A 144179-nucleotide genomic window follows, 5' to 3' on the forward strand; every position below is an offset into this window, starting at 1 on the left:
GGCCAAAAGTAACCGAATAATTGTTCTTTTGAGTGTCACATGAACCATCCTATATAAAATCAAACACTTAGCACTTCAGTCTCTTTTGCTAATTACTCTATGATTGTGGGTGTCACTTTGACAGTGTTGTACCAAATCTCACAAAAGACTGTCTCAAGCAACCATTTCTTTTTTCCAATTTTCCTGCCAGCTTTGACATTGTTTGACTGCATCGTAACAAAAACCCTTAGAAATAAGTCACAGGAAAATAAATCGTTCCTTTCAGAAGAAAAAGAGTTAGAGTCACCGGAACTAAGGAGACACAAAAACTTTCTTATGAAAACTTATAATTGAAACCATTTTGTATATTCACAATTTTCTATTCTGTATTATTCTTTTACATAAAATTCAGGTGAAACCTAGCTCAGTACGGTAAAACATGATGCTGAGCTGTTACTTGCCTCTACTATATACTCTACTTGTATCTGCTGCTGCAGTGGACATCACGTCTGATCAGCATTAGTTAAGGATACTACAAATTCTCTGGATGAAAGTAGCCCAACGAATTTAGGATGAATACTGAAACAAAGAAAAAAATGTCTAAGTAAAATTGTTAAATTAATATATGCTGTTGTTATTCCTTCTCTTCAAATGCTGACACTCAAAACTCAATTTTAACTCATGATAGAAGTGAACTTCGATGATAAAATGCCCACATCATCATTCCTTTTGAGTACATCATTGTAGATAATAAAAAAGTAAATTTCTAATGGTGACATACAACAAATCATCATCATCATCAGCAGCAGCAGCAGCAGCAGCAGATCCATCAATTTACTCCCACTAAAGTTTTAAAATGCTTTAGAGATTTGAATGCCATAAGGTTAAGTTCAATCCTTATGATCATTGAGAAAATAAAACAAGCGGGAGAAAACATGGATCCAATTAAAGAATAGTGTCACAACCAAGAAACACCGTTTTTCTTTGATTTAGGTCAACCATAATCTTTAAAAATAACTGCCCAAAAATTACTTCTGGAATGTGTTAATGCTTCAAACCTCAATTTCAAAATAATAGTGAACATGTGGCCAAAGACATTCGAGACATTGATACTAGTGGTTAGAAAATAATTTCCGCCAAGGTCAAGTATTATGGTTTATTTCTGCTCCAAAGAAAAATAATATTTTTAACCGGACCATTATTCTATCACTAAAGCAAAAAGCCAAGCATATGCTCAATGAAAAGAACCATTAACATATTACCCAAGAAGTCCATGGCCTGATATATAGGTGTGATTTTTATAAAGTACTAACCTTCAAATAACACATGTTCAAATTTTAGCCCAATTAGATTAATAGTGTAAAAATTATGATCATTTAGGTGAAGCTGCTGTTTCAAATTTTTAAAACAATGGAAAAAATTGTGTGGTGATAAAACATTACTTTCTGATGATAAAATATACTATTCAAGCAAAGAAAATGCTTGATAAATGTCATTTGGACTCTGCTCTGATAAAAGCAATGGTTAAGAGGTGATATGCTGACTTTAAATATGGTCATACAGCCACAAATGATGCTGAATGCTCAAATTCAGCAGTTGTCCCAGAGGACATTAAATAAGTTCACAATAATATATATATATATATATATATATATATATATATATATATATATATATGAATATTTGTTGATAAAAAAGCTGTGTTCAAAGTGAGTGCTGCATTTACTCACTGTCGATCAAAAACAACAAAACATTGACAATTCAGGGCATGTTTGTTTCAGCGCAACAAACTATGCCTAAAACTAAACGAAAATTCCATGAGCAAAGTTTTTTTTCTAGAACTATGGAACAAAATATCGTGGGGCTACTTTCAGCTGACTATAAATTGATCGTTTACAAGTTTAATGTAAATAAGTTCTTGTTGAGCCATACTCATATAATTTAAACCTACCTAAGTTCTGCCATTACTGATCATAACAGTATTGTCTCACATACGACATAAAACACATTAGTCCTTATCCTAGAGTGGCTTCTGCGCCTTGATAACCGATGACCCCCAAGTAACCTTCTCAAAACAAAAAAAAACAAACAAAAAAAAAACAGAAAGCGAAAAACATTTTGTTTACGAATAGTTTGTTTTCCTTTACGCGCTCATCAACCACGGGCAGACAACATTTCGCCTTCCATTTTCTTAACCGAAGAGACCAGCTACTACATCCTTCAATGCAACAAACTCAAACTATATATATAAATAAATTGTTCCAAAAATATTTTTTTATCTTTTAACGGCCAACTACACTGTAAGTACAGTATTCACTTCATTTTTCACACACACACACACACACACACACACACACACACACACACACACACACACACACACACACAAACACACACACACACACACACAAACAAACACACACACACACAATTCTTAAATCTTTCCTTTCCCAATCCATACTATTGCTATGATTTATTTTTATCTTACTTGTAATTCTTCTGACGTATTTTCCATCGTTTTTCTATCTCTCATTCGTGTCTCTTTGAAGAAGTTTTTTTTTCACTTTTCGACTTTTGATTTTTTGGTCTGTTCATTTTACTTATTAATCTAATGTCTACCACCTCGCCTGCTTATGCGGGTGACGTCCCAGTTTGGTTCACTCAGCTCGAGTCATATTTTTCAGCAAACGATTTTAAAGAGCATCAGCAATTGCCGATATTATTTAGTGCATTCCCTGCGTCACTGACGCCAGTGGTCAAGGACTTGATCACTGACACCCTCCTAACTCCACATACGACTCGATAAAATGGGAGGTCCTGCTTAGTGTCAGTGGAAAAACGCTTCCAAACATTAGTCCACGACGAGATCTTGGGAGACCGTTTGCCTAGTGAGCTACTCCGGCGAATGAGAGAGTTAGCTGAAGACGTCCCTGCTGACAGTGCCCTTATAAAACAGGTTTTCTTTTCGAGGCTACCAGCACAGGTGAAAGCCATTTTAGCTCCTATGTTGGAAAAAAACTCTGTCGACATTGTAGCGGCATCGGCAGATAGAGTTATAGACTTTACCAAGGGTCCTACCACCGCAGCTATTCCCCAGACTTAGGGACACAAGTCAAGAAGCCACTTCCTTGGCTATATTTGACACTCTTGAGCGGCTTACCAGAGAGGGGAGAGGAAGCTAAGTGTGGCCAGATCACAATCACCCAGACGCCGCTACAAGAGCCGTGCGCCATCCCCACATCACCGCCGTCACTCTAGCAAGCCAGGACTATGCTTTTATCATAGTCGTTTTGGTAAGGACGCACGGTGCTGTACAATGCCCTGTTCGTATTTGAACCAGGGAAACGATCATCTGGAGAACTGAGCACAGCTCATTCTCCACAGACCTCCCACAACCGTGCCTATTTTATCACTGACTCCTTATCCCAAGCGCGTTGCTTGGTTGATACAGGAGCAGCTTGCAGTATTTGGCCACTGAAACTCCTCACTGAGAAGCCGCCAGTTTCACTCATTACACTGCAAGCGGTAAATCACTCGTCTATTCCCAAGTACAGTCAAATTTCTCGTTCTCTTGACTTGGAATTACGTAGAGACTACGTGGGTTTTTACGATAGCTGATTTGCCCTGTCCCATTATAGGGACGGACTTTCTGCATCACTTCAACCTATTAGTTGACATATGTAGACAACAGCTGATAGATGCTAATACGGAACTTTCCGTCATGGGTTCAAAATCGAACTTCACATCTATCAGCCCTGTATTTTTCATCGCTTCTGCCGATGATCCATATCATACATTATTAAACTCCTACCCAGAGTTAACTAACTTGAATTTTGTTGTGAGTGAACCACCTCACTCAACAGCTCACCATATTGAGACCACAGGTGCTCCTGTATTCTCATGACCTCGACGTCTCCTTGCTGACAAACTTAAAGCAGTGAAAGGAAGAGTTCCACCATATGCTGCAACTGGGAATCATACGCCCCTTGCCCAGTCCATGGGCTTCCCCTTTGCATATGGTCCCGAAATGTTCCGGAGATTGGTGTCCGACTGGGGACTACCGACGATTGAATGCTACTACAGTACCCGATCGTTACCCAATCCCACACATACAGGACTTCGCTTCTTCACTGCACGGTTGTAAGACCTTCTCCAAACTAGATTAGGTTAAGATACCATCAGATTCCAATGAATCAAGCCGACATCCCGAAAACTGCTGTAACAACTCCGTTTGGAGTGTGTGAATTTTTAACCATGCATTTTGGTTTGTGAAACGCGGCTAGTACCTTTCAACGCTTCATGGATGAGGTAGTGCGTGATTTAGACTTCGTCTATAACTACATAGACAACATTCTAGTAGCAAGTGCCTCACCTGAGAAACATGTCACTCACTTCCACCTACTGTTTGAACAGTTTCAACAGTACCAGGTTAGAATTAACACTGGTAAATGTGTTTTTGATGCTTCAAAGTTAGTTTTCCTGGGCCACATCATCAGCCCAGAGAGTATATCTCCCTTACCTTAAAAGGTTAAGGCTCTACAAGACCTTAAACCACCCACTTCACTTCGCCAACTAAGGCACTTCCTCGGCCTGCTAAATTACTACAGGCGCTTCATCCCACACTGTGTGGATCTCTTGTCTCCTCTTTCTGACTTGTTACGTAACAGGAAGAAGAAAAGTAAGCAGATTTCACTGAATGACATTCAGCTGAAAGCCTTTAAAGAAGTGAAGGAGAAACTAGCAACACACACATTACTTGCACATCCTGTGCCTGATGCCCAGTTTTCACTGATTGTGGATGCATCGGGCACAGCTGTTGGTGCAGTGTTGCAACAACAGCACCAACAACAACTACAACCCCTCGCATATTTTTCGAGGCAGCTGAAACTGGCACAACAACGTTACAGCACGTTTGGCCGCGAACTCCTGGCTATGTACCTTGCAGTGAAACACTTTCAGCATTCACTCGAGGGCCGACAATTTGTGATCTACACTGATCACCGTTCATTTACATTTGCACTGTATGCTAAGCCGGACAAATATTCACCTTGCGAAACTCGTCACTTGGATTTTGTTTCGCAATTTACCAGCGATATCTGACATATCTCTGGAGGACAGAACACTGCCGCAGATACCTTATCCCATCTCTCTATTAATTCTCTGTCCTCACCTTCAGATATCGATTTACAACAAATGGCCTTAGACCAGCAAAGTCTGGACACATTGGATCTGTCGTCGCCTGAATTCGCAACTTTCAAATTCACGTATCTGCCCATGCCTACTTTGAACACGCAGATCATATGTGACACTTCAACAGATTCACCTAGACCGTTTGTTTCCATGACTCATCGTAGAGCTGTCTTTGACACACTACACAATCTGGCACACCCCGGACGCAAAGCCACTGTGAATCTGATTACAGCTAGATTTTTCTGGCCTAATATGAGGCATGACATCACTGCCTGGACACGTTCCTGCATTTCCTGTCAGAAGTCAAAGGTGCGCAACCATATCCATACACCCCTGGAAACATTTAGCACCCCAGATGCTCGGTTCAGCCATGTTCACATCGATCTGGTTGGACCATGACCAGTTAGCCAAGGATTTACCTATCTCCTGACCTGCATAGACCATTTCACACGGTGGCCTGAAGCTATTCCCCTAAAGGACATTTCGGCTGAATCTGTAGCGTGAGCCCTTATATCGGGCTGGATATCGTGCTATGGAGTCCCCACAACAATTACCACAGACTGTGGAGCACAGTTTGAATCCCACCTGTTCCAGGAATTTTCCAGGATTTTAGGGATCAAACGTATTCAAACAACAAGCTATCACCCAGCTTCGAACGGGATGATAGAACGCTTCCATCGACAATTGAAAGCTGTCTTATGCGCTTACCCTGACCAACAGCAATGGAGTGAATACATACCTTTTGTCCTTCTTGGTTGTAGTGCAGCTATCAAAGAGAACCTGGGATACTCTCCAGCCGAACTTGTCTATGTAGTACCTCTATCGCTGCCTGGTCAGATGCTGATCCTGATAGAATTAGGATTGTCAGATCCAGCTCTGTTTATAAACAGACTGCAAGCTTACTTTAGTAAGCTCCCACCCATGAAACAGACCATAAAATCTTTGGTCCCCAAAGACATTTCTTCATGAACACACGTGTTTCTTAGAAAAGACTGTGTGAAAGCCCCTCTAATACTGCCTTATACTGGTCCTTATCGCATGTTATCACGCACTTCTAAACTTTTCACCCTGGATATTAGGGGCAAAAAAGAAACAGTATCTGTTGACAGAGTGAAAAGAGCTTTTCTTGACTCAAAAACACAAGACACACATACATTCACCTACATTCACACAGCAAACACCTGAAGTGAATACTGAAAATGACAACTATGTCACGGCTACACGTAGTGGCCGCCGTGTACATTGACCAAAAAAATTATGCAAAACTTTGTATATTTAAACCCCTGTAAATTCGGTTTATTTAAAAAAAAAAAAAAAAGAAAAGAAAAGAAATTTTAGTTGGAACTTTCTATTCTCATTACCCCTTTATATATTCTTTCTTCGGCAACATAAACTTCCAGACATTACGTTGCCTCGTGTTCTGTATTTTTCTGAAGATTGCTACCTTTTTATTTTCCTTTTCAGCTTTTCGCCTAAGCAGGGGGTGATGTAGCAGTTAACAAACTATTTACTATAAGTGAATCAATGCCCGGTGCCAAAGTAATTCGGCCACACTGACCAATTGGTTGGTAGGGCGCATTGATTTGAGCTGTCCCCTTAAGGACTATTTTTAGCCTTTTGGGATCTCAGCTGCGATCGCCAGAGAGACACCAGCAAGCGACCTATACAGACCTCTCTCACTCACCCCTCCTACTGCTATTTGTTGACGACTGCAGTCTGATGGCAGATGACACTTTCAAACAGACATTTACCTTTCTTTCTCTCGTCTGAGATACAATCTCGCCTTTTTTTTTAAATAAACCCTTTCTTATTGTTTTGTTAAAAGCGATGTTGTTTGGCCTTGAGTTTATTTAAGTAATTATTAGGAGAGAAATGCACAACATTTCCCTCCTATAAGTTTAGAGCCGTCACAGCAGTCACTGGTCTGTTAGATTGAATGTCGAGAACTGATCCTCGGCTGGCCACTGGCCAGTATGTTCTTTTGCTTTTATTTTATTTTATTTATTTATTTGTACTATTTATTCACGAAACTTTTATTTTATTATCTAATTTGTGATAAGAAGCAAAAAGAAAGAAAAAAGAGGTACTTTTGCAGTTTACAAACTGTCCTGTTTTCAATTTTAATTTAACTTTTACGGTATCGTTTGTTTATTAAATTGTTATGTGAAAGTACAGACTAGTTAACAGACCCCCCCACACACACACACACCCTCTTCATGTTGAAAAAATAGGGGAAGTAACGCAACAATGAAATGTCTCGAGCAGTATGCCGAAATGGCTTTAATATTTTATGCAGAAAAGATTTGACAACCGAATTAAACTAGTGAGGGGACATGTTATGGCGTGACACCGTCTACTTCCTTCGGCCATTTGTTTTCAAAACTCCTCATCTTAAGCATTTTTATCACTCATTGATATTTTATCTTTAGTATTGGTAAGATCTTTTCATTTAAATCTTATTACTCATGCAGGTTCAATTATTATTATCTGTCTTTATATTAAAAACGATTATAATTGTCTACATTTTTTTCTAATGGACTATTTTGAATGTTTCGGTGTTTAGTGCACTGTGCAGACTGCAATGCAGAGCGATTATTATTTTTTAGGCTATTATTTACATTTTGGTTGTTAAACGTGTCGGCCGATTAAAACTCCGATCTTCTTCAAGATGCATCTTTTGAAACTTTGGAAACTTTATATGAAATTCAGCAACCAATACAAAATTTCAGACTGAACCCTTTATTCCGGGAGTAGATTGTCTTCCTTCCGTCAGCTATGACCGGATAGACGTGTAATGTTAATCTTGATTATTATCGAATTGTCACTCAGAAATGATTGTTGATAATTAACGCTTTTATCCGTTGATGCATCTTTTGAAACTTTGGAAACTTTATATGAAATTCAGCAACCAATACAAAATTTCAGACTGAACCCTTTATTCCGGGAGTAGATTGTCTTCCTTCCGTCAGCTATGACCGGATAGACGTGTAATGTTAATCTTGATTATTATCGAATTGTCACTCAGAAATGATTGTTGATAATTAACGCTTTTATCCGTTGCGTCATCTATTCACGGAAAGATATACTTAAAGAAGTTTACATCAGCTAAAACATTGTGAAATAACCAAGATGAGAGTAATAGTCCGAATAATCGAAGTTATCAAATGTCAAACTTTCCGAGGTGCTTGTTAAAATAGAGTCGACGAATCGATTTTTTAAATATATCGTTTTAAACAAAAGCAATAATAAATACTTAATTGTCATGTCAAATATAAATCCAAAAATTACGAAAATTCATCAGGAATTTGCTGGTTGATGCATAACATGAAACTACAATTTATGAACATTTTACAATTGTTTCATTTAATACATCAACCAGCAAATTCTAGCCCAGCTACAAATATAATTTGCTAATCTCTTTTTGTCCTCTGATGAGAAGAATAGAAAAAATAGCATTCTTTGAAACTCCACGGAATAAGGATTTTGACATTTGCTCTTGGGAGTATTCTGTCGAATAATAAATTTAATTGTAAATTTTGATTTACAGTTTTAATTTCTTTCCTCTTATAACAAGCTCTTTTGATTTTGTATCGAGCTTTTTATTTGGTTGGGATTAATATATCAATATATAAATACTGGTATTTATATTAGATTGAAGTTTACCCTTGCTTGTGTCAGATAAACACCTCATTCACTTTGCCATATATATATATATATATATATATATATATATATATATATATATATATATATATATATATACCTTATTAGTATATTGTTAAACAAAATTTCAATATATTAAAATTCTGGTAATGTTCATTTACCAATAAAAATAAAAGTCAGATTAATTGACTCAATTATTTAAGCTTCATGATTATTGTAATTGTAGCGCATGAGAAAATACACAATAAGATGTTCTCATTTTATATTTAGTGTTGAATATATGGTTAAGTGTTAGTTTTACTCATTTAAAACTGCTTTAAAGCTTCATTGCTCACTCATTTTGCAAACAAATTTCAAACAATTTTAACAGTTCATAGGTTACCTTGACAGCTATATTTTGAAAAAAGAATTCCAATTTTCGTTCAGTAAAAATTTTTCTTTTAAGTATTCTGTTAAACAATAAATTTCCTTGGAAATTTTAATTTACAGTCTTGATTTTTTTCTTATATATATATATATATATATATATATATATATATATATATATATATATATATATATATATATATTTCATGTATCTACATAAAATGTTATAAGAAGATATACTATTTTATTATTTACTTCAAGAATGCTTAATACATGAGTAGAGTTATATACTATTTATATATATATATATATATATATATATAGAGAGAGAGAGAGAGAGAGAGAGAGAGAGAGAGAGAGAGAGAGAATCTCTTTATCAAATTTCAGAAGAATGGGTTCAGTGGTTTAAGAATTTACTTCAAATACACACACACATATATATAAATAATCATCCACAGACAGACTGTGTTGTTGTATCACAGCCCTTCAGTTTGGTTACACCAGTGAGTGCATCAAGTTGAAATTCAAAAGCTGGTTACTTTGTCTTCAGGTGGAGTTTATTATCTCATATGCTACAAAGCATATATTCTTTACATCTACATTATTGGTTGCCTTAGTGTCCTAATGTTTTACAAAGGTATATATATATAATAAAAATTTAAGACTATATAAATATATTTTACACTAATTATGTGTGTGTGTGTGTGTGTGTGTGTGTGTGTGTGTGTGTGTGTGTGTGTGTGTGTAACAAAATGTTACCTTATTAGTTTTGTTTGTTTAACAAGTTTTTTTTCCATTGGTAAGCTTGCCAGAATTTCAAAATATATTTTCTTATTCTAAAGATTCTTTAAAAATATATTTAAGAAATTAACTTTGTAAACGGTGGCATATATATTTTGTTTTATTTTCAGGTTTTAATCATCAAGCGGCAAATGTTATATTTAGAAATAAATGAAAGATAAACATGATTTCATCTCCTGCGGATAAAGAAGTATGCAATGTTTGTGAGCAATCTTTCTCTGAGAAAGCGCTCCTAACTGAGCATATGAAAATGCATTCAAACGAGAAACCAGTCCAGCATGACAAAAAAGAAAAGCGAGTCAACGTAGCCAATAATTGTACGGATCGAAAGCCTTGGAAATGTGATACATGTGGGAAGAGATATTCCCAAAAGAACACACTGAAACACCACATCAAAAGCCATGTAACAGAACCCGCTTTCAAATGTGAAGAGTGTGGCAAAGCTTTTTCACTCATGGGAACCTTAAAAGGTCACATAAAAACACACACAAAAGAAGCAGCTTGTTGCTGTGAGCTTTGCGGAAAGACATTTTCCAAAAAGAATAATTTAAATACACACATGAAAATACACTATGGAGAGACGCCATATCATTGTGGAGTTTGTGGGAAAAGTTTTTCGGCGAAAAGCAACCTCAATACTCATGTAAGAATTCACACTGGCGAAACTCCATACCGTTGTGAAATTTGTGGGAAAGGTTTTAAACGGAGTTTTTCCGTAAAGCTACACATGAGAACTCATACAAAGGAAACTCCGTATCAGTGTGATGTTTGCGGAAAATCTTTCTCCCGAAACAATCATTTGAAAAGTCATGCGCGAACACATTCCGGAGAGACTCCGTACGAGTGTGGGGTTTGTGGAAAAGCTTTCTCCCAACACGGTAACTTGAAATCACATCTAAGGATACACACTGGAGAAACACCATTTCACTGTGGAATCTGCGGAAAATCCTTTTCTGGGGCGAGTTCTTTGAAAGTTCATTTAATAATTCACTCGGGCGAAACCCCGTTCAAGTGTGACAACTGTGAGAAAATGTTTTATTCAAAATCAAAATTAAATCGACACATTCGGACTCACACTGGCGAGACTCCGTTTCATTGTAGCATGTGTACGAAATCTTTCTCACAAAGCAATCATCTAAAAACTCATATGATCGTACACACAGGAAAGAGTCCTTTCACGTGTGATGTGTGCGGAAAAGTCTATTCCCGTAGAGATAGGTTATTAAATCATTTGGCCATGCATCCTGAAAACAATCCAATCTGAAAACTTGTCCATTTCACAGAGTGTTCAGTATCATTTTATATTTGATATTGGAATTTAGGTCATAGTCAGCTAACGTACTTCCTAACTTCCGGCATGGCTGCTACCGGAAGCTGTAACAAGGCAAATCAGTTCCTTCACTTTTATTGTTCTTTATCATTCCTGTTGTGAAGCGATTTATTGAAATAAGATATAAGAAAAGGGCATTATTGAAAAATATACAATAAATTTTTTTTTTAATTATACAGATAAAAATAACACAGTCTTTATTTGCACTTGTAATAACAAAATTTAAAAAATAAAAGTTTGTATTTTCTTTGGAATTTTATGAGAAATATGTTTTAAAATAAATTATTGAAATCAAAATAAGAAATGAAATTATTGAAATCAAAATAAGAAAATTTCAAATATCATAAAAAAACGTATCCAATACATAATATTCCGAAAATAGTTTTTTTTTTTAATTTTCTAGGTGTTTTTGATAATTCTTAAAAAAAAAAAATCTTTTCAATACTTCTTAAATAAAACGAGACTGAAAATGCTTTTCAATGATTATTAAATAAAAAAATAACGATCAGAAAAATGTAATAAAAATAGGGTACATGTACAGGGGAGATATAGGTATGAGAGAAAAAAAGCAAAGGAAGTGATTTGCCTTGTCATCGCTTCTAGTAGCAGCCATGCCGGAAGTTAGGAAGTACATTAGCTGACTATAACCAGAATTTAATACATTTTATGCCAAAGATTTTTATCATTACATAACAGAAAGAATTTGCAGTGTTTGTTTACATTGATGCTCTTTTAAATCAATGCATTTCAGGTGAAAACATTATTAAATATTTACGTGTCATGGCGAAATTAGTATAAATTTAAATTGCAAAAAATAATTTAGTAAATGTGCTAATAAAAAATCATCCACAATTCCATTCAGTTTTAAAATGTCAGTCCATTAATTTAAATCAAGAAAGATAATTCAGTTTGTCATACAGAATTGGTTGTACAATTCTTCCACATTAAAACATACAATAAAACTCAATAAGTCAATAAATTTTATTTTTATTTATAAGTATTTTTCTACTGTATAATTTTTTGAATTTATACTAAGTTAGCCACAACACTAGTACGCAATAATGTTTTTACCTGAAATGTGTTAGTTTAAAAAATCACTAATGTAAACAAGTATAAATATTTTTAATGCCAAACATTTTTTTTATCATTACAAAACAGAAAAAAAAAATCTGCTTTTGTGGTTCCCATTACACTCATAACATGAATACCAACTAGCATTGTCAAAATTATTGAAAATTTAATGCCACCAACTTTTGAGAGCTGAATATTTTACTATTAAAATGTTTCATCTTTCTGGCTTTTTCTTTTGTTTGCCTTGTCAGATGACAGTTCCCCATCCAATCATTTGATCTCCTCCTCTCCTGACCAGATTTTGACCTAACTATTGCATAGTATCCATTTTACTTTTGCTTCTGTTTTCTCTTCTCTGCTCTTTCTACTTCTTATACTATATCTTTTGCCTGAGTTCTGTCTCTTTTAAAGATCTGTGACATGCAACTTGTGGGGCCATTTACCAGTGATGTTATTATTACACAATTTTTTTTACTGTAATACTGAGATATGGAGTATCATATTTTATACTATTATCATATTGTTGAATATTGGATTTACAGTACCAAAGATAACACCTGCCTAGAAAAAATAACATCTGAATAACAAAACATCTAATTAATCACACAGTCACCTTTAAAAGACACTTACAGATGCAGTGAACGAAATGAACCTTATTACTTTCTTTATTTATACTGTCCCCTTCTTTCTGTTTTGCTCCCTGTAATGTTGGAAAATCTCTGAATTAATGTCTTATACATATGATATAAATTTCATCAAAATAAGATATATTTTTAATTTTAAAGACGGTTCGGCTCCCTTAGGTTAAGAGGGCACTTAGAGATTCAGGACCACTTCCATTTTCTTCCCTAGAAAAGTTTATTCACATGATTTAAATTTCATAAAAATAGGATATATTTTAAGTTTTAAGGGGATTATGTTTTCTCTACAGCCCCTTTAGGAATGCATTCAGAGGTTTGAGAAGACTTACATTGCCTTGTCCAGTAAATTTTACATAAAAATACACTTTTTGATTTCATGTAGATTCTTTAACCTTTTTTCCTTTAAGAAACACACGCATCACACACATACATACAGACATTCATTTATATATATATATATATATATATATATATATATGAGAGAGAGACTATTGTTTTTTTTTTTTTTTACTGTAGTGAAGACAATATAGACAGAAAACACTTACCTGCTCAGTGTAGAAAGAATTTGAGTGACTGATGGTGATTTCAAAGTAAAAGCAAATTTTGTAGATGAAGATTTGAAGTATCAAGATGAAGGAAGAATAATGCAACTTCCAGATGCACAATTGCATTAAATATTCAGATCACTTTTGGTGATGACATATATCAATTAAATTGCATGAATTCCAAAAGGAAAAAAACAACAGCTTATTAAAGAGATGCATCCTAGATGAACAGAAAACTGCAGAGTGGAATGATAAAATTGTCACCCTAGAAAAGACGACATGATTCCATTTCCATTCAATGAAAACCGGTTTTCTTTTTTGTTGCAGACCAATCTACTATTTGGCCAGTTGTGTATAAATCCCAACAGCGATAGGAGCCTTCTATCATGTCTGAAAGTGATGCAATGTTTAACAAGTGAGATCAGAGATGCATCGCTGTACACTCATGCTCTCTATCGATCCAAGTTATGACTACAGGACCATTGCCAGCACCCTCAAAATGCATCACTGGATTGCCACGAATGACAGAAACGTGCCCAGGGTGATGAAAACAAAGTTTCAGGCCACGGTTGCAGTTTTGATGTGGTTTCAAGTGAGGACCACATCATGCCACCTCACATCTTTGAAGTTGGCTTGAAAGTCAACACCAAAGTGTACCTGGATGTGCTGAAGAGTGTGGTGATCCCCTGGTGCAATCAGGTTACCACTGGCAGACTCTAGGTGTGGCAGCAGGACTCGGTACCAGCCCACAAGTCCAAAGAGGTCCAGACAAAAGAAGTGAAAAGTGAAAAAGAAAAACGAGTAAGCTGAATGAACTAAGGAAGAAAAGGGGTAACTTTCCTATGCCTGTTCGTCTGCACATTTATTTCTAATTTAGCACAAACTTACCTTAATTTTTCAAATTACAAAAAAACAATATATTGCACACAACTAAATGACAATTTTGTCTTCAAAAAGAAATTTACTTTTCAAAATAAGGAAATTTCTGTCTTCCAAGCAATATAAAATGATTCTCTCCACAACTTGTGAACTTTGATCAAAGTATTTCTTAACTAAACCACCTTTCTCAGCCAAAGACTCTGAATTAAGTGGAATAGATAGCTTGAAGCAAGCTCGGTTACAAGATGCTAATATGTCACAAGGCTAGTACTCAATCAAATTTAGGTAATATATGGAGATGTGTGCAGAATAGGAGACTTTGTTGGTTTTATTATATTGATCACATTGAAAAAATGAACAGGAGTTCTTGGGTTAGTAGAGTTGAGGTAGCAAGGTCAGTTGGTACAAGAAGATCTAAGAGAACATGCGAGGTAGTGATAAGGATGGATTTCTGAGAAACATACACGTGCGATCTTGTGCATTCGTAAAAGGTCAGTATCAAAAGGAGCGGAGATGTGCACTCTCATTTCTCTCATCCTTGATAGCTCTGCTTAGATTGTAAAAAGTGAATATGCCATCTGATTTTGGATGCAGTTGGAAGATGTGAACCATCTGATCCAGTACATGATGATTGTAGTTATTGGCCAGAAGTGGATATTCTTCTCGGTAAAGTTGATCCCACCTTAAATCAGTTGCATGTTGAACTGCTATGAATACTGGGTCTAATCTGTTAGAATACTGATTAGAGGATGATGATCAGGCTATGATACAATATGTAGGAATTGGACCTCTTCATATTTAAAAGCCTTGTGCCTGACTCATGAGGAGACAAGTAAAATCAAGAAAGTGTTATTGGAGCAGTGTGATGGCATCTCTGCATCAGAGAGCCAAGTTGTCAACAGTGTCAAAGCAATTGAGGTTGGCAGATGCATCGGATGTAACAAAGGTCAAATAAACTTTTAATATGTATTCATTTCACTCTCTCTCCCTTCTACTCTCTCACATTTTGTCACCACAAGAGAGAACATTTGCAACTAGAATTTGGATTGACTTCATTGCGGCTCGTGCAAGACTCCTCTCTGCCGACTTTTGATTTATTAATTATATTTTTTCGGAAGTTGAAATGTAAAATAAATTATATATTTTTACATATAAAAATATGGTTAGTTCACTCCTTTTACACAAGTGTTCAATTTCAGAATGATGGTTTCGTCAGCCCAGATAATTAATGATGACAAAAACTTGACCAAAGACCTGACAAACCTATGGATGGGATTAAGTTCTTCATTAAAAAAAATATGCCTTTGGTTCACATTTGAGGATTTGGTTGTGCCATGACCAGGATTTAACAGCCTTTTCAGAAATGTCCTCATGGTGCACGGATACCAGGTTACGCTCCCCGGCTCATAATTATAATGACAAGGCAAATGGATAACTTCTTTCTCTGGTCATATTTTCCAGGAGGAGGATTAGACAAGTCATCCAAGAAAGTGCAACCTGAGATAAAAGGCTTCTTGTTTGTGGCTGGTGCTGCATCTCATAAGTCAACAGTAGGGCAGTACAATTTGGATGACGAGTGATTGTGCAAGCTTTCAAAATGAAAAATTTCTCTCTATGTAATCCACACATCTTGCTACAATAGACTTAAATGCTTACATTTTAAAATACATGAAATATCTTTTTCTGCTATGGAATCATGTTGTTAATTTACTATTATCACAGACCCCTGGTCGTTAACTAAACCTCCATCTTAGTTTTCCAGACAAAGGAAACTACAATAACAAGCAAAGGGGAGATCACTCTCAAGTAGAACTACTTTTATCTGAAGACAAGAGAAGACAACTTAGCAGTCTTAACTCAGCCTAACATTGTTAGTGTATTCTTGTGAAAAAAAAATGTGTAAATCAAAATAAATGTTTCTTAAACAAATGAAATTTTTAAAGACTTTAATTTTAACTTTATCTTGCTAATGTTTTTTTACATATATTAATCAGTTACTGCTTACAAAGACCAAATACAACAATTCAAAGATAAGTTTAATGAGATTATCAGTTAGATGATGAACAAAACTATGAGAAGATTGAAATGCTGTGTGGGATGGGCAGAATTTGATTACTTAATTATCAAAAACAGCTCAACAGTATTTGTTGATATTTGACTTAAAAACAACCATTTTATAGTCAGCTAGGGAGCAGTTTTGCAGTATTGTGTTTCACAGATTAGAAGTTCTTGGAAAGAAACTCTCTCCATGGGAGTGCCGTTTGTTTTCAGGTACACAGAGAAAAAAAGCAAGTTCTATGAAACAGTTGTAGAAAGACTTGCTCTTACTTTGAATGTTATACAGAGAGAATCAGAGATTGGAGATCAGTCAAGCACTTACCATGAAAATACAGAGTTACATCTTTTCTATGAGAAAGCGGCTGTAGGGAAGAAAAATGATTCCCACTAGATTGTGAAGTCGATTTAGTACTCTGACAAGGTCAGCTAAAGACAGCTTGTAACACAAAATTTGTTTTTTATAAAAAGTATTACTTTATCATTGTTCTCGTGTGCATGCATTAAACTAAAGATAGAGAGGGTGGATTGAACAGCAAGCTCGTCTAATGTTGCTTTCTCCTGCTGTCTGGCTGCTTTTCTGTCTCTTTTGCCTTCCTTTCTGGGATATATATATATATATATATATATATATATATGTGTGTGTGTGTGTGTGTGTTCTCTGACAGGTGTTCTAACCCTGTCAGCTGTGAGAGTCAAGTACTTGTGGCAGCAGTATTCCACCTTAAAGCAAATCTGATTTTTATACCAATAGAGTATTGCATCAGGAGTCAGTTATGTTTTGATGCAGTACAATGATGCAACCATTCATCCAGTAACCTTAGCAACAGATTTGATGTAAGTCTTCCATTTTAAATCTGGAGTGAAAGTCAGTCTCAGGAGTTCAACAAAATAAAGGGCTTCCTAAAGGAGAAAGCCATTAGTTTCAACTGGCAGAATAAGAATCCGAGCATTGGTGGTGAAAAGAGAGAAGTTTAGGTATTAAAAGTAACAAGCCTTTTTTTTTTTCACTGTTTGCACCATGTTGAAAGAGATAGAGAATCAGTGAGACCTTGATCATCAATGCTCTTCGAAGTGTTGCCATAGATAGTTGTGTCAACAAATAATTTCAGAATATCATCTGAAAGATCATTGATGATGATCTGGAAAATACTTGTGTTCATTATCAATCCTTGAGACACATCGATGTTGACACTGTGTGATTTACACTGCTGCTCGTCAGCAACTATTTTCATAAATTATATAAATTTATGACTACTTTTATCAGAAAGAAAGGATTTGATGGTTGAGAGGACATTTCCATAGTCTTTTTGTTTTTGTAAATAAAATAAGTCCAAGAATGAGTTAAGTTTCTTTATGATTTTCAATATTGATAAGGATGAGTCAATGGTTTTACTAGTTTCTGATGTGTGTATCACATGATTGAATCAATGAAACATGCACAGTGTAGCTGCATGTAAAAAAACAAGCTTTTTTTTCTCACGCACATACCAATGGCCTGTTGCGTTGATGCTTTCTGTTACTGTCTCTTTTTTTTTTAAATAAACATTTTTTTATAAACATCAGCATCCAAGTGAGTTTATCAGCAGATGAATAGAACCTGGGTTCCTGACAATGATATGGATGTATAGACTATTATGTAGCCACCAATAAGTGAAATAACTGAATGGTTCAAGAAATTGTATTTGGATTGCAAGTTCCCCAACAAGCAGGCAAAATCAAGAAGGCGTAAATCTGTGAATTGTGATGGATGAAACACGGAATGAGAAGAAGCTACCCAAGTGGATTAAATAAAGTGTTCAAAATTCCAAGGTTACCAATTATTACAAAAGGAACTTGAAGAAAAATGGTGACAATTAAAAACACCAACAATATTCTCAAACATATGATAAGCTGATAAAATCTTTCTCTTATTCTGAATTACAAAAGAGAGCCGTCATATGTGGGATGACTACTCCTTCTCTCTATCAGAGATGATTTTGGAGAAAGACCTATATATGGTATAATATATATTGTGTACTATAAAAGAAAAACATCCCTTAAAGCATTGTTAACCCCTTATATGCCGTGTTTATTAATAAGTTTTACAACCGCTGTTATTTAAAAGAAGGCAACTGCAACAAGAAAAAAGGAAAAATAGTAATGTTACTGTAACGCTTAAAATTACTGGATGTTTTCTTGACAACAGGGCAACAATGTTGCCATGTGGGATCCTCGGATATTCTAGAGATGTTCTGGTTCTTAAGAGAGAAATTTTTGTTCATTCCGAACAACATGGATGAGTTGTTGGCAGTGCTGTCTAGTGGCTGAAAAAGAGATAGAAAGTTTTAAGCATCATCTTTTATTATCATCGATATCCATCTCAGTCTGTATGTGAGATGGCTTCTGATTGGACAAATTTGAGACAAAGTTAAATGCTTGCATCAATCAAGGTCCATCTTAGAAATCAAGCACAGATCCAAAATATTGTTAACCACGACTTGTTATTGTTGTGAATGAATTAATGGCGGCTTTCATTTCTCCAATTTCTTTCTAGTAAGATTACTTTCTAAAAAGACGTCAGGTATTACAGGAGAGACCACATGAAGATTACCAACATCTCTAAGCAAAAGTGTTTCTGTGGAATGAACTGGATTCGAACTTGACACACCAGGGTTGTCAGTCTGTATTGTTAATCACCTCCCTGCTACTGCTGCTGTTATTGTTTTCACTTGTAGTGCCACTGCCAGAATTGCTTGTTTTGAATTATACCTTTCGGTTTAGTAATCTAGTGAAAGGATAATATTGTCACCTTGAATCATGCAGCCTATAAGAATCTGTAGAGTTAACAAGTTAAGGGGTTTACTTTAATTACATTTGTACATTTACAGAGTAAATTGTATTTATTAACACTGTTGTACAGAGCTTTCCCATTATGAGGACATCGTTTTTGGGACTTTGTAGTCCTCCACTGCTCTCTTTCCTTCAGCTTCTGATATAGCAGTTCTAAATAATGACTTATTTTCTCTCATAAAGAAATGTCCCTGTTAAGCGATTTGGTTACACATTCACCAATCAGCTTTCAGGGCACATTGATTTCATCTGGGTCAGTAGAGAGAACTCTGAAAATAACACAGAAAGACGTCATCCCTGTCTCTCTCTCTCTCTCTCTCTCTCTCTCTCTCCCTCCCCCTCCCCAATGAACATTCAAGCATCTTTAGATTTTTGCCCAAAGATAACTGCTGACAAACCTTCAATAGCCCAAAGACCTTTCTACTTTTCATTTTCTTCATAAACGATGTAGATAATTAAATAAATCCTTTTGTTGCTGTTATAGAAAAGGTTTTGTTTTTCCTTTTGTGCAATGGTTTTCATTCGATACTATTAACAAATAGAAGGATATCTCATTTCTATACTACCACCAGTTTTCTTTTGTGAATTGGGGTTCGGTGTAACACTGTTGCATGCATCAGGCAATACCAACTCACCTTGCTTATAGGTTAAGAGTTTGGTGGGGTGTTTGACATGAGGTTAGAGATAGACCAAATGGTGAAGAAAAGAATGGATGATATGGTAGACAAAAAAGTAATTTCTCAGCAAAGTAAAGTTGGCATTGACGACAAGGAGTCTAGCTGACATCCATGAAGATATCGGCAGTAGACCATGTGTTTTATATTCAAGTGTCGGACCATCTTGTGAGTGATAAGAATTATCTTCAAAAATGGGGTTTGAGAAAAGGAAAGAAAGAAAGAAAAAGAAAAAAGATAATTAAAGAGAAAAATGAATTTAAAAGAGAGAAAGGAAGAAAAGAGATTCAGAAAGAGGAAGAAATAAGAAATGAAAGAAATACAATGGAAACCATAGAGGAGGAAATGCTAATCTCAAAGAGTTGGTGGTCAGAATTAAGGTTCCATAAAAAAACTGTGTTTGGAAATGAGAAGACTTGCCTGCTTGTTGTCGAAGAGTATAAACCTCAGCTTTGGGCTTTTGCCCAAGGCTAGATAACCTCCCCAAAAGAGCTAAGTTAAAAAGCTCTCTCCCCTCTGACTAAGAAGCTGTCTGAATGAACCTTAGCTGAAAAGATCCTGCATCTTAAAACCATTAAAAACACAAAAATTAACTTTCCTTTGAACAAAGTGTACCCTAATATATTTCATACATAATTATTCTTGTTTATAAAAAATGATCTCTGAGTTATTATTTCATAAATAATTATTCTTGTTTATAAAAAATGATCTCTGAGTTATTATTTCATAAATAATTATTCTTGTTTATAAAAAATGATCTCTGAGTTATTATTGAATTGCTTTGATTTGAAACCTAGTTATTTACAGCACTGGCACCACAACCAGCCATTCAACAAAATACCTACGAGATGAGCTCAAACAACAGCATCTGACGATGAACCAACAGCCAGCATAATAAAGGTATTGTCACATGGACTTAGGGTCATGTATCTTTTGTGCGCTCTGAGCACCAGAGCGATAGTTCCAGTGACAAGTAAGTGTCTGGTTATATTTTAAAAAGTCCATCACTAGATGAAGATAAAAGCATAACCATGGGGACTTAGGAGAAGACACTACATTTAGGAGACGGCCTAATTACACTAATTAGTCCCATGAAACAGGATTGGTTAAATAGACCAACCTGTCAAGGTATGTGTCCATGTGCTTATGGGCCAATCTGGTGGTGGGGGGGGGGGTCGTAGTACATTAGTAGTGTTTAGATTTTACACGAGAATAGTTTCCATTCAGTTGTTTGGTAAAAGCCAAATATAATGAAGCAAATTATTAAAAAAACAAAATTCTTCAAAATCACTGGATTTGGCATTAAATAACCTAAAAAGAGTTGATATGCCGTAAAACAAAAACAACCAACCAACCTTTAATTGGTAAAGTGAAATTTTAGCTAGGCTCGGTTCTTTTTCAACTAATCTACACTCAATATTATAGAGGCTTGGTTGGTCTTCGTATAGGCTGTAAGACCAACTCCTATAATATTTTGTAGCAAAAGAGTCGTCAAACGAAAGGAAAACAATATTCAATCTATACCCAACGTTGTAGATCACTTAAATAATTATATTGTTGGGTATAAACCCAGCAATGTAATTATTTAAGTAATCTACAACGTTGGGTGTAGGTTGCCGAAAGTTAATAGATTTTTCTCTATACAAAATGTTGTTAGAAACGCGGCCAATATATGTCACAGCAACATATATTGGGTGAGTTTTTTTTTTGTTTTAACTCATTTTCCAAACTTCACACATTTAAGGGTCAGCTTGCCGCCATTTTTCTTGTTCGCACCTATCGATAAACACTGTATAATTTTCGAACCGATTAAACGTTTTAAAGTGAGTAAAACCACTAAAAACTTTTCCAAATAGGTAGAAGAGTACTTATTTTGCCTTTGATCACATTTGTTTTGTTTTGTTTTTTTTTTTTGTTTTTTTTTTTACCACGTTTTCGTACCTCTGGATTGTTAAAACAAATGGAGATTTTTCTCTCTCTGTGTGTGTGTGTGTGTGTGTGTGTGTGTGTGTGTGTTAATTAAGTTAAATTCTGGTTAGGAACAAAAAAATTGTCTTATTTCATTCTGAATAATTTACGTGACTGAAATAAGAATTAACCATTTTTATATTTCTCTCCCAATTCAGAGTAAGCAGTTGTATTTCTCCCACATTAAACTCGCCCTTGTGTCTAACTTGGCCTCGCAGCCAACCAAGGGATTGATACGGAACAATTTAATATTTTTGAAGAGAAATAATTTGCTGTTGTTTATTTCCGTATAACACCGCCGACATTCTTCAGTTTTTTTTATTAAAAGAAATTCTTCAGAAATTCATGAAAATAACAGGAACACGAACTTCCAAAATGTTTTGTGTGCCTACCAAATTTAAGCACTGGAAAAATACCTTCGGTTTTAAAGGTTCGTATATTCAGACATAAACATGGTTTATTTATAAAATTGCCAGGTATTGTTTTTGTTTATTATTGTCACGAAAAGGAATTTATTTCTTCGCTATTTTTTACTGTTTTCGATGTCAACACTCCGAATTAATTTTTGTTCTGTTTTTTTAAGACGAGTACGAGTATATATAAAAAAAGAAAACAAATTATTAATTAGAAAATTTAATGACACAAGTATATCTTTTTACGCTCTCTTTTCTAGAATAGCGGCGCAGCAGCAAACACCGTTTTCTTTGGTTTAAAGAGCAAAGTGGAACAATAATATTTGACTTTTTCGCCTACAAACTTTGATTTTAAGTTATAAATTACTTTAAAATTAACAGCTTAAAGGCTTCAATATCACTTTCGAATTACTCACAACCACATAATAATAACAGTGGGATTATTTTTTATGAAAAGAAAAGTGCCCGGCACAATGTTTGCGTCGTGGAGAACATCTTTACTTGTCTCCAGAGAGTCAGTTTTAATATGTCTGTTCTCTTTCTTTCTTTTTTTTTTTTTTTTTTTTTTTTTTTTAAAGCAACTAAAGCAAAGGAGTAACCGCTAATCAAGGCCTGAAGGCCACTCGAAAATAAGGGTTAATGAGTGTCAGGAGGTCGACGAGACAACACCACAATGATGGGTAGTAATGGAAGTTGGATAGAATGTGATTATTTCAGAGGATGGCTCAACAAGAACTTGTTAACATTGAACTTGAAAACGATCATTTTGCAATCAGCTGGAAATCAGACCCGTGGCACAGAGATCAACAAGCGGACAGTTCTAGGAAAGAAAATTTGTTCATGGAATTTGCGTTTAGTTTTAGAGACATATATAGAGTAGGTGAAATTGTTGACAGTAGTTGTAGTTAGACGAGTGTTTGTTGCGAATGTTTTACAGGTATGGGGATGCATATATTGAAGTTCAGTCTGGCACTTACCATAAAAATAACGATAGATAGACTCGTAACATCTCTCTTGTGAGAAGAAATAAAGGACTAGATTTCGAAGTCAGTTTTGAACTCTCTATCAAGGTAGAAAAGGATGCTTTGAGCAGCTCCTGCCCCAGATGTGACAACAGTGCTCCATCATTGGATGTATTCTGCTCTTAAAGGTAGAGGGGGCATTGGGAATGAGATACTTTTTCTGGAGTGGTAGGATGATCCAACCATTTTTCCAGCAACTTTGGTAAAAGATTCGGTTTAAGCCTTCCATTTCAGGTTAGGGGTTAAGGTCAGCCCTAGAAGCTTGTCAAAGTAAGGTGCTTCCTCGACATAAGAGCCATTCATTTCAATTTGAGTCAAGTGAGAATCAGAGCATTGATGGCTTGAGAAAAAAATTCAAAAGAAGAAATATAAAATCCAGGAGAATTTTTGTTCCTTTAACTGAGAACAGAAAAGTTTGATTCTAATTCGTTGTAGACTTTGACATATAAAAGTGATTTTGAAGTAACAGTTACAAATAAAATAAAGACTTTCTCTCACAAATCAGTGCAATTTGGCCATCCATTGACCAATCAGCTTGCAGGGTGCATTAATTCCATCTGTCCTCTAATGAAATTCTTTAGCCCCTTTGGGAATCACAATTGGTCAGCAGAGAAACCCTATCAAGCATCAAAGACAGGCCTCTCTCTCTCTCTCTCTCTCTCTCTCTCTCTCTCTCTCTCTCTCTTCTCTCCCTGTCCACCAGATGCTCCAGTAGCGACGATATTCACTAAAAATAACCGACCTGTGACTATTAAAGAACTTTCTACTCCTTCCTTTTCACACTCGGGCCCATTCCAACTTTCTGCCACCAAAATAAACCTTTTCATTATTGTTTTTAAACAAGATTTTATTGTTTATTCCATGCTACGTGTTTGACTACTAATTATTTTATAGGGATGCAAATTCACATCCATAAAATAGTGAACTCCAACATGATATGAGCACGTAACCTTCTGGTTAGAATTAGTTTAGTCCCTGGCTTTTAGTAGCGCTATTTTGGACAATTATAGTCTTTGGGTATTTGCCAAGAACCACACCAACAATTAATATAATTTGGGCATAAAAGTTGTTTTAGCGAAAGATAGGAAATGGAGGATATATACAGACATGCAAATGAAAATAAATGAAACATTAAGAGAATACAAAGGTCATGAGTTAGCAAGTGCTAATTAAAACATAAACAAGGCTTTGTAAGTGCAAAAATAGAGAAAAATGAAATTTTATATCAAAACATTTTAATATCTACAATTTTATAAAAATATAAAAGTTATTCTTAGTCAGTAAGTGAACTTGTGTTTGGGTAAAGAAAGTCGAGCAACTAGTCACAAGTCGAAATGTTCATAATATGAATAATATGCATATGTAAGTAATATACGTATGTATTTGACAGTGTGGCATTGTGTATGTGTGTGCATTGATTTACCTTGTTCTTGTTATTGTGTGTGTAGTTGTGAAGAGCAATTCTTTTCTGTTCACTTGACTCTCAATAGTATGTAAGAATGTGTGCACGAGATGAAGAAGGCTTGTATGTGAGTTATTGAATCCTTTCCACCCTCTCCCTGATCAAACGTATGAGAGTATGTTAAAACGTACATTTTTGTGTTCTTCGGCATGTACAGCCAGTGAAATCTTTTTCTAGCTTTTCGTTGTTTGTTTTATAGAAGTTTCTAAGTTCGCATTGGCTCATTTTTTTTTCACATAGCCTTGTTATTTTGGGGTTTGAAACGATTTGTATTGATTAAAAATATTTAGAGTTAACATGTTCCTGTGAAAACTAACTTGCTTTGAGAAATGACAAAGAGAGCGAATTTAGACAAAGTGGAGGAAGAAAGAGGGTAATTTGTTTGAGCCATTTGCTTTTTAGTGCTTGTTTGAATCACTTTGCGATTGCCACTTCAGTTCCTGAAACACACAACAACAAAATAGGTGGTAGTCCATAACTCTTCCCCTTCCCAAGAAAAAAACAAAAATAAAGAAAAATTTATGGTGTACGTCCCTGTGACAGAAAGAAAATATTGTTCATCAAAAATCATGTAAATAGATCAAGTAGTTTTTAAAAAATCTTGCTAAACCACCTAACGTTGATATTTCAATGCTATTTCTGAATTTTAAGCAAAAATTTATGAGTATAGATATATTATTTAACCATAAGTAAATTTTGTCTATGACAAATTCAAATACAATATATTTTTATTTTTTATTTTGTAGGTCTCAAGTATCTCAGAATGTCACCATTCTTTTCATAATAATGCGAACTATCACGTAACCAATTCAAGAAAACTTGGATGATGTTTTATAAGGCACTTTATTTAATGGTAAAGACAAATGCCTTATAAAAGAAGAATTTGGTGACCATGAGTTCTGCTCTGGCTGATAAAAATGTTTGTAAAATTTGTGGACAATTTTTTGCTGGTGAATCACTCTTTAAAGAACATATGCGAACCCATAAAAACAAAAAAGCCACCAAGTGTGATATAAGTAAAAAGATGAAAACTTCAAATAACAACTTCCAAAATTCAAATACAAAAACGTGGATATGTGAATCATGTGGAAAAGTGTTTTCACGGAGAAGTAAGTTTATACAACATGCAAGAACTCATAGCAAAGATGCACCTTATAAATGTGATGTGTGTGGCAAAGCTTTTTCTCTTGGTGCTACATTAAGCAGCCACATGAAAATCCATACAAAAGACACAGTCTGCTGCTGTGAACTATGTGGGAAGACATTTTCAAAAAAGAATAATCTAAATACACATATGAAAATACACTACGGAGAGACACCATTTCACTGCGGAGTGTGTGGGAAAAGCTTCTCGACGAAAAGTAACCTCAACAGTCATGTGAGAGTCCATACTGGCGAGACGCCATACTGTTGTGAGGTTTGTGGAAAAGGTTTCAAGCAAAGTTGCTCCGTAAAACCTCACATGCGAACTCACACAAAAGAAATGCCATATCAGTGTGATGTGTGTGGGAAGGCCTTCTCACGCAACGCCCACTTAAAAATCCATGCGCGGACACATTCTGGGGAGACCCCTTTTGTATGCGGGGTTTGTGAGAAAGCTTTCTCCCAACATGGGAACTTGAAATCGCATCTAAGAACACATACCGGGGAAACTCCGTTTCACTGTGGAATCTGTGGGAAATCCTTTTCCGGAGCGAGTTCTTTAAAAGTTCACATGCTGATTCATTCCGGAGAAACCCCATTCAAGTGCGAAAGTTGTGGAAAAACTTTCTATTCCAAATCAAATTTAAACAGTCATATGAGAACTCATACTGGGGAGACCCCATTTCATTGTCATACGTGCGGAAAAGCCTTCTCGCAAAATAATCACCTAAAGACTCATGTGATTGTGCATACAGGGCGGAGTCCTTTCACTTGCAACGTGTGTGGAAAAGTTTATTCCCGCAGGGACAGACTATTAAGTCACAGAGCTATTCATCGTGAAAGTGACCAAAGTTGAAGATATTTATTTCGTTCCTACAGTGAGATATTTGACACAAGGGTCAGAAAGTGGGTTTGAAAGCCTGCAAAAAATGCCTGAGTATCCCCGTCGGGTGCCTCATGCGATTAGCAATAAACTAACCCCTTCTCAAAGAGAGAAATCAAAGCCTTGGAGAGTGGACTTTATAGAACTGCACAAGATCAGCATCATACCATAACCAACAGGGAAATGGTCATTACAGGACTCTGTTGGTTTTTTGGGTTGAGGGGGAAAAAATCTCTGGTGAAGCTAGTAATCGAAAGTAACCAAAGCTGAAACTTACATAAAGTATCAAGCTATATTCACACAAGGTTATAAGTGTGAAAAATCTGTACATCTGTATTAAACAAACAACTTTTATGAAAATCATTGTTTGTATTCATGTTTAGTATAATAATATTGCATGATGCATGTATTTGTATAATAATTAATATTTAGAAACAAGACAACATTTTCAGTGTGTTTACATTTAAATGAATAGTAATTTTATTTTCTTCTTCTTATATATAAAATAGAGCCAGTTTTCCTCTATTTCTTTGACCTTAATAGTTTTATTAAAAAATTAACACAAAATTACATACATAATTAAATTGTTTAGTCAACCAGTTTTAGCAAATATTCGTATGTGTTCTTTAAAAAAAACTCCAATCGATTTCACTAAATTTCATATTTAATCTAAGCAACAGATTTTGTTTTGATTACTAATTTTATAGAGGGAGAGGGAGAAGCTAACCCTTTCACAATCCCAAGTCTTATTTCTGGCACTAATAACACCATGAAGAAATCTGGAAAACATCTAATTTGAGTCAATTTTTCAAATTTATTTTTCTCTTTCCCTTTTGATTTGCGATTTCCTTCAATTAAACATTATTTTGACCTACTTACATTATCACGTTCCCATAGCATGCTTTATGATCTGTGTATTGATAACACTGGCAAAGTGATCAAATTAGGAAGACACCAGCTTGCAAAGGTGTGATTGTGAGTGCCATTCTTATCTGAGGATACAAAATTCTTGTTACATTTTTTATATTTTTAAATCATGGTTAACTTTTTACTTTGACAAAATTGGTTAACTTTTTATTTGTTTAGTTTTTAATAAATTATTAACAAAGGTAAAATAACTGTTGGGCAATGCCAAAGAGAGACAACTAATAAGTTAATAAAAATAATAAAATCTATTTACATCAATTAGTAAATTGTCTTAGAATAAAACAATATAAACCATAGCATTCAGCCGTGGCCTTTGTAATATATCTCATTAAGGCCGGTGAGCGGAAAAATGATGTCATCGCTGCAAGATCTGTCAAACCGTCAGACTGTCAATAATGAATCCAAACTTTTGACAAAAAGCATTAGAAAACTTAAAAATTGCATTAAAAAGAGAAAAATAAGAAAGACAATAATTTATACTGAAAGTCATTCAATATTAATTTAAAATAAAAAGAATTCAAAGCAGAAAAGTTGTGTGTTCATGCATTAAAAGTAATTAAACATTTTGTTGTTTCATGGATTTTGAATACTAAAATACATTCATTATTTACTTATAAATTACATTTAAAAAGAAGAAAAGGAAGCACTCAATTCTATTTATAGTAAAACTGAACTTTATTCAATATAAATTTTTAAAATATGCTTGTAAAATTATGTATGCTTGAAGCAGAAGACAATCAAAGGGTCTAGGGTTATAATCAGGATTCGGTTCTGGGGTTCAGAAAGGAGTGAGTCACTCTCTCGACAACAGCACGTTTTTGCCCTCTTCTTTTCCAATCGACCACACCTGGCCTCTCGCCACCGTTGTCACACCGCAGAATCCAAACGTCAGCAATACGAAATTCTTTTCAAGAGAAGATGTTCATGACTGTTTTCTCTCTGCCCCCCTCCTCCCCTAAATAATAAACTCTAATAATAATAGTAAAATGTGAAATACTCATCTAAAAATAAAATAACAGCTATAAATTACCTATGTTCACTGTGCATTCACGGGGGATTATGTATGCTTTACTTGTTTTCTATGGATCTGGCATTATTGATTGGCCACAAGTTGCATCTTGATACAAAAACCAGGAAAATGCTGTTTATCGACCATAGATCAGTGCATGAACATGTCATAGGTATCATGAAGAGAAGGTGGTTTGGTCTCATTTGAAATTAACCATAGATGCCAAGCATTAATGGATAGCATGGAACAATATATCAAGAACTCCTGTGATGTAAAAATAATGATGGTAAAGGAACATCACGCCAAGTGCCTACCTCAGCAAACTTCACTGAAAATTTCAATAGAAATTGTAAAGAGAGGCAAATTTCCATTTGCTGAGAAATGGATAATTATAGCCACACAAGACCAGGGTTCCTCACAAAAGGATTTAAGAAAATGTCATTCAACGGTGGAAATTCGAAGTCACTTAATGTATGAATGCAAAATTCTTTTGACAGGTGGACATTACACAGCCCCGCTACAACAAAATATGTACATGCGTCCACTGGAAGATCAGCAGAAAGATGCAGCTTGGAATATTAGGAACATAAACCATCACTTATAAAAAGTGACATGTTCTAAGACATACAGTCAGATACATCAAGGACAAGGCCAACAAATTAGATATTGTCATCTGGAACAAACTTCAAAGGACTGTTCTTATCATTAATGTAATCGTTTCAAACGACTATGACCTAAATAGAGCAACAAAAATTATGAAATAGAAGGACCTGAAGAATAATTTGGTGGTGGTAGAGCAACTGGACCAATGAAAAAAAATCTTAAAATATATTTAGACACAATCTTTGGAAGATTAAACTGTATTAAAGTACAAATAGCAACACTTAAAGAGATACAATATATTAAAAGAGCTATTGGATGTAAATTTAATGCATCTCTTCAAACTAATTGAACTAAAATATGAAAACAAAAAAAGAGAAAATCTCTTTTCATGTAAATCTCTGCACAAAAGCTTTTCTGAGAACAGAAAGCTAAAACGACACATGAGAACTCACAAGAAGTAAAAAGTGTGATCCACCTGATATCCAGTTGTAGGTTGTGTTGAGGAACAGCTGCTATACAATGCGACACAATGGAGTGTGTAAATATCTGCATTGGACCATCTGTAAAAAATTAAATATCAAATGTAGCAGCAACCCCTGGGAACATAAATTAGTAAAAACAGTTGGAAATAAGTCATACACCATCCACTACGATTATGCAATTTCTACAGCTGCATAACTAGAAAACGTTATTATTAAGCCTGATATAGTGATATGGGAGAAAGAGGAGAAGCGATGCTGCATAAAAAATGTTCAGAGGGAAAAGATAACAAAATATCAAGGTCTTATGTACGACATGAACAGTACTTATAGGAGCGATTGGACTGATGAAAAAGAATTTTTTTAAATACCTAGGAAATATACTCAAGGAACTAAGTGTATTTAGTAGCAAGTTAATGTCTGGCATCCAATAGGATGCCCCAACCCTAGTTAGAACAAAATGATAAGGAAATAAAAAAAGGAGAGAAAACGACACAGTCCCTGAAAGAAATATACCAGTTGTGGAAAAAGCAACTGGTTTAATGAAAATAAAATCTAAAAATATACTTAGATACAATACCTGGAAGAGTAAACTGCAGCAAAGTACAAATAGCAATCCTTAATGAGATAATGTCTATTCTCAGAAAGAGCTCTCGGATATAAATTTAATGCATAGTAAAATCAAGTGGGGGTCCCTTCATCTGTTCAAACTAAATGAAGAAAAATATAGGAAAAAATACACTAAGGCTTTTCATTTAAAAATATTGGAAAAATGGGCCAAGTATTTTCTGCAATATATAGATAAGAATATATCTAATAATAATAATAATAAGAAGAAGAAGAAGAAGAATATATAGATAAGAAGGTTCTGTAAACTGGCTAAAAAGTATCTCTCCACTGTGATCAAGGCTTAATGAACAATGTTTTTAACAAGATGCTGGCATCTAGTAGGATGTCTGTTCCCCAGCTAGAACAAAATAAGTAAATAAAAAAAGAAACAGCCTTTCACTATTAAGAAGATGCAACCATCTGGTAGGATGCCCCATGCCTAGCTAGAACAAAATGATAAGATAAATAAACAGCTTTTCACTATCCATAACTTCACTTGAGGACACACACAGGAGAAAAACCATATCCATGTGAAATATGTGGTGAGGCTTTTTCTCAGAATATTCATCTGTAATTATTTCCATCCACAACAAGAGAAATGTAGACTGTAATAAAACTTTCAATCAAAATGGACACTTAAAAAATAATGTAATAATTCACTTCAAAGAAAAGTCAGAAGATTGTAGAAATGTCAAAATAATGCAATCAATAAATTTAATGCCCACACTGACATGATAAAAATACATATCTCACACAAAAAATAGAATATAAAATCTACAGATTACATGGACACATATTTACTGAAGGAAAGTTCAATTATTGACATTGATGTACTAACGAAAGAGTTTCCCCAGAATTATGTGAACTCATATATCATAATAAATCTAGAAATCCTTTGAAAACATCCTAACCAACAATTTAGTTTAAAACACACACACACACACACACACACACACACACACACACACACACACACACACACACACACACACACACATAACAATATTAGGCTACATTTCATTTTTTTTTCTTCAAAACAAAAACTTTGGTACACTTTTATTAGCTGCCATAGTCATTGTTGACCTGAGTACTTTCAGATCGGTCTGGATCCATTGTTTTTAATTTTTGGGATACCTGATATGATACATACTGACCGGGCTACTGACTTCCTTGCTCGAGAAATTAGAGACTTCTTATATGGAAAAAGTATTGCTACCTCTAACATAAGCAGATACCACCCTGAAGGTAATGAACAGGGTGAGAAACTGAACGGCACTTTATGGAAGGCCATTCAAGTAACCTTACACTCTAGCAACATGAAGCTGCCCTGTTGGGAAGACGTATTACCTGATGCCCTCCACTCAATTAGATTGTTACTCTGCACTGCCACTAATGCAACTCCTCATGACAAATTATTTAAATACAACCGTAAATCCTCTTCTGGGACTTTGATTGCTTCTTGGGCAAAACTGGACCCAATATATGTGAGAAATCACACTAGAACTAGTAAGCTCGACCCTCCTGTTATTCCAGCCACTCTTTTAATCAACCCTTACTATGCTCATGTGAGACTACCTTCTGGCACAGAAACTACAGTCAACATGCGAGACATAGCTCTTAAGTCCTCGAATGAAAAAGACTTTTATAATGAAAGCAACCCTGCTAGCCCTGAGGCCGCTTAAGGACTACCTACTGATGAAGGCACAGCCAATAAGGAGGAAAAGAATCCTTTGTTCGCCCCCGAAGAAACCAACATCTCCCAAAAAGTTAATACAAAGGACCTTAATCCTCATGAATCAGTACGAAAATCGTCCAGAATATGAAAACTTCTAAGTAAATTTAAGGATTTCATGATGTTGGACAGAAAACCCTAATCTTCTTCATACCTCCTTTCATAACAATTCTTGAAGGGGAAAATGTTATAGTCTTAAATTATCCTCGTCCCCCCCGGCCCCTTTGGCTTTATCCCTTCCAAGGTCCCCTAGCAGTAATAAAATGACATAGGTTATCCCCCTTGCCTTTCCTCCATTACAACACTGCACGTGTATTCTTTGTTAGTTAATAAAACCTATATCAACGGTTTACCAGTCTTTTCTCCCTTCTCAGATGTTCTTTTCAGTCCATCACAACCAGGTTTGACGTAAAACATTAACATCCTCACTATAATAAAATCAACCGTATTTAACATTTCATTAAAACAGAAATATAAGAATGATTCAATGGATGTATAATGCGACTCTAAAATAGTTTGAAAAGAAAGAACTTAGATTGGTATAGTCCATCATAAACAAAATTAATATCACCACAATGTGTAATTTTAGAGAGAGGGAGGGAGGAGGATAGTAAGCAGAAAGAGACTAACTCAGGATTTTGTCTTTTTATGTTTTTATATTTAACTGGCTTTGAAAACTCACTTTTTCTTGTATTAATTGGATCATTCGAACTATTGTTCTCATCTTGAATGTTATTCTCAACATATTTCGGCCAATGTAACCTCTGATATTCAGGTTTATCTTGTCGAACAGGAATCTGTACAGACTCTCAAACAGAACTCTTTAATCCACAATTAGTTCAATTTGAAATTTTTTTGCAGATTCTCAAGTTTGCCTACCTGAAAATAAAATCGGAGGTTACATCAGCCGAAATAGTGAGAAATACATCCACGATGAAAACAGTAGCCTAAATAATCCAAATTATAAATCCTCATCTCAAAAATGCTGAAGCATCACTTTTTCTTATTTAAACAATATAATTCGAGCTGACACAAGCAAGAGAAAAGAAATGCAAACACAATTTAAAAGTTGTAATAATTTGTGTTATAAAGAAGTGAAAGGAAGGAATGAAAGAGAAGAAACATCTGTTGCAAATAAAAATCTGAAATCGACGAACCCATCTCCTAACTGTGCTGACAGCAACTGCATCAGCTTCAAAATGTTCAACAGTGAATTTCGTTCAGTTCAATTTGTTCTGCATGGAAGAATTCAATGATGCATCGCTGCTTCCGACATATGTCCTTGACAGGGGTTGCTTTCTTAGAGTCTCCCACTGTCAATATCTGCAACATAAAGATGAAACTTTCAGGTCATGAATGTATAAGTTCGGTCCTCATATGAATGCAATTTACAATCCCCTTTGATCCATTCAAGCCGAATAAAAAATAGGAGGCAATACTTTTGGAACATCCCTCGTATATCATTTAAAATATATCATGATGCTAACGAAAGAAAAAGAACATAAATACAATTTAAAAGTTGTAATAATTGGTATTATGAAGAAATGGAAAGAAAGAAAGAGAAGAAATGTGTGTTGCAAATAATTGGTATTTGCGGAACTTATCTCTAAAAATTCATCCTTTTTAACAGTATTTAAATATCCTTTTCCTCTATTCATATATATGGATTGTCAAAATAGGAAGCCCTTGTTTTTCTGTGCTGCTTCTGCTAACACAAACTTCTGCACAAGTGATGTTGGATTCAGTTGTTGGTAAAGATACAGCAACTGTGCTTGCTTCATGGAGGTCCAAAGCAAAAAGGAAGAAGCTTGAAATTTCGTGGGCTCTTTGTCCCAGCAGAATTTATTAACTGGCCAATGATTGGTTGTTTTTCATCCAACCACAGGCTTCATAAGAAATGACCATTTTAAGGGAAGGTTTTGCTGTATAAATTTTTTTATTATGCATTCATGAAACCTGTGTAAACGTTATACTATTTTTATGTAAATCTCTATAAACAAATATCACACTGGGTTGCTTTCTCTTGCCTGTGAATAACCAGAAGTCTTCAAATTGCTATTCTGTGTAAATCTCTGTAAGCAAATTCTAGATTACCTACCTTCTCATGGAAGATCTAATGTCTCACTATCAATCAAAATACATGGACGTTCATAAAATACTTTCTTTGCTGTTTGTTTCTTGTTGTCATTTAGTCCGACCAAAAAACACTACCACCATTGTAGTTGAGCCTTTTTTGTTTTTTTGTTTGTTGATACAAACCACACCGACACTTAATGGTTAGTTTGTAAAAATCTTATTCTAAGGATATGTTGCGTGAGATAAATATTACTACATCAGTTGCCTGATGCATGCTGTCTATGTTTGGGGTGGGGGCAGTATGCAGTTGTTTTGTTGGCAAAGATATAGCAGATTAAAAGAGGAAGAAACTAGAAATTTTGCAAGCTCCTTGTCTTGGGGGAATTTGTTAACTGACCATTGATTGGTTGTTTTTTGACCAACCACAACCTTGTAAGAATTGGCCACTTTATGTGGAGGTAACATTGTGTAAATTCTGTTAAAACATCTTGCTATCCAACTGACGGTCTGGCACCATTTTTAATCCAGACAAAATCACAAAAAGTAACTTGATGATCCTGGCGCCATCAGACTAGTTTACTGGGCGACCAGCATATAACTGTCAATTTGTTTACATTGTACCTGCTTTCATTTTTAAGATTATATCTTATTTTGCTTCAATTTAACCCCAGTTATGGCTTCACATGCATATTCAAATCTTGGTTATGGTGTTAAATGTAAACACAAGTCTGTTTCTAAAAAAAAAAAAATAAAAAAATAAAAAAGTTAAATTGTTAAAGGTATATACAATTTTGCACATTTTATCAAGGTGTGTTTATCATGTAAATAGTGATACAACAAAGACATTTATGATTGAAACTTGGTTGCTGTGCCAGGCATAGAATGAATTTCATTTGGGCCAAATATGACGGAATTGAGTTAGTGGTATTTTTAGTTAATAATGAAAACAACGAAAGGAAGTCTCATTTTAATATTTTATAAATAAACTTTATTTGTTACTTTTGTTAGTAGCATTATTAGAAAAGTACAAGAGAGGAACGTGCTAGTAAGAGAGTTCATTGTTCATACGCGCATGTGTATTTATAGAAGTCGTGAAGAGTTCATTGATAGAGAGAAACGTGTTCCATGTATTTAAAGATAGAATTAATATATTTGCTGGCGTGTTGAGGGAGACCATAGTTCAGTGTTTGGCGTGCATGTGTTCATAGCTAGTAGTTGCTGGAACAAAGGAAACCGGTTAAAAAAGAAAGAAAAAGCAAAGACTTTAGTGCGTTGCCATGTGGTCATGTGTGTGTGTGAGTCGTATCAACGAGGACAGATCTTTAGCATGACAAAGGATGTTCATTTGGGTATGGCACGTGGACGCAAGTAGGAGTTTGAAGAGAAACTTGTTTTGTATTCACGTTAGGCCTGCTAGTGGTAGTGGTGGTGGTGGTGGTGGTGGTGGTGGTGGTAGTCTCCCTTCATTTTTTAGATTACATCTTACTTTGCTTAAATTTACTGCTAGTTGTGGCTTCACATGTAAATTCAAGTGATAGCTGTGATGTTAAATTTAAACACTGACCTATTTATATCAAAAGAAGAGTTGAATGCTGGTTTAAATATCTTGCTATCCTCGGTGGTTTAGTGCAATGGTATGTGTATAATTATCGAGTTAAAGATGGGTTGATGGATTATCATTAAGATGAAGTTGGATTCTTCAACAAAATGATTTATCTGGCAAATCTTTAGAACCAACAATGCTAGAAAATCGTTTCTTTTTCATTTCTGTTCACCTTTAAATAAGGCATATTACCATTGAAATATAAAGGGCTACTGTGATAGGGACCAGCTTCTTGGGGGGAACCTGGATGGAGAGTTGAGGTGGACAATCATTGTTCACATTACATATGTGGTATGGTTGAGGATTAAAAGAAGCAGGAAAGGAATTTCAAAAGACAAGCAGTTTGAAGAAAAGTTATTTGACTAGAAAATCTTCCAGTATTTAGAAACCTTTACAGTGAAAGTTGGGTTTTGCTGATAGTCAGCTGGTTTGGTTTTGGGAGTATTTTTGTTGAAGGGGTATTAGTGCAGTAAGTTCATCGGAGCACATTCCATGGAAATACTTGTAAAACAAGCACAGGGATACAACACAGTAGTGATGTAACAGGGGATTGAGCTTGGTAGACAATGTGAAACCAATTAGATTGGAAATTATTTTTTGTAGTCCAAGAGAGAGAAGCTAGTGGTTAATTCAATAGCCTAGTGGCAACAATATTCCAATACTTTGTGGCTTTATAGAGATATAGGATACTGGCAGATAATACCTGTTTTGTTGAATCATGTGCCGTCACATTTGAACCTAAAATTATTAAATAAATCAAATGATAGATATGAATAGAAATAAAATATAAATGCAAATAAAAGAAAGCTTGGCAAAGAATTAGATACTTTCAACTTTTATTAAATTTGTTTGGGAAAAAAAAAACAGTTGTCTTCGTTTTAATTTTTAACATTACAAGCAATACTAAGATATTCAATTAACTGTTACTGATGGTTGTGTTGGCTTGAATATATCTTCCCTTGTGTTAAATACAAAGGAATAACTATTTATAAATATAATATTGAAGCAGACATAGCACACATTATTATATTCAAGATCGCTTGGTTGTTGGTGTCAAATCTGATTTAAAACTAATGATAAGTAAGCTTCAGGGGCTTCTAATCCCCAAAGAGGGGAAGATAAGTTAACCATGATCTTTGCTATTAATGAGTGAATTATTTGTTATTAATATAAGGTTTATTTTATTAATAGAATCATAAGTTGAAATACTTCAGATTAACTTGACTATGGCTTAAAAATGTTATAGATAATCATATTTAATGTTTTTTAGAATTTGAGCCCTTCTCCCTAGAGATTTAATGATATTGAATTATTCGAACTACTAATCCAATCTTAGTTGTCATTTTTACAATGTTGCAGCTGCTTTAATCTCCAATCTATTTCGGATTTATCTTTTTGAGCTTGGGAGCATACACGCAATTTCAGAATGAATTTTTTATTTAATCCATAAAAATATTTTTCACCCTGTCAGTCATGAAAATAACAAGATGAGAATTGAATAGTCTGCATTATTGATATTCATCTAAAAATTTATGAAACGAGAGATTTACTGTTTCAGAATTTTTAAGGTGAGGATTGTTAATTTGTATTATTTGGATTACTGTTCTCATCTTGAGTGTAATTCGCAAATCGTCCGACTGTGGTGTAACGGATAAAGTATTAAGTAAATTCTGTTCTAAATGACACTCTTCTGAAGATTGAAGGTTTAATCTTCAGTGCGAGTGACAAAAAAATAAATAAATAAATAAAATTGTGAATTACTTAAGATTTCTGGCTGGTCATAGTTGGATTAAATAAAGAGCTCTATTTGAAATTCTGTGCAGATTATTGAGTTTGACAGGAAAAAACTCCAGAGTTCAACAAGATACACCTGAAGAAGATCAGTGGTTACATTGACTGAAATGTGGTGAGAATAACACTTAAAATGAGAACAGTAGTTCATATAATATGATGAAAACCCAGCTGTGTTCAGTTAAGATATAACTCAAGGAAAACCGTAGTGTTCACCAGTACATTAGTATAATTCTAGGTAATTCAGATTCGAACACTCACAAAGTCCAATAGCACAGTCTCGGCCATTTCTACAATGTCAGGATTGATGTGAGATTCCTGCAGTTCTTGTCTCAACAGTGGTTGGCAGGTGAAGAAAAAAAAATTTTTTTTTTTTTTTTTTTCTAACAACTATCTCGCTCTGCAGTTCCTTTTAAAGGAAGGGGTAGGTAAGGTTTGAGCTGGTCTGGTTTTCTTATCCAACCAATCCCTGTTCATCATGTTATACTCTTTCGCCTTCATTGGCTAATTGGCCACATCACCTATGCATATTAATTAGGTGCTTTTCCGACAGAAACTAGCTTTTCCACTATCTAGGTTCCTACACAGGCCAAATCTCAGTCTTGACCTTTAAGTTCACTTCGAAGACAAAACATGGCTTGATAACACGCAACAATCCCACTCACAAAATATTATTAATGTTCCCAAAAGTTTTTTCCTGCATGTATTTTGTATCAGTGATCAAGTCATTTTTAACTAGCAAGGGCATCTGGTGTTACCCTGAAATTGCTCACATTTTTTTTTTATTTTAATAACATTTTCACCCAAAAAAAACGCACATTGCCACTTTGGTGTAGGGGGCTACTATCAGGGGCAACAACTACTGGGGTACTATGTAGGGATTTGGGCAGCAAGATGTTGGTTCACATTACACTTGAACTTCTGCATGTCAGTACAATTGAGGAAGCAGGGACCTGGAATAGAATTCCAGAGTCTAGCGTTCTGGGGAAGAAACTACTGGAGTAGAAAGATCTTTTACATCTAGGGATCTCTACTGTGTGGAGGTGGGATTTAGTTGCCTGTCGGGTTTGTCAAGGGTGTCTACGTCGTGGGGGCACAAGTGTCTGCATTTCGCCAGAGCATTCACCATTAAAATACTTGTAGAACAGGCAGAGGGATGCAACATTTCATTGATGGGACAGAGGTTGAAGCTTAGCTGCCAGTTCAGGGCCTATTAGATTGGCGACTCTCTTTTGAACCTTGTCTAGGAGCGAGAGACTAGTAGCAGATGCACCAGCCCAAATGTAACAGCAATACTCCATACATGGGCGAATGGTGGCCTTATAGAGGTACAGGATACTTTCAAGTGTTAGTAGTTTTCTAGCATGGTAGAGAGAGCCTACCTTCTTCGCAGCAGCCCTGGCAATGCTTTCAATGTAATTGTTCCAACTCATGTTTCCTGTGAACGTTAGGCCAAGGAGTTTAAAGAATCACTGGCCATTGCTATTGGTGGCAGAGAAGGTTTCTTGTAATTATTGAAGGAAACCAGTTTAGTCTTGGCAGCATTGAATGTGACCATCCATTTTTGTCCCCATTCCACTACAGATTGGAGGTCATCCTCTAGTGTTTCTGCCATTTCTTTAGATATGTGTTCATTTGTTTTCCTGTCGTGCCTGTTATAGAGTGTGGTGTCATCAGCATATATACCTATCTCAGAGGTAATTTTGGTGGGGAGGTCATTTATGAATATTATGAACAATAGAGGTTCAAGGATAGACCCTTGAGGCACTCCCACATTTATATCATATTGTTTAGATGTATGACCGTTGAGGACAACCTGGATTTTTCTCTTATCTAAGAAGGATTTAATTATGTTAAGTATTCTACCAGTGATACCGTATGATCTAATTTTCCTGAGGAGACCCTCATGCCATACCCTGTCAAAAGCCTTAGATATATCTAGAGCTACCACACTGCCCTCCCCCACTTTGTCCAGTGAATGGTATATACGTTCAGAGATTACAGTGAGGATGTCTGCTGTGGAATGGGTTTGTCTAAATCCATATTGTTTGTCAGTCAGAAGTTTAGCATCTGTAAGGTGATTGACTAGAGCATGGTTAATTATGGACTCAAATATTTTGGCGAAAAGTGGGAGGAGGCTAAAAGGGCGATAATTTGATGGGTCAGTTCTTTCGCCAGAATTCTTGAATACTGGTACCACAGAAGCAGTTTTCCAACAGCCCAGAAAGCAAGATTCATTAAGGCATTTGTTGTAGAGTTTGGAGAGAACTGGAGCTACTTTGGCTGAGCACTTTTTTAATAGCACAGCTGGGATGAGATTGGGTCCACATCCTTTTGAAGTGTCAAGGTTTTTTATGATAGCATGCACTTGAGCAGGGCTGATTCTTATATCGTCTAGCGTGGCGTCTGTCCGCAAAGGAAAGTCAGGTAGGGGGTGGTTGGAGGGTCCACTGTGGAGTTTGAGGCAAACCGACCGGCAAGCATGTTAGCCTTCTCGGTTGCTGAGCAAACAACCTCGTGATTGTTGGTTAGTGGGGGCATTATTGATTGGCCATTATTTACTACACTGTTGTAGATTTTCCAGAAATCTCAAGTTCCTAATTTTTGTGCTTTGATGCGTTTTTTTAGTGGTTTCAGTAAATTCTCTCTTAGCTGTCGCTATTTCTTTCTTAACGTTACTTCTAGCTTCTATATACTTCTGTCTGTTTGAACTGGACTTATGTCGGTTAAATCTGTGGTATGCATGCTGCCTTTGAGCAACGGCAGTTGCACAAGTAGAAGTAAACCATTGGGGAGAGTGGGGCTTACTATAAAATTTCCGCATCGGAACATATGCTTCAATTGCCGTTTTGAACCATTCAGTGGTATCATTTGCGCACAGTTCAGCAGGAAGAGAAAAAATATTTCCCCATGGGGCATCTCTGATAAGATCTCTGATGACTTCCCAGTCAGCCTTTTTATAATATCTCGTTGTTTTGAGCACTGGCTCTTCAGTTTTGGCTTTAAAGTTTAGGGCGATTTCGACCATTATCACTGCATGATCAGCATTCCCGAGTGGGCTGTCAGCATTTGTTATACAATCATTGGGAACTGTGGTCAGAAACAGATCTAGAAGTGATGCGTGTTGTTCTTGCTGGTCAGGGAAACGGGTTGGAAGCGTAACCATTTGTAATAGAGAGTGAGATATAGAGAAGCTATGTGTTGTGCTGCCCGCTGCATCTGTGTAAGTAGAGAATTCAAGCCAGTTTTTGTGGTGGACATTAAAGTCACCAAATATATGCATTTGTGCGCTAGTGTCGAGGGAGAGTGCTGTGTGTATGCTGTCAGAGACTTTGTTTATTATGGTGCAGTCCTGGGTTGAGAGAGAGCGGTAGAGAAAACAAAAGTAGCTAATGTTGTATGTTTAGTCTAAAGCACATAAAGGCTTGATCATCCGATTCTAGGTTTGTTTCTCTAGTCAAGGGGAGGGTGTTACGAATGTAGACTCCAAGTCCGTGCATATGTCTGTCAGAGTCCTTACGGCAGAGTGGGAGATATCCAGGCATGTTAAAGTAGTTAGAGGTGATGGATTAAGACTTTTACCTTTAGATTTTTAAATTTTTTGTTTTATTTATATGTTAGCTTAGGTACAGGATAACGTTACAGTGTGAGTAGGTATTAGGAATTGAGCTAAGAATTTTGCCCAGTCACTGTATGTTTTAGATTACAGGAGGGTTAAGATGTAGGTGCAGTACAGTACGGGTATAACTGGAGGTAAATTTTAAGTCATGGCGTATTCCGTATGTATAATTAAGTAAATAGATATTTGGCCAAGTTTTCAGTAGATGCGAATAGATAGACCCTCTTATTCGCCCCCTCCCTCTGGGACAATTTTTGTCCTTCATAAGTGGTTGGGTCACATTCAAATAATCCAAGAGATTTACTGTATGACAGATTTAAGGGTTTTATCTCAACACTGTTCTCTGCTATTTGAACCTTTAAGATTTTATGGGGACAACAAGGCTCTTTGGACCTTGTTGCTTATGATTACAATCAATTTTCCAGCTTCAGAAATCACAAAATGTAGGGTTGTCACTATTTAATTGACTTTATTCATTTAGGAACCTGTTTGTAAAAACAATGATTGCAAACCTTACAAAACATACAATCTTAAAAATTCAATCATATTATATGTATTTGAAGATTCTATTCAATAATTAATGCATTATTTCTGGTATGGCTACGTACCATAAATAAATATGGAAAGCCATTTTGCAAAGTAAAGGGAAATAACTCGTCTGTTGTTTCACTTGCTTCAGAAATATTTTCAGAAGAATTATGTCCCTTGTATTCATTTCAGAGAGCCAATATTTAATGCATGTGAGTGGCACAGGCCACAGCGCTCCTTTATTTATTATGTTTAAACTAAAGTAATACTATTTCAGTTGCCAATACAGTAGAATCCCAGGATACGGCATTAAAATTTAGTAATAAAATACAGTACAGTATATAATATGCATATATATAATCAAATAACATTATAAATAACACTGTAAGGCAGGGCAAATACCGTAACCAGGATTCGGAAAAACATCATATTCCACATCGTAACCTGAAAAAAATGTATCCTAGGGCCACCGTATCCCAGGGTTCTACTGTACATAAATAAATATATGGTTATGGAAGATTTTTCATTTAAATTCATTTTTTTTTTATATATATTTACCCTCTGTCTCACAACATCACTTCAATAACCGACACGATCACATCCATTTTTTTATGTATATTTTAATTTTTAAATATTCTTATGAGATTAACAATTATCATAGAAGTTTTGTTCATAGTCATGTATTTATCTAGTATAGTTTTTTTTTTTAATTCATATAAACATTTTGGCTACATATATGCATACTTGTTTCAGCTACTTATCTACTAAAACTGAAAGAGAAACAAAATTAGGCATCAACCAAAAATAATTCTAGTCACATGATTACCTGTTCTATGAGTCTTCCGAAAATTTCTTGTCCATCTTTTTCTGTTCTTCATAAGAAATTGATCTGAAGAAGCTTAGCCTAAATAAGGTGTTAGCTAAAATATGCATGTTCATAAGTAGCCAAATATGTTTGTACAAAATTATACAGTGTATAAGTATAGTTGGACAAATTTTTCTTTATGCATATTTGATTGAAGATGATGTAAGAATCTTTCATATGTTCAAATGAGCAAGACTTTGTTAGATGCCATGTAAGAATTGGTTGATGGGATTGTTTCTCCCAAAGCTTTCAGATTATGCCGCTACGTATTCCACCGCTCAGCAATCTTCACCTCCAATGGCATTTGCCATTGATTTCTTTTTTCATCTTTTCTTCATCCAGTTCTGACTGCGTCATTATCTCTCACATTGGTAGCTGCTAAGAGGACATGCACGGTGAACCCGTGCATGTATAAAAAAACAACTCAAAAGAAATCATAGAAAACACATTCTGTGGATGCTACATCTACATAGTCTGTCGAGGCCTTTTTGTCGTTGGTTAATGTCAGCTCATTTCAATCTGTTCAGAGCCACAACCACTGTTCAGTGTCTGTCACAAAACTCAAGACTCTAAACTGTCCCTGTCGTAAATAATCAAAAAATTCACTGTCACTTCTAAAACTGTTTGTAAACTAACTCTAAATATATTGACCTTTATTGTCCAGTCTTTTGTCTGATCACTGCAACATTTGCTTAACAATTCTATTTTAGCTTCTTTGTGAGCCTTGAACAACTTCTTCTCTATTGTCTTCATACCAAGCTCACTCCCTATAACCTTTATTCAGTGTGACAACTTATTTTCTCATGTTTGCTATGATTTTCCGCTTTTTCTTTTCTTCCTAACACTTGGGGGGGGATGTCGATTGTAGCACAAGATAACACTGCAACCATTATTTATAAAATGAGAACAGGTATACAAACATCTTTGTTGGGTGTGTACGCTTTTTCCTCGTTTTATGTTTTTATGTTTTTATTTTTCTGATCAGATGTGATTTTAAAATTGTCGAAAAAGAAAAACAATGTTTTAATTTGTTGCATTTTTAAACACTGGACTGGATGCAAATTAAATGAGCGCTGAAAATAATCTTAAATTGACATGGTATAAACTTTTCTTTCTTGAATTTAACAAATGCTACTTTAAAATTATATACATATATTTTAAGATTTATTTTATGGCACGAGAAATATTGAGCTATTTTGATTTGCAGGTCGAAAATTAAATTAATTTAGGTAGCTATAGTAATAAATAATATATTTTACTAATATATATATATATATATATATATATATATATATATGTGTGTGTACTTTTTTTCTCAGTAAATAATTTTTTTATACCTACACATACTAGTGTTTCATGGTTACACAATCATTAGTGTAGGAAGTGATAATTACTGCTGGTCATAGGACACAAACACATTCAACATTGGGTTTGCAGGTGTTCATCAGGAATTAACATTTAAATGGAAGTGAATTAAGTTACTTATGAAGCTATGTAAGTGGGCTTGTCATAATTCAAACAGTGATGAAAATATTCAAACAAACAGGAAGTTTGTGAATAATACATGCAGCTAATATGTGGCCTTATTCTCAATTTAGAAAATCAGACTCAACTTTAATTTTACTTAAAAGGGTTATAACTATATTTTTGTTCAATAAATATTAATAATTTTTCATACCAACAGACACTAGTATTTCATGCTTACACAATCATCAGTGCAGGAAGTGATAATTACTGCTGGTCGCAAAACCTCTACTTGAGTTAACTACAAAGATTAATCATTGTTGCTGAATCTGTAACAGCTCAATATTTCATCATGTAGTGAAGGGGGATAAGTAAATACAGTTTTAAGATTTCAATTACTTTTAAATCAAATTCCAAGTAAAGAGTACACACAATGGTATCCAAGTCGTTTACAGCTGTTTCCAGATGACATTTATTTTCGGTTCTACAAGAAATTTCTGTGCAACAGCATCTTTCTTCAAAAAGGAATTTGTACCTAAAAAAAAAAAAATAACTTTTTAAGAAAATGCATTTTCAAGCCAAAACACAAAAACTTCAAGTGAAATCCAATGATAAATACCTCAGTCAAATCTGAAATTATATACACATCAGAGTGCATATGAAATCTGGTAAATTGTCTGGGAAAAGTGCTAAACAGCTTTTATCACATTGTGTGTACATTTTATTTAGAACTAGCAGGACTTGTTTCTTGACGTTGCCTGGGGAGATATAAAGGATGCTAGCTAATTGAATTACTAAGTTTTTGTTTTACACAATAATTGTGTAAAAATTATTTTTTATTTTACATGTACATGTGAACTCCCAATGGAAAATTCACCCAGAATGTTGTTATATTAAATGTTTTAAGGTCACATGTACATGTGAACTTAAAATATTTAATATAATTTGGGTGTGTTATTTCAGAGCAGTAGCAAATAAAATGTTTTTTCTATGTTAGTGCCATAAATTAGTGATATTGTAATTTTTTTGTTATTAAGTGTTAAATTAAAATTAAAATAATGTTAAAATAAAAATCAAACAATACTCTCATGTATATTAAAAATGGTTAAAAAATGAAATGGGTTAATAATATGCCAGCGTCAAAGTTTCTGTATAACTGAGAATCCGCCCACCACCACCACGATAACCACAAAAGAACAATTAAATATTCATGAAGAATTATTGGAAAATGCTGAAACTATTAGGTCTGGAGTCTTTCCATGAAAAAGAAATCTTCCTAAAGTGAAGTAATTTTGTTAAAACATTTTTATCAGGAACATTTTTTGTGTTTACATGTATATGTGAACTGAAAGCATTTACTATAATTGATGTGTGTTATTTCAGTGTGTTGGCCCCAAAAATGTAATTTTTATTTTTGTCTCGTCAATTATTGAAATTCTATTTTCTTTCTGAAGTGATCAATTACTTAAGAATATATAGATGAAAGAAATGAAAAAAAATTGTACAATATGAATTATCATTTTTCCTCTTAGCTGATGAAAATTGAAACTGTCAACTCCCAAACTTTTTGTTAAAAGAACGATGCAAATAAACTATGGAGTTTCCAAAAAAGAAAAAGTAAATCTTATAAATAGTATTTTGAAATGCTGAGACTATGTTTCGTTTTCTCTACTGTAGCAGATGAAATTTCAACGAACACAAGCAGAAGCGAACTCTCGTGGCTGAAGATTTTGAATACACTTCCTTCCTGGCTTGTCCAATCAGAAGCCAGCTCTCAGTCATGTGACCGAGTTTATAAAAGGTTAAACCCACAACACACCCTCTCTTAGACTGACAACAATTCTGCGTAGAACAGACTTGTCACCTCCAACTTCTCTCTTGGTACTCAACAGAACAGACAGCCTTCAGGACTGGGGATCGACTAAGACATAAATACTAACAAGCCAACATGACTATCTCCACACAAAAACTTTCATTCTGATCCTACAATACTGCCTCTAATCTTTTGTGATGCGCGCTTCTACTACTAACTTCTAGGAGACAAATAATCCATCATGGCGATGGACCATAGCTTCCAGCACATACATGAACTGTCTTTTTCAACAGGAACACTTTTCATAACAAACCCATTTCCTTATTCTTACTTATGAAGATGACCAATAAAATTGTTTCTAAATGTTATAATGAGATTTCTCGACTTCATATTCTACATTGGTGATCTCGGAATATGCAGCTCTTCAGCCACTTTGTTATCTTTGTTTTTAAAAAAAGCATAAACATTCAGTACCGTTAATATTTTACCTTCTAATTTTCTTTTTTTTTTTTTTACTTTAACCCAAAAGTAAAAAAGAAAACAGTGAACTCCTCTTATTGTACAAAAACACTAATACTGAACTTTCCTTTGTTTCCTGCAGCCTTTTTCTATTACAATCTCCTTGCATAAACACTCACCTCCGATATTTAAACAAGCAAAAAAAAAGAGTTGACTCAACGCCATTAGAAATACGTGCTATAAATATCTGTGACAATAAAACACTCTTCCTGCATAAACTTAACTCCAGATAATATTTAAAAAGTAAAATGGGTCAACTTGACAACATTGCATGCACGTGATGTAAATATTCTCTGTGGCAAGAAACATTCGCCTCAGAAATTTATCTGAAAAAAAAAAAAATTTATTAACAACAATTCTTTTTTCCACAAAAAAATTAAATAACTGTTCACTGAACATCCGAGTCAAAACACAAATTTGTTACTGGCTATTAGCCATTCAAAATAACCTTCACTGAAGGACAACTCAAACCCTTTTTTCCAAACCTCTACCAGTGGTAAATTCTGAAGTAAACTTGTCAACAAAATAATTTGTCATTTACATTTAACAACGGGCAACAGCATTTTAACAACTTCAAATTCCACTGGAATAGTCCAAATTTAAAGAACAACAAGCCTTGTGTTGACATTAAAGAGGATTTTTACAAGCAACTGTCACAGACAGACATATCCAAAATCCTCACTATTTCACATTTGCTAATATACAGCTTACCATCACAGGTGGACACACATAAAAGAACTTTTCTTTTATTTTGATAAACAAGGGGGTATTTGTAGCAGACAAAATTTCAATGAACACAAGCAGGAGTGAATTCTTGCGGCTGGAGATGATAAGTACAGTTCTACTTGGCTTGTCCCATCAGAAGCCAGCTCTCAGTCATGTGACCAAGTTTATAAAAGGTTAAACCAGCAACACACTCTCTTTTCTTCCCAGATCTTAGACTAACAACAACTCCACGTGGAACAGACCTGTTGCTCTCAACTTCTCTCTTGGTACTCAACAGAACTCACTCGATCTTTGGGCCTGGGGTTCAACTAAGACATGAATACAACCAAACCAACATGGCTACCTCTGCACATGGATTGCCATGCGGTTCACACACAAGCATTTTTTCTCATGCTACAGAACTATTTTTAATCATTCGTGATGCACGTTTTTACTACTAATGTAAACACTAACATACATGAATGCTTCTCTCCTCTATATAATCATCAATGTCTCTACACAAACTCTTTTCACAACTAACCCATTTCTTTACGAAAACCACAAAAGTTGGTTTTAAATGTTAGAATGAGATTTCTTGTCTTTCATTTCTACATTTTGGCGATCACAATGAGATGGCAAACATGCAACGTTCAGTGACACTCTATTCTACACTACTCTTTCCTGTATTTAAAATCCTTCCAAGACTGAGGTAATTATAAATTTGTTTGGAATAACTATATGAAAATACTGAAACTATTGGTTTTTCAGTATCTGTAATCTTTCTTTTATTGAGAATTCTTCCTAGACTGAGGTAAAAATCTTTCCATCTAAAAATGATGAAAATGTGAGGCTAATATTGTGCTTAGATTATCGATGCCTGAAACTAACATGCTTCTGTTGTAGCCATTTTTAAGGTGCATACATGTTGGTAATAAATGTAGTAAAAATCAACTAATGGTAAGATTTTCACAAATGTTTCGATACTTATTCACTTTTGCATTGATTTATATTTAAAATGGATATATCGCAAAATAGGGGAAATAGTTTTTCTATGTAATCCCCCCACTATATATTTAATAATATTAATTCTGAACAATGAACAATTATAATTGATTTAAATGTTAACATTTTGGAATGTTGAAGACTTTAAATTTTAACCTTTTATTTTTGCCATTTACTGTGAATTCGTCAAAAAAAAAAAAAAAAAAAAATGAAAAGAAATAAAAAATAAATAATATATATGCTAATCTGTTTAATAGCAACTAAAAAACTTTTTAAAAAATAATTTTAAAAAAAGAATGATTTAAATTCTATTTTCCCCCAAGAAAAAATATGTGTAATTTACAAAATCAATACAGTAGTCATTTATTCAACATTCTTAATCACTATTGAAAAAAAAAAAACAAAAAAGAAAATGTAATTCAACAGCATACACTGTGGTTAATATTCCATCATCATCATGACGGGCTCCTTGTCCGGACCAATTTGACTCTTCCTCTCCAGAGTTTCCTGTCTTCCATCAGCTGCCTCAGATCTTCAGGTTCACAGTTGGCGTTGTGTGCTATTTGCTGAATGTACGTGGATCTAGGTCGTCCTTTGCTTGCACGTCCGTGTCGTGGCGTCCATAGCAATACATCACTCACCAATTCATGCTTGCTCCTTAGACAATGACCACTGTGTTAATATTCCATCAGTCAATGAGAAAATCATAATTCTTTTAAAAATGACTTAAATTTCACCCCCCAATATGAGAATGAGTAATTTACAAAATTAATATATTAACCATTCAGTCAACATTTATGGTTGAAAAAACAAAAAAGGAAACATGTAATCAAACAGTGTATGTTGTGATTAATGTTCCATCAGTCTATGAGAAAATGATTTTCTAAATAATTTACATTCCACCCCCCCCTCCCTCGAAAAAATGATAAAGCGTAATTTACAAAATTAATGCATTCGCCATTCAATTAAATTTTTCTATGGTTTTATCGAAACAAATAAGGACTGATTCTATACTGAATTCCACAAAATTTATTCTGAAACTTAAAAAATTCAAGCTCTTAAATGGTGGAATGAATCTGAGGAGCCAATGAAATTGATGAAAGCAAAAAACAAAACAGAAAGGAGCGTTCATATACTAAATGAGTATTCGACGACTGTTAAAACAAAATGATAAAAATGAAATAATCATGGACACATGTAATAACTGAACGCTATGAAATATTCCGTGACAGTGTAAACTGAAACAAGTGGTGGACATAATAATAAATAAGTATCCTACTATCACCTGTAAATATGACTTGTTTGGGAAAGTGACTTTCGCCAGAACTATTATAAGAATTTATGATAATATCCGGAAAACATGCAATGGATATTGGCCAGTAGTATGACCACATTGAATTTATACAGTGCCGGCAAAAAGAAAGTCTGCACTTGTAATTTTTTCAAAAACTGTAAATTTAAGCTAAATTTAATGTAGCTGTTTAAACAACCTATGCCTCATTTGATTCGCACTTTTGGGGTATCAGAAAAATTTTAGCATACCTGTTCGTATTTGACTTTGAATTGAAATATTCTAGTGTTCACGTCAATTAAAAAAAATAACTTCAAATTGAGAAGGTAAAAAGAAAGTCTGCAGCAACAAATTCGCTTAAAACCAGCTTAAATTATCGTCGCTAAATCAGTTAAAAATATCCACCGACAGGCAACAAAGCATCTCTAATCGTAATTGTTGTTGTTCCAGGTTATACAACGTAACATTTAGTCCATATACCACGACTTTCTCTTAATGATTGTCAGGAGCTCATTAATCTCCACCTTTCTGGTTTATCCAATCGAGAAATCGGTCGCAGATTGAAATATGATGAGAAAATGGTACAAAAGACTGTGCAAAAGCACCAAAACACCGGCAGTGTTAGTGATGCCCCTAGATTTGATCGTACTAGAGTTACTTTTAACAGGGAAGACAATGCTATCAAGATCCACAGCCTAAGAAACAGATTTGAAACGGCTCCCCAAATCCAACAACAGTGCAATCTTGTTAAAAAATGCTCTCTTTCTACTGTCAAGAACAGATTAAAGGAATTTAATTTGCGAGGATATGTTGCAAGACGCAAGCCAAAGATTTCTGTAAAGAACAGAAAGTGCCGTCTGAATTTCATCAGATGCAATGAAGATTATGACTCTTCATATTGGTTAAAAGTGCTTTTTAGTGATGAAAGCAAGTTCAATAGGCTAAGCACTGATGGTAGGTAGTATGTCCGTCAGAGGAAAACAAAGAATTTAATCCTAGGTGCTCAGTTTCAATGCTGCAAGGTGGTGGGGCATTATTAGTACCAATGATCCAGGGCCTACAGCTCACTTGCAAGGTCGAATTAATTCGACTAAGTACATTAATATGTTGACTGAGCATTTTCTACCTTACTTTGATTGGAATTCGGATGATAATTCCATCTTCATGCAGGATAATGCTCTCATTTACACAGCTGGCAATGTCAAGAAGTTCCTGGAAGAGCATGATATTCCATGTTTGGATTGGCTCGCACAATCTCCAGACCTCAATCCTATCGAAAACGTATGGCATTACATCAAGCAACAGCTGCACTATGATAAAATTTCAAATTTGGAAGAACTTTGGACAAAAATTAAAGAAAAGTGGGATGCCCTTTCCTCGGAGTATTGCTGCAGTCTAATTCAGAGAATTCCCAATTCCCAAAAGATTGCAGGCTGTCAAATTGCATAAGGGCTATGCTACTAAATATTAACTAGTTCATTGTGTTCCTGTTGTATTTGTATTAATGTTACATTTAAATAGTAATTTTCCATAGTGCGAACTTTCTTTTTACCTTCTCAATTTTAAGTTATTTTTTTTAATTGATGTGAACACTAGAATATTTCAATTAAAAGTCAAATATAAACAGGTAAAATTATAGAAGAATAAAAGACCAATCAAATGAGGTATAGTTTGTTTAAATAGTTACATTAAATTTAGCTTAAATTTGCAGTTTTTGAAAAAAATTACAAGTGCGGACTTTCTTTTTGCCGCCTGTGTATGTGGCATCTGTATATTGTTATAATGTTTTTTTCTATAGGGGGAAAATGGACTTCTTTTTATTAGATTCTATAAGATTCTATCTTTTTCTTTCTTATAATATATATATATATATATATATATATATATATATATATATATATATATATATGGAAGTGATATGATTTATAATCTTTAAAAATATAAACATATATATGAATTATTTATTACAGTATCTGTTGAGTGTTACATCAAACTAGTGATGTTGGGTCTGGGGCAGAATACAACATGACCAGATCACTAAAACCTGGATATATTCAGCAAATGCTATAGTTTTCTTTTATATTAAATGACTGATATTACCTCTTGTAGAAACTACGATCAAGTACTTTATTGTTTTTTTATATTCATATTCTTTTCTTTTTCTGTCTGAGGAATTAACAAAAGGCAATCAACTGGTGATATGCAACATTCCAACTTCTAATTGTTAGAATGTTCTCTAACTACTTTACACTGCATTTGGCATTTATAGGTGTTTAATTTCCCTTAGTTCTTGTGTTGATTGCTGTTAGTCCAGAGGTAATGTCCTAGTCAATACAGTCAAGGGTTGATTTTGCAACTGGATTCAAATCTCCTGACCAGCAGTAATTATCATTTCCTACACTGATGATTGTGAAAGCATGAAACACTAGGGTCTGTAGGTATTAAAATAATTATTAATAAGTATAAACCAAGGCAAAATTTCTTCTCTTTTTAGTGCAATATTTTAACATGGTTTCCTTTACGATCAACATTTTCAGAAACTTAACGACATGAATGATTCATTAATCAAGGTGAGATTTCTTCCTGAGTTAAACTTTTAATGCAAACCCAATGGCAATGACAGTTCATAGTTTAAGTGTTTGGGATGCAGATTATTTTGTTACGAGTGTATCTATACGGTCGAAAATGGTGGCATAGTTTTACATTGTTTTTTTATTGCATAATTCAATTTCATGTATGTACACTAGTGTTGGGACGATTCATCAGAATTCGAAAAATTGGCACTTTTGGGGTGTCAGAAAAATTTTAGCATAATTTCCGATTCCAAAAACGATTCTTTTATTTATTATTATTATTTATTTATTATTTATTTTTTTTTTTTGCTTAAAAATTTATTATTGCTGCCACAAATATAGATGAAAATCTCATAATGAGTTCATTAAAAGCTAGGAAACAATCCATAAAGGGCAAACATTAAGAAATGTGTCAAATTCAAAAGAATATTAGATTTAAAAGTAGATGAGAAATCTTCTTCAAAAAAATACGAAAATTTATTGTTAGGCAAACTTTGATTCAGAATCAGTAATTGTAATCAGGAACAAAAAAGAATCAGTAATTGTGTCAGAATTGGGAAAAACATTGGAATCGTCCCATCACTAACATGTACATGTGTTTTAATTGCTAAGATTAAATAATTGTGCATATGTAACATTGATTTTCAAGCAACTGATTGTCTCACACATATTTTAATCTGGACAAAATCACAAGAGGAACCTCAATAATCCCATTACTTTCAAACTAGTTTACTGCTCTGCATGTAACATCAATCTGTTTACATGTTCCGATGATAGTCTCTCTTTATTTTGCTTCCATACTAATCACTGGATTTTTGGCTATGAGCAATATGTATTATCTGTTTTGAAACTACACTTCATCTCCTTTCTGTCCTCAGTCAGTAAAGGAGAAATACTTCTAGACTGAGGTAATTTTAATATTTTTTATACCAATCCAGAATGCCTCTTTTTGAGGAGCTGGATTTTCCCCCATATTAAAACAAACCATGTGTCTAACTCTACCACAGGAGATAAACATCCTGCTAAGACAGAATTTTTTTCCTCGAGCAGCAATCATTGTCTTTTTTTTTCTATTAATTACGAACTTTGTGACGTCTCTCGTGAATGCGTTACCATGTGATTTTGCAACTGTGTTTTACGAATGAACGCTTTTGCACACTTATCACATTTGTGTGGCTTTTCGTTTGTGTGAATCCTCATGTGTCGTTTTAGTGTGCCATTTTGGGTGAACGTCCGGCTGCAGACCCCACACCGATAAGGTTTCTCCCCAGTATGAATTCGCATGTGTTTTCGTAAGTTCGTATTTACTGACAGATCCTTACGACAGATCGCGCAATGTATTTTTTCTCCCGTGTGAGTCCGAAGATGAGTTTTCAAGTTCGAATTTAATGAGAATGATTTCTTGCAGACATTGCAATGATACGGAGTTTGTCCAGTGTGCGTCCGTAAATGGATTTTTAAATGGCTTTTCTGTGTGAAAGACTTTTCGCACAATTGACATTCGAAAGGGGTTTCTCCGGTATGTGTTTTCATGTGAGTGTTTAGATGGCCGAAGAGTGAGAAAGCCTTGCCGCACATTTCACAAAGAAAAGGGGTCACGCCGGGATGCATTCCCATGTGAATCTTCAACGTGCTGTTCTGGGAAAAGGCTTTGCCGCAAACTTGGCAATGAAAAGGCGTCTCCCCAGTATGTTTCCTCATATGTACGTTTAAGTGACACTTTTGAGAGAATGCTTTCTCACACAGCCTGCATCGGTACGGTTTCTGGCCTGTATGCGATCGCAGATGGATCGTCAGTAGAGAATTTTTAGAAAAAGCCTTCCCACAAAACACGCAATTAAATGTTGTTTTTCTAGAACTCAAATTACCTTTTTTCTCTTTGGGAATTTTTGGTGTTTTCTCTTTTGATTCCTTTACTGTGTTTTTCTGCAAAGACCCATCACCGGAAGATGGTATTCTGAAAAAAAAAAACAAAAAAAAAAAACTATGAATTCCTTAGTGTGGTATTAGTCTCAGCATTCAATTGACTTTAATACCCCTCCTCCTTAACTCAAGATTATATAAAAAAAATAATCTTCCAATAATAAGAATGGCTGTCTGAATAATAATGTTTTTTATTTCAGAATTTGGAATCAGCAGTTTAACGATGTGTGATGTTTGGAATATGACACCTTGTCTCAATTTAGTATATGAAAAATATATACGATGCGTCTTTTTTTACTTGGTCTTTTGGCCAAGATCAAAGTGTAGTATCTGTTCTTAGAATTTCAGCGGTTCCATCTTCGCCTTCCTCACTCTAAAGAGAAATAGTGTTCTAATACTAAAAAGAAAATGGCGTTTGGCTTTGTTTTTTGTAAACACAGCGAATCGCTTAATATTTTTAAGCATTAATTTTTTTTTGTAATTGACATTCTTGCTTGTTATTTTTCGTTTAAGTGTCAGATTTTACTATTTTTAACCCGCTAATAACTTTGGATACGTCTTCATAATGTGTAAGTTAATATTTTAATTTGTACAATACTGACAGTAAATCTTTTAATTTGTACAATACTAACTATAAAAAGTCTCTTATTTTAACCATACAAACGTCGCCATTAAAGCGTGCTGACGTCAAGATCACGTGATATGACTCAGAATTTTTTCAACAATAGAATCGATTTAAAAGTATAAGATTTACGTAATGTTTAACGTTAAAATGTCACTTTTTTGCCCCCCCCCTTCAGAAAAACGTTCAGCTGACCCACTTAGAGTGGATCGTTTGGGCCAAAAATTTGATACTTGTCGTACGGAGGGTCGGGCTTTAATATGATACCAAATTTGTGAATTTTTTTTTTGTGTCTGTCAAAAGTTTTTAGCGGACATACAAACATACTCACATACACACACCGATAAGGTTTTTCCCCAGTATGAGTTCACTTTTATATATTAGATATATAATAATAACAATTATAATTTTAATCCATGTAAAAAACAATTATTGTCTGTCTCTCTGTTTTTACTGCTGTCTAAGATTACATCAATCATAAAAGTGGAAAATATCATTAGAAGTTAAAAGATTAGAATTTCATGATATGACATCATAGACAGGAAATCCAAAGTGAGACGTGGCAAACAAGACAGTAAATTCTTTACTTTTGGCAGATAAACTGATTGAATTTAGATGTCTTTTTCAAAGCTCTGTTTTCATTCCCTCCTCCACACCTTCTATGAGAAGTGGGTGATGGGAAGCTTATGCTACGTATAGCTTCCATTACTGTATTTTCCCAATGATTATGATAATGGGTTAATAACAATAGAAAAAAAAAGTAAAAGAGAGAGACGTCACTACTCATTGAGTCAACTTCTTACTTATGAGGCAAACAGCTAGTGGAGTTTAAAAGATCCCGCCGCCTCCATCAAACATTACGAATGGCTTAGTAGCATCATATGTTCAATCTAAACACAGAATTCTGACTTTATAACCAATCAAGAATTATACATAAAGTTTCTTTTTTATTTAGCAAATACTTTCTTTTTTACATTATTGTTAATCAAAATTTGCAATTTTATTTCACAATTAAATTTAAGAGAATCTTTTAAGCAAAAGAACTAAACTTAACAAATAGATATCACCTCTGTTAATTATACTAAGTGACCAGAAGCAACATATTTTTGCTACTATATATAATGTAAATGTTGATTTTGGAGTCGGTAATCCCTGGTAGGATTATGTCATAACTATAGAACAGATACTACCCCCTCCCCCCAATAAAAAAAAGTAATACCTGAGAGGATGATATTATGAACAAACATATACTACATGGAGAAAACATTGCCTGAGAGAATGATAGCATGACAACAGAACAGATACTTCACTATTCTACCCTCACAATTAGGCATGAAAAATAATACAATAGAACCTTAATAGAAGTAGTTTCAGCTTCAGAAGGAGAGACCCCCAAATCTCCATTAGTAATAGATACTAGCTTTCCTTACTTGGTGCAGCCCAGAAATGTTTTTATAATATTATAGTAAACTAAATTGAGCACCGTGCAATATGAGAGGTGTGTGACTTGGAAGCAGATGATTAACTTCATAGGAACTAGTTTTTGTTTAGTCCATAACATTTTAACCAAGATCTTGCAGATGAACAACCTGTCTGCAAGATAGATGTTTTTTTGTTACATTTTTATTCCTGAAAATGCTAATGCAAGAGCACAATTTACAAAAAGTTGACATTTCCAGAATGCGCACAGCTCATTTTCAGGCTAACACCATGTGATAATAGATATTTACACTTACTGGATCCAAAGCACCTGCAATGTCTTGCTTGTCGAGTAACTATTTGCAAGAGGTCAAAACTGCCTGTTCAGTGTTTGAGTTGTAGGTGTCAATAATAAAGATGCATGGATACTGATCCATTTTAAAAAGCGAGATACAATGACAGTGAGATGAAAAATAAAAGTGGAAAATGAACAGATGCAAAAGAGATTCAAGTAAAATATTTCATACAGTGTCGGGATGGTTAATTGGAATCAGAATTTTTTGAAGTACAAGAATTAGCATAGGGAAAATTGGAATCTAATTTCTGATTCCAAAAACGATTCTTTAAATTTTAAACAAAAATTTTAAAAATAGGTTTCCTATTGTTGACATAAGTGAAAAATATAAAAGGAAATATTTACAATGAGTTTATCAAAATCTTGGATACGATATATAAAGGGAAAGCATTAAGAAGTTCAACAAAATTATATTTATATTAAAAAGTAACTATGCAGTAAACAGTAAAATGCACTCCATCACCAAATGAATTTTTTTAAGACAATTTTAGAATCAGTAATTGTGTCGGAATCAGGAAAAATATTGGAATCGTCCCATTACTAATTTTATAATCAATTGTCTAGAGATAGAATTGCAGCTGGCGAAAGGATTTATGATTTGTCTTCAAGTTCATTAGTTTACATATTTGGCCTGCAGTTGGATGAGCATTATTGTTAATTTTGTTCCAGCATTAGAGCTTCTCCCAGATTTTAGATAGTCTTTGACATTTGAGTGTGCCGAAGAAGACATTTCTGTTTATTACACCTGAAGAATTTCCACTGCAGATCTGTAACTCTAGATCGTCACTTATCCAAAGCAAACAGTGGAAACTAATTCTCCAATAAGTTCAAGCAAGACAGTGTCTGTTGGTCTTTTGAGAATTCTGAAGACATAATCATGATAGATCACTTGCAATAATGAATAGTACTATGCATACGAATTGACAACAGAAGCTATCAAGTCAAAATGCAGAGAGAAACTAAAAAGGCGATATTGAATTTTCTTGCTCACACACCGCTATTCTGATTCCACAACATCATGCCACTATCATAAGATTGTCTCTCCTGCACCAAACGGTCATAATTTTAAAAATTGAATAAATAAAATAAAATCTTTTTGAGGTAGAATTTTATAATTAAAATTTGCTGAAATAATTTTTAAATGAAAATTTCCAGAAAAAATACATTTTCATTTGATTACTAAAAACCATCATATAATTCGAATTAAAAAAATCTTTTTCCTCTTTTTAAAAATTATTTTTAGTGTGCAATCATTTATATTGGTTTGAAACCAACTTAATTACATTGAAAATGTCGTTCGTGACTTTGGTCCAAGAGAAACACTCCACTGATCGCGCCCTATGGCCACAAATTCAGAATACGGCATGTGAGCAGGAACACTGAATCACCAATTATTAATTGGATCAAATTGTTATAAAGCTATGATTAATTTGGTTAATAAGATAATGTTGTTTAAATTGCAGACATCTTAAAACTGAATAGTTTAACATAACCAAAAGTTTTATTCATGACTAGCGGGGGAGGGGGTCATAAAATACGCTTAAATATGATTTAATTTGTGCAGAGTTCATATTTATTATTACAAAGCCAATTCTCTACTGAATATTATATTGTACCTAATATATAGTAGTTATTTCAAAAGTTTTAAAAAAATAATTTGGGTGCCATCAGCTAGAATCAAAACTAAAGCATTTAGCACTCCAGCCGTGTCTCCTAGCGATGTAGCTCTTGGTAGATAGGGTAGAAAGACTTAATATTAAACCACTTCAAGCTATGAATGAATTTATGTATGCACAGAAAGTAGAAATATGTCAGCAAGTTGAAATGAAAAGTTTGCATTTCAACTTCGATATGTCTGTACGCGTTATTCATCCATCAAAACAAAGATTTTACTCATTATATATCATCCTTGGTGTATGATTACTATTTCCTGTTAATTGTGGCCCAACCAGCCATGGTAAGAAGAGATTGCCCCAGAGAAGGGGTTACAGAAAACTAAATTAGAGCTATGGTTGAAAATTGCCCCAAAAAGGGGCCAACGAAAGAGAAATTAGAGCCTTTTTTATTTGTAAGGCAGGTTCGTGAAAAGTAGCAAATTTATGAAACAATATTGCTGTGAAAGTGATTATTTGGAGATCTTGAGTGGATGTTTAGACTAGAGCTTTGACCCGAAGGGGGGGGGATCAAGGACGAGCTCTTGGTGCATGAAACGATTGTCTGTGAAAACCATTGTTCTGTCGAGAGTTACCTGATTTGGGTGTGGGCAAGAGGTAGCTGATTATCCAATCAGGACGAACCAAGGTGTGATGGATTGGATGATGATTGGTTGCCTGGAACACCCAGGTTGCACCAAACCACCCCAACCTTGTACACATAAGTCAGTGCAGTGCAGTCTGCAGTGAGTTTTTGCAGAGTTTTGCGGCAAGTTTTGAACTTGGGGGAACTGTCTAGCACTCCTACACCCTGCTGTTCGATGAGCACTCATCCTTTGACTGATTGAAAGCAAGAAATTGGTTATTGAAGAACTAAGGCCCCGTTCATTGACTATTGTAACTACCAGAAAGAGAAACTGGAATCGACATTTTATTTCTTCTATTTTTGATTCTCCTGTGAAAAACTGTATGTACTTATTATTTTTATTTTTCTATTTTGTGACTAATTAGTTTCATACAGAAAACTACAACCAGTGTCAGTTATTATTATTGTTAGTGTTTACAAGTGAACTTGAGAGAAAGAAAAACAACCAAGTTGAATGGTCTTTTTCAGCAGAAGAAAGATAGAAGAGATCATCAATTGTTACATCTCGCATCATATCAACCCTGTCTTTGTGAATGCAACTGGAGCAGCGTTGCAGGACCTTGGTGGAAGTTCGAGCCAAACCACCTAGGACTGCACTGCACTTGTAACTGTGCGGCCACTGCGGCCTCCTTCATGTTTCATCTTGGCCGAGGGAGGACAGGTCGTGACGAAGCGTTATATAATTTCAGTATTAAGTGACCAGTAGTTTAAGAGTTTATTCGTTAAATATTGACAGACAGACACATACATCTACTGTTTTATTTATATCGATGAAGAAAAAATTACTATACACAGAGATACGAGAAAGTTGTCACAATATATATATATAACAAATAAATGTTATCAAAGGCAAGATAAGATAATTTTTTAGTGTTTTTATTTAATGTCAATTGTTTATTCGGTTAGAAAAATGAGTAATGTTGAACGTTGCCGGAGAACAAAAAAAAAATGGCCACGATGTCTTTGAAGACTTGATAATCACTTCAAAATAAAAAAAATAAAACAAATGGTGGTAGAAACCCACCCAATAAATGTCACGGTGACAAACCTTCCATTTAAAGGAAAAACTACGATTATTAAGTAAATAAAGTATACTAAAATAGTTTTTAACTAAACTAATTGGTCATCTTCACGTTCAGCCTCCCTGTGTTTACAAAGGCTTTCTGTGTATCGGCTGCAAAATGAAACCAGCTTTTTTCTTTTTTCAAATTGTATTTTTTTTAAATGAAATATTAATTTTTTTTTTTTCTGCTTATCTAAAAAAAAAAAAAAAAAAAAAAAAACTCGCAGCCGACAGTTCTGCCTGCAGATAGCTTTTGTAAACACAAGGAGACTGAACTTGAAAATAACAAACTAACTCAATCTCAGATTAACTGAAAATCAAAACTTAATTGCTTTTATTTCGTTAAACTGCGTTAAAAACGTTCACTTTTCCGATTCATTCATTAGTACTTCAAATAAAAACAAAACAGTATTTCTTTTTCTTTAAACAAATTACAAACTCCCCAAAAGATTAAAACTTATATATTAAAAAAAAAAAAAAAATGAGGTGTGTAATATTAAATCTAAAATCGAATGAAATTCATTTTAATTTTGTTTGTTATTCTTAAAAAAAAAAAAATTAAATTAAAAAAAAACTTACTTGTTTTTTTGTGCAGACGATGGTTGTCGAGTTTCCTTTGTTTTTCCCTTTGTCGACGTCATTTATATAATAATTCTTTAAAAATACATGTAAAACAAGAAAACCCTTTCGAAAATCGATTTGCGTTTTTTGTCGTTATCAGAAATGTAAATAAATAAATATTTTCGGACAAGAGTCTTCGTCAGTTCATTTTTTTAATTCAGTTAAATTCGGAGCAGAAAAAATATCATCAGAACAGAAAGTACACGGTGTAAAAACTTATAACGTTCCGTCTGAATATAAAGGACTGAAACGGGGGTGGGGACAGACGTAAGTGGAATTTAATTGTGTTAACACGTTGGTTCTTGTTAGATCATAGAATTTAAGCGACGCTAAATCTGGTCAGTACTACAATGGGTGACCATTTGGGATTACCAGACGATAGATGTGGAAGGACAGTGACACCTCCCTGCATAAAAAAGAAAAAAAAAAAAGAAGTTGCCGTCTCCTCTAATCGAGATATACATGTGACTGAGAGCGTCCGTGAACTTAATACCTGAGAAACTTCCTCAGCACTTTCATTAATGTTACGGAACAACTTTTTTTTGTTATTGTTTAATTTTGAAGAATGCAGGACAGTGGAAGACAATGCACTTTCAGAAACGAAAAAATCTAAAATGTCAACATCAATACAAAATGAAACATTAATTATCTGAAAATTTATTGAATTAAAATAATTCTTATATTTTATAGTCTTGTTGTTGACATTTTATATTATCAGTTCAAACTGTTAAAAAAAAAAGGACAAATTTAAAGCAGGTTTAATCGGTTTCTTCCAAAGGAGGAAGTTTCAGGTGAATATAAACTTCAAAAGCAGACCCTAGTCGCATGTATATCCTTGACAGGAGAGATGATGACGTTTGCAGAAAGCTGTCGATGTCCTTCCTACATATAGCAGTATAGCACCTGGAATTCCCAAATTAGTCATTAATCTGGTATTCGCAAATTGGTCACCCATCTGATGTTGACCAGGTTCAACATTGCTTAACTGCAGTGATCTAGCGAAAACCGGTGTGTCAACGTGATTATTCTGATGGATACTATTTGCATAGAAATGTTAATAAACTCATATTTGTGCATGTTATTAGTTTTTCTGTCCAAAAAAACTAATTTTTTGTGCTATCCAGAAAAAATATCAGCTTCATCAAAACATATCTGTTGATTCAATATATTTCTTATTCCGTGGAATTTACACAGATCCTGTTAGTATTAAAATTCAAATGAGTAATTATAATAATTAATATCAAAATTCAAATAAGTAATTATAATAATTAATATTAAAATTCAAATAAGTAATTATAATAATTAATATTAAAATTCAAATAAGTAATTATAATAATTAATATTAAAATTCAAATGAGTAATTATAATAATTAATATTAAAATTCAAATAAGTAATTATAATAATTAATATTAAAATTCAAATGAGTAATTATAATAATTAATATTAAAATTCAAATAAGTAATTATAATAATTAATATTAAAATTCAAATAAGTAATTATAATAAAGAAAAATCTTAAACACATCATTTTCTACATTATCCACTGGTTCTGCTAAAGATTATTCTGTTCATTCATTAAGTAAAACTTGCAATTTTTTTAAAATAATTTTTGGTAATAATTCATTTTCTACTTTATCATTTTTTGTTACTTTTGGGTATGTTACCAATTTCGAGATGACAATTAAGTAGATAACATTGCTTTTAGTTGAATTTGGATTTTTTTGCTTTCCATTATTATTCTAAACAATGGTGGGATCTTTCTATCGGTCCGGTAGATATCTCACTGCTGATGCTATTCTCTATCTATATAAGAGCCAGGTACGTCCAAGGATGGAATACTGTTGCCACATCTGGGCAGGAGCTGCTAGAAAGGACTTGGCCTGCCTTGATAGAGTTCAAAATAGACTTCGTAGCCTCGTAGGAGATGTCCTTTTCTCTTCCTTGCAACCTCTATCTCACAGAAGAGATGTTGCGAGTTTGTCTCTGATGTATCGTTATTTTCATGGAAAGTGTTCATCTGAGCTTCAATCTATGGTCCCCCCTCGCCAAACTTTCACAAGAAACACTTGTCTAGCTGTAAACACTATCAATAATTCCCCCCACTCTTTATCTGTGCCTAAACCTAAACGTAGATTCCATGAACAAAGCTTCTTTCTTAGAACTGCACACCTGTGGAATTGTCTTCCGTTTTCCTGCTTTCCGGCTGACTACAATATGGTTGTATTCAAGTCTAACGTAAATAAGTTCTTGATGAGCCGTTCCATATAAGTTATCAAATTTACCAAATTTTCATTACTAATGATTACTATATTGTCCAATTTCTACTGTACACTCTTTAACCCTTATCCTTGAGTGACCTCTTGGCCTTGATAATGCGGTGATGCCTATGTAAAAAAAAAAAAAAAAAAAAAGCACTCCTCAAAATGCAATCCTTGCATATCAGATAAAGAAAAGTTGTGTTTAACTTAATCAAATGTATTACAACATCACTTGCACGTTTATGAGCATTAATTTTCTACGGTAGAAATATTTGTAATATTCAATTACCTTTCTGCTATGAATGCTTGCATCATTTCTTATCTTCTCTTCCGCTGTGTAACTTCCATCTTTGGTTCTTAAACAGGTCACATGAACAATTGAAACAGAGTTTCCATCATAACTTACTACTTCAGTAAACCTTACTAGCAACAAATTCTCACCCCTTCACTTTAGAGGCCTCCAGATGCTGGAAAGCTTTACTCTAATAGCTTCTTTTCTTGAACCACTTGCCTTTAAATTCCCTCCTTGTTCCGTTTTCTTGACTGTACCAACATGCAGAAATTTAAATGTAATGTGAACAATGAAATTTGAATGCAATGCAGCACAACTCCCCAGTTTGGATGACCCAATAAATCTGTCCCATTAATCATAGTAGCTCTTTACATCTCCATATCAATATGTCTTATTTGAGTAAATAAAAGTAAAAAAAAAAAAAAAAAAAGAAGACATCTATAAGGCACGTTTATTCTTTTTTGGTTTTAGTTCAGTTACTTCTCAATGATCAAGAGACTCCCTCCTGAAGCTGGATTTTTTTAATGAATTATTATACAAAAATATCTGAGTGCTCATTTAAAGATATTCATGAATAATAATAATAATAATAATAATAATAATAATTTTCTTATCACAAATGAACCACTTAACTGTTATAGTTTATTTTTCCTGACCTGTTATATATGCCAACTGGATTCACTCTAAGCAGGTTGAACTGGTTTCCTTCAAAGGAGTAAGCATCATGGAAATATTAAATTCACAAGCATCTCTTGTTGCATGTATATCCCGATCAGAGGAGATGACGATATTAGGTTTTTGCAGTTCTTGCAGGGAGGTGTCAGTGTCTTCCTACATACAGCGCTTGGTATTCTCAAATGGTTACCAATTTGATATGGACCAGGCTCAACATTAACTTTGGTGATCTAACGAGAACCCGTGTGTTAATGTGATTATGCTGTGTATTGACTTGTTAAGGGTTCATTGAGAAAGAAATTGTACATTATTGAAATTTATAAGGTGTTTCTATTATTTTTCTCATTCTAGTTCAGTTAGTTCTAAGTGATCAAGCCCCATTCCTTTCTGAAGCTAACACTAAATTTCTTTATAAGTTACATCCAAGTGATCATTTAACCCTTTATGACCTGGTTGAACTAATTCATTCAGTTGTTGTAAAATGAATATAACAGCATAAAGTGGGAATTTATTCAAACATGCCTTGTATGTATCAGTTCAGTATCTGAATAGGTGCCAGATACCTCCAGATTGCAACTGTCTATTGCTTACATTCAATATGCCGCCATCTGTCTTAAAGTGGAGGATTTCGTTTGTTATAAACACGTTTTTCAAGCATTATGGCTAATAAATCAAGGTAGGTTTGTGAAATGCAAAAATTATCAGTGCTAGTTACCAGGTTGTATCATCTAGTGTGTGTAAACACTCAGGTGTTGTCATTTGTCAATGTGTGCATGTGTGTGGGTACACGTTTAATACATTCAAATGTACAGTCAGAACTAATCACAGGAACCTTCATTTTAAGATGACAAACAGTTCTTTAACAAATATATATATATCATACACCCTTTCTGCGTGGCACAGACAAAGGGGAAACATACCTTCTTCCACTGTTTCTTTTCTAGTTTCTGTGAAATGCTGTGAATGAAGGAAACACCAGCAACAGGTTATATTTTACTTATAACTTTATTTTCATACTTCCCTTGGAGTTTGCAAACATTTCTCTTTTGGTTTCTGCATCCTGCTATCAACATGCCCCTCTACATTTCTGGGCAGCAAATTTCTTCTGAGCTAATATCTTCAGCTTCAAAATGAACTTCCTCTGCTAACTGACTCGTTTGTTCATGTGAATATATCATAATCTCGTTTGTTTATTAGTTAAGCACATCACATGAACAGGTTAATCTTATTGTTTTTGGTTAACTGTAAATATTATTGTTTTGGCCAACTAAAATTCCAAGTCTTATAAGTATTTAATTGGCTTTTAAAATATTTGTACTCTGTAAATATTTTATTGTAACATTAAAATCTGTTATTGTGCCAAATATTTCATATTTCAATAACATAGTAATATATCACCTTTTGTTGTCTTTTGTCATGTACTTGTTCTCTCAGGTAATCTGGTGTTGCTCAGGAGTTTTGCTTTTAGTTCTCATTTTTGCTTGTTTCTGTGTTGCTCACCATCATTATTCAACAGATGTATCCATGACAGAATAAAAATATCATATTCCAAAAAATTATATAAATTAAGCAAGTAGTTTTATTTTTATAAGGAATAGCGTTTTAAAATGATTTTAAGTGATTAATATTAAATTATAGGCTGATTTTACAAGTTTGAATTATGGTGGAGTTATCTGCCATTTTTTTTTTATCAAAATAGTGATGCGAGATAGTCTCTGTTTGCTTACTCATTAAATTTGGTCTTCTTATTTAAAATTAAAATTTGATCAATTTATGTGATTTTGTAATACATTTTCATTCTGTTATGGTATGTACATTATACAGGTTTTTTTTTTAAATTTTGTTTTTTAACATATAGGGAATTCTGTACAAGAACTGTTTGGTCTGGTGGAGTATCTAGCTTAGTGTTGTTACACTAGAAGGCACATCATTACTGGGAGTCAGTACACCATTCAGAACAAACATATATTGTTGATTTCCTCAAAACGACAATGATATGATGAATTTAATTTAATTCTATGCTGAACTTTATAAAGACTGTAGCCTTTTCATCGCAGATCAATAAAAGGTTATTTCCATTTAAAACTATAATGTCGTCTGGTGAGCAATTGTTGAGTCAGATAAATTTGTACTGCAGCCTTTATTACTTGAATTATAATGGAGAATGATAAACTCTGATTATAGCCTTTGCTGGTGACAATTTTGATAGAAATCTTTGGTTATTTGTATTTGAATAGTTTCTTTTCAACTTCCACTTTCTGTTTAGCAGAAGTCTTGCAAGTGTATAGCAAGGAAGAGTCCCTGAGTAATACTTCCAGTTTAATTTTAAAACTACATGTAAAAAATTAGTCTTTACTTTGAAATGATTCTTTTTTTTTTTTTTAAGGGGAAATGGCTTTATTTTTGATAAAATGTTATAATCAAAATGCGTTTATTTTTAGTCTAAAGTTTCATTCTTTTTTTTTTTTTTCAGAATGGTTTTTACAATAAAAAATATATTTAAAAAGTTTTAGGTCATTGTGCACTTCCATTATTAAATTATGTAGTACTATGTTAGTACAATATAGTTCGGAAACTGGCATCACAATTTTGTCCATGTATTTGTTTGTACATAGTTTTAAAACTAAATTATAATTATGTAAGCATTAATCACAAGGAACTCTTTTTCGTTATACACTGGAAAAAACTTCACTGAACAGAAAGTAGTATTTGAAAATAAACGTTTTTAATATAAATAACCAAATCTATTTTGTTATGGAAAACTCACATAATCTATATTTCTCCATCTCTCCTGAACAATAGTCCAATGTAATAATTCAAAACCATTATTAACTATGTATACTCTTAATATCTTACATTTTAGTGTTCATATTTTTACTTTTTTTCTACTTTGTTTCTATTTTGGCAGACTTCTATTTAACACCATTTATTGTTTCTTGCTTTTTACTATGTTTGCATTTATAAACATTTGCTTTAGCATCACATATTTAAACATATATATAAAATGTTAATATCTACCTCCATACTCTGTAATACTTATTTACTTAGCATTTTTGTGTCAACTTAATGTATTTGGATATCCTGGACAGTAGTGTGGAAGACTGGTGGAAACACGGTTCAAGTATGTAAGAAATAATACACCTGCATGCAACCTGGCTGACATCAACCTTTTAGACCAGACTGCATAGAGAGCAGATGTGAAACATTGTCTGAGATTGTTCCCCCTAGATTGCAGGAGACTTACAGCACCATAAATACCAAAACTAGATGCTGATACCCAAACCAATACTTTTAGTCTAAATGTCAAGATCTTATACAAGCAGAAAAATGAACAGTAAAATTAACATTTTATTTATTATTATGATTTATTATGTTATGTAAGATTTTGTAACTGATTGGCAAGTTATTTGTCAAGTTCAAAACTTTTTTGGAATTCTAATGAAAAGTAAAGGCCTGGGAGTGAATGTCACCAAGACAAAAGTGTTAATCAGTGGTTCTTGGAAATCTTTCGGAAAAAAGGAAAATTCCAATGCTCAGTTTATGAAAAGGGAATTGAGTGCAACCTTATTTTCTGTGATACTTGTAAGCATTGGGTGTACAAGAAGTTCAGTGGAATTACAGACAGGTTGACAAAAGGCAACTGTTTGCTCGTAAAAAAGTGTAAGACAACAGGAACGAACACAAACTCAGAAACGGAGAAAATATGTTTGGATTGCAAAGTTATTGAGATTGTTCAGAAGTGTTGCCACCTTGGTGATACCATGGAGACACAAGATGAAGCAGGTGCTAGTGTGATAGCAAGAATTAGGAGTAGATGAAAAAAGTTCAGAGAACTTTTGTTATTACTAATCAACAGATCGTTACCACTGCTGATCAAGGGAAGAGTCTATCAAATGTGTAGTCAGTGTGATGAGATATGGAAGTTAAACCTTGCCTGTGAGGGTTGAGGATATGAGTTGCATGGAGAGAAATGATATGAGAATGATATGATAGAGGTGTAATGCAACTCTTTAAAACAGACTCAGTACTGCTTTACTCAGAGGAAGATTAAATCTGAGCAGTATAGGTGGATGTGCAGAACAGGAGGTTTCAATGGTATGGCCACATTGAAAGAATCAACAAGAGTTCCTGGATTTAGTAGATGTAGAATAATTGAGGTAGCAAGGTCAGTTCATGGGGGAAGACCAAAGAAAACATAAGACAAAAGTAATAAAAAAGAATTCCGAGAAACAGTGATAAAAACCTTGCCAGAGATAGGTTAGTTTGGGAGTCAATTTATAAAAAGCATCCAACACATGCTAGCATAAAAGAGGATGTAAAACGTTATCTTGCTGCTGATGATGACAATGAGTTGTATTTCAGGTATATTTTCATTTTTTGTTTCTCTCAGATTTATTTCAACAAAAATCAATTTCAATTTCTAAGATTATTATCATGTTCATCATTAATATTTACATGAATATAATGTATTTCGCTCTAGTTTCTTTCTAAAAATACTTTTTTCTGATCAGAAATTCTGTTAAAATGGGGACGCTTTTCCTTACTGACCTAAACAGAAGCACAAGCTTACACCCTAAATGAAAAATAAACTTTTGACATTTCTCTATTTTGACTATCAGGTAACCAATTATAGGTCTTTACAACATGTATTAAATTACAATAGAACCCTGGGATACGGTGGCCCTAGGATATGTTTTTTTCAGGTTACTATGTGGAATACAATGTTTTTCCAGACCCTGGTTATGGTATTTGCCCACCTTATGGTGTTATTCATAATGTTATTTGAATATATACATGTGTATTATACACTGTACTGTATTTTGTTACTAATTTCTAATGCTGTATCCTGGGGTTTTACTGTATTTTATTTTTTAAAATTAATTGTATCATGTAACACTAGGTAAAATATTTTCTTTCTAACACCGTTGTTTCAATTATATACTACAAGAGGTAGATTACATTAAATAAAGTCCAAAAACACTTAACTAATATTTTACATAGTGAGGAGAGTGGGGGGGCGAGAGACATCCAAATTTTTGATTGATTAAGCAAAGATAACATGTTAGGAAAGTAGCGTATTTCTAAAGAGCAATTAAGTAGTCAGTTGTTTAGCAGTGATGACCTGCAGAAGACTGTCTGAGGTAGCTGTTATATAAAGGAAATAATAATGGAAAATTCCGCAACCACTTCTTTGCAATGTTTTCCCCATTTTTTCTTCTTTTTATTGCTTTCAAAGTTTGCTTCACATCCACAGTAGTAAGGTGTTTAATCGCCGTGTGTTATATGACCTTTTCATGTCACAGCTTTGATGAAAAAAGGCTTTCCTACACTTGTTACAATATTTGTAAGATCTCCTTCTGAAATTAATTCTTGGCCAAAGTATAAATGCGGAACTCCACTTATCCAACAGCTGAAAAGGAAAAGTTTAGTCTGATATTATATTTGACCTCATTTAAACGCCATACCTTAAATGTAAACAAAAGCAAATACTTTCAAATTGACTTAATCTAAGAACAAAATTTATTTGCATTAAAAATATATTAAAAAAATGTTCATTTTTACAAAAAATTGTAACTTGTCTAACAGATTAAAAGGATAAACTTTTGTTTTTTACTCTATATAAATAAAATGTAAATTAATCTTTTAAATTATCTTTTCGGGGTGGGAGGTATGTACATTGTGCAAATAATTTTCTTTTTCATTTACTCAAAAACATTTTTTTGAGCAAGTCATGAGTGGAATATATGCAATGGGACATGATATATATATATATATATATTGATTTTGAAATATTGATTGGTTTCCTAGATATAAATCCAATGAAACTCACGTGATTATTAAAGAGTGCTCAATGCAGGACAGAGTTGATATATAGTTTGTTTATTATACAAATATTATTGGTTACATATGTGCATACATGTTTCGTGGAATTCCAATTCAAGAATAACACGTCATCAGACCAAAAGAGAATCAATTCTTTTTTGGACTGATGAATTGTTATCCTCGCATTGGGATTCCACTGAAACATGTATGCACATATGTAACCAATAATGTTTGTATAATAAACTATATATAACTATATATATATTTTTAATTATTTATTTGAGGGTAAACAATTACATATGGTCACTACAAACAGCCATCTGTTTCAGTCAATGAGACTTTCCAGGCGACCCCAAACCCATCAACGCCACAAAAAAAAAAAAAAAAAAGGGTGGGGGTAGATCTCTTCAAAAAGAAAAAAAAAAACTATAAAAGTTACGAGCTCTCTAAAAAAGAAGGATAAAAAAAAATGGAGAGACGCATTTTGACCTTTTGGAAAATTGTTCAAAAAAAAAAAAAAAAAAAAAAAGCTACTAAAAAAAAATCGTGATTGCATGTCTTTTTAAAAACATTTACATAACCTTTTTATTTTTATTTATATATCTGTTTAAGCTTTTTTTGTCAGTGTACTAGAAGGAATTCAGTTGATTAAAACCTTTTCTGCGTGTTATTTACATTACAATAGTACAACCCTTAATCCGACGGTGCAATACTACACCATTCAATACTGTAAAACTGAAACAAAGCTGCTCTGCTTGAAAAGGGCGCCATTTTCTTATTCATATTTATATCGATTCTTTGCTTTAAAAAACTGAAGTAATTACGTGTTTACTTTTTTAATATCCCATTTTGCTGTTTCGCATTATTTTACTAAAGTAAGTAAAGCTTCATTATTTTTCAAAACTGTTTTTGTTTCTTTGTTTTTCGATATTTTGTCGATATTATTTAGTAAGAGTGTTTAGCAGAAAAGCCAACAAACGACTACCTGAAAAAATAAATATACAAGAAATAAATGTTACCATAGTCAATAAAAGTTCACTTCATGTTTTTTTTTGTTTTGAAATAGTTTTTAATGCTCTTTACTTGAAATAATTTCAGCGAACCGAAATTAAAACAAGATTTTTCAGGCGATAACTACTTAAATGAATTTTTATATAAACTACACATGCCATAATCGAATATTCCTCAAGCACAAAATAACGGAAAACATTAAAATATGTTTATAAATATTCCTTACATTGACGGAACTCTCTTAAATTGTTAATAGAATGCTCAGATGCCCCTCTTTCAAACTGAAAATGGGGCTCTCCATTTCAAAGTCGCTACCATTTTGATTTTTTTTTTTAAACCGGTTCGTGAATTAAAAAAAAAAAAAAATTTTTTTACAAAATTAGGGTAAAATTTTTGAGTATTCAAACCTATCTCTTTACAACCCCCTCCTTTTCATAACATTATACTTTCATCAATCACAGTCCATTTTCTGTAGGCTGTTTTTTAACCCATTCAACGACAGATACTTCTGTTAGTATATATATATATATATATATATATATATATATACACACACATACATACATACAAGAACATACACACAGATACACATATATATGTATACATACACAAACAACCACACACACATATATGTATACATACACAAACAACCACACACACATATACATACATACGTTTTATTTTTTATTACCGTTTTTTTCTGTTGAGTAACATTGTTTCAGCTACGCGACCGCTTTTGGGCCGTCATGTAGCCTCCTCAGACTTTACAGAAATGTTCGTTTATACATATAATATAAATGAACATTTCTGTAAAGTCTGAGGAGGCTACATGACGGCCAAAAAACGGTCGCGTAGCTGAAACAATAATGTAACTAAACAGAAAAAAATGGTAATAAAAAATAAAACGCATATTTGCTCTACAACAGTATTGAGCATTTTCTTCAGGTTTTTATTAATTACCATTTCTACTAATATATATATATATATATATATATATATATATATATATATATATACAATGAATATACACGAATGAACATCCACATAAATAAACATACGTATAGAGATACTATCATGCACACATACATATATATTCAAGTAAATAATATTAGAATATTAAATTTATGAAATTAAGTGATTAGTTAATGAATTATATTTAAATTTACGATCAAAAGCCATTATGGAATTATTATGAGAATTTGAAATTTAATTGGGGTACGTATAAACGTACACACATTTATATGGATATGTAAATGCAGATATGTACGCATTTTATTATTATCTACAAATTATGTAAAACAATTATTAATATCATCACTTTATTATGCGTTATAAAAGATGTTAAACAGAGGTTATTAGGCAGTTTCCTTTAAGGGGGCATCCAGACTTTCTTCTACAATTGCATGATTTAGTTACTTTGGGTGAATTTCTATTATTGCCATTTAATATTTTGTTATTATGCTTTTTGATTACTTTTTCTAAATCATCACTACAATTATAGCTTAATTTGATAGTATTTTTAGTAAATATTTTGTGCAGTGTTTTCGAGGGAAATGCTTTTTGATAAGGTTGCCTAGGTTAGTTTCGAGCATCATATTATAAGGAGGCGTTAACTAGATTATTTTCCTTTTTCTGTTTGTTTTAGGTGTACTATTGGAGGGTATTGGTTCAATATACTCTAGTTGCATATTTTTATAGCCACTGTCCTGATTATTTTTCTAAATTATCACTACAATTATAGCTTAATTTGATAGTATTTTTAGTAAATATTTTGTGCAAAGTGTTTTCATTGTAGAAATTTTTGTGGGAGTTGATGCTTTGGTTGGAGGAGTTGTTACTAATCCTTTTGCTAATTGACTTAGTTATGTGTTTAATAATAGATTTAGGGGATTAGATAGTGTGTTAACATAGATGGGATTAGAGTTATCCTTCTTATATGGTTCATAACACCCCTTCTTTAAATCTAAGGTTACATCCAAAAAATTAACTATTCTAACATTAGAAACAATGTCAACTTTTAGCTTAGAAACTCATTGTGGATGATTTTATTCAGTCTCTCGCATTTAGGACCATTAGAGTCTTTTATAATCATAAGCCCATCGTCTCTATATAGACCGATGTTTTCAATTTCAATGGTCCTAGTTAGGTTATATAAGATATACAAACCTACTAGGTCTGTCATTGCAGTTGAATCCAAAGAGCCCATCAACACATCAAATTGCCCTATTTGGTCTTTCTTAGTCCACTGTTCTTTTCTGCTTAGCAGCAGAGTATTTCTGCACTTTCTGATGATTTCAATTTCATCCTCAGAGATATGAGAGAGAAGCTTTGCGAATTCAATCACCTTCTCGAAAAGTTCTTTTGTGATAGAGGGGTAGTAGTTTTCAATGTCAAATTGTAGAAAGGAACAATTTTGTTTATTATTTATGTTTGAGAACCACATAATCGTATCAGTTGTATTTATCGATAAGTTTGTATGTAGATTTAATTTGGCTGTTAATTCTATTAAGAATATTTTTGCTAATCCTACCTATTTCAGGTCTAGTTAGGTTAATAAGTCTAGTTGTAGGTTTGTTAATAAAGTCAGGTTTGTGATCTTTCAAGAGTATATATGCTTCTTTATTACTTATTTTACTTACTCTATTGCTGATTTCCAGTTTATCTGTTATTGCCTTGATTTCTTCATTTATTTTCCTAATTATGGGAGAAATGCACTTTCCATTTCATGCGTCTAAGTAGTTCCTTAGTCTTCATCATTAGGATAAGTAAATAATTCCGGTTGCTGGGAGTTTGAATATTCTTTAGAGATGTTTGAAATATATATGTGCATGTATGTGTGCGTGAGTGTCTAAAAAAAAAAAAAAAATTATATATATATATATATATATATATATACTTACACTTTAACTTGTCAGCATTGTTCGGACTATAACGCACATCAATTTAAATATTTGCGAACATGATTCTTCAATTAAATTTGTCTTCTGTATTCCAAGCGATTCTTGTATTTTACTCTATCTTCATAAATAAAGTTTTTATTGCTATTCGAAGTGTGAGTACATGAGTAAATCTTTTTAGACACCCTGTATGTGTGTGTGTGTGTGTGTGTGTGTGTGTGTGTATATATATATTTAGTAATGTGATTGATAATTTAAAATTCAAATTAAAATTAAAAATCTGTTTCATAAGAAGGAACAATAACAAAGTCAATAATTTGCACTATCGTTTCGGAAACGATGTTTTTATTGTGATAGACTTAAGCCACGGACAATTTTGACGTATAGTTTTTTTAAACAAAGTCTCCTCATCAGCAAAAGTATTGGGTGTTTCTTTTTATATGTAAAAGACACCATAAATAAACCTAGCAATTTTTAAGTAAGGCAGATGTATCTGGAAAAAATTAAAATAAAAAAGAAAATATTTACTTGATAAGAAAAGTAATATGGGTTGAGAATAAAAAATAGAATAAAATTATAAATCTGAATTTGGTTTAAATATAAGGTTATAATAATATGTTTTTAATAAAAGTTAAGAATTATATAAACACACATATATATACATATATATATCTATTTACCTTTTAATTGTTCGCCTTTTGAAAACCGTAATTATCATGAAAGCATTCATTTGGATATTGATTGTAGCTTATAAATGTACGAAATGTTGAATTTTCAAAAAGAACGCCAATGGAACATTTTTTAGCGGTTAGAATATGTTAGTAAACGCCTAATTTAAAATTAAGCAAATATTTAAAAAAAAAAAAGGGGGGGGGAGATAATCTCATTTTTCTAATTAAATAATCAAAGGGAGATATTTAGTGTTTATTCTATTTAGATTATAAAATATTATATATTGAATTTAGTATTTTTAATACTTTATTTATTTATTGAAATTAATAAATATAGTATAGGTTAAGCTTAAATATATATTTAAATAATATATAATAATGGTAAATATATCAGATAAACTAATATTAATAAAAGTATTGATGATCAAAATTTTATTAATAAGGGTATCAAGTTAAACTTAAATTTCAAGATTGAATATTAATAAGTAACATTTATAACTTATGGTGGTTTATATTTGTTAAATTTAAACCAACGTTTATGACTGCATCTCTTGAATTTAGGAGGGTGGTTCTATTTTTGATATCGTCGTATTTTAAAATCTTTAGGGTCTCCTGTGTACAAAGTGCACAGAATCTATCTCCTGGTGTATATCCTTTATATGATCCTATTTATTATTTGCCATTTCAAATTGAAGGAAATATTCTTATCTTTGAGTCGCCAAATATGCTTGGATAGAGTGCTTTCGTTCAACAGGGAGTGGTCTTTAAAGGAATGCTTATGGGTTGAAATTCTATGCTTAATAAGTCCAGATGTGTATATTATTAATTTTTTTATTGTTAGAACTAATTATTTTTTGATGAAGGCTTGGTATAGTAAGACACTTAAGTAAGATTATGTGTGTGTGTGTATATACACACACACACACAATCTTTATTATAGGGGTGGAAGGAATTGCAATTTTCTATCAGAATTTCAGTCAATAACACTTGCCTGGCCTATTGCTAGTTTACTTATTATATTATTGTTGAATTGTATTTCAATATTTGTATCATCTTCCTCAACCTTAAAAATATAATTTTTATATTTCTCTAAAAATAAAGATAGATTTAAACAATTTTCTAACATAACCTCTGTTTGCATGATTTTCTAAATTTCTTTTTGCTGTAAATTTCATGCTTTGATAAATTTGTTTTTATTAATTCCTTGATTTTCTTCCCTCAAAGAATCATTGACATCAGTTTTATTTATAAATTTCATGAAAATATTATCCTTTTGATTTTTTTTCTTTTTGTTTGTTCAAGGTGAACTTTGGGCATTTTTTACAAAATGACAAAATGAAAAAGTGGTAAAAAAATACACAACAAATAAATGTTATTAAAGACAAGATAATGTCCTTCTACCTAGCTGAATAAGTTTTTAGTATTATAACTCATTTTAAAGTTGTTATTCAGTTATTAATGTTGAGTGTTAAATTAGAACAAAAAAATGGCTGACATAAGTGGGTCACATCTTTGGAGTCTCAATAATCAATCAAAAATCTAAAATTAAATAAAATACTGATAGAAACCCACCCAAAACTGTTGCAGTGACATTTATTGGATGGATTTGTATCAGTATTTTGTTCAATTTTCAAATTTGGAGTGCTTATCAAGACTATATAATGCTAGCCTCATGTCGGCCATCTTATCCAGGTAGCTAATCTGCTTCTTGACCACGTTTTTGTTTTGTTGTCTTAAACTGCAAAATGCTCCAACCTTTCTTTATATAAATGTCTGTTTTGATTAAAAGCTTTTCCACATACTTCACAAGAATAAGTTTTTTCTCCAATGGTGATTGACGTGTGATGTTTAAAGCGTGATAATATTTCCATACATGTTATGCATTTATATGGTTTTATTGCTGTGCAACTTTTCAGCCTGTCCTTCAGGACAAAACGTTTTTTACACTCCAATGCAGTTCCATTTCTTCCAGCAATCACGTACATCTTCAAGTTCTTTCTTCGAAGAAAATCTTTTGTGCACTCTTGAAACGGAAACAGCTTTTTAACTGTGTGCATTTTTACGTTACTTTGTAAGCATTATCTCCCACAATAACAGTCTGTCGCATGAATGACTGGAGATACAAAATATGAGGCGTACATATTTTTTCTGGATCCTTTGAATGATTACTCTATCGATTGCTTTTTCTTTCCTTTTTGTTTTATTTCGTAAATCTGTAAATTCTAAAGTTGGGTCGGAGCTTGAAAATCTGTAAATGAAAATAAATGAAATATTAGATAATTCAAGTTTGAATGAAACAATTAGCAAGAAAATATCACAACTTTTCATTTATAAATAAACTACAAATGAAGTTATAAAATGAACAATTGCAATATATTTATGGATGTGAGCAAAAAAAAAAAAAAAAAAAAAAAAAAAAGTTAAAATTGAGATGAATTTACCATCCAGAGAGGGGGTGGCAAATGGCATGTCCCCCTCCATGTATGATGAAAGAAATGACTGCACAAAAAAACAACTTCTTTCCTAATCAATCCAAACTATATCAAAATAAGGAAAAGTGCACAAGTGGGAAAAGAGACAGGAAGTCAGTCTTGGATGAAACAAGTCTTCCTAGTCTACCCTACACCCTTTATGAAGTCTTAGCTTTCACAGTAAAATAAGCATTTTCAGTTTTCTGAGAGAACAGTCAGAAGCGGTAAGAATACAAGAAAAATAGAAAGAAATATAAAGCAAAAGAAGGAGAGAAAGAAAAATCGAATACAGCCAAATAGATACATAAAAAATAAGGACATAAGGCCCTAGCATTTTGTCAAAAATAAGATATTTCTTATCTAAAAAGAGCAGATTTGTTATCAAAAAGCAGAGAATCGATTAATGGGAGGCTCTAGCAATTAAGCAGAAATCTGTTTATCTTTACTATTATATAAAAGTCATTTTGTGTGTGTGTGTGTGTGTGTTCCTTCCTCATAGATTCCGAAACAGTTGAGCCTATCTTTTACAAATTTAACATAAAGCTAATTTTTATGTTTGGTGGTGTTCTTAGATATGTTTTGTACAGAAATTCATCCGATAAGTATCGAAAATCGAAAAAATCCAATCCTAAAAAATAGTTTTTCTTTTTTGTAAATAAAAAAGATTTTTATGGAGGAATATTTTTCAGTTACACCGGCCAAGGGAGATAATTAAAAAAAAAGAAAAAAAGAAGTATTGTCATCTGAAGATATAGCTCAGATAGAGTATTCAACTACAGATCAAACGGTCCTCTGTTTAAGCCCAGATGTATCTCACCATTTTATTTCAATTTTTTTTATTAATGAGTTCAATTTACAATAAAAGAAGAGGTACCATTTAAAATCACCGCAAATCATTTCTTCGTTTGCATATTTTAAAACGTTAATGAAAAGTGACTTTTCCAGGGCATTCACCGCCAAACCCAAATATCAGCTGACGTGATATCATAAACAAACACAAACAGAATTTGATGAATGATATTATCATTATTTTCTTTTTCTTTTGTGAGCTAATTATTCTTCACTAACAGGACCTGTGGAAATTTCACAGCAGCATATATTATATGTAATATATTGTTGCTGGGCATACTGTGAGCGTTCTGTTCAGCATGAATGAAGACACAATCATATTATTCTACTTTTTTATTAAAACTGTATCGCCCCCTTACTAAAATAATAACTTTGATATATTTCCTGGGCTGATTATTTCATTACAAACACACTGGTCAATTAACTCACAGTTTATCAGTTTTCATAATTATTGAATATGTTACTATGTTCGACAATAATTTTTCATAATTTCACCCCACATTATCGCCCCTCCCTTTACTAAAATATTAAATTTGATATATTGTATTGGCTGATTATTTTATAAAAAAAAACACAACTATCAGTTAACTCACATTTCATCATTTTTAATAATTCTTGGATATGGTACTAATTTTAACAATTTTTCATCTTTTAAACTCACCATATCACACACCTTACTAAAATAACTTTGATATATTGTCTAGGCTGATTATTTCATTACAAACACACACATCAATCAACTCACATTTCATTTTTCGTAATTCTTGGATACATTACTAATTTTGACAATACTTTTTTATAATTTAAACCAACGTTGTGTCCCAACCTTACTAAAATAATAACTTTGATACATTTGCTGGGCTGATTATTTCATTACAAAAACTAATCAATTAACATCCATTTCATCATTTTTTATAATTCTTGGGTATGTTACTAATTTCGACAATCATTTTTCATAATTTATACCCACATTATCGCCTCCTTAATGAAATAATAACTTTGAAATATTGTCTGGGCTTAGTATTTTATTACAAACACACTAATGCATGAAATCACATTTAATCATTTTTCATAATTCTTGGATATGTTACTTATTTCGACAAGCATTTTTCATAATTTTAACCCACATTTTCGCCCTTCCCTCTTTATTAAATAATAACTTTTATATATTGTCTAGGCTGATTATTTCCTTATAAACACACCAATCAATTAACTAATATTTCATAATTTTTTCGTAATTCTTGGATATGTTACTAATTTCGACAATAATTTTTCATAATTTAAGCCCTCCTTATCTTCTTTCCCTTCACTTATATAATAACTTTGATATATTGTTTAGGCTGATTATTTTATTATAAACACACCAATCAATTAAATCATATTTCGTCATTTTTCGTAATTATTATATATAATTTTGGCAATAATTTTTTATAATTTAAACCATCCTCGTCGCCCTCTCTTACTAAAAAAATACTTTGATATAATTTTTGGGCTGATTATTTCATAAAAAACATAACTATCAATTAACTCACACTTCATCATTTTTCTTAATTCTTTGATATGTTACACATTTCTACAATTATTTTTAATATTTTTAACCATATTATCAACCACCCACTACAAACATAATAACTTTGATATATTATCTGGGATGATTATTTCATTTCAAACACACCAATCAAGTAACTCACATTTCTTAATTTTTCATAATTCTTGGATATGTTACTTATGTCGACAATCATTTTTATCATTTTAACCCACATCATCGCTCCACTTACTAAAATAATAACTTTGATATATTGCCTGGTCTGATTATTTCATTGCAAACACACTAATGCATTAAATAACATTATCATTTTTCATAATTCTTGGATATGTTACTAATTTTGACAATTATTTTTCATAATTTAAACCATCCTTACTAACATAATTACTTTGATATATTTCCTGGGCTGATTATTTTATTATAAACACACACTCGATTAACTCACATTTAATCTTTGTTCATAATTCTGGATATGTTACTAATTTCGACAATAATTTTTATAATTAAAAACCCACATTATGCCTCTCCATCCTACTTATATAATATATTTGATATATTGTCTGGGCTTATTATATCATTACAAACACACCAATCAAGAAACTCACATTTCATCATTTTTCTTGGATATTTCCTAATTTTGACAATAATTTTCATAACTTTAACCCACTATGTTGCTTCTTCTTACTTAAATAATAACTTCGATATATTGCCTGGGCTGATTTTTTCATTACAAACAAATAAATAAATTCTGGGTATTCTCATAGTATATATGTTTCATCTATCTTATCCAATCCCAAGTGACGCCGCATATTCTGCTAATATATATCATTCACCTATCTCATTTGATCCCAGGCGACGCTGGGTATTTTGCTACTATATGTTTTCCACCTATCTCATTCAATACTGGACGACGCTTTCTGATAGTATATATTTGCACATCTCATTCAATCCCTGGACTGACTTCATGTCCGCCACCCCACTGTTGAAAGTATACATTAAATAAAGTAATGTTTTAATCGTAAACTGTTTCAGTCATTTCTGGGACAGACTTTATATCCCGAACCCACTGCTAAAAATATACATGAAATAATGTAATGTCTGAATAGTAAACTGTTTCAGTCATTTCCGGGACCGACTTTATATCCCAAACCCATTGCTAAAAATATACATGAAATAATGTAATGTCTAAATAATAAACTGTTTCAGCCATTTCCGGGACCGACTTTATATCCCCAACCCACTGCGCTAAATATACATGAAATAATGTAATGTCTAAATAGTAAACTGTTTCAGCCATTTCTGGAACTGACTTATAATCCCCACCCCACTGTTGAAAATATACATGAAATAAAGTAATGTATAAATCGTAAACTTTTTCAGCCATTTCCGGGACCGACTTCTTATCTCCCATCCTACTGTTAAAAATATACATTAAATAAAGTAATGTCCAAGACGTAAATGGTTGCAGCCATTTCCGGAACCGACTTCATATTTCCCACCCCAATATTAAAAATATACATTAAATAAGGCAATGTGTAATGTGTAAACGGGTTCACCCATTTTCGGGACTGATTTAATATCCCCCACCACACTGTTAAAAATATACATGAAATAAAGTAATGTTTAAATCGTAAACGGTTTGAGTAATTTCCGGGACTGACATCATATCCCGTAACCCACTGCTTAAAATATACTTGAAATAAAGTAATGTTTAAATCATAAACTGTTTCAGCAGCTTTTCAAAAGTAATACATAAAAACATTAACATGGTTAGGGATTAGATAACTATTGCTTCAACATGAATGTCTAAGTGTACTATCAGTTTCAGCATTCCAGTGATTTAAATCCCCCCCCCATTTTTTGGTCTTGGTTAATGGAGGAGAAATCCTTCATTACTGATATAATTCTTATTTGTGTTATTGACCAGAGAGCCCCTTTTGGGGAGCTGGTTTCCCCCTAAATTTTTAACCGACCTCATGTCCAATTCCGCCTTTGTGGGGAGGCAAGTAAACAAAAAAAAAATAATCAGAACGGACATTTTCCAGGGCATTTTATAATTAATCAGGAGCAACACTTCCAGGGCATTTTGTAATTAAATCAGAAATAACTTTTTCCAGTTACTTTTTTAATATTAAAACTTTGTTACATTAAACATAGTACCTATTCACAATGCCTCCCCACGATACAGATTTAGACACCAGGGTCGTGTTTTTAACATGGAGAAAAAAATTGTCTTAGTCATAAAGGATTTCTCTTCCACTGAGAGAGAAGAAATTGAAATGTAGCACTTGAAGAACAGATACTACACTTTGATCTTAGCCAAAAGGCCAAGAAAGACAAATCGTTTTTATTAGCTTTGCTTCAACAGCGACACCAATTTTTTTTTTCAAGTTTATTTGGAATATTCCACTTTCCTTTTTTAGGGATGCATAGCATGATAACGGACGGAGCGATAAGCGTAATAATATAATGATAATATATGATAATATATAATATTCAATAGAAGATTGATGCTATAATATACATATCTAATATATATAACATAAAACTCACATTACTGTATGGTTATATGCGAGACTAGTAAAGAGCTGAATATTGGATGGACATCTCAGGAAATGTTATTGACTTTAGCAAACATAACATCTGATTTGGTATGAAGAGGGAGGGGGCGGGTAAATACCATTCATATGAATTAGTCATCTGTGTGCTTTTGACTTATTTGTAGGTGAAGGCAATACTGTATAATCAATGATGCGGATTCTGTTATAGGTATTGATTTAATCAGGTGTTAGGGATGTGTTAGCGTAAATGAGAGTGAAATGAAATTTGGAAGAGTGCTTTCATCATAAAAGAGATTTGTCCACAGAATTTAATGGTGGTAGTTGGATGTTGAAATCATGTTGAAAGGGAGGGAATACTATTTTGCAAAAAATGTGGAGTTACTACAACATAAAGGGAGACGAGAGCAAGAAGTAGAGAAGTGTGTAGACAAAGACATTTTTTTCTGTGAAAAGGAAAAATGCAGATGGGAGTGTTATCACTAATAGCTGTGATGTAGTTGATGAAGTCAGGCCAGTAATAGATTTAAGAAAATTAAACAATTTTTTCTTCAATTTTCTTATTTTGTCCTAGCTGAGGATGGGGCATCCTACTGGATGCCAGACATTCACCTGTTATTTCATACATCTCAACCAAGAAATCTTTTTAAGATTCTAACCATCCACTTAAATGCAATTGTATCTCTCTTACACTTGGTTCACTGAGTATATTTACCAGATAGTTTTGAAATTCTTTTTCACAAATCCAATTGCTCTTATAATTATTGGAACGATGGAGATCTTCCTAAGATACTAGTTTCTTTTCATGTCATATATAAAACCTTGGTATTTCATTATTTTTCCTCTCAGCTCTGTATTTCATTATTTTTCCTCTCAGCATCATTGGGGGATATTAACTTCTACTTAGGTTGCTTCTTTCTCCATGTCCTATATGCTTCTTTCTTCTGTATATCCTATGTCAGGTTTGAAGCAGTTATCTTAGAGATTTGGAGTGGAGAAATGCGATTTAAGGAGAAAATGGCGGTGGTGTTGGTGTAGTGCTGGTATTCATGAAAGTTTATTAAATTTGTAATTATGAAGCTATTTCAATGAAAAATAGCATTACTGCAGTCAGATGAAAATAGGAGATGATGGAGAATGGAAGAAAAAAGTTCAGAAAAGTAGATGATCTATTGCGACAGTGCAAAGGATAAGTAAAATGCCTTTTCTATGTTTTGTTGTAAACTGGTAACTTAAAAGATTTGAAAAGATTTGAAAACTGAGAAATAGTTGTTTTTCTTTTGTTTATTTATTTTTTTGTCAAACTAATAAACAATACTTAATTTTGACTTATAATCTTTAATTCTACCCAGAAATTCTTTTTGAATTGATATTTTAAAAACTTCAACATCATATGGGTGTTCATACAGATCCACGCTGACAATATTTTCTTGGTGAAGTACGTTAATGAAAAAAAAAAATTTTATGATTTAATTACAGTGTTTCATTCTATAGAATTTATTTTTAATTATTGGTATATTTTATTGTTTTTGTTACTTAATATATATATTTGCAAACCCCGTTGCAATATTAAAATGCAACACTGACAATTACAAAACCATTTGCAAATTCCATACCGACTAAAAAAAGGATAGGTTAAAGGATAGATTACCGTTTCCATGTTAGGGATTCTTTTTCTTAAATAATGTTATTATTTAGAAAAGTTCTTTTTAATATGGAGGGAGGCTTCACTTACCTACAATTTAATAAAGAAAAGATACTATAAAAAAAATCAATAAAAAAAATGAAGCAGCAACCAGAAATGAAGTAAAAATAGTAATCGTAAAAATAGCCAAAGAATAAGAAGTGGCAATGCAAATAAATCAGTGATTTTCTGGCTTTATTCAAGTTCTGCATGTCTTTGTTTACTTCCGTTTTTGATGATCATTCTGCATCATGACGAATGCTCTGAAAAGGCCTGTTCTGATTAATGTTTACCAGTTCTAAAATAAGCAAATGAACTTGACTGGTTTTTCAGAATAACAGAATATTTAGCGTAACGAAACAATGGACGACTAAAACCTGTGTTAGTTGAAAATCGCTTATTAATATAAAATTGTTCCACTTCCCAGACTGGACTTCATATTTTTAGTTTCATTTCGCTGGCAGCCATGTTTAAAAATTTCAATAAATAAAGAAATGTTCACACACACACACACACAAAATAAAATAAATTATAACATCCTTCGCTCAATAAGGTATTTCAGAATTTGGTACTCTTGCATAATTTGACCCGAATTCTTGTGAATTCCTGTCAAGCATGGATCGGGCGAGACTGGCAATCATCGGTGTCAGCCGAGCGTTGTTCAAATGTTGAAGCGCTAACTCGACTTTTTATTTTATTTATTTCATTTTTTTTTTCTGTTATGTTTTTAGTAATTTTTAAGGTGATATTAAGATGGCGGGGGTGACTTTTTATTTTCTGATTAGTTACTTATTTATTATTTTTTTTTAATTGAATTTTTAGGAGTTTGATTAGCCAAAGAAACAGCGCTATCTAAATGGAAGCAGACGACATTCGAATTGGAAGAAAGTGACTAAACAACAAAAAAAAAAAAAAAAAAAAGATAAGAAAAGCTGACAAACAAATGTATTTTCAAACTCACCAAACAGAAAAATGACAGGCAAGAAAAGAAATCTATAGATGTTAGAAAAAGAAATGAAAACATCAATGCAGACAATCTCATATTGTCAGGAGAAGAAATTGCTGTCCCCCAACAATTGTAAACACAAATGTTTACTTAAAAAAAGATTGTGTATAAAGGATGGTTTCTCCTGGAGATGTACAAATGGATGGTGCCACCAAAAGAACTTGACTGAACAACAAAGTCTTGAAAATAAAGAGAAAACAAGAAAAAAAAATATGGTTACAAAAAACAAAACAAAACAAAAACTTGTACTTACACCTAACAATTATACGGCTAAAAAATCTCTTCTTGGAGACCCCCCCCCCCCCCCCGATGCTAATGCACTTCCGCGCTATTTTTTAAATTGTATTTCCAAGTTTAATTAAAATTTTATGTTTTTTTATTCAATTGTAAGGTTAAAGTACAGAATAGGTACAAAATACCCTTCCCTCCCCATGTTAAGAATGGCTTTTTAAATAATAACGTTATTATTTCAACATGGATCAATAAGTGCATGAGTACCAAAAAAGCAAACTTTCTGTTGATAAATATTTTGCAACAAAAATGAAATACTGAAATAATATAAACATTTTCATTTTTCAAGGTAGTTTTTTTTTTTGTTATTTTTGATTATTTGCATTTTTATTTTTTTTCCGGATTTTTTTTTTTTTTTTATAAGTCTGTGTCTGTTACGACGCTCAGCTGATACCGATAATTTCCAGTCTCGCCCGATCCATGCTTGACAGGAATTCACGAGAATTCGGGTCAAATTATGCAAGAGTACCCAAAATTTTATTGTGGAAAATCTTTATCGAATTAAAATTTAATGTAAAATGATCCCCCATTTCCAAGTCATTCCACCATTTTAGGCCAGTTAACCCAAGTTTTCGGCACTATTTATTCTACATGAAATATTTTTCATTTTAAATTAAAAGTAAATTTTACTTAAAAATAAAAATTGTTTAAATTATCATTATCATGAAATGCATGTGATGTGGCAAAGGATTTATTTGTGCTACTCGCTCTCTCTCCACATAAATTCATAAAAATACAAACCAAACAGATTCATCAAAGTCCCGTCGATTCTGTCCGTTTTGATTCGATCTTGGTTTTTGATCGCAAAGTCAAGGCTAATTTTTAATAAACAAAATGGCTATGCTTATACACACATTTAATTGTGCATTTCTCAAGTTTTGATGGGTAAAATAAATTAACTTTTTACACAAAATGACTTTTCATGTAATAATGTTAAAGATAAGAAATATTGGTTCACATGAACTTTCCACACTGCCCTTACAAATTTTTTCCTCTTCAACATTTTTTCAACTTTCAATATTTAAAGATTTGGAAGGGGGGTTCAATTTCACATACAACATTCTAGTAAGCAAATCGATCTCAAATTTCTTTAACTAATTTACGATAGCCTCGTTTTAATGTTAGGTCCTTCACCCCCACCCCACCATTATTATTATTATTATGTGATTTTCTTTTTACTTTGGGAAAAGTTTGGTCTATCCCCCATCCTTTTCATTTTTATTTATTGTGAGAAATTCCATTTACATTTGCCATCTTTTTTGTTTTGGCCGCTCACGCAGTTTGGTAGTCGGCCGTGATTGGTTAATTTTGAATGAGTCAAGTGAATTGCTTGGTGCCCTTTTTGTATCATGCTTTTATTTTTTAGTCCAAGCAGGAACTCGCCAAGGGATAGACTCCAATTCAGCAGCTCCCACACGTGAAGGGAGCTACGTCAATTTCTTCATGTTATATCACCAAACTGTTGGTGAACAAAGGATTACATCTCTACAAGCAGAGAATTTTATATTGTTGAAATTATCCTAATTACAGGATGACATTCATGAACATTTCTTCATGTTTTATTTACCAAATATTGGATCTTATCTCAATTCAACTAGAGTCCCAAGCGACTCGTATTATGCCTAATTATAGGCGCCAACATTCTTGCCACTATGAATATACATGGATCCTTTCGAGGAACAAAAAAACTAACACTCCAACAATAGGAGTTTATACTACCGGCTCCATGATTATGGAGGCAAAACTGGCCACCGTTTTGCAATTGGACTATACCAGAACCAATAAACTTTCATTGCTGTTACTTTGAATAAATTTTGAGTTTGAAAGGTATGGCTTTTGTATTTGTGGATTCTTTTGCCTCTGCAGGGAGTAAATTTGGATGTGAGAAATAAATTTTTACATTATTTATTTACGACTTCTGAAGAGATTATCTAAATTTCAAATGAGAGATCATTATAAATTTTGAAGTATAGGATTATATAAATAACATTTAGGACTCTACCAACATGTTTTTTTTCTTTCGTCAATTTGTACCATATGTCCAGAGCCACCCATCATATTCCTGTCTTTACACAAAATTCCATTCAAAATTGCTGAACATGTCACAGGTAGTAGACAGACAAAAATAAAAAAATTAACGATAATAACACTGATAAACTAAGGTGTGACCCTTCAAAGATATCCCTCCTTATTGAAAGTTTTTTTTTTTTTTTTTACACTTACATCTCCAGCAAACTTTATCTAATTTGGCTTTTGAATAAGCCTGCATACAGGATGCCCACATGAACAAAACTTGTTTTGGGCAATTAATTTTTTGGCTTGACAATATTGTAAAACTGAATCCTTGAAAATAGGTACGGGCAAAAACGGGAGGACAAAAATGGGAGACCTAGTTTTGAAAGCCGATTTATCATAATTTTTTTGTAGGTTTCCGACTACTTTTTGATTGTATTTGAAAGATCAAGGACTAAACTTAATTTCCAAAAGGAAAAAAATATTTGTACACATGAAAAAAAAAGTTATGAAAATGTTTTCATGGCGAACTACCCAATTATGCTAAATTTTGAAGTTAAATAAATTCATTGTAAAAAACCCTTTAAAAGATAAACATTAGTTTTCTGGGTCTATTTCAAAGATAATTAGTAAAGTCCTAAGATATTGAATCAAATAATTAAAAAAACACCTTGTTTGTACAAAACATAAATTAATTAGCCCGAAACCGAGTGATTCTGGCGTTCGCAAAATGCAACAAACTAAAATTTTGTAAACACGAAAATTATGAAGGGCCAAAATTTCAGGCAGTCGAAAGACTGAAATGGTGTCATATAATTAAAAGGGAGGAAGTTCTTTTTTTTGTTTCCCCCAGTCGCGCATCCGTACATTCCCTTTTTGAACGTTTGCATTAATTTTTGCATTTTTTAATTTAATTATTCTTCTATGTTCCTATTTAAAAAAATTTTTTTTCTTAATTATTGTTCAATATTATATAAAACCTATGTTACGCCGAAAGTTTCACATTCTTGCAAGCAAGGAAATTATTAAAATCTTGCATATAAAAATTATGCGAAACCTGTAATTTAAAAAAGTAGAAATATTTTTTGCAATTATAATTTTTTGTGTGAAAATATTAAATAAGCAATGCTTAATTCAATGGTAACATCGGTAGTTCGAGAAATTCATTTTTCTTTGAGTTATATAGAATTCATCAATACGGATTTAGGGGCTTTTTTTCGTAATGTTCCTATAAAAATTATTTTATTTTTATTGTTACAAATTACGATGCTTTATTTATATAAAAAAAGCTAAAATAAATTCTTGCGTTTTTTATTTACTACTGAAAACTATATCTTTAGTAAAGGTATTTTTTGTTTAAACAAAATAATACATTTCCACTCGGATTTAAATAAAAAAAATTAGTTGATAAATACTGAAAATTTCATTAAAATTAGTTAATTTCCTACCTCCCAATGTAAACAGAATTTTTGTGAAAAATTAAACAGTGGTACTAGTGCACTTATTGATCCGTGCTGAAATAATAACGTTATTTAAAAAGCCATTCTTAACATGGGGAGGAGAGGGTGTTTTGTAACTATTCTATACTTTAACCTTACAATTGAATAAAAAAACATATCAGAAAACTTTAATTAAACTTGGAAATACGATTTAAAAAATAGCGCGGATCACTAAGTGCACTAGAATCTAAACAGTTCTTCTGCTCGGTGTATGTCGGCGCGTTACTTACGGAAAGACGGTGAATTAAACTGCAGAAGCACCTGTTAAATATTGTACGAGTTTTATAATTGACCCCCTCTCTCAAAAAAAAAATTAAAAAACGAAAAATAAAAATGCTTTTGTAAACCGCTTGTGAAAACTTAATTGTTTAGATCAATTAAAAAAGCATCAAAACTACGTAACACAGAAAAATGAACAACATTTTGTTTTTGAAAACTTTGTTATTTTAAATGTCTGCTAAAAAATTCTTCCGCGATGTGACAAGCAACTTTACTACGCTCGTCCATGCGCGAACGCATCATGTAAGAATAGCATAAACGATGTCAATGAGTTGGCACAAAATAGTGTGAGGGTTCAGGGGTTAATACCATGCAAACGGTAAATTTGTGACGGGTTTGAATATCAGATTTGTTGTCAGCGACCCCAATAAAAACCTATAAAAAACACAAATTTTATTGGTCGGTGTTCTGTTGTAGTTAAAGTAAACGGTAAATATCCAGATCCGCTACTACAGAACACCGACCACTCTAATTTGTTTTTTTATAGGTAATTGAGGTCGCTGACAACGAATCTGATAGTCAAACTTGGGGCAAATTTACCGTTTGCATGGTATTTACCCCTGAACCCACGAACTACTTTCCACCATTTTGCAGCTTCCGTTTACGCTACGCGCATGCACGCTGTAGCATAAACGACGGCTTCACCAAGCAAACTACGTTGGGGGAGGGAATTTTTTTTTTTCCAGGACATAGAATTTTCTAATTTTCAAAAATGCATTATAGTACTTTTTGGGTGGAAAATTTAAAATTAGCTGAAAAAGAAATAAAACAAGAAAAGGAAAGCACTCCAAGTTGGAGTAGGGGGGGGGTAATTTATCTGTTTTTTTTTTATTTTATTTTTTTTACCTGGAACATAGAATTTTCAAATTTTCCGTAAGTAACGCACCGACATTTACCAATTAGAACACCATTTCACATTTTCCGAAGATTTTACTGTTTACATTGGGGGCGCGAGCGGGGGGGGGCGGATGTGATGTTGGGGCGCTCGCGCCCCCAATGTAAACAGTAAAATCTTCGGAAAATGTTAAATGGTGTTCTAATTGGTAAATGTCGGTGCGTTACTTACGGAAAAACGTTTAACTAAACTGCAAAAGCACCTAAGCCACATACATAAGTTCTATAATTGAATCCCCCTCCCGCAAAAAAAGAATGAAAAACATAAAGATGTTTGGTGCTTATGTTTTTGTGAACCACATTAAAAACTACGTGAGACACAAAAAAAAAAAGAAAAAAAAAAGTCCCCCAATTTGTTGTACTTTTCTTTAACTGTAAGTCATTAAAAAATGTCAGTCCGTAATTTTTTGATTGGTATGGTACGCCATTTGAGAAGGCAGTTTGCTAGGTGAAGCAAAGCAAGCCGTCGTTCATGCTGCAGCGCGCGCGTAGCGTAAACGGAAGCTGCAAAATGGTGGAAAGTTATTCGTGGGTTCGGGGATTAATACCATGCAAACGGTAAATTTGCCCCAAGTTTGATTATCAGATTCGTTGTCAGCGACTTCAATTACCTATAAAAAAACAAATTAGAGTGGTCGGTGTTCTGTAGTAGCGGATCTGTAGCAGTATCAGAATTTTTTGTGAAAATAGCGAATAATTCCACCCCATCTTTCCAAGCTTATAACTCCTCGAAAAATGCAATTCAAGCCCTAATTTTTTTTTTCAATTAAAGGAGCAAGGACCAAGATTTCATTAAAAAAAAAAAAAAAAAAAAAAAAAAACGTGTTTTTTTTTTAAAAAGGTTTTAAACTTCGGACTTTACAGGTAAAATTCGACGAGAACACGATGTCCGTTTTTTTTTAAATTTGAATATATTATGTATTGACCTTTTCTCTTCAATTTGTGAGTAAATAATTATGTACTTATCCGAGTCGAAATTAATTATTTTTAGACATTTACAAAATTGGAGGCGTGAATTATTCGACCCCCTGTCTTTCCAAGCTTATAACTCCTCGAAAAATGTAATTCAAGCCCTAATTTTTTTTTCAATTAAAGGAGCAAGGACCAAGGTTTCATTAAAAAAAAAAAAAAGAAAAAAGAAAAAACAAATAACGTGGTTTAAAAAAAGGTTTTAAACTTCAAACTTTACAGGTAAAATTCTACAAGAACACGATGTCCGTTTTTTTTTAAATTTGAATATATTATGTATTGACCTTTTCTCTTCAATTTGTGAGTAAATAATTATGTACTTATCCGAGACGAAATTAAGTATTTTCTTTGTAATAGACACTGGGGGGGGGGAACCGTGAATAAAAAAAAAAAAACGTTTGTCTAAAATATTATATTCGGTTTATTGGAAAGAACATAAAATTTCACATTGACCCTGAAAATATCGTAAAAATAGAATCAATAGAAAAATTTTGATAGATTTTTAAAATTTTAAAATTTAAAAATATTGAGTTTAAAAATTTAAAAATATTGAGTTCGGAAAATTCATTACTGTTTAAAAAAAAAAAAAAAAATATTTTTATTACTTTTAAAACAACTGTAATAGTTTATTTTGGAAGTATAATCCATAAAGAAAATAAATAACCCACTTTTAACAGAGAAATTACGAGATTTTTATATTGTATTCGCAGTTTCGTGTTAGGGGTGTCAAAAATTCCTACAAAAATTCTGATACTGCTAGCGGATCTGGATATTTACCAAGTAAACATTTCCCCATTAAATTTTTCTGCTGGTCGCCATGGAACTCAACGCCCAAGGAGTACCCAATCCTGTCCCAATCAATAATAATCCGTAGAAATAGTTGGAAAAAAAAAAAGAGGAAAAGGAAACAATTTGTAAAGGGGCGCAGAAAGTTCACGTGAACCGAAACATCTTTATGATTTATTTAACCCACAAATCCTATTTAGCGATATCACCAATATTTAAAGCTTTGAGGAAAAAAAAAAATAAATAAATAAAAATAACTTCTGATTCTGATCAATAGACAAAATAAACTTGACATTAACCGATAAACGAAGACAAAAAGTATCTAACGAAAATGGGGTGAAAAAAATAAAGTTATAGTCACTTTTTTAAAATCAGTAAGGTTCTGAAACTAAAAAAAAAAGTAACGACAAAAACTGATTAAATAAAAGTAAAGCCAAAAACAACATTTAACTTAATAATAATCAGTACCAATTTTGATAAAACGATAATGACTTTTTTTTTTTTTTTTAAATAATACTTACATAAAAGTAAAGTTAAAAGTTAATTGTTCAAGGAAGGAGGAAGACAAACAAAGCCGGAAATAACCGGTGTACTATCTAATTAGTTCCTTATTTATTAACAAGATTTCGGATTTTAATCTCCCACTCCTTATGGTCGTAGGTCGGCTCATAAACTAATAATAATGGGAATAATAATAACTACAAATTTTAATGTGTAAACTATTATTTTGTAGTTGTGTTACACAGCCATAAAAGTTTTATAATAGTTTAAAAGAAGATTGTGCCACTGTCTCCAAATTGAAATAAAAAAATTATATATTGCTTGTCAAATCTATCTAAAACTTAAAAGTTATATTGTCTGTCCGTCTGAGGAACGGTCTCTATCAAACTAGTCTGTCAATTTTTGATCTAGAAACTTGACACTTAATATATAGTGGATTTGGACACGTGGAACAAATTCGATTTGGTCTTTAGTGGTTAAAATAGTTACTAATTAGTTAAAAAATAATTTTTAATTGGAATGTGACTTAAAGTGCTCTTCTGCATATGCGTAAATAATATTTACTCACTATACCTTTTACAACGTTATTTTTTAAGTTTTTATGCGTAAGGACATAGTACAGATGGTAACGAATACTGGAGAATTATATGTCTTGGTTTCGATTTAAGCTGATGGCACCCAAGTCGTTTTTTACTTTTTAAATCAAATCTATATATTGGGTACAATAATAATAATCGATAAAGAATTGACTTTGATACAAAATCTGCATAAATTAAAATATATTTAAATGTATTTTACAACTGGGCAACACCAGGCAGCCTGCTAATATATATATAAAAGTCTGTCTGAGGAATAATCTCTACCAATCTCCTCTGTCAATTTTTAGTCTACAGTCTTGAGAATTGGTATATAGAGGGTTTGAATCTATGGAACAAATTCGATTTGGTCTTTAATTAGTTTAATTAGTAAAAATAGCTGTTAAGTAGGTACGGGCAAAAAATGGTGGGATAAAGAGAAGGAGACACAGTTTTTAAAGCTGATTCGTCATAATCATTTTTATAGGTTTCCGACTACTTTTTGATTGTATTTGAAAGATTAAAGACTAAAGTTAATTTCCAAAAGGAAAAAATATTTGTACACGTGAAAAAAAAAGTTATGAAAAATGTTTTCATGGTGAGCTAATTCAGCTAAATTTTGAAGTTAAATAAATTCATTGTAAAAATCCCTTGGAAGATAAATATTAGTTTTCTATGTCTATTTTAAAGATAATTAGTAAAGTCCTAAGATATTGAATTAAATTTAAAAATAAATAAAATAAACACCTTGTTTCTACAGAGAATAGCTTAATTAGCTCCCAAAAGCAAAAGATTCCTGTTTCATTCAACCGAAAGAAAACAAAGTCCTCGTCACATGAATTATACGGAAGCCCGAAATTTCAGACAGTCGAAAGGCTATCTGAAAATGACATCAGGTAGTTAAAGGGAGGTAGGGGGCGATTTTTTTTTCTCACAGACGTGCATCTGTACATTCCTATTGTGAATGTTTGTCTAATTTTTACTATTTTTTAATTTAATTATTTTTCTATGTTCCTGCTTTTAAATTAAAAAAAAAAGTTTTATTTTTCAAGATTATATAATAATTATGTTACGCTGAAAGTTTAACATTGATGCAAGCAAGGAAAATATTAGAATCGTACATATAAAAATTATCTGAAACCTGTAATTAAAAAAAAAAGTTGAAATATTTTTTGCAATTATAATTTTTTTGTGTGAAAATATTAAATAAACATTGTTTAATTCAATGATAATATCAGTAGTTCGAGAAATTAATTTTAGCTATTATTATAATTAAGTTATATCGAATTCATTAATACAAACTTTAGGGGCTTTTTTCGTAATGTTCCTGTAAAAATTAAATAATTTTTTTTAATTGTTATAATTTATGATGCTTTATTTTCATGTAAAAAGCAAAAATAAATGCATTTTTTTTTACTACTGAAAACAATAATTTTAATAAAGAAATTTTTTGTTTAGACAAAATAATACATTTCCATTAAGATTTAAGTAAAAATAATAAATTCATTATAATCCGTGATCATTATTTGATAAATACTGAAAATTTAATTAAAATTTGTTAGTTTCCTGCTTTTTGTTGAATTTTTAAGTAAAGGGAGGAGTCAAAATTTTTATACATTTTGAGCATTGGCATTCAATTTGCACATACCTACTGTTAAAGAGTCAAAATTGAAAAAACTTAGAACTTGACAGGTATAAGTTTACTTAAGGAGCTCTTCTACACATGCGCAAATATACATTTATAAATTAAACATTATTCTCTCTAAGTTTTTATATGCATAAAGACATGGTTCAGATAGTATCAAATAAGGCTAGAGGGTGATATGTTTTGGTTTTGATTCTAGCTGATGTTCTCAAGTCATATTTTTTTTTTACTTTTGAAATCATTACTATATATTGAGTACAACAATATAGTAATCAATAGAGAATTGGCTCTATAATAATAATAATAATAATAATAATAATAATAATAATAAATACATAATTTGCATGAATTAAAAAATAATCAATAATATTTTACAGTCGAGCCATGTTAGAAGGCCACTACTATTTTTAAGTAAAATATAATAATCAATAGAGAATTGGTTTTATAATAGTAAACACAAAATCTTCATGAATTAAATTATCATATTTAAGCGTACTTTATGACTGGGCAACACCAGGCAGACTACTAGTTAAAACATAAAAGGAAGCTTTCTTTTTCTTTCATAAGATTACAATTAATTTTAATCACTGTAGATGCCACTTTTGTTACGTACAATGTCAGAGATCAATGTGATGGACACCACTGCTACAATTATAACATATTTGATTAATCTCTACTGAAAGTAGTGCAAACGTATACAAGTACTTTTTCTTTTTTAAATTTTACTTAGGGGTCACTGCTTATCAAGGCCCAGACGCCACTGTAGGATAAGGTTAATAAGTGTCAGATAGATAGTGAGACAACATAATCAATAAAGGTGGAACTTGAGTATGGCTTAATTATTTAAAGGATGGTTCAACAGGAATTTATTTACATTAGATTTGAAAATGACCATGTTATAGTTAGCTGAGTGACATTTTTAAGTACCTTTTTTTCCACTAAATTAACAAGCAAGAATTGAATTAGTTTATATGATAGATAATACTATCAGTTAACATTATTTAAGTGAAATGCTATTATTATTAACTTTATTAACTAGGAAGTAATCATCATGCTGTTAATATTGAGTGAGACCACAGCTGTCAATTACCATATTCTAAATATTACCTGGTGACTTTTGCCAAAAAAATGTTTCATCCAGATGTCAGAAGACTGTCTTGTGTCTGACTGCAGCCAACTTTTTCTAGTCATCAAACTCAGAAGCTGTCTGCTCCATGCAATAAATCTACCCTTTGTTGATAAATACAAATTGTTTAATGCATACCAACTGCTGTTTCCAGAGAAACTTTTCATCAGTTAGTACTCACATTCTGGCAGAGAATAGACAGGAAATTGTGAATAAATAATCTTATATCAGGTTTTTGCATGAGTTCCTGCTGTTTCATAAAAACTTTTGTTCTAAAACATGTTTTGATATTTGGCAAAGTGTTATATATCATTAAAAAGCACATTTTTTTCTACAAGATAATGGTCATCATTTTTTGGTCATATAACTTTTTCACGTTTTTCAGAACCATCAAATGGATTGTCAAGTAGATAAAAACTTACAATTTCAACACCTTCTTTTTGCCTTTAATCAAGGTCAAAAAGCAAGTGAAGTGACCAAGTATATTTGTGCTGTATATGAAGAAAATGCTATAGCTGAGAGAACTGTTTGAGATTGGTTTACCAGATTCAAACACAGTAATTTTGATCTCAATGACGCTCCTCGTTCCGGAATACCATTCAAGCTAGAAGTAGATTAACTCAGGGTTCTTTTGAGGAAGATGGCCATCAGACATGTAGAGAATTGGGTGAAAAGATGAAGTGTGATTTGGAGACAATTTCACGCCACCTTCAGTCGATGGGATTCACGAACCTACTTTTGCTGTTAAAATTCTTTGATTTTCTTAAAAAAAAACAGTGGGAACTTATGCAATAACCTAATATTTGAAATCTTAATGTAAAAGCTCTAAATAATTTACTTAATTATTAATTCTGGATGTCATTTTTCATTTATAACAAATGAAAAAATTTTATTGGATAATCATTTCGTGTTAATTATTCAATGCGAATAAAAATATATTGGGCTGGATATAGTATGTGATTAAGAAAATTTATTGCAATTTCAAATTCTGGTTTTTGAAGAACACAAATGAAAAATTTGTCTTCACCTGGATGAAATAATGATCACAAAAGATATAGAATATTTAAAATATGAATTTATTAATTCTACAATCGATCAGTGGTTTATCATTGGCTGAATATAAGTTCTTTATCATTTCTGAGCTAGATGTTTATGAAAACTATCATATATGGCCACTTGTATGTTTTGTCTCTCGACTGTTTTAAGTTAACTGTTTTAAAATTCATACTTTCTAAATTGTGATCTTGTTTTACTAATCAATGCTTTCTATTCCTCAGCTACTTATTCTCTTTGTGGACATAATAGCCAGCCATTCTGATTGTCCAGTGGTAATGAGTGAGCACTGTGGAAACTGAAATCCAACTTTGTATTCTTTAACTACCAATTCTCTTTGTGATATATTGGTATATAGGTATGCAAGACGAATGAATGTGAAAAAGATACAAGCTTGTATAAGCTACCCTCTTTCTTCCTCCATTTGTTCAACTTACTTCTTTATCTTTTCTTCATTTTTACTTCTTCCAGAGTAGAAATTGAATGCACTTAAATCAATTGCTCTATACAACGTCTGCACAATCGCAGCATGAAGACCTGAAATAAATAGTTCACATGTATGTGAAAACTTGCAAATTCTCAACAATGAGAAAGATTGCTCTTCATTTGAAATGGCTTGTCTGGGCTCCTTGAAGAGCCAGCTGGTTCTAATACAAACAAACAATCACTGAATAAGAAAGTTTGTTTCAAGCTGAGACACTTGTATTGACATTACTTCAGTGAGATGCAGAAACCAACAGCAAACAATAACGAGGACAGAGGATGCACCAACTCTCCCTGAAGGGATCTAAACAATGCTACTATTAGTGATTTTACTACTTATAGCCAGCATAAAAGGTAAAATATTGCTAATCCACAATGGAACTCTAAACTGAAACTGACACCCAAACATACATTCGTATTAAGAAATATTTAAATGAATACAAACATATTGTGTTTAGTGAACTTTACATATCATATCTCCAACTAACCTTTGTATTATTTGGATTATCCGCACTACTATTGAATGTTATTCATGTCAGGTTTCAACCGATGTAACCTTTGAGCTTCTTCAGGTGTATTTTATTGAACTCAAGAATCTCTGTCAAACTTGGGAATCTGTACAGAATTTTGAACAGAACCCTTTATTTAACCAATTGGGGTAACATGCTATCGTCCTATCAACTATGACCAGATAAAAGTCTTAAGTATTTATTATCGCTTGTACTGAAGATTAAACTTTCAACCTCCAGAAAAGTGTCATTTGAAACAGAATTTTACTTAGAACTTTATCTATTATCCCATGGGGTCTTCTGAATTGAATAAAGGGTTCCATGCAAAATTTCATACAGTTTGAAAGAAAGATTCTCAAGTTCAACAAAATACATAATTAAATTTATCGTTATTTTATGTTTCCAATGTTATCTCCCCCACCCCAGGTTTTTCCCTCGCCCTTAATCACCAAACTTTAAAAAAATGCTAGAGGTGACATGTCTCATTGAACGCTTGGTGGCCAAAAAGTGGGTGCTCATTTTACAACAATTTATATAGAAAAGTGATCCCCATATTATTATTTTTTTTTTTTCAAAATTTCTAATTTTTTTGCACTTACTTGCACTTCTGCAAACTAATAATATTTATAAAGGCTGTTTAAATGTATTAGGCTGAAAAAAAGTAGATCTCCATTTTTTGAGGGGTTAAATGCCGCTTGTATAAAGTTACCTTTTTAATTAGAAAATTAAGTTTGTAATCGATGAAATTAACGCAAAAAAAGAAAAAAAGTGTAAATTGTGGAATTTAGATGGGGGGGGGGTATTTATTTAGGTAGGCTGAATTACATGGTAAAAATTTACTGATAAAACAAACAAATGAAATCTTTTCAGTATTTTTCAACAATAAAAGCCAAACATTTTTTCTATCTACACAGAATTATTTTTCCAGCTAGAACTTAATGAAATTACCAAATGATATTTGGTAAATGTTTTTTTTTTTTATGGATAGCATCTAGGGGCAAATAACTCTAAAAAAAAGTTTAAAAAAAAAAGGTCGTTGTTGGAAATATTAATTCCAAAATAAAATAAATTAAATATGTTATCAATATAATTAGTGTTTAAAATTTATTAAAAAACAATTTTAAATAGAATACTTAAAATAATTCTCTCGCTAAAAACATTAACTAAGATAACGCTATTTAGTAAAATCAATTTTTCTTAATGTCAAATGCAAATAAGGTGATCTCTTAATTGCATATTTTTTCAAGTATCATACTATATATAGAAATAAATGAAAGATTAAAGTAAGACACGTTTTGTATATATTAATCAAATTGTGAACAAACAGACAGGAATACAAATTTATATATATAGATTATTAAATAAACAATCATTCGCATTAAAAATTCAGTTAGTATTATGCATCTAAAATTGAAAAAATAAGCATGCTTGAAAAGTGCCAATATTATGTGAATAAGCGAAATCAATGAAGACCGAATTTTACCTAATGTTGTGTAATTCCTCATTTAGTAATATATAACAGAAACAACAACATGAAACTATTTTCAATGCATGAACAGATTTTTTCTTGCATTTTTCCATGATTGCAACTTTTATACCTTTTTTTACTATTAAAAATTCAACAACGATTTTATTTCTTATTAAAAACATATTAGAAAACAATTTTTACTTTTTATAAAAAATGTTAGAAGTATTGGATCAATTATATTTGAGGCACCCCAAAATCATAAACAACCAAAAGAACACATGTTGGCATTTTCTTTTACTTCCAGGTGAATTATAAACAATGCATTTACATTTACAGATTTTTTTTACAAAATGCTTTGTTTTGTATACTTTTAAGTGTTATATAAAAAATAAATTTTTAATAAAAAAAATTACAAACTTTTTATTAAACGAAACGTATAAACAAAGGAAAATAAATTTAAACTAAAAACTAAAATTTTAAAATTACATATTCCAAAAATCACATAAATTGATCAAGTAGTTTTATTTTAAGTGATTAATGACAATTCATAGGCATTGCAACATAAATCTGGTTTGAATTATTGTTGAGTTATCTCCCTTATTCTTTTAAGATTTTTTTACAAAACTGCAAATGAGACAGTCACTTTGCGGATATTCATAAAATTTGATTTTCTTAGTTAAAAATAAAACTACTTGATTAATTTTTGTGATTTTTTTTAATGTGATACTTTCATTTTGTAACAGATACATACATCACGCAGATTTTAAAAAAAAATTAATATTTAATATAGGGAGAATTCTGGACAAGAACGAATAAATTAAAGGTTACGCTAGTAAGTTTGTCACTCAAAAATGTTGGCTTTGAAATTCACAGAGCAAACACACAGGTCAAAGAGGAAAGAGTCCGAGTTCAACAAAAGGTTGAACCCTTGGCATGTGTGACTGTTGGGTGATGAAGGAATGAAGGTGAGTCTCTATAAGTGACAGGCTTTTTGGTGGGTTTTTCTTTTCTTTTTCTTTAGTGAGAGAATTTTGGTCTGCAACAGTAGAAAGACACACAGCTTGCACTGTTAGCTTATAGAAAGTAATTCATACATCAGCATTTAACTAATAAAATATAATGTTAACAATATTTTTTTTTTTTAAAGACAAATATGTTTTGTTCATTCTTATTCAGTCATTTTCTTTCAGCTTGCAGACTCAACAATTCTTTATCTCTAAATAGATATTTACCCTTTATTCAAACAAATGGTGTCAAGATAGTTTTGTGGTTCTAATCTCACAGTGTAGGAAAAAATCTATTAAAAAAGAACTGATCAGGATGACTATCATGTTCCCAGACAACATGTATTACCACAGTTATGCTGTGACCATGCCAGGATATTGTCTCAAACTAAGATTCCACAGGATACATCCCAAATCCATGATAATACTACAATGGTGCCTTAGGGCTTTGGATACAACTTAGAGAGAAATACATGGATTCAGCCCAGCATGATAATGTCACAATGATGTGTTAGGAGTTAGGATATGACTCAGTGGGACAGTAACATATGCAGACAGATAATAATATATAATATTTTGTAAGTTAGGAAAATATCTCTATTCTAAAAGTTTTCTTTTCAGAAATAAATATTTTCAGAAGGAAACTGACACAAAATAAAATATATTTGTACTAATAACTAGGGCTATGACAACAGAATATTCTTATCATTGTTTTGATTCTCGAGTATATATCCGACATAGTTAAACACAATTAATCAACTGAGAACCACATCATTCTATATAAAAGCATATAAGATATCAATGGATACACACCCAAGGGTTAAAACAATGAAAAGAATATTCTGTTGTCATAGCCCTACTAATAATACAGAAAAAGGAAGTAGTGAATAAATAGGCTAGTTCAAATCAAGTATTGATGTGTCAGATGGATTGCTATTTGAGTCTAAACTACAAAAAATCCGACAAGATAACTTTATATGTTAGATAAAAAAATAAGATATATATAAATGAATATATCTAAAAAAACAAAATAGGAAAACCTTCTTTGCTGCTTGACACGTTTCTTGTGTCTGTCTCCTTTTCTTTATTTATTTCTTATTCCATGCGTGGATGCTGCGTATTCATTTGGTGTCAATTTTTGTTTCCATCTTTGGGATTTTCAGGTGTCTAAACACTTAAGACATAGCAACTAACATGTCTTAGTCTATAGGTGTGTACACGCTTCTCACGGATTTTACAATTGCTTCTTGAATCACTTCTGAAAAGAACAAAATGTATTGAAAGTTAAAATATTTTCGGTTATAGTCAAGATTATCTGCCCTTTTTGACTGACAATTTCTCCTGTTCATTTGGCTAGATAATTAGACATGGTCAAGCGACAAGAAAGCAATTCTTAACATGGAGAAAGGGGGGAGGTTTTCACATTATCTAAGAGGAAGATAATCATTAATCAGAGGAGACTATATCTTGACTGTCACCATCATCTTATATACATAGCAGAAATAGGTCAAAAAGATCAGACAATGTTAACTATAAACATATATTCTTCTACTTTGTCTTTCTTTTATGATATATTTTGGAAGAATATACAATCGATACAATATCCAATAATTTTCAAAGAATAAAAATGTTTAGAAAATTTTTAAGGTTTTATAACAGCTGCTTTCTGATGAGTAGCCCCATTTTAAAGTTATTTCAGAATCCAAGATCAAACAACAGGTCAAAATTTCAATGTAACTGAGAGAATATAGGTAGGTTGTTTTCACAGTAATGTCAAAGCTTGACCAAATCTTTTTGACTTAATGTAGTTTTACTTGATGTAAGAATGTTTATATAAATGTTTGCAGAGGCAAAAAAAGCTAACGAGGAACTGAGAAACATTAATATCACATAACTTATTGTCAAGATGTTTACATAGATTAGATTTTGGTCTTAGATCTTGAAAAAGCATCAGAATGGAGTGAATAGTTAAAAAAAAGAGCTAGAACAAGTCATGGAAAATGTCTAAACTGATTATTTTATCATATATATATATATATATATATATATATATATATAGTGTATAATGATCCCAGGGAATTGGAGGTATAAAACCTACTGTTGATTTTATAAAATTATCTGTAAATAATGGCTTAACTTTAAGTTTAAAATGCAAAAGTCAAGTATCATGGTTCAATTGTGCTTTAAACAGAAACATTCATTTCGAACACGACCCTGTCATATCAAAAACCTGTTGATTTTATATGATGGGTCTTTTTGTTTGTGTAGTAATAAAACTTTTCAAATGCACTTGTGATGTTAAGCTCTATAAGGTATTAACTTGGGTCAAATCACCTATTCCTTGTTTCATTAGATTTTTTCGATTATCAGTTAGTGATACTTATCAAAGACATTCCATTATAAAACCTGCCTAAGAACACTGCCAAATATATAAAGTACATTTGTGTGTAATTTCATGAAAATCGGCCCAACCGTTTTGGAGTTCATAGGGAACGAACACACACATACACACAAAGTTCCTTTTATATAATAATAGAGATCTTACATTTGATTATTTTTTATTGTTCCACATTTTTTTTATTATTTTAATGTTTAATTAATGTAATATTCAATATTTTCTATATTTTATTGTTTTATCATTGTATCATATTATTATTACTGTACTCTTTATATATATATATATATATATATATATATATATAATTTTCATGTTTTTTCTCTACAAATTAAAACAATGTGATATTAATATAGTAATATTACCTTGATTTACTCTCTCTCTCTAACTTTATTTTGATTTTTACTTTATTAACATATTCTTATATACTTTTAATTTCTATTATATCAGTACATCATTACTTTTTATATATTATAATATTAATATATTATTTTCTATATTTACGACTCTTAAGTCTATTACCATTTTTTTATATTCTGTTGTATATATTATTTTTTTCTGTCTATTACTATATATTATTATTATTATTATCAATATTATATATGCTTTCTTATCTAAATTAATATGAAATGATGACATTTATTACTCTTAGATATTAATTTTATTCTGAGCTGTCTTTATAATTTACTATAATTTTTATATTTCTTTAAAGGAAATCAAATTTTATTTTTATTCTTGACACTAAAAAAAAATAAAAAAGCAAATAATATACAATCTCAGTTAGCCAGACAATATTAACATATTCCATTCTCTCATAACAAATGTACATGCCAAGTGTTTCAGTAGATTTGATCTGTTTTGAGTTAACCAACTTCTCCATGTTGACAAAAACAGAATGGATAATTTAATTCTAACTTTCAACATTTGCGTTGATGCATATAAAGATTCACACACATTTTTTTCTTCTTCTTTACCGTCCACTCCCCCTTTTTTACACCCCCCCGCCCCCACTTTCTTGTTTTGGTTTTTGGTTTCATTTTATTTTTAATTTTCAACCTTTTTTCCCTCATTAGGAGACCACATAACTTTTTAAAATGCAATTTTTGTAAAATACGTTTTTCTATATAATTGAGGATTTAATCTTTTGAAGGAAGGATCTAGTATCGCCTGGCAAGATCTTTAGTTATTCATAATTAATTAACCAAAATATTGTCATGATTTTGTAGTGATATTAAAAAATGTTTATTTGAATATAAATAAAAAATATATCTTGCTCTATTTATTACTGAGCACTCTTTTAGAACCTTGTTAAATTAATTGGTTTTTATCTTTGAATATTGTTAATCTGGAATTTATATATATATATATATATATATATATATATATATAGAGAGAGAGAGAGAGAGAGAGAGAGAGAGAGAGAGAGAGAGAGAGAGAGAGAGAGAGAGAGAGAGAACCAATATTACATTACATTCCAGTGACTAAGATTTTATTAATTTTTTTAGCGTCTTTTCAAAACAAAAATTTTGGTACATTTTTACGGACCATTTTGTTCACATAAAATCCAACTTTCTGTTAACAAAACGGTATGTAAAAATGTACTTAAGTTTTGTTTCGTAAAGATGATAAAAAAAATGAATAAAATCTTGGTCACTGGAATGTAACTTAATATTGTTTATTTATATAGTTACTGTCATTACTAATATTACCAATAATCAAGCTTTTACTTTCAAAAGTTTGGTCTATAAAAAATAATAAAAGTATATGCAAAAACATCTATATCTATCTATCTATCTATATATCTATATATATATATATATATATATATATATATATAAAATAATTGTCCTCCTAGAATTATCAGAATTGTTGTTGCAGAATCAAGTAATATTGTATCTAAAACCACAGATATTTCTTTGAAATATAATTTTACAAATGCTACTAATCAAGGTGCCATATTATATATATATATATATATGAGTCCCAAACAAAATTCACAAACTTAAATAAATGCTTATAGATAGATACCCTTCTCTTACCAGCAACATTATTTCCAGTAATTGTCAATTAGTTCTAATGGGCCACATGTTTTGGAGTCATCCACAAATATCTTTGTTGGTTGGTTTGTAATGCTTAAGTTTGAAATAGATTTTCTTCACTGAATGTATAGATTTATGGGATGTATCTTAAAAATTCTGTATAATAAAACTAACAGAAATGCTTATGACGCAAAAGAAAATTTACTATGAAAAACTTAATCCCGAAATGATTTCACACACTGTTGGGTATTGGTAACTTGACCAAACTTACAGGTGCTCTTCTTTGGACTGTGTAAGATTTTGGTTCAACTTTGACAGATATTTCTTTATCATTTTCAAGATCCACAGAAAAGGAAGGATTTAAAGCAGTTTTGGATTTGTCCAACTGTGAAGACATCTCTGTAGGTTTCAGTTTCCTGATATTTTGTTGTTTCTGTGTATTTCGTTTGATTTGCTCTCTGAGGTGAATGTTCGAATGCTTTATCAAATGGCCACTCTGAGAGAAAGCTTTTCCGCATATCTGACAAGGATAGGCCTTATCCCCCGTATGAGTCGCAAAGTGCCGTTTCAAGTGTCCACTTTGCGAGAAATCTTTCCCACATATCAAACATTCGAATGCCTTTTCCCGTGTGTGTGTATTATAGTGTCGTTTCAGTAGAGCTTTGAGAGGAAAACGTTTCTTGCATAATTCACATTCAAATGGTGTCTCCCCTGTGTGCGTCACCATGTGTCGATTTAACTTGCTGTTCAGTGAGAAAGCTTTGCCGCACACGTCACATGCGAACGGTTTCTCACCAGTATGTATTTTGAGATGACTTTTGAGGTGGCTGTTATGCACAAACGACTTTTCACACAACTCACACGTGTAAGGACGAACTCCAGAATGGATCCTTAAATGCAAAACAAGATGAGATCGTTTCATAAACGACTTTTCACATACTTGACAGGCAAACATTTTCTTCACGGGTGGAACTTCTTCCATCTTTCTTTTTTCTTTTTTTTCTTAATTTTTCTTGCTTTCTTTTGACTAGCTTCTTTCAGCAAAGTTTTCATGAGAAAATTTCTCAGTCAGGAATTTCTCCGAACTGTAAATCTGTAAAAAAAAAAAAAAATTATTGTCATTTAATGCAGGCAGAATTAACTGACATTTTTTTTTTATGGTAAGCAAAATTTAAGACAGTTAATTGGAGAATAGCAGGGTTGTTTTATATTTTTTAGTGTGTCTTAACAATGCTCAGTAACTATAGTAAATGCAATTTTAATTTTATGTTAAGCAGACTGATTATTGTTCATTTGGATAGCATTGCAAGATATCTCCCTCTACATCCAGGTAAGTTATACAGCTAGTGTGGCAGAAACATCATGTTATACTAGGTTCTCATCCAGTCTTCTCTTTTCCAACTGCAACGTAAGGACAAATTCATGATCAAATGGATCTGCAATGTGAACTCTGATAAACATTGTCATAGGATTTGTTGAACACACTACATTTGTCCAGCATAAAGGTTGCTGTATGGACAAATAGGTTTTGTCAGTATGGATGCAAAGTTATTAGCATGAGAAAAAGAAAAAAGAGAAAGAGAAAGACAAAGAGGTCAGAACACATTTTTATAATGTGGCCTATCATTCGTCTCTTCCCTTTTTTATTAAAATTAAAAATACACTTGCATATGCACACACGCACACACACACACATATATACTGGAGAGAACTCAAGTGTCAAAGGTCTCTCTCTCTGTACAGGGGTTTGTTAGAACAACCTGGCATGAGGATACTTTTCCCTTAAAGTAAACCCTGACTAAATATTCAAAATCACATTTCGTATTCGCAGCCCAAATAAGATCTCCTCATTATGACTAACCCACATTAGCTTTTACGAGGAACGTTACACTTTCTCCAAGGGATGTTACCTCAAGTAACAGCACGAAGCTGAATACTCCACCAGACTAGATGAATTCTTGTCCTGGAATCTAGTAAGATTATGAGACTAAAATGAAAGATATACTACAACATATGAAAATGGTTAATTGGGGAGAGGAAAACTATGTTTTCAATTTCTTTAACTCTGTGTTTGAGAGATAAAGAACTTTAATGGAACATCCGAATATCTATGTCTCTCATATAGAGTTCGAGTGTTAGCCCTAGGTAGGAAGCTTGTTGATTTCTGAAAATTTCGACTGAAGTAAAATAAAACAATATATATATATATATGTATATATAACTCATACATATAAATATACTAGCTAACCACACAGTGTTGCCCAGTCGCACAATATGCTTAAACATGATATTTTAATTTATGCAAATTGCGCATATGTTATAGAATCAATCCTTTATTAATTATTATATATTATGAAGAATAATTTGCCTGGTGGACTAATTCGCAAAAAAAAAAATAATAATAATGATAATGTCGTTCATCAAATTCCGTCAGAATTTATTTACAATATCATGTCAGCTGATATGTGGCTTGATGATGAATGCACTGGAATAGTCACTTTTGATTAATGTTTAGTTTTAAAATATGCAAACAAAGAAAATGATTTGCAGCAATTTTAAATGGTAGCTTTTACTTTTATTATAAATTGAACTCATTAATAAGAAAAAATTAAAATAAACTGGTGAGGTACATCCCAGCTTGAGTAGGGGATCATTCAATCTGTAGTCGAATGCTCTAACAGTGAGCTATATCTCCAGATGACAATAAATCTTTTTTTTAAGAAGAAATGATTTGCTGAAATGTTATTATTTCCCTTGGACGGTGTAACATGAAATATTTTCCTGTAAAAAATTTTTCTTTTTTATCTATAAGAAAGAAAGACTGTTTTAAGATATGATTTTTTTCAATTTTTGAAAATGATTTGCTGAGATTGTATTACTTCCCTTGGCTGGTGTAACATAAAATAATCCCCTGAAAAGATTCTTCTTTTTTGTCTATAAGAGAAGAAAGATTATTTTTAGGATTTGATTTTTTTGATTTTCGATTCTTATCAAATGAATTTCTATACAAAACATATCTAAGAACACTGCCAGACATATAAATTACCTTTGTGTGAAATTTGCAAAAGATAGGCTCAGCTGTTTCGGAACCTATGAGGAAGGAACTCACGCACACAAAAAAATGACTTTTAGAGATAAACATGGATACAAACACAACCAAGTGTATATATATATATATATATATATATATATATATATATATATATATATATATATTATATATATATAAATCCGTAATCCTGTCTGTTTGTTTGTTTGTTCACAATTTGATTAATATATACAAAAGTTTCCTTACTTTACTCTTTGATTTATTTCTATATATAGCTTCATTCTTGGAAACTAGATACAATAAAAAGATCATGTCATTTGCATATGACATTAAGAAAAATCGATTTTATTAAATAGCGGTATCTTAATTAATGTTTCTAGCGAGAGAATTGTTTTCAGTGTTTTATTTAAAATTGTTTTTAATACATTTTAAACAATAATTACATTGATAACATATTTATTTTTTGGGGAATTATTATTTCAACATCGAATTTTTAAAACACTTTTAGAGTTATTTGCCCCTTAGAATCTTCCGATCATTTCATTCATTTGTTGTTATTATTCTTTAAACAGCTATACAGAAATCGCAAATTTTACGATGTGACCCATCGTTGTTTAATACCTAAAAAAATAGGATCTACTGCCCCCCTCTGAATTCCACAATTTACACTTTTCTTTCTTTTTTTTTTCACGTTAATCTCATCGATTACAAACTTAAATTTCTAAATAAAAAAAAGGTAAATTTTTACGATGTGACTCAACGTCTTTTAACCCCTAAAAAAATTAGGACCTACTTTTTTGGGGCCCTAATACGTTTAAACAATCTTTATAAATAATATGAAAGAAGTAATTTCGAAAAAAAGAAAATTAACATTTTAAAGTGGGGGATCACTTTTCTATATAAATTTAACGTAAAAATGAACACCCATTTCTGGCCATAAAGCAATCAACGAGATATATCATCTCTAGCATTTTTTTTTTTTCAAATTTAGCGATCGAGATGGATGGGGCAAAACATGACAAATACAGTTTTTTTGTTTGGTAGGCGTGGGAATTACATTTGAAACATCTGGTGGAGAGGGTATCAGGTACTTCTTCATTTAAGGAACGATTAAATTTACATGTTTTTATCCGTTCTTTTATTTATGGAATTGTTGTGAGGGTATCTATGTTACGTTACCCATGATGAAAATGATTAGTGTAGCAAGTGTGTTCCAAACGGAACTTCATGTCAACCCAGGCAACGCTGGATACCCATGCTAGTATATATATATATACATACAATATCTAGACATCAAGGAATAGATTGATAGCAACAAATAGTGTATTTTATCATCAGTTACAATTGTTTCAAGACTATTTGGACAAATTCAAACTCTATAACGTTTGAAAATTTTCATAAGAACAGCCTTTCATCAAACGTATTGAACAAAAAGCACTTTAGCAATGAACAATATGGAATCCATTTCCTTTATAAGAAAAAACATGAGAAAATATTTTACCTACATCTCATCCTTCCAAAGTTTTTTTTAAATCAATTATATAAAAAAAATTTTCAAACAATACAGAGTTTGAATTTGTCCGAATAGTCTTGAAACAGTGTATTTCATCATTAGTTACAATTATTTGTTGCTATCAATCTATTCCTTGATGTCTTGATTTTGTTAAAACAATATATGAATGCTCAATTATGAAATATGGTAATTTTGAAACTTACAGTTTAAGTCATCTCATTTTTACTTAAAACTTTGTATATGAACGGTTACTGAATTTTCAATAATATAAACCCAATAAAATTCGGAATACTATATATATATATATATATATATATATATATATATATATATATATATATTCTTCAGAATAAAGTTATCCAATAAATCAACTGGTATGGAAACCTGTGATTCAAGTGTATTCTTTGTCTTATTCTTTGTCTTACATATAATAATAACAATCTTTTGATTTGAAATTTAACCATTTCACGCCATAAATTTTAAATTTATTGAATTACTAAAATTTTATATATATCAAAATGAAATTATATAAACATCAGAAAAACCCAACACAGATTAATCTACATTTCAACAATATTATTTGTTTCCCTTAGAGTTGAAGACTGGCTTAAAATGATTAAATAAAATAAATGATTAAATAAAAATAAAAAATAAGAAGATAAAATGAAACAAGAAATAAAATAAAAAGCAAAATTTAAAAAATAAAAAGGTTATTAGCAAAACTGACCTTCAAATAAAATGAAATAAAAGATTGAAAAAATCTGACATTAAAGGATATGTATATTTCAAGATTAGTCCATAATTATTAAAGATATCAATTCCACACACACACATATATATATATATATATATATAATAGAATTATCAAAAATTATATATAAATTTATACACAAAACTTATAAAACCACATATTCCTCCACAGATATCCTAACGTAGTGAAATGTCTATTGCTATACTTAATATCTTTTATTGAAGATATAAACCGTATTCGCTAAAATAATATTGATTTTAAAATCAAATGAACCTGCTGTTGAAATATCTACAAATAGATACATAAACATACATACAGAAACCTACACTTGCAAAAGGTGTACATATGCCCTCATGGAATTATCATTGATATATGACCAAAAATAGACATAACACAATCCTTTCAGGAGAATGATTATATAAACCCCTACACCCACACATCCATATATATACGCACATACATATAAACATGCACAAATACATAATCATATACACATACATACATACACATACCATTACACAAACATATAAACTGTGTCTAGCGATTAAATGCAAAAGAGGTATTGTCAAATACTTTATGTAAAATTTATAGATATATGTTATCGAATGAAATTATTTGTAGTATTATATATAGCGAGTAAGGAGGAAAGAAATCAAGTCTCAATTTTTCATTTCCGATTGATATTTAGTATTTTTTCAGAAATTATAATTTGCAGTGTCAAGAAATTATTTGCATTAACTAGAATTTACAAGAGAACCCCAGGATGCGGTGGCCCTAGGATACGTTTTTTTCAGGTTACGATGTGGAATACAATGTATGTCGTATCCTGGAGTGCTACTGTAATATTATGGCTCGTTGAAAAGAACTATATAATCTAAAAAATTGGGAAAGAAAAGTCTTTGCTTCAAATTTCTAAGGATTTGAAAAGGGATCATTGAACAATCAAGAAAATATATCAAATGGGATGTCAACAAAGGAAACAAAAAACTTAGGAATTTAACAAAGCAAGATTTGTCACATATCTGAAGAGAATTAATAAGAAACGCAAATGCATCAAGTGTGTTCATATTTGAGGCCACTAGAGCTCCTGTGGTGTCAAGTGAAACAAGGTGTAAAGCATTAAGATGATTGCTGATGTCAAAAATTGAATAAAGAAACCCATTTTAATGAAAAACATGAGACCAAATGATTGCAGTGGGCAAAAAATACATGAAAATTTATTTCAGTAAATTGCTATTGACAGATTAATCAAGGATGGGCTGAGGATGGGTTTGTAAGCAACATGACTCAAGACAATTGTTTAAATGCTAACAAGACAGTGATGAGATCACGATATGGGCTTACTTGTTGTTTCATCAAATACTTCTGCATGCAAAATCCGATCCCGCATTTTGCTAATTCCTACCCTAGGAGAGTATTTCTTCGAAACTCCGCAGATTAAGGACTATCCATTTATCTAGTGTTTCCTTTTCAGATTAAATATGTTTTTAACTCATTTCAAAGTGTTTTTTAACATATTTTATTAACTGTTTGCTCATATATATATATATATATATATATATATATGCAAGACAATCCACCAAATTATGCATTAAAGTTTACTAAATCCTAGTTGAAAGAAAAGGGATTTGTTAAATATTCTCTTATGGACTGACCTTTAAATAGAGGTGACTCGAATCCCACTGAGAACCTATTGAATATTCTCACTAGAGATATTTATTCTAATGGAAGGCAATTTAAAAGCAAATGTGACCTCGTGGATGCAGTTAAAGTTGCTGCAAACAACTTACCAACCATTAAAATTACAAATCTGACATTTGACATAATGTTAAGAGCTATTGAAAAGAAATGAGCATTTCTGCAATACATTTTAGGAGGTTCTTATAATTTTTTAATATGTTTTTTATTCTTAAAATGTTTTCGTATTTTTTCTTTCAGAAATTGGCGAATTTGTTTTAAACTTTTTTCATATTATGTTTTTACATTACTTTTACAAGGTATAATAATGTAAAAGTATCAAAATAAATAGTTGCAAATAAACTGCTGACATTCAAATTAATCTGTTTTGTTAACTTAGTAAAAATTGTTCCAAACAAAAACAATAATTTTCTCTATCACTATATATCTATATTTTACACAGAAAAGAGGACTGCGCCAACACTGAGGAATAAAACAATGATGTCCGGACTAGTCATTGTCAAAACTGACGGACTGCATGATGATTATATATATGTATATATATATATATATATATATATATATATACGTCTGAATAATAACCTGCTGCCAAAATAGACATATATATATATATATATATATATATATATATGTCTATTTTGGCAGCAGGTTATTATTCAGACATGTCTGATTGAACATGACGGGATTATTCTTTTTTCCGATCTTAATGGATAATCTTTCAATTTGCCGGGTGGTCTTTTTAATTTCAGTAGGTAACTTATACAATATGACACCAAAAGGTTGTTTTTCGGATATATTCTTCTCAAGCACTTTCTATCGGTGCATCTGATTATTTTCAGAAGCGATTGTTATTGTTTTCGTTTTCGTTTTATTTTTCTATGAGGCTTGGTGTAATTATAGTTTTTTTTTGTTTTTTTTTAATCTATAAATATAAAAGCGAAAATGTATGTATGTATGTATGTTTGCTTTTTCTGTGTGTCTACAAAAGGCTTCTTTCAGAGAAGCGGTCAGTTGGTTCACAACTTTTTAAAACTTTTTATATCACATACAAATCGTAATATCTCTAACTTAACGAAGCTCGCCTGTCTATTTAATTTGCTCGATTTCGGGAAGATAAATATTCAATATTTGTCGCTCGCCGCATGTGGCTTAGTCTTTTTCCTATAACATCTTCGGGGGGGAAAAAAAAAAAAGTGTTCAGCAGTAAATGAAATCCCGTCATTTTTTCAAAAACCACAAATTCAAGCTAAATTGAATGTAACTGTTTAAACAACCTATTCCTCATTGATTAGCGTTTTATTCCTCTATAATTTTACCTGTTCATATTTAACTTTTAATTTTTTTTTTTTTTTTTTTTTTTTTATTATATTTTCACCCCAAACAAGGCACATTGCCACTTTGGTGTAGGGGGCTACTATCAGGGGAAACATCTACTGGGGCACTATGTAGGGATTAGGGCAGCGAGATGTTGGTTCACGTTGCACTTGAACTTATGCATGTCAGTACAGTTGGGGAAGCAGTGACCTGGAATGGAATTCCAAAGTCTAGCAGTTCTGGGGAAGAAACTACTGGAGTAGAACGATCTTTTACATCTAGGGATCTCTACAGTGTGGGGGTGGGATTTTGCAGCTTGTCGGGTCTGTCGAGGGTGTTCACGTCGTGGGGGCACAAGTGCTTGCAGTTCTTCAGAGCATTCACCATTATAATACTTGTAGAACAGGCAGAGGGATGCAACGTTTCGACGATGGGACAGAGGCTGAAGTTTTGATGCCAGTTTAGGGCCTATCAGATTTGCGACTCTCTTTTGAACCCTGTCAAGGAGAGAGAGACTAGTAGCCGATGCACCGGCCCAAATATGACAGCAATACTCCATACATGGGCGAATAGTGGCCTTATAGAGGTACAGGATACTTTCGGGTGTTAGAAGTTTTCTAGCACGGTAGAGAGAGCCCACCTTCCTCGCAGCGGCCCTGGCAATGCCCTCGATGTAATTGTTCCAGCTCATGTTTCCTGTGAACGTTAGGCCAAGGAGCTTGAAAGACGTACTCTCAGCTAAAGAGTTGTTGGCCATTGCTATAGGTGGTAGAGAAGGTTTCCTGTAATTATTGAATGAAACCAGTTTTGTCTTGGTGGCATTGAACGTTACCATCCATTTTTGTCCCCATTCCACTACTGATTTGAGGTCATCCTCTAGTGTTTCTGCCATTACTTTAGATATATGTTCATTTGTTTTCCTGTCGTGCCTGCTATAGAGTGTGGTGTCATCAGCATATATACCCATCTCAGAGGCAATTTTATCGGGGAGGTCATTTATGAATATCAGGAACAGCAGAGGACCAAGGATAGATCCCTGGGGCACTCCGGCATTTATATTATATTGTTTAGACGTACGACCGTCGAGGACAACCTGGATTTTTCTCTTATCTAAGAAGGATTTAATTATGTTAAGTATTCTACCAGTGATACCGTAAGATCTAATCTTCCTGAGGAGACCCTCATGCCATACCCTGTCAAAAGCCTTAGATATATCTAGAGCTACCGCTCTGCCCTCTCCCGCTTTGTCCAGTGAATGGTATATGCGTTCAGAGATTACAGTGAGGATGTCTGCCGTGGAACGGGCTTGTCTAAATCCATATTGATGGTCGGTCAGAAGTTTAGCATCTGTAAGTATCCTAGTGTTCACGTCAATTTAAAAAATTAACTTCAAATCGAGAAGGCAAAAAGAAACTCTGCAGCAACAAATGAGCTTAAAACCAGCTTAAAATATCCACCTTTTAGGCAACAAGGCATCTCTAATCATAATTGTTGTTGTTCCAGGTTATAAAACATAACATTTAGTCCATATGCCTCAACTCTCTCTTAGTAATCATCAGGATCTCATTAATCTTCACCTTTCTGGTTTATCCAATTGAGAAATTGGCCGCAGACTGAAATGTGGTGAGAAAACAGTACTATGACTGTGCAAAAGCACTAAAACACTGGCAGTGTTCGTAATGCCCCTAAATTTGGTTGTCTAGAGCAGGGGTTCTCAATCGGGGTCCACATGACCCTAGGGGTCCATGAAATATTTCTGGGGGTCCACAGGCAAAACATAACAAAACTGATTATCATTATTATCATAATTATTATAGTTGTTGTAGATTACTTTATTTACATTAAATTAGTTTTCATTTAAAAAGTAAAGCTTAATTATATAATATTTCTTTGATTATTAAAACCTCAAAATTTATATGAGTGAAAAATAGAAGATTGTCTTATGACCAATAGTTATGAAGGGGTCAACCAAGATAAAAGAAGGAAAAAGGGGTCCATGAGTAAAAAAAGGTTGAGAACCACTGTCCTAGGGTTACTTCTTACAGGGAAGACAATGCTATCAAGATCTGCAGCCTCAGAAACAGATTTGAAATGGCTCCCCAAATCCAACAACAGTGTAATCTTGTTCAAAAGTGGTCTCTTTCCATAGTTAATAACAGATTGAGGGAATTTAATTTGCGAGGCTGTGTTGCCAATGATTTCTGTAAAGAACAGAAAGCACCATCTGGACTTTGTCAGATGTAAGATCATGATTCTTTATATTGGTCGAAAGTGATTTTTAGTGATGAAAGCAAGTTTAATAGACTAGGCAGTAATGGTAGGCAGTACGCCCGTCAAAGAAAGGACAAAGTATTTAATCCTAGGTGCACAGTTTAAACTCTGCAAGGTGGTGAAGGTTCAATTTTGGTGTAGGGCGTTATTAGTTCAAATGGCCCAGGGCCTATAGTTCGCTTGCAAGGTCAAATTAATTCGACCAAGTACATTAATATGTTGACTGAGCATTTTCTACCCTACTTTGGCCAGAATTTGGACCCCTGTTCTTTGAATGCCCTCTACCGGCCGTTCTGTGAACCTCAAATATAAACAAGTGTCTTCGAGAACGCAAAAATATATAATAACGAAATAAAGGACAATAAAATATACGAAAATCAAAACATTTATTGTATAAAAAATGTATCAAAATATAATTTTAAAGTTTTAATAGCATTCTTTTCATGAGTGATTTATAACTGAAAATAAAAAATAAATATGTAAAAACCATGAAACATTTATAGATTGTTTTTAGAATTATTTATTTATTTATTTATTTTTTACAGCATAAAAATGTATCAAAATATAAGATCAATTTTTACGACCTGAGTGCTCCAGCTGCTCCACTGCTCCAGCATGGTATAAACACTCCAACCACCCCATGTTAAGAACGGCTTTCGGAATAAACACCCTCCCAACCGCCCCATGTTAAAAACAGTTTTTGAGGTTGAGGAGGGGGGGTGTTTATTCCGAAAGCCGTTCTTAACATAGGGAGGTTGGGGTGTTTATAATACGCTGGAGCAGTGGAGCACATCGTAAAAAATTGACCAAATATAATTTTAGTTTGTCAATGTAGTAAAATAGAATTTTAAAAACATGAAACATTTATAGAAGTTTGAAAATTCCATTTAAAAATATAGCACGGTTCGTATACTGCACAATCAGTAAAATATACCCCTAAAAAAAAAAAAAATAGGGCCAATGTCAAGTTTCTTCCCAACTCCTCAAAAATCTTTAAAATGACGACTTTTAAAGGTTTTCGGTGGTGCTGAAAACGAATATCACATTTAAACTTGGGGCAGATAAGTAGTTTTCATGATATGAAGAAATTACTTTCTTAAAAAGTGGGGGATCACTTTCCTATATAAATTTAACGTAAAATGTTCTACACTTTAAAAATGTTACCTATCCTTAACTAGAAAACTATAAATTTGAGTTATCTTTAGAGTCCTTTTCGACTTGTTTATAAAGATATCGACTATATATTTTTTCGAGCTAGCTTTAATTTCGGCATTTCTCGTATACCATGGAATTTGTTAACTTAGTGGTTTAATGTTATTTATTTTTGCAACAACATAGTTTAAGTAAAAACAAATCTGTTGTTTAAGAATAATAATGTCGAAGCAAATTTCACTTTGAATAATTCGTGCTAATGCAAGGCACTAATCCGCGTTATTTTTTAAATCGTATTTCCAAGTTTAATTAAAGTTTTATGATGTTTTTTATTCAATTGTAAGGTTAAAGTACAGAATAGGTAGAAAACACCCTCCCCTCCCCATGTTAAGAATGTTTTTTTTAAATAATAACGTTATTATTTCAGCACGGATCAATAAGTGCACGAGTACCGAATAATTTGAGTGACTGAAATAGGAATTAACCCCTCTGATCGTTATGTTTATCAAAACAAAAGCAAGAAAAGGCTGATCCAAACAAAAGACAACATACATTTTTAAATGTATCTTCTAAACCATATAAAAAATAGTGAGATATATAAAAATCTTACGCAAGGTTTCATTTTTGCTGTTTGTTATTAATCTTTACGATGTTGAAACGCAAATTAAAGAGTTGCCGGTGTAAGAGGAAAACAGTCTCCCATGAATGGATCAATTAATGGTTGTCAATTCGTACATTTGCACATTTTCTTTTCGGAAATAAAATCCAGCAAAATTGTAGTATAGTTAACAGATCCTAAATTGGGAAAATTAGCAAATATACATGAAATAACGGTACTCATGCACTTATTGATCCGTGCTGAAATAATAACTTTATTTAACAAGCCATTCTTAACATGAGGAGGGGAGGGTGTTTTGCACCGATTATTCTGTACTTTAACCTTACAATTGAATAAAAATCATATCATAAAACTTTAATTAAACTTGGAAATACGATTTTTAAAAAATAGCGCGGATTAGTAAGTGCATTAGCACCCAAATAACTTATACCAAACGCAAGAAAATTTATTTTGCTATCTCCCTGTACAATTTTCACGTGTGGAAACTGATTGTAAGAATGATTCTTCGAGAAGGATAGGTACCGCCAACGCACGCCAGTTTTATCCCCCCCCCCTATATGTAACACGATGTAACTGCAATTTAATTTAATATTATCACCCTAACTTTTTTACCATTTAAAAGAAGAAGCTTCAACTAAACTTCTAATATTTTTTAAAATATTTTACAGCATACAAAAATAATGAAAATTCGAGACAAAAATCGTGATAACATTATCGACGCTTTAAAACGACGTTCCTATGTAGTAACGTTTTTAAAGCCGTAAACATACCCACGGTTTAAAAATCTAGCAAAAACTCAAATAATAGGCATCTCTTCCTGAAAATTTCGATATTTATTCAGTATTAAATAAACTTACAAAATAAAAGTAGGTTTCGTTAAATATATTAGAGGAAATATTTTTTAGGTGTTCAACCCCCACCCATATTTCATGTTACAAAAACTAAACAAAATAAATGTAGGTCGATAAAAATTTCAACATGTTTTAAAGCTGAAAAGATCAAATAATTAAAAAAAAAAAAACAGTTTTATATATATATATATATATATATATATATATATATATATATATATATATATATATATATAAAGCAAACAGTTAATAAAATATGTTAAAAAACACTTTGAAATGAGTTAAAAACATATTTAATCTGAAAAGGAAACACTAGATAAATGGAAAGTCCTTAATCCGCGGAGTTTCGAAGAAATACTCTCCCTCTCATCAGAGGGTAGGAATTAGCAAAATGCGGGATCGGATTTTGCATGCAGAAGTATTTGATGAAACAACAAGTAAGTCAAAGATCTTACTTGAAAACAAAATAAGTTAAGCAGAGAGAATATGGTGTAACACCAAAGAGGGGCCACATCAGATCAGTAGGGCCGATGTGACGTTTTTTTGTGTTGAATGTAATATTCAATCCCGGGCGAACACCGATTACAGAAAAAAAAAAAAATTTTTTTTTAGTTAATATTTTTATGTGTCAAAATCTTGTTGTTGAGATACCATACGGTCGGGGAATAAAAATAGAAATCGCATGCTAAACTTCAAAGCGAAAGATTACTTAAAACATTTTTTAACCAAAATACGCTCGCGTTTGAACTAAACGGGCCAACACAAAATATTCCGAAACAGAGATTGGAAATGTCGGTCGGCTTGAAATGTGTTGTTTGACAGGTGAAATGTCGGATCGTTTTTGATCTGAGAAACACACACACACACGAAACAGATCAGGCCTGATAAAAGAATTAATGACGTCAGCCCAAGGTTCGACATGAATTGTTTTTCAATATGAATTATCTAAAAATGTCTTTTGGGAAATTGTTTTGGGCGCTAAGGGGAATTCTGACATGTAAAGAATATTTCTTTTAAAAATCACACGGATGTTTTTACAAAACAAATAATTCAAAGGGGAAAGAAGATCAAACGGATATTTTTAAATAGATGAAAGCTGGTGATCTATTACAAGCTAAAAAATAATATTTCCTCTGATTATCAGTTGATAATATGGAAAAACCCATTACCAAGAAGGCAGGGTCAGGCAAGTTGGGGAGGAGTCAATTTGATTTTGGAAATTGGGGGCAGAAAAATAATACCTGCCACAGGCCAAATTGACCAATGAGAGGGAATCAGGTGGATTGTTATCAATCAATTTGATTGGTCGAAGACGAACGTAGGCATCGACATTATTCAAGGGTTTTACTATATAAGATCTGTAAAACTCGATTTAATCAGATAGAAGGAGATAGAAGAAGAGAGAAGACAGAGAGAGGTCTTTGGAGAGACAGAGAAAAAGGTCTCGGTAGAGGAATCCAGCCACCCAACTTCTCTCTCCCCCTCGCTGGTCGCCAGAGAGCTCAATTTGCAACTTAATAGAATTCAGAGGACCTAGGAAGAGACCAGCCAGAACACCTTAACGATAATTACAACGGTCCGCGACTCCGACCGAGTATTTCAACAACAAGAAGCTCATTCACAAATCTAATTGCTTGCTTCCATTTAATCTTCAATTGTACATACGTCTGTAGATAATCATTTATGAATTTCCTAAATACATTATATATCAACCAACCTCCGGAGTTTGTTTGCTGATGTGCTGTTGTTCCATGTAACTTTATTTCTTTTACTTGCCACTTGTGACCCCGTTCCCGTCAACGAACACCCAGTCAACAGGACGACCAACTAGACGATCAAGAAGAACAGGCCTTGAGGACCGTGCAACCGAGAAGAGTCCTCCAACGCCTTGACGAGGACTCACTGGGTGACGCGACGTACCAACGGTTGGCAGACCTGGTTGCCCAGTTGACATAATTAATTACCCAGTGACTAGGATAGTCATAATTGGGCATCGACCCAGGGTTAAGATTATAACTGGGCCGCGATCAGAGGTTTAAGATCGTGTAAGGTCACGTGTAAGGTCACAATGGTAAAGAAAAAGGTGATTACACATGAATGGATAGTCTGGTGGAAGATAAAAAATCCAGTGACGGTAAAATCCAAATGTAAACCTTCAAGAAAGTTAAAAGAATTTCCATTTGTACAAGTAAAATCCAAAGATCTCCCGTAATTGGAAGAAGATGGTCCATAATAATCCAAAGGCAGAAATCCATGGAATAATTCACAAAAATGTGTACAAGGAAAAAATAATATTAATAAAAGAAAAATAAGATGTGCTTTTCACTCTACTTCCGAGACATAACTATAAATAAAAAAGATCTGGGAAGAGAAAGGAGAGAAAAAAAATGATAAAGTTAAATATAAAATAAAGGGAAACAATTGTTGTACAATGTTGAAGAATTCCTTAGGTATATTAGTTTTGACATTTAGGCTAAATGGAGGATTAAACCAAATATTTTTCTTTCTCCTGATGCAACTAGGTGGGTTAGAGGCATTGCGATTAGTATTTTGGTTTGGATTATAAATGTAGACTGGTTCATTGTAATTGATAGCGGCAGATCTTGTTATTTGAACTGGTTTCTTATGAGTCATATTGTGTGTGATTACAGATTTAAGGCGGCCTGCAGGAGGAGCATAATTGTTGTATTTAATCTTTTCCTTGTGTCATGAGTTCCATAAAGCATTATTGAAGAAAGTAGCATTTTGATTAAAAGTTTTTTTTATCAGCAGAAAGAGCAGAAATTCTTCTAGAGACAGATGGTACAACACTCTTTCAAATACCCACACAGATATAGTTCTATTTTCAATAAAAATTCAATCCGGATTTCTTATTCAACAATGTCTAATTTAGCACAAAGAATCTTAACATCTAATAACAAAAAAATTAAATCAGCCCAAATAATCCCTTTCCCAATTAAACCCAAAACTAACTGTAATTGTAATAACAAACATCTTTGCCCACTCAATAATGATTGTATCCATAAAGATGTTATATATTCTTGCACTATTACTGAGCTCCCACGCAATCCTCCCATAACAGACACTAATATTTACAGTTTTACACACACACATATATATATATATATATATATATATATATATATATATATATATATATGAGCAAACAGTTAATAAAACATGTTAAAAAACACTTTGAAAAAGAGTTAAAAACATATTTAATCTGAAAAGGAAACACTTTATAAGTGGATAGTCCTTAATCCGCAGAGTTTCGAGGAAATACTTTCTTTCTCAACAGAGGGTAGGAATTACCAAAATGCAGGATTGGATTTTGCATGCAGAAGTATTTGATGAAACAAGTAAGTCAAAGATCTTACTTGATAACAAAAAAGTGAAGAAGAGGGAATACGATGAAGAAAAAAGTGATTACACGTGAATGGATAGTCTGGTGGAAGATAAATAATCCAGTGACGGTAAAATCCAAATATATAACTTCAAGAAAGTTAAAAGAATTTCCATTTGCACAAGTAAAATACAAGGAAATCCGGTAATTGGAAGATGGTCCAAAATAATCCAAAGGCAGAAATCCATGGAATAATTCACAAAAATGTGTACAAGGGAAAAAAAGGGAAAAAATTCCAATAATATTAATAAAAGAAAAATAAGATATGCTTTTCACTCTACTTCCGAGACATAAATATAAATAAGAAAGATCAGAGGAGAAGAAGAGGAAAAAAAATTAAATAGTGATAGAATTAAATAGAAAATAGAAAAACAAATGTCGAAATGACCCAGACAGGAAATGTTGTAAGGCGCAAAAAAATATATAGGGCAAAATAATATAGATCAACTGAAATGTACAGGTCATCACTTAAAAAATGTCAGCAAGAGTTGTTAGAAGACACTAAATGGAAAATAAATAAATTAATTAATAAATAAATAGAGAATAATAAATAAACAATAAATAAATAAATAAATAAAAATAAAAAATAAAAATAAAAATAAAATATAAAAAATAAAAAATATAAAAAATAAAAAAATAAAAATTATTTAAGGGGAGAGGATGGCCGGTATCTGCAAATTCAGGCAAAAGCAAGAAAGAAAGTAAGTAAATGCATATAATAAAATATAAGTGAATATACATACAAGATATGAAAGTGTGGGTAGATTGATATATTAGATAGATAGGAAAGTTTAAAGAATAAAGCAGAAATTGCAGATAAAAAACCGGCTATTATTTTATATATATATATATATATATATATATATATATATATATATATATATATATATATATATATATATATATATATATAACAACACTTCACTGAGCTAATTTTGGGGTTGAAAATTGGACAAAATCCACTTTCAGATCCAAGTCAATGGCTTCTTTAACTTTTTTTATTTGGTAGCCTTGAGAATCCATCCACTGTCATATTTTTTGCAGGCTGATATACAATCATTATATCATACCCTTAAAAACATAACAGCATGCGTTGGAGGCAAGGTGGAACTGCACCCAAATTTGATAATCTCTAGAGGCACTTTCCTCCTGGACACACTTCCATAGATGTAAGTTTGGAATCGTTCACAGCAAAAAAAACAAAAAAACAAAAAAAACAACTGCTAGGAGCTCCTGTTGACGGTTTGCTTTGCTGGATCCAAGTATGACCGCAGCATATCCTTGCAAATTAGATCCTTGATTTGCTGGAGGGATCTCTGGTGATTTTCTGTCCACTGGTACTCCACTTCTTTTTTTAGGAGATTTCAATAGTGCTGTAAGATCTAACAGGTGTGGAATGAAAGGTGGTGTTTAATGGACTAGGTAACATTTTTATTTCTGTTACCTTGCTGGAATCAGGGTTCATACCATTTGGATCGTAGATTGCACCAAAAAATTGAATCTGTTTCTCATTGCTTGCACATTTTTCATGGTTGCAACAAAGTCCTTCCTTTTGTGCAATCCTCATTAAATTGTGAAGGTTCTTGTCATGCTCTTCTTGAGTTCCTCCAAAAGTAATGACATCATCGATCAGTCCTAGAGTGCCAGGGCACTTCTCCAGGATCATGTCCATCTTCTGAATAAACACATTCTGAGACATCATCAGACTAAAAGGCATCTGTTAGAAACAGAATCTTCCAAAAAGAAAATTGAAGGTAGTCAACAGTTATGAGACTGCATCTAGTTTGATGGACAGTAACTATTTTTGACATCCAATTTAGAAAAATATTTGGCAACAGAGAGTTTATATGCAAGTTCTTCTATTGTAGGGGTCTTGTAATGGCATTTCATGATGGCCTTATTTAAATCTTTCGGATCTAAACACAGGCGGAGTTTTCCATTGCCTTTACACAGATAAACCAAGCTGCTGACCCATTCGGGAGACTCGGTTACTCTTCGTATGGCATCTTGTTTTACCATATTCTCTAACTCAATCTGGATTTTTTCCTTCATATTTATGTGGCATCTTCTATCTTCTATCGGTCTCAGTTTTGAATGCCCAGGTGTTGTACCTTTCTAAAGCTTTCTTCTCCCAACAGTAACAGAATGTGGTCAACCTGTATTTCTAATGGAATATTTTTGACCGAGAAATAGAGGTTACAATTCTGCTTAAGAAATCTGAATGCTTCAGTTAGGTCTGCAGATGTCCAACACATAAACGGTTCGTTCATAGCCATTGTCGTAATGTTTAGTCCCAGATGATATTAAATTTACAGGTTTTTTTATTCTTATTATTTATTTAAATACAAAAGAACAAATGTACATATATATTTGTTATCTTTTATTCATGGCGTCAGTTACTTTTTATCTTCTGACAAGAGTTTTACATTTGAAAGATATGTATGACGAAAACAATGTTTACTCATGGTTTGTAATATGGCATTGTGTGTAATGTTTCACTATGTGGCATGTTGTGTGCTGTTTTATTTTGTGTTTTGAAATGTCACCCATATATATTTAACACATCTCATCAGTTTAGTTTTAGTTCAGAAGGGTAGAAATAAATGGAACCACTGCTGCCACCATGTAATATTCTTTCATTGTTAAGAAGGAAGAAAAACAAGACACTTGATATAGTCAAGGAATTGTGATATGACCTCCATTTTTATTTTCAGTGAACCCGCCCCAATCAAAGGGGTTGTATATCTTAAACTGTTGAATAGAGAGTTCTCTAAGGGGAGGTAATGGTTACATTTTTTTTTTACATGGGCATCACCACTTATCAAGGCCAAGAGGCCACTCGAGGATAAGGGTTAAAGAGTGTACAGTAGAAATTGGACAATATAGTAATCGTTAGTAATAGAAATTCGGTAAATTTGTTAACATAAGTGGAACGGCTCATCAAGAATTTGTTTACATTTGACTTGAAGACAACCATATTGTAGTCAGCTGGAAAGCAGGAAAACGGAAGACAATTCCACAGGCGTGCAGTTCTAAGAAAGAAGCTTTGTTCATGGAATCTACGTTTAGGTTTAGGCACAGATAAAGAGTGGGGGGGGAATTATTGATAGTGTTTTCAGCTAGACGAGTGTTTCTTGTGAAAGTTTGGCGAGGGGGGACAATAGACTGAAGCTAAGTCAAACACTTTCCATGAAATTAACGATAGATCAGAGATAAACTCGCAACATCTCTTTTCTGAGACAGAGGTTGCAGGGAAGAGAAAAGGACATCTCCTACGAGGCTACAAAGTCTATTTTGAACTCTATCAAGGCAGGACAAGTCCTTTCTAGCAGCTCCTACCCAGATGTGGCAACAGTATTCCATCCTTGGACGTACCTGGCTCTTATATAGATAGAGAATTACATCAGCAGTGAGATATCTACTGGATCGATAGAAAGATCCCACCATTTTTCCAGCGGCCTTGGCAACGTGTGTATTTTTTTCTGCTAGACGGATGTTTCTTGTGAAAGTTTGGTGAGGGAGGACCATAGATTGGAGCTTAGCCGAGCACTTGCCATGAAAATACTGATAAAACAGAGATAAACTCACAACATCTCTTCTGTGAGAAAGAGGTTGCAGGGAAGAGAAAAGGACATCCCCTACGAGGCTACAAAGTCTATTTTGAACTCTATCAAGGCAAGACAAGTCCTTTCTAGCAGCTCCTGCCCAGATGTGGCAACAGTACTCCATCCTTGGATATACCTGGCTCTTATATAGATAGAGAATTGCATCAGCAGTGAGATATCTACTGGATCGATAAAAGGATCCCAACATTTTTCCAGCGGCCTTGGCAACGGATTTAATGTATGTGTTCCATTTAAGATCAGGAGTAAAGGTCAAGCTCAGAAGTTCGTCAAAACATGAGGCCTCCCCAAGACGAGAGCCATTCATTTCAATTGATGCCAGATGGGGATCAGAGCGTTGATGATGTGAAGATAAAAGCTTGAAGTAACGTTTAACATTTGTTTTAAATGCTGGCAGGTGTTGGACAACTAGAAATTGACTTCCAAACTAACATCCTTGGCCAGGTCTTTATCCTTCTTTCAAGTTCATTATTATCATTTTCGCCCCATTCTCCTTGGCTTTCCCCTGCGAGCTAAACTTGTTATCTCAACTGTTCTATATCTGCTAACCTAAGAACTCTCATCCATTCTTTAAATGTGACCATATCAACAAAGTCTCCTGTTCTGCACACATCTCCTCATACAGTCTAGAATGTGATACTCTCGGGGGAAAAGTAAATACAAGTTCCAATATCTAGTAACATACAATACGAATTGGCAATGAATCTACCTTTTTAAATAAAAATCCAAAATAAATCTACATTTTTTAAATAAAAACATACTATTACATCATCATTACAAAGGTTTCGCCCGGACAATTTTTTTTTTAATACGCAATCTTCATGTTTGATCACCCAACATTTACAATTTTTAAATTAACTGGAAAACTTTTTTGTATACTTATGTCTGTGCACAGTTTCTAATACACTAAATCGATCACCCATATTAAAACCACGTGACGAGAACACACACACACACCTTTTACATAAAAGGATTTTTATTTGCCAATCATTATATAATTAATGGTCAATGTGTGCTAGAGTACCAACTAAAGACTCATCTTTAAAAAGTTGATTTTTAAGCATATTCATGTCCGTATTTTGTATTGTTTTCACTGATTGTCATGTTTGTTTGCATGTGCGCTCATTCAATTTTTGACAATAAGGTAGAAAATTAATTATTAATGAAAATACTTTTTGAAGATAATTATCGAAAATTGAGTTTTGCAAAAAAAGAAACTGGAGAGTTCTAATATATATATATATATATATATATATATATATATATACGTTTTATTTTTTTATTACTGTATTTTTCTGTTAAGCTTTTAAAAAGTCTGAGGAAGCTACAGCCGGCCAAAAAAAAAACGGCCGGTTTAGCTGAAACAATAATGTAACTCAACAGAAAGATACGGTAATAAAAAAATAAAACGCATATTTGCTCTACAACAGTATTGAGCACTTTCTTCAGTTTTTATTAATTACCATTTCTACTATATATATATATATATATATATATATATATATATATATATATATATATATATGTATAAAAGTTTCCAGTTAAATCATGTAGACTTACAACAAAATTTATTTTTTGACAAAGAAGTACACATAATAATTAAAGTTTTTTTTTTGCTAAAAACATTTCCTCTGATGAGATGAGTCATTCATTGAAAATATATGGATTCAGGAAATTCTTTTTTTCCTTCAATAGGAAAGTTCCAAATTAATTGCCCAGGAATTTTTTTTATCAGGCTAGGTTGGCCAAAACCTTTAACGTATGTATCCTAACAGATGGAGAATAGAAAAAAAACGAACAATGTTTTGCTTCTGAATATTTTGAATATTTAACCTGTTCTGGTTAACTCAAAATACTATAAGGTCTTCTTGCCTTAATTTTTTTTCCTCAAAACTAAAATGTCCTTTTTCAATGTTTTAGGAATTGTTTACTTTCCCCTCTTTAACGTCTTTGTGCTGAACGGCTTAAGAAAATAAAATGTTCTAAAAACGAAATTTAAAAAAAAAACATCTTTATATCAATCAGTAAGTGTTCATTTATGCAAACTCATGTTTGGTGATGAAAGTTGAGTAAGTTATCACAAGACTTAGCGATGTATATGTCAATATGTTCATGTTGTAAATAATATATGTATGTAAGTAATATATGTATGTGAGTATTTGGCAATATGGCACTGTATATGTGTATGCGTGGGTTTATCTTGTTCTTATGAGTGTGTATATAGATGTGTGTGAGCTGGGAACTTGTATGTGAGTTATTGAAGATTCCTTTTTTGCTTTGCATTTCCCCTGGCTAAAAGCATGGAGCTTAGAGGGTTGAACATACACTCTTGGGTCTTGTTTGTGGCACGGCTGACTGGAGAAATCTGATTTCATTGAGCAAGCCACTGTTTTTTATAGGCTTGGTTAATTTGACATAGATTTATTATCTATAGTGTTTAAAATAATTTTCATTGGTTCAAAATATTTTGAGTTAACATGTTTTTATAAAAACTAACTTGCTTTTCGAAGCAAAACAGAGTGAATCCCAACGAAGAAAGTGGAGAAAGAACATAGATGGTTGTTTGGTAAAAGCATTTAGATAGATTTTTTTAAATCATACTTTGGACATAGAATTCTTATTTTAATTTTTTAACAATTAAAATTCAGTTACCTTTTAGATTTTACAGAAATCCTAAATACTTCCGCTTATCACTCTTTCAAAACATCTTATCATGTAAAACCATAATATTCAATGTTTATTTTTTTTAACAAAAAATATCTTTAATTCAATTTAATAATAAAATTGTCAACAAGAACCAATGGCATAATAGATAAAGTACTAAGTAAAATTTAGTTCTAACGCTACACGTTGAAGGTTCAATCCTCAATGCAAACGATACTAAGAATACAACTGCGAATTGCTTAAGACTTCTATCCAGTTATGGCTGATGGAACGAAAGCATGCTATCTCTGTGGATTAAATGAAAGTTTTTGTTCGAAATTCTATGCAGATTAACCAGTTAAACAGAAAGATTCCCGAGTTCAACAAGATACACGAGAAAAAGATCACAAGTTACATTGGCCAAAATGTTGTGAGAATAATCTAAATAACATCAAAACAATTACAATGGCTGTTTCTCTATACTAACTCGAGGTGAACTTTCCAAATGTTTCTGACTTGATACACTGGTTTACATAAAGATATTACAGTCATCTCATTATTCACTCTCTTAATTGATATGGTGGCAGTGAATAGAGACTTTCTTTTTATAATCAGATGTAATACAAAGAACTGTGAGTAACATTATTTTATTTATATACTACTTGTGTCTATCCAGTATTATCTAGAGGTATGGATAACAAAATAGAAACATTTAAAAAAAAAAATGTAACATCTTTTAAAATCTCTTTCTCTCTATTTTCCCTCTAATTGCTCCTGCCTCTATCTCTTTCTCTCTCTCTCTCTCTCTCTCTCTCTCTCTCTCTCTCTCTCTCTCTCTCTCTATTTCTCTGGCATCTAGTTCAATATAATAGAAATAGAAAGAAAAATCTGACTGCTGTTTGACCTAATTTCAGTATTGTTTTCTAAACAATTACCAGAAAGAATGAACAAAAGTAAACTTCTTTTAATCTCATACACTAATTCGATCCCTGGTAACTGCAATACAATCAATATTATGATAATTTTTCTTTTACCATGACCTGGTCGAGACCACTGAATCTGACGACACAAAATTTGTAAGTGTATTTTGTGCAGTTTCTGACTTTTAGACAGATGTACATGGACAGAATTATGACTTTTCTTTATAAAATAAACAATTGCATTCTTGTTTCTACTGCAGCATCTTTGAACTGCCACAAATTTGACTGCATGTGTGTAAATGTGTTGTTGACATGTTATTAGTAGCAATGGTAAAGGGTTAAACAGATTGGTTTGTTGTTTTGTTTGACAACATATAAACCCTTTTTCGAATGATTTAATGCCAAATTCAATAATTTTGAGAAATGTTTTTATGCTTCAAGTTCTTTATACCTTCAAATATTTATTCATAGTGTTTGGTTTTGGTTGTTTTACAGCATATCAACCCTTTTTTGTTATCAGATGTAATAGTTATTTGTCATTTGTTTGGGAATTTAGTATATTTTCTGTCTTAAAATGTTCTTAACATAATACTCAATATATTCCTAGTTCATCTCCTGTTGGATAAATACATCTCCAAAATATGTCTATGACACCACGTGGTCCCCCACCGACAAGCCGTCGATCCCAGATGTCGTGTGCCGTGGATTTCTTCTTTATCATTGGTCTTATTCTTGTTGGTTGTCATTTTCATTTTTCACACTGGTGACCATCGATGGGAATGCAGAGGCCCACAAGTAGAAAAATAAAACAAAACATAAAAAAAAAAACGCAGACACTGATGCTTCACATATATGTCAGTTGGACTCTGGCTATGTGTATATCAACATGCTAAGGTTCACATCTACATCCTGTCAAGGCTAGGTTTGTCTGTTGCACTTAGTTCATGTTGATCTCCCAAAGCTTTTTCGAACTGGCCCAAGTAACGATCTGCCTCCAACTGTATTCAAAGTCCAACTGTTCAAGCGTCCAACTCAATTCTTAACTCTCATTGTTGTGAAAAGTCTGACTCACACTGTCGGCGATGGATCGTAAGCTGACCTTTGTCATCTGTAAATCGTTTCTATTGTTGTTAACTCATTGGCACATCACACCCCATATCACTCCTTAGCATCATAAAACTAAATATATCTCTATCTATTGTTCAGTCCTTTTGCTATTGGCATTTGTCACACCTGAATTTAAATCTACCCTTACTTCTATTTGTCTATGTAAGAACAAATTTCTGTCCATTGTTTATTGATAAATCTATTTCCTACTTTATTTGTTTTCCTCCTTCCTGCCTAATAGTCACAGATCGACCATAGTATCACATGTCTATCCTGTTCCATAAACAAGAGTCTTTCTTTTTGAAATATTCTTTTGATTTCCTGCTTTTTCACATCACTTCCTTTGGCATGTTAACTTAATTTCTAACTTTATTTTCAAAGTTGAAATGCACTTTTTACATAATCTATATACAATCTTGCTACACTACAAGTGTTAGTATGTTCCATTAAGTTCTTCCTGCATCGATATAGTGGTGCCTGAACAAGATTGAGAACATAGATTATTTCAAGAATTGTCAATGGATTAAGCAATCAAAATCAGCCTAATTACAGAGTTGAGGTTAACCATAAGCTTAACCCTAACCTCACTACAGGATTATGCAGATGGTAAATAGTTACTGCCTCAAGTTACAAAACTGCCTTACACACGTTAAACATGCCAAAATAATTTTATCTAGGGATAGTATCATAGATAATTCAACATTTACTCAGAGCATATAACAGACCATACAACGCCATTATATTTTCTTGTTGCCTGAAAAAAAATGACCCAAAGACATATTATCACTTTCGTAAACGAAAATCTTGTTGAAGTCAATTGTGTTATTTCAAATGATAATATACCTTCCACCAACTCTCTAGAACTTTATCATATCTTAACTCATCTTAATATACCAAAACTCATTGAACAAACATTGGTCAGATACACTTTTTCTGTAGTGGTTGAGAATTCACACCGTCAATATGCTCTCCTACATGTTATTTCTATTATTATTACTATTACCATTATTATTTCTATTATTATCATAATCGTATCGTATTTTTCTTATTAATATTATTATTGTTTTTGTCATTATTTTTATCACTAGTAATATTATTCAATACTCTCTTCCATCATTACATGTTATTTAATATTCTAAGATGGCAAATATTTCAAAGTTAATTTACATTCAGGTTAGACATACTAATACAAACCCTTTTTTCAGGCAAATGCTTCTATTTGCTTCATGATGGATGCTTTTATATCAAAATCCTGTCAGATCATCACAATTTGCGATGATGTACATGAATTAACTAACTACATTGATAGCCATGAGAGAAAAGAGATAAAGTAGCAACCTTAATTAAAGGTCGTACATACCTTCCCCAAAGATCTGGACAAATGTGCCAAGTGTTCCATAATGTATAAAAAGTCATCATTATCTGTGGAGTTATCTCCCCTGATAGCATGGAAGTAACCGCAAAGTGATCTCGTCTGACATCTATGTATAGAGGACAGATGGGGCGTTAGAAAAACGTACGTATTAGAAAATGCACACACACACACACACACACACATATATATATATATATAGTATGTTTATTTATACAAACATTATTAGACAATAAAGTTTGTATTAATAAACGTACTATAATTATGCTCTACTTGTCATTGAGCACTTTTTAATAAACACAAGAGTTTTAGTGGTCTCATATATAAGAAATTTCAGAGATACAACCATTGCATTATATATACATATATATTGAAAATGTAAGTTTAGTAAGCCAATTCAGCACAGATATTTTACAAAAATAAACATACATTTATTTGCTTATATATCAAGCTTTTTAATATTATCGCATCTTTAGGATAGAAACAGTTTTGTTGCTGAGTTTTTTTTTTGTTTTTTTTTAATGGAAATTTCTTCAGACAGGGTATAAAACTATTTCATGTAAGAAGCTAAAAAATATTTTACTTCAAAGTCAAAAACTAGTGTTAGATTGAGAGATTCCAACCGGGAAAAACTTTTTCCTCCTTTGTCAGAAATATTGCTCATAGAATATGAGGAGGCTAAAAGGATAAAATAAGAGGTGTGAGTTATGAGGGTTATGCCGAAAGTAAAGCTGAAGTGCACCTTCAACTCTTCTTAATACAGGGTGGAATGATAAAATTGTCGCCTAAAGAAAACATCACAACTTTAAAACTAGTTTAAAACTATTCAGGTAGCTAACATCTATTCAATGTAGCCGCCTTCAAACTCAATCACCACCTCAATATGGGTCCAGAACTAGGAGCATGCCTTTTCCACAAGCGTCAGCGAGAGCTCAGCAAATATGTGACGGATGGTAGTCTGGGCCTCTTTGGACTTATAGGCTGGCGCCAAGTCCTGCTGCCACACCCAGGATCTGCCAGCGGCCACATGATTGCACCAGGGGATCACCACACTTTTCAGCACATTCAGGTACACTTTGGTGTTGACTTTCAAGCTGACTTCGAAGATGTGAGGTGGCATGAAGTGGCCCTCACTTGAAACCACACCCAAGACCATAACCGTAGCTGGAAACTTTGTTTACATCACTTTGGGCACGTCCCTGTTATTCGTGGCAATCCAGCAATTCATTTTAAGGGTGCTGACAATAGCTCTGTTGTCATAAGTTGGGTCGATAGAGAGCATTAGTTGTATAGCGGCCCATCTCCGATCTCGCTGGTTGAACATTGTGTCACTTTCAGACATGATAGGCTGCTATCGCTCTTGAGATTTGTACACAACTGGCCAACTAGTAGATGGTCTGCAACAAAAAAAGAAAAAGTTTTCATCAAATGGAAATGAAATCATGTCGTCTTTTCTAGGGTGACAATTTAATCTTTCCTCCCTGTATTTATAAATATTGCTGTGTTTATATAAAACATTTTTTTTAAGGTATATATATATATATATATATATATATATATATATATATATATATATATATATATATATAGATCCCTTCCAACACTGAGTTTGTTATTTAAAACAATTTGGACGATATTATGTTTCTGGCTTCAGAACATATATACATGCAGTCCACAATCATAACTTTTGCTTATTTTTTTTATTTCAGCAAATGCCTATATTTTCTTTTCTTTCATCCTACACATATTTTGCAATCCATAATGAAAAACATTGTCTTTAGTCTACTTGGCTGTTTGTCAGAGACGATCAAATATCAGTAAAAACTGAAACAGTTTTCCAAAATAAAATAAAATAAAGAAAGGTGCCCAAGAAAGGTGAGGAGAACAGCAAATTAAAGACATGAAAGACTCACTTTAAAGATGATAGAGGATAGACCCATCCAAGAACATCTGACACCATGTTGGAAGGTTCTCAAGCTGCCATCTTAGATTTGACTGTTTTTTGCTTTGTTTTTATTTCTACTTGCATGGACTGCCTTCACTTTTTTTTTTATTTTACTTTTGTTAGTTTGAAGAGATCCAGGGACTCCATCCTGGGGCTAACACTTGATTCTATTACAGTTTAAATTTATATCCGAGGCCTCTTTTAAGAATAGTCACTGTTCCCTTTATGGCTGCTATCTGTATTTCCTTACAGCTTGGTTTTCCAGGGATTGCTTCTAAGTATTTTTGAAGGTTCTTTTTTATTAGGCCAGTTGCCCCTGTCACAACTGACATGATGTTTATTTCTTTCAGAGACCATGTTGTTTTTAGATCATTTTTTTTTTATTTTGTTATCTTTTCCCGTTCTGCTCTATTAAGGCCAAAGTCGTTTGGAACTGTGATGTCGATAATGAGTGCAGTCCTTTTGGGCTTGTTCCATATTACTATATCTGGCTTGATGGTGTTGCTTTTATGTATTTGCCTGCCTGTATGTCTTTGTCGTAGAACACTGTCACTTTTTCATTTAATGTTATCGGTGGTGGTTCATGTTCCTATGTTTTTATGGTAATCAGAAAAAATAGCAATTTATAGTTAAATATTAAGAGATTTATAAAGAATCAGAATAATCGGAAACGGGAATTTAGTACAGAATCGAGTAAAATATTGGAATCATCCCTTCACTAGTATATATATATATATATATATATATATATATATATATATATATATATATATATATATATATATATATATTCTTTTTCTCATCGTGGGATTGAGAAGATTTTGGCAACTATTATATATATATATATATATATATATATATCTAAGGCAGTCAGACTTCTTGCCTTTCAAGCATTTCATTTATTAATATCTTTTTTATATTTTAATGATATTCATATATCTATAGTCTGTCATAATTAACCATATATATTCTTTTATTTGCAATATATATGTTAATTAAATTTAAATATATTGTTAATATGAACCATCAAATATTTTTTAAAAAGAGCTCAATAAAATTATATAAACATTAGGAAACATAACCATAACTCATCAATTAAGTTATAGAAAAGTATCCACATTTCATCCCAACAGGAAATTGTCAGGCTAAGTTCATATTTATGCTTATGACGAATTACTGTTAGATTTTCCTTAAGTTCAAAAACAAACTTTGAATGTAGATTGAGAACAACAACCAGAATGAAGTATAAAATTATGAATGCAGATTTAATCCTTCATAATTTATTAGCATGTCGTGTTGCAATCATGTAAATTTGTTTATATTAATAAAATTATATCTTATTGTAAAATGTTTTTGACTCCTAATAAGGGTATGAGAAGAATAAATTCGCCAATCATTTTTATAACCAACGGCTGTGCTAAACAACCAATGAAAACTTTCCAAAGTTAGTATAAAATTGTCGAATTTTGGATTCAATCAGTTCGCCGCTAAATACGTCACGGACCACATTTGATTCTTGGCCGCCATCTTGGTTACTGCCAATTACAGTCAGGATCTGATCTGAACTATGCCGCCATCGTTGTTCAACATAATGTCACAACACTTAACAGGTTATGCGCCCAGCCATTGTCTTTTCTTTGACGGATCGGAATCTAAATTCGAATTGGGGTAGGTAAAATTTCTAGGATATCTAAGGATTCGAAAACTACACAAAGTCATACAATTTCCAACAGAGAATCCTAACGACCCCGAATTTCTCGAAAAGAATGCAACTGTTTTTGTAGAACTGATTCAATACTTAGACGATAGAAGTCTGCCTCTGATTATAAGAGATGCATTGGATGACGGACAGAAAGCATTGAACATATTAAGAGAACATTATTTATCAAAAGGGAAACCGAAAATTATATCACTATATACAGAACTAACGTCTCTGAAACGTAACGTGGATGAAATTATTACCGACTATGTTATAAGGGCAGAAACAACTGAAATAATAAGCGATAGCTTGTTGATATCAATGACCCTCAAGGGACTTCCAGCCGATTTTAAACCATTTACAACTGTTATAATGCAAAAAGACAAACCCATAAATTTCAGTGAATTTAAAGTGGCATTGCGCAGTTAAAAAGAGACTAATCGTATGCTTGTGGACAATAATAACTCCAGCAATATTATGAAGTTCAAAAATGCTTCTTGAAAACAGACACCACCAAATTACGCATCACACTGCAACGTGTTCCCCAAAAGTAATTTTCCCAAGAAAAAGAATAAAATTATCTGCTATAATTGTGCACGACCCAGCCACAAAAGTTTCCAATGTCGATATAAACGCTCTAAAATGGACTCGGTAAAAAATGTTGAGAACTTTGAGGAAGAACATACATTTCTATTGACATGTAACTTTGACAATACCACAAACGGTAAAAATCTACTTGCACACGTTATCACCAAAGAATCTGATTTTATTAATTTTGATTCAAACTTTCATCCACAAAGTCATTTTGTCGAACTTGCCGACGGTAGTCAAATAAATTATATAGTCTTGAAAAGAGGCGATGCTAAAATATCCCTAAAAAATAATAAAGGCGAAATCTGTAACTGTATTCTAAAAAATGCTCTGTTCATACCTACATTTAAGCAAGACATATTTTCCATGCAGGCTGCAATTAAACAAGGCATGAATATAAAGTTTGGTCAAAACAAGTCAAAATTGATATACCCCAATGGAACTGTATTTGACATTAAAGAAAATGGCCGACTATATTATTTAAAAAGTATGGTTCCCTCAAAAACTGCCTGTCACGATTTGGAAACCTGGCATAAAATTCTAGGACACTGCAATACAGATGATATTAAAAAATACCAAATGTAGTCGAAGGCATGAAAATAATACCTTCAGACGATCTCCCAAATTGTGATGTTTGTGCACAGGGAAAATGACAAAAGATATAAGCAGAATGACAGACAAAAAAGCTACAAAAATTCTCTCACTTGTGCATTGTGACTTAGCAGGTCCGGTTAGCCCGATGGGGAGAAATAATCTAAGGTATGTTTTGAACTTTATTGAGAATTTTTCTGGTTTAATTATAGTTTATTTTCTAAAAAACTATCCTCGCCACTAAGAAATATTTAGCTGATATTGCCCTGTACGGTTCTGTAAAATGTATTCGCTCAGACAATGGGACTGAATTTACTAGTAAAGACTTTGAACTTCTATTAATTAACCACGGCATTAAACACGAGAAATCTGCGCCGTATTCCCCCTTCCAAAATGACACCACTGAAAAGGCATGGCAAACCCTTTTTGAGATGACAAGATGCCTACTTATCGAATCAAAATTAACACATAGTTTATGGATGTACGCTTTAATGGCAGCAGCATATATCAGAAATAGATCGTTCAATAAAAAACCAGGCAAAACGCCATATGAAGTGTTTTGTGGTGTAAAACCTAAAATGAACAGAATGCATCTATTTGGTTCTGATTGCTTTGCATTTATAGAAAACACCAGTAAACTAAATACTAAAAGCGAAAAAGGTATTTTCGTAGGTTACGATAAAAACAGTCCAGCATATATAATCTACTTTCCAACCCAAAATGCCATAAAAAGGGTTAGATGTGTAAAATTCAATGATACATTTAATTTAAAAAATGGCGATCCAGTGGATGAAAAATGTGAAATATTACCTAGCATCTTAATCGATCACAATGAAAATATTAATAACGACAACAATTACATTAGAACTTCTGACAAAAATATTAACCAGACATGTCGATACCCAATAAGGGAGCGAAAAAGGCCAGACTTCTTACAAATTGAAAAGATACAAGATTACGCAGTGGATTACTGTTAATCGTTGAACAATGCACCGGAAAGTTATAATGAGGCGATTAATTCAGAAAATCACCAAGAATAGGAACAAGCTATGATATCCGAATTGAAAGCTTTATCTGAAAATAACACATACGAAATAGTGGCAAATCAAACAGATAAAAATATAATTTCTTCATGCTGGTTATTTTCCAAAACAAATCACACCTTCTGGCAGTGAAACTTTTAAAGCAAGATTTGTTGCACAAAGTTTTTCACAAATTTCTGGAGTGGAATATTTTGCAACATTTTCACCAACGATAAATTTAACAATTAGAATTTTATTACAACTTGCCGCTCAATACAATTTAAAAATACATCAAATGGATGTAAAAAATGCTTATTTAAATGCTCCGATTGACTGTGAAATCTACATTTACCCTCCCGAGGGATTTAAAATGAAAAATAAAAATTGGGTGTGGAAATTGAATAAATTGTTATATGGACTAAAATAAAGTGCACACAATTGGAATTTAACACTCCATAATTATTTAATAGAACAGGAATTCAAGCAATGTCCCATAGACGTGTGCATGTATACCAAAAATGTAGGTAATAAATTGTTGATTTTAGTTTTTTCTCACCTCAAACTGTGACAACACTTTAAAAGATGTTAAAAATGAATTAAATAAAAATTTAAAATGGCCGATCTTGGACGACTGTCATGGTTCTTGGTATAAAATTTACCTGTGAAAATGAGACTATAACTATGAACCAATCACGATATATTGAAAAAATTCTGCTCAAGTTCAGAATGCAAGATTGTAAACTGCATAAAACTCCCGTCGAAATGGACATAAATAAAAATATGGAGACTAAAACAAAATCCATAGATAATCGATTATATAGGGAAATGGTAGGGAGCCTCATCTACTTGATGACTGGAACTAGGCCTGACATATGTTACACTGTAACAAAACTATCTCAAAACTTATCGAAACCGACAATTAAGGACCTTAATCGTGCAAAACTAATCCTTCATTACCTAAAAGGAACCAAGGAACAATCTTTAATATTTAAAAAGTCTACATATCCTTTACAGATTCAGATTGGGGTAACTCTGAGGATAGAAAAAGTATTGTTTCAGATTGTCAGAGACTGGACCTATGATCTCTTGGAAAACTAAAAAGCAACAAATTGTTGTCCTTTCTACTTGTGAAGCAGAATATGTGGCCCTTACCCATTCTGTGTAGGAGGCAATTTTTCTGAACACCCTTCTAAAATCTATTTTAAAACCAGATCTAAGTAAAAAACCTATAGTAATTTATTGTGACAATCAAGCAGTATCTTAGCAAATAATTCTATGATTCATCAAAGGTCAAAGCATATTGATATCAGATATCATTTTATAAGGGATGAAATAAGTAAAAAATCTATTACTCTTATGTGATGTCTGAAAATAATATAGCCAACATTTTCACTAAACCTATAATAAGGATAAAACTAAAACATTTTATAATCGAACATTTTGGAATCTAATTATGAATAAATCTCTTTTCAGAAACCCAAAAAGAGAAGCATGAACAGTCAAAATCACACAAAAAAGAAAAAAAAAAAATTGTAAATTGTCCCGGGCACGACATTAAACTGCGAACGTTTCTACCTTACTAACCAAATTAACCAACTAATACCTAACATAATGTTTCCAGTTTTTGTTAAAAAAAAGTCACTTGTTAAAAACTTGTTGTAGATTTCCTTTTTGTCAAATAATCTTTTTTTTGTATCTTTTTTTTGGCAAAGATTTGTTAAAAACAAAAATGTATATTTGTGAACTTTTGTGCATATGTTTATATGTATTTGAAAAGTATTTATTTTTATATGTATAAAAAAATGGCTTCTTTTTGCACACATTATACCAATATATTAATTTCTTTTAACCAATGAGAATAAAGAACAATTCCCCCAAAACAAAAACAAAAACAAATTATTTTATTGATTTATTTTTATTTGTTCATTCATTTGTTTGTTTTATTTTTATTTATTTATTTTTCTTTCCTTTTCTCAAGTCAAACCAAAGTTGAATCCGAAAGGATGTTTCCATTATATCAAAAAAGGGTGTGTGTAAAATGTTTTTGACTCCTAATGGGGGTTTGAGACGAATAAATTCGCCAATCATTGTTATAACCACCAGCTGTACTAATGAAAACTTTCCAAAGTTAGTATAAAAATTGTCGACTTTTGGATTCAATCAGTTCGCTGCTAAATACGCCACAGACCGCATTTGATTCTTGGCTGCTATCTTGGTTACTGCCAATTACAGTCAGGATCTGATTTGAACTACGCCGCCATCTTTGCTCAACATAATGTCACAACACTTAACACTTGTTCTTCTTTCATTGAGCACTCTTAATAACCTTGTTAAAGTCATTAGTTAATTCTTGAATACTTTTAACCTGGTGTGTGTATATCTATATATATATACATATGTATATATATAGGTATTTATATGTGTGTGTGTGTGTGTGTGTGAATGACTTGCCTTCAGTTCATTTTCTTAATAAATAAAGAAATAAAGTGATATTTAGGAGTCACTAAAGAGAAGATATCAAATGAGTTTCTCTCATTTCCATAATAAGAACATCTGTATTATTTTTTGACCGTCCATCAATCTGTAGTACGTGACTTGAATTTTTCTTTTTCATAGCAAACTGTTCGTTTTGAATGCTTTTCTTTAAAGTGAATATTCATATGACTTTTTAAGTTGCCATTTTGCGTGAATCGTTTGTCACAAATGTCACATTTATATCGTTTCTCACCCGAATGTGTGTCGATATGACGTTTTAGATGCACGTTTTGTGAAAACGCTCTGCCACATATTTCGCATTGGTAATGTCGTTCGCCTGTGTGGACTGACATGTGGCGTTTCAAAAGACCCTTCTGTGGGAAACTTTTCGCGCACTCGTTACACTGGAATGGGGTCTCTCCAGTATGAGTTCTCATGTGTCTCTTCACTTTACTATTCCGTGAAAATGCTTTACCGCAGACGAGACACTTGAATGGTTTCTCTCCACTGTGTATACTCTCATGACTCTTTAGGTGGCTACTTTGGAAGAAAGCTTTCTCACACAGCTTACATTTGTATGGTCGCACCCCATTATGACCTCTTGTGTGTAATGTCAGCAAGGATTGCTTCTTGTAGAATTTATTGCACATTTGGCATCTGAAGATTTTCTTTTCCGCATTCATTCCTCTTCAGACTGTTTTCTGTTTACAATTTTCAACTTGCATTTCAGACAAGCCAAAATATTGTTTTTTGTTACGATCACTGAAATGTTGAAAATCTAAAATAAAAAATGTAACATTAGTTACAATCATCTGGCATTGCCCTGGAAAATCAACCTGAAATAAGAGTGTCCCCAAATCAACCAAATTGACATCAAAATAAATGGTTAATTTTGAGATACCCTGTATAACAGCAAATGATGAAATTTACATCAATATATTTTTTCTACATAAAACAACAAATGTAAGATTGAAAAACATACACATGTTAAATATCTTTAACCTATTTATATAAAAATTTTGCATAATTATCTTGATTTATATATAATTAGGTATGTGTATGTGTTTATATATTTGTACTCATAAACTAATTAACTAACCATTATGATTTTTGGAACACAGCTGGTCTTAATATAGGCTATATATTTTATATATTTAGTTTAACTTAGTTTCATGCAAAGAGGAGCAAAACGATGCAATGGATTTATCTCCAAATTGGAATAAGGATTCTAGGCATAAAACTTAGTATCAATATATCTTTATTTTAATCTTTGTAAACGGACACAAAAGTAATGCAAGAACTGTGAAATATTTTTGGCATAATCACATTGGGTATGATCACAAAGATTTGGACAATTATATTTATAGCCAGGGGTGATAAAAACAAACCAATCGGGTACGTGAATAGTTGTATAAAATATACTTAATTTTTTCATCTTAACACGAGAGGAGGCCATTCCTGACCCTGACTGGATTAATATTACCATTTTTTTTTTACCTGGAATTCTTTACAAAGCTTCTTTGATTAGATTGATACAAATTTTTGTTTGGGACAACTACAATTAATATTTACAATTGAATAATTTTCTTTTCTCTACGATAGTTATTTCTTTTGTCATTTATTTTTGGATCATTTTTCTACTATAATAATAGTTTCCTACTCAAAATTAGAATAAGGATTTTAGACAAAAAGTTTGGTAGCATTATATCTAGATTTTAATCTTCGTAATGGGGACATTAAAGTGGTACATAAACTGTTCTATTGGGGAAATTCATTTTATCTACCTTGAGACAAGCATTCCAGCATTTATATAATAAAAAAAAAACAAGCTGCACCTAGTCAGCATTGCATGTAATTTATTGACCTCATTTTAGTTAAAATGTTTTTAATTTAAAATTTATACAGGAAAAGAAGGTATATCAAATAGTCTCTTACATAAACAGATATTTGCGATTCATGAATGATAGCAGGTCTTAATGAGGGTTTATATATTAGATAAAAATGAATGAGAAATTTAAGAGTAAATTACCATCAATTGCAGCAAGAGTTGCCACATCTGGGCTGACTTTAAAAGACATTCAGTGATGAAGCCCCATTTAGGGGCTGTGAAGTTGCCCCCCCCCCTTAGTTACCATTGCTCCCAGGACCACATTGGTCCAGAATGGTAATAACTGTTAGGGCATCTGGTGCTACCAGATTAGGCTGTCTGAAGATGCTGGCGTCCTGACCAAAAATTATTTTTCTTTTTATTACTAACCTTAAAGCTGACTGGCAATAGTGTAAAACCGCATGTAATTGGCTAAAAATGTAGACTATCTCCCCTTTCCCCAAATAGAATTTAACTCTCATAGTAAAAACAATAACAACAAAAAAGTTTTGCCTAAGTGCATTAAAACGCTACAATGAACCAGAGATGATGGTAGGCATCATTTTTTTACCTTAGATTTATATGTGAAACTGATTCTCCACATTAAATTCTAAAATATACTTTTTTTCTTTTCAACTAGTTTTTCAGGTAGTTATCACCTAAAAACAGTACAATCTCATTTATCTATGAGTTGGGGGTTGATTTAGCTGAGGGTGCTAATATACAATCTTACCCAAATTTATTGCTTAAACATATTTCAATAATAATAATAAATACGTAAAAAACACTAAGTTTCCCCATACACATGAAATGCCGAAATGAAAATAAGGCCGAAAATAGAGATCCATCTTTATAAACCAGTCGAAAAAGTGGCTAACTAAGGAAGAAAGATAACTCAAGTTAATAACAATTTCTTTATTTACTTGCTTTTCTACGAAAACAATTCGATACAAGATCGGCTTTTAAATCCAGCTCCTCAAAGTATGCTGAATTACTTCCCCACAAGAGCAGTTAGACATAAGGTAGTTTTTTTTTTTTTTTTTAATCCAGAATCCCAACGACCAAATACTCTGAATTTAGACAAACATTTTTAATTGCTTCAATCTAGAAGGATTTTTCTTTCATTTTGAACAACACAACATGGTAAGTTTTCATTTCGACATTTCATGTGTATGATGAAATTTGCTGTAATTTGTTTGATTCTTCTTTTTTTTTTTTTTTTTTTGTTTTTACTTCAAATAAAATAAGGACACTTGTGTTTTTTAACATCCTCGGGCAAATTTACTTTGTTAACTCTTCTCTTGTCGTGGACGGAACTCTCCTAAAATGAAAAAAAAAATGTTACAATGCACACATGCCAATTAAGTTTTTGGCAAATGTGTAGTTTAGCAGTGTAAATTATTTGACAGACCAAAAAATGATAAATTATTTTTATATAAAACATTTTTAGACCCTAAGGCTGAAATAAAACCTGTCCACAAGTATTTTAATGGTGAATGCTCTGACGGACTGCAGACACTTGTGCCCCCATGACGTAGACACCCTCGACAAACCCGACAGGCAGCTAAATCCCACCCCCACTCAGTAGAGATCCCTAGATGTAAAAGATCTTTCTATTCCAGTAGTGTCTTCCCCAGAACCGCTAGACTCTGGAATTCCATTCCAGGTCCCTGCTTCCCCAACTGTACTGACATGCAGAAGTTCAAGTGTAACGTGAACCGACATCTTGCTGCCCAAATCCAAACATAGTGCCCCAGTAGTTGCTGCCCCTGATAGTAGCCCCCTACACCAAAGTGGCAATGTGCCTTGTTTGGGGTGAAAATGTAATAATAAAAAAAAAATTCATTTTTATTATTTTGTCATCATTTTTATTAGATTAAATGTACGATATTCGAGGTTGCCATATTGCTTTTAAAATTTGGCCTTTCCAAGGTTTGACAGATTGGTCTTTTTTACACTCTTTAATGGAGCCATGTTTTTGGCCGCCATATTTTTTATAATGAAAGAGCGTAAAAAAGGTCAAATATGGTCTTAAAAAAGGCCAATCTGTCAAATCTTAGAAAGGCAAAATTTTAAAAGCAAATGAATGTCGTACATTTAGTCTAATAAAAAATGATGCAAATATAATAATAAAAAAAAACAACAAAAAAACGTTTTCTGATTTTGGGTCTAATAGTGCTTTTTATATAAAAATAAATAGTTTTTATAATTTTTTGCTTGTCAAATAATTTACGCCGCTAAACTACACATTTACCTTTTTTGCGAGTACTCAAACTCTAAACGATTTGAATGACTTAATTTGAAAGTGGAGTTATCTCCCTTAAAGAACAAATTGGGACCCTATTCCTGTTAAATGCCGACATAAATATAAGAAAATGCACTTAATTGTTTTCTAAAAGAATCAACGATCTTACATAAGAATAAATTAGTGGTATTAATCGATGACAATAACATTTTTAACTTTGAAAACAAGAAAAGAAAAAGACAGCAGCAGAATTAAAAATGTTAACAAGTTTTGCGCACAGCGTGCATCCGTCCAACTCTTTGCCCCTCACCCCCTTCTTAGTAGCTTAAAACGAAAAGATACCCTTCGTATGGATTCTTAGTTGTAATCGATAAAAAGGATAATCGAACTTACTTAAATAAACGTTTATGGGGGAAAAATATTAATCGACATTGATTACGACCCAAGAAAATGTCCGGTGTCGACTGAACTAATGTCCCCTATGAATGATAAGTATATTAGAGAACTCTCTCTCTCTCTCTCTCTCTCTCTCTCTCTCTCTCTCTCTCTCTCTCTCACACACACACACACACACAGTTATATGATCTTGACATTGTGACAATTTCTCTTATAATTCTTGCCCAGAATTTCCCATATATTAAAAAAAACAAAAAAAAAAAACAAAGAAAAATCTGTATGATGTACGTACCATTAAAGAAACGAAAATATATTCCGAAAATCACGAAAATTGATCAAGTAGTTTTAGTTTAATTTTTATTAATGAGAATTCGTAGGCATTGCAACAAAATCCCGCAAGTTTAAAAATATTGTTGAATCATCTTCTTTGTTTGCTGCTGTACAGCCTAGCATCAACATCACTTGACTAATCGTCGCCAAACTTGGTCAAAACATTGGCACAGTCAAACTTATGCCCTGTATTTAAGAATTCAGGTGATCGTTCATCCCCCTCTCAGTACAGGCCAATAAGTCTCCTGTGCGTCATGAGTAAGTTGCTAGAATCTGTATTAAATAGAGAAGTAATCAACCATCTCAACAAAAATAACCTTCTTAGTGACACGCAATATGGTTTCTGTTCTGCTAGATCTACAGCAGATGTGCTTACAGTTATATCTCATAGGATTAGAGAATCTCTCGACAGAGGCAACCTTTCTAGGGCAATTGCTCTTGACATATTAAAGGCCTTTGATAGGGTATGGCATAAAGGTTTACTTCATAAGATCTCCAGCTATGGTATAGCTGGAAATGTCTTCTCAATTATTAAATCATTTCTCTCTGATAGGTTCATAAGAGTAGTAGTTGATGGGCAAAAATCAGAAGCTCACAGTATAAATGCTGGAGTCCCTCAGGGGTCCATCCTGGGCCCCTCTTTTCCTGATCTACATTAATGATCTTCCAAATCACATCCTTACATCATTCATAGACATTTTTGCTGACGACACTACCATTTATGGTAGCACATCTAAGACAGTAAACGACCAAGTTCTCTCCGATTCTCTCTCCTCTGATCTTGATCACGTTGTACAATGGGGAAAGGAGTGGCTGGTTACTTTTAATGCATCTAAAACCAAGCTTCTATCTTTACATCATCAACGTTCTGATCCACATCTGGCATCAATTAAAATGAATGGCTCTCGTCTTGGGGAGGCCTCAAGTTTTGACAGGCTTCTGGGCTTGACTTTTACTCCTGATTTTAAATGGAATACGTACATCAAATCTGTTGCCAAGGCCGCTGGAAAAATGGTGGGATCCTTCTATCGATCCA

At 32.6% G+C, this 144179-nt stretch overlaps 3 protein-coding genes, 1 long non-coding RNA gene and 1 pseudogene across 12 annotated transcripts; 1 reads left to right on the top strand and 4 right to left on the bottom strand.

The window, feature by feature from the left end:
- The first annotated feature begins 7473 nt into the window (after nucleotides 1-7473).
- LOC145242490 (uncharacterized) lies at nucleotides 7474-27442 on the top strand. 3 transcript variants are annotated; one of them, XM_080105555.1, is made up of 2 exons: nucleotides 7474-7603; nucleotides 10110-11411. In XM_080105555.1, exon 2 carries the CDS (start codon nucleotides 10163-10165, stop codon nucleotides 11261-11263), a length of 1101 nt encoding a protein of 366 aa, XP_079961681.1. In that variant the 5' UTR covers nucleotides 7474-7603; nucleotides 10110-10162; the 3' UTR covers nucleotides 11264-11411. The 3 variants fall into 3 exon arrangements, with proteins under 3 accessions (XP_079961681.1, XP_079961680.1, XP_079961679.1); XM_080105554.1 differs by lacking the exon at nucleotides 10110-11411 and adding an exon at nucleotides 25638-27442 and having other exon boundaries at nucleotides 7526-7603; XM_080105553.1 differs by lacking the exons at nucleotides 7474-7603; nucleotides 10110-11411 and adding exons at nucleotides 21980-22424; nucleotides 25638-27442.
- A 25339-nt stretch (nucleotides 27443-52781) lies between these two features.
- On the bottom strand, nucleotides 52782-60644 carry LOC145242492 (uncharacterized). Its single transcript, XM_080105556.1, has 2 exons — nucleotides 60385-60644; nucleotides 52782-54082 (listed from the first exon to the last, which is right to left on the bottom strand). Exons 1-2 carry the CDS (start codon nucleotides 60444-60446, stop codon nucleotides 53203-53205), a joined length of 942 nt encoding a protein of 313 aa, XP_079961682.1. The 5' UTR covers nucleotides 60447-60644; the 3' UTR covers nucleotides 52782-53202.
- Nucleotides 60645-75809: 15165 nt separating this feature from the next.
- On the bottom strand, nucleotides 75810-116136 carry LOC145242493 (uncharacterized). Of its 7 annotated transcripts, none has more exons than XR_013862751.1 (4): nucleotides 116055-116136; nucleotides 103968-104789; nucleotides 100303-100520; nucleotides 75810-76301 (listed from the first exon to the last, which is right to left on the bottom strand). XR_013862751.1 is itself a non-coding variant. In XM_080105557.1 (3 exons), the coding sequence occupies exons 2-3, from the start codon at nucleotides 104676-104678 to the stop codon at nucleotides 76254-76256; spliced, it is 759 nt and encodes a 252-aa protein (XP_079961683.1). In that variant the 5' UTR covers nucleotides 104679-104789; nucleotides 116055-116136; the 3' UTR covers nucleotides 75810-76253. The 7 variants fall into 7 exon arrangements, 1 of the variants encoding a protein (XP_079961683.1); XR_013862748.1 differs by having other exon boundaries at nucleotides 103697-104789; XR_013862749.1 differs by having other exon boundaries at nucleotides 103686-104789.
- LOC145243186 (U2 spliceosomal RNA) lies at nucleotides 81117-81259 on the bottom strand (annotated as a pseudogene).
- A 21590-nt stretch (nucleotides 116137-137726) lies between the features above and the next one.
- Nucleotides 137727-143344, bottom strand: LOC145242494 (uncharacterized). Its single transcript, XR_013862754.1, has 2 exons — nucleotides 142811-143344; nucleotides 137727-139083 (listed from the first exon to the last, which is right to left on the bottom strand). It is a non-coding gene; the product is annotated as an uncharacterized LOC145242494 (long non-coding RNA).
- Between the last annotated feature and the right edge of the window lie 835 nt (nucleotides 143345-144179).

This window comes from Euprymna scolopes, chromosome 21 (assembly GCF_053919585.1).
Source record: "Euprymna scolopes isolate OS-2025 chromosome 21, ASM5391958v1, whole genome shotgun sequence".
Classification (NCBI taxonomy): Eukaryota; Metazoa; Mollusca; class Cephalopoda; order Sepiida; family Sepiolidae; genus Euprymna; species Euprymna scolopes.

What these genes read in the sequence shown, in the direction of transcription:
- LOC145242490 (XM_080105554.1), top strand. Translation starts at nt 25,784, where the DNA reads ATGAGTTCTGCTCTGGCTGATAAAAATGTTTGTAAAATTTGTGGACAA.
- LOC145242492 (XM_080105556.1), bottom strand. Translation starts at nt 60,446, where the DNA reads ATGACGTCGACAAAGGGAAAAACAAAGGAAACTCGACAACCATCGTCT. An exon ending in TCGTCTGCACAAAAAAACAA is followed by an intron (nt 54,083 to 60,384) that starts GTAAGTTTTTTT and finishes TTTTTTTTTCAG; the next exon opens with AATACCATCTTCCGGTGATG.
- LOC145242493 (XM_080105557.1), bottom strand. Translation starts at nt 104,678, where the DNA reads ATGGAAGAAGTTCCACCCGTGAAGAAAATGTTTGCCTGTCAAGTATGT. An exon ending in CAGTCCAAAGAAGAGCACCT is followed by an intron (nt 76,302 to 103,967) that starts GTAAGTTTGGTC and finishes TTTCATTTACAG; the next exon opens with ATTTTCAAGCTCCGACCCAA.